A 144,179-nucleotide genomic window follows, 5' to 3' on the forward strand; every position below is an offset into this window, starting at 1 on the left:
GTGCATATCATCGCCTCTCACTCACCTCCTTCCTGCTTCTTCAGACTGTGCGGCGTCACGGCCGTGGCATGCTATAAGGGATCAGCTGACGCCGCCTAGTCTGAAGAAGCGTGAAGAAGGGGAGTGAGAGGCTAGTATATGCACTGCGCATGGCCATGGATACCAGGCCCACTGTGGGATCACATTAGACGACACTGCGAGGTGTGATTTCGGGCAGCGTGGACGCACAGGCGCAGCCAGGACGACAACAAATGATGTCAGAGGACGGGCAGCGCAAACTGTGCATGGCCAAGGGATAACATAACAGCGCAGGGTCCATGACGGAATCAAACAACGCTAAGGAGGCAGCGCACGGTGCCAAGGGGGTAGCAATGACGGCTGTGCTGCGTCACATTACAAAGGAAAGTCCCACCTCCGGGACGGTTGGACGGTGTGAGGGGACACATTACATGAGTGTGTAGTTCAGCGTTTGCAAGGAGCATAATTTCAAGAGCGACCTTTCCCTTGTGCAGTATTAGTGCTGCACATGGTGGCTCTTTCAGTAACAAACGCCTAGGGGGGGGGGGGGACAGGTCCCCTTACATTTTAGTTGTGCCAGCGTGGCGGTCGCATGACACGTTGCCGGATACACAGCTGGGGATCAGCTGACGTTACTGAACCCCAATAACAGAGGAGCGACTGTTGACTGTGCACACAGCACTTCCAGGCACCAACTGGCGGTGTTAGAGCCCAGGGACAGCAGGAGGAGCAGATTGGAGGTATTGCCGCACACACAGCTGGGGATCAGCTGACGTTACTGAACCCCAATAACAGAGGAGCGACTGTTGACTGTGCACACAGCACTTCCAGGCACCAACTGGCGGTGTTAGAGCCCAGGGACAGCAGGAGGAGCAGATTGGAGGTATTGCCGCACACACAGCTGGGGATCAGCTGACGTTACTGAACCCCAATAACAGAGGAGCGACTGTTGACTGTGCACACAGCACTTCCAGGCACCAACTGGCGGTGTTAGAGCCCAGGGACAGCAGGAGGAGCAGAGGAACAGAGTGTAGGCCGAAGCCTGATTGGAGCAAGTTGAAAGGAAACCTTTAACCCCCCCCCCCAAGACGTTTGTAGCTGAAAGAGCCATGTTGTGCAGCACTAAGGATGCAAAAGGAAAAGGTTGCTCTTTTAATTATGCTCCTTGCAAACACCGAAGTAAACACTAAAAATGTGTCCCTTTATACCGTTAAACCGTTCCGGAGGTGCGAATTTCCTTCGTAATGGGACACAGCACAGCTGTCATTCCTATCCCCTTGATGCCGTGCGCTGCCTCCTCAGCGTTGTTTTAAGCTGTCACGGAGCCTGCGCTGTTCTGTTAGCCCTTGGCCATGCCCAATTAGCGCTGCCTGTCTTCTGACATAATTTGGTGTCAGGCTGTCAGTGCCTGTGCGTCCACGCTGCTCCAGATCCCACCTCGCAGTCTCATCTAACGTAATCCCACTGCGGGCCTTGGAACCATGGGCATGCACAGTGCATAACCTCGACTCTCACTCCCCTCCTTCCCTCTTCTTCAGACTGTGCGGTGTCACGGCCGTGGCATGCTAGGGATCAGCTGACGGCGCACAGTCTAAAGAAGGCGGAGGGAAATGAGCGAGAGCCCGAGGGGAAGATATGCACTGCGCATGCCCATGGATCCCAGGCCCGCAGTGTGACTCAATCAGAAGACACTGCGAGGCGGGATCTCGGGCACCGCGGCCGCACAGGCGCAGCCAGCCTGACACCAAATTATGTCAGAAGACAGGCAGCGCAAATAGGGCATGCCCAAGGGATAACAGAACAGCGCAGGCTCCGTGACAGCTTAAAACAACGCTGAGGAGGCAGCGCATGGCACCAAGGGGGTAGGAATGACGGCTGTGCTGCGTCACATTACGAAGGAAAGTCCCAGCTCCGGGACGGTATAACGGTATCAGTGAACACATTTTATAAGTGTTAAGTTCTGCGTGTGCAAAGAGCTAAAAAAAAAGAGCTACCTTTTCCTTGTGCAGCATTACTGCTGCACAAGATGGCTCTTTCAGTAACAAACGACGGGGGGGGGGGGGACAGGTTCCCTTACATTTAGGTTGTTGTGCCAGCGTGGCGGTCGCAGGACACATTGCCGGCTACACAGCTGGGGATCAGCTGACGTTACTGAAACCCAATAACACTGGGTCGTATGTTTTTACTGTGCAGCCTGCACTTCTGAGCCGCAACTGGCGGTGTTGGAGCCCAGGAATAGCAGTTCAGGTGGTAGAAAGATGAACACAGCAGGAGACCTGGATGACACCCAATTACTTAATCAGGCAGAGGAGTGGCAAATTCCTGCGAGATCCAGGCCTGGTTCATTTTCAGGAAAGTAAGCCGGTCAACGTTATCGGAGGATAGTCGCATGCGACGGTCTGTTAGTACACCACCTGCGGCACTAAAGACACGTTCCGATAAGACACTAGCCGCAGGGCAAGCCAGCACCTCCAATGCATACTGGCTTAGCTCTGGCCATGTATCCAGCTTAGAGACCCAAAACTTGAACGGGGAAGAGCCGTCTGGGAGTACAGTAAGAGGGCAAGCCATGTAGTCTGTCACCATCTGACGGAACCGTTGCCTCCTGCTGACTGGAGCCGCCGGTGATGGTGTAGACATTTGGGGCGGGCACACAAAAGTGTGCCAGAGTTGTGCCATACTGGGCTTGCCTTGGGCAGAGGCACTGCTTCTGCTCCCTCTTTGGGCAGAGCCTCCCCCACTGCCTCGACGCACTGAGCTGCTTTGTAAAGCACTAGCAGCACTCCTCTCAGTTGGACAGGAGAAGATGATGGAATTCACCAGTGTGTCGTGGTACTCCCGCAATTTACGCTCCCGGGTCAACGCAGGGATGAGGTTTTGGACGTTGTCCCGGTAGCGAGGATCGAGGAGGGTGAACACCCAATAATCAGGCATGTTGAGAATGTGGTCGATGCGGCGGTCGTTTCTCAGGCACTGCAGCATGAAATCCACCATGTGCTGCAGAGTGCCAACTGGCCCAGAAACGCTGTCCCCTGCTTGAGACATGATCTCTGCCCGCTCGTCATCACCCCACCCTCGCTGTACACACTGACCACTGGACAATTGTGTCGCTCCCTCCTCTGGACGGAGCTCTTCCTCCTCCATTGACTCCTCCTCATCCTCCTCACAAATTGGCCCCTGCGTACCCCTTTGTGAGAAACCACGTGGCGCTGACTCTCCAGAAGCTGATGGAAAAGGTGACTCCTCATCCTCCACCTCTTCCACCACATCATCCCTTAACCCTTGCAAAGTTTGCTGAAGCAGGCAGATAAGGGGGACAGTCATGCTGACTAGTGCATCATCTGCACTTGCCATCCGCGTGGAATAATCAAAAGGACGCAAAACCTGGCAGACGTCCTTCATAGTGGCCCACTCTGTGGTTGTGAAGTCTGATCGGCGCTGACTGCGACTTCTTTGCGCCTGATGCAGCTGGTACTCCATAACTGCTCGCTGCTGCTCACACAACCGCTCCAACATATGTAACGTGGAATTCCACCGGGTAGGTAGGTCACATATGATGCGGTGTTCCGGAAGGCGGAATCGGCGCTGCAGAGCAGCAATGCGGGATCTGGCCAAGCTGGAACGCCGCAAGTGAGCACACTCTAGGCGGACCTTGTGCAGCAGGGCATCAAGATCCGGATAGTCCCTCAGAAAACTCTGCACAACCAAATTGAGCACATGTGCCAGACATGGGATGTGAGTGAGGTTGCCAAGGGCCAAAGCTGCCACCAGATTTCGGCCATTGTCACACACTACCATGCCTGGCTGGAGATTCGCTGGCAGTAACCACACATCGCTCTCCTGCTTTATGGCATTCCAGAGCTCCTGCGCTGTGTGGCTTCGATGCCCCAATGAAACTAGTTTCAAGACGGCCTGCTGACGTTTGGCCACGGCTGTGCTCATGTCGGTCATAGGTAAACGTTCACGGGTCCATGTGGGGGTGGACTGTGACGGATCCTGCAGAGAGGAATCAGAGGAACTGGTGTAAGAGGAGGAGTCGATGCGTACAGACTGGATTCCTGCAATCCTTGGAGTGGGCAGGACACGTCCTGCGCCACTCGCACGATCTGTACCTGGCTCAACAACATTAACCAAATGGGCAGTGAGGGAAACATATCGCCCCTGTCCATGCTGACTGGTCCACGCATCGGTGGTGAGGTGGACCTTGCTACTGACGGCGTTCAGTAGCGCATGTTTTATGTTTGCCTCAACATGCCTGTCACGATATGGTATGAAATATCATAAGTAGTTCTTTTGCTAGCCTGAGTGGGCTAAGCCCCCCTTCTTGGAGTAACAGTTGTAGCTGCAAATTCCTGGCTTTCCTTCTCAGAGAGTGTGGGGGTTAGAAGTTTTATGGCCGAACGGAATTTACGACTGGCATTTCCTGTGTAAGCTCTTGTCCAGCTAGAACAGGAAAAATGGCTCCAAAAATCCATGAAAGATTCTTTGTTTAGTTTTTGTTAGATATTAGGCAAACGATTTAAGCTAGAAATACGAAAATATATATTCGTAGTCCCACTCGGTGTAGCTACACATCTCATGACACTCGGGTTTCTAACTCCATCTGGTAAAGAAGTAGGGTTTTCTCTGTAAATATGTATCCCAGATAGGACATATTTGATCTCATTAGAATGCTCACGTTAATCCGAGATGAATTAGGGGTTTGGTATGACTCTGTCATGTTTTGTAGTGAAGTTATAGAAATTAGAGAGAATAGTTTAAAGTTTAGGCAGAATGTAGAGAGAGGAGGGTCTGGATAAGCCAGCCTTTCTGTGATGTCACAGCCTTAATGTTTTAAGTGTCTGGCAGGCTCTGAGGAGTCACTTTTTGCTGATTTCTCCTTCTGGACTGCTTTGTCCTATTGTCCTGGAAGAGCTGGTACATCCCATGGACTGGGATGTATGGAAACTGCACTAGCCTGGATGCCTGCAATGCTTTTAATATGTGAGTGTTATCTTTTCTCATTTATTCCCTTTATGTTATAATTACCCTTGTACATATTTGCAATTGTCTCATGTATAACATCTTTATAAACTATTTTTAATAACGCACTGCCTAGTTATTTTGAATGGGATATACTATTATATATTAGTTCGTTCTCCCGCTCTAAACCGTACCCTAAGTCTCTTGAAGGGAAAATACGCTACTGTTACTGTTGTGTTGGGTTAGCTTCGGACCCGTTTAATCGAAGCTGGTGGCAGCGAAAGTGTGCTGACGGTTGGATTATGCTGAAGCAACTGCGGGTTTGATAATTATTGTTCCTGCCTGTGTGGGAGTAGTTATCGCGTCGCTGCAGCGTGCCCAATAGCCAGTACATAGCAGGCAGCCTTTCTGGCGACTAATTACCCAGGGTGCAGTACCTAACCTGACCTGAGACTAAGGGGGCGCCAGAGAGCTGCAAGTGTTAAGTGGAACTGTAAGCGGGATATACATAAATCCCTGCAGTTCGTGGTATATAGAAAAGCAGTGGGATACCTAGAATAAGCCCCTGCTGTAAACTAAGAGGTCAATAGCCTTGTGTGTGGTTTTTCATCACATTGTTAGCAGTGGAGGGATAACTAAGATAAGCCCCCCTGCACATGTGATAGCCGTCTGTTGGCCTAAAGTCACCCTGATCCGTGACGTAGGGGTGACGGTCACGGTGTGAATCCTGACCCAGTGGTGACAGCGGTCAGGGGAATCGTGACAATTGGTGGCAAGGCGGTGGGATATCTTAGAGCATTAGTGATTTGGTTTGAGTAATCATTCCTCTCACTAAAAACTTGCAGAAAGTTCTTGCGAGGACTCTGCGCAAATAAGTTTGGAGAGCGAACTCAGTGCTTTTTAGTTGTGAGACAATTGTGTACTAGTAATTATCCCCTCCCTTTCTCTTCGTTTTTCTATCCTATCTTTTATTTGGCAACCATGGTTGGGCTGGGAGAAACCTTTTATGAGCAGCAGACCAGAGACACCCTTGTTGCCTTATGCAAGACACAGCACATTGACTTTGCAAGCAAAAACAAAGCCCAACTGGTCGCAGATCTGGTGCAATGGGAAGCCGCTCGAGACCAATCTCAGAGCTCAGAGGCCGCAGAAGCCAGCACCAGCGAACATGGTGCTGCAGCAGAGGTCCAACCACTGAATGCTGGCCCTGTTAGCGATCCGGGCGAATTGGACCCCCACCTGCAGGCGGCCTTGAAAGAATTCCCCACTGACGACCATGAGGGACGTCGGCAGCTGATTCAGCAATACCGGCAAGAGGCCCGAGCTGAGAGAGAGGCCCGAGCTGAGAGAGAGGCCCAGCGAGCCGAGCGGCAAGCGGAGCGGGAGTACCAGCTGCAGTTAGCCCAACTGCAAATGCAGGGGTCGTCCCAGCCCAGCCGTGAGCCCAGCAGCGCTCAGATACCTAAGCCCCGGCCCGATCACTTCCCTGTTATGAAGAAGGACGGAGACTTGGACACTTTTCTGCGGGCCTTTGAGAAAGCCTGCAGACAGTACCGGCTGCCTACAGATGAATGGGCCCGATACCTGACCCCAGGGCTGAGAGGTAAAGCTCTGGAGGCGTTTGCTGCCCTCCCTCAAGAACAAGATGGTGACTATGAGGCCATCAAAAAGGCTCTGATAGCCAAGTACCAGCTTACACCCGAGGTGTACCGTAGAAAGTTCCGGACCCTCCAACGTGGCCCACACGACAGTTACAGTGATGTGGTGCATGGACTGGGGACCCACTTTGACCAGTGGACCCAAGGACTGTCAGTGACCACCTTTGCACAGCTGCGAGACCTGATGATCAAAGACCAGTTCTTTCATCTTTGCCCAGCTGAGGTGCGACAGTTCGTGATGGACAGAGAACCCAAAGACGTGACGAAAGCAGAGCAGATTGCCGATGCCTATGAGGCCAACCGTAGATCGGAAGGGCGGAAGCCAGTCACCACCAGCTGGAGAGGGGGTAAGCCTGCAACCAACGCCAGTACCCCTGCCAGCCAACACACCAGAGGTCCTGGCCCCGTGGCCAACAGCACCAGACGTACCACCGAACCTCGCACGTGTTACACCTGCAATCAGACTGGTCATATCAGTCTCTCCTGCCCAACCAAGCAGAAGAACACCCCAGCCAAGGCCCCAGGGCCTAATGCAGCAGTTCTTTTGGTGGGTGGTGTGGTTGGGAGGGTGTGTGACAACGTACAGCCCGTGACTGTGGGAGGCCATGTTGCTACAGGCCTCAAGGACACCGGGGCTGAACGAACCCTCATCCGACCCGAACTGGCGGCCCCTGAAGAAATCATTCCGGGGAAAACCCTAACTGTCACTGGGATTGGGGGCATCAGCTGTCCCTTACCGATGGCCCGGGTTTTTATTGATTGGGGTGCTGGGAGCGGGGTGAAGGAAGTGGGGCTGTCGGATAATTTGCCCACTGATGTTTTGTTGGGAACTGATTTGGGGAGGATGTTTGCATACTACGTCCCTGACACCCCTCCCCAATCTACTAATAAGGGTAACGTTAACCCTGATGATGATGATGATGATGGGAAATCGCATGTGTTACCTGACCATGCTTTATCTTGTAATGATGCATCTAATAACCATTTTTTCCCTAGGATTGATGGTGAAAATGTTGTACCTGTGCCAGCGGAACCTGATAATGATTTTTCTGTGAAGGTTAATGTGTCCATAGGTACAGGCGTGCCCAGCCACGTCGCTCTGCGGAGTGAGACGGCTGAGGAACCCCTAACAGGGGCAAGTGTCGGTGCTACAGGAAATGGGGAGATGCATGGGAACTGTGAGGAAGGTGATGCCATGAAAGTGACCAGTGCCACCGAGGAAGGTAACTGGCCCATAAGTAGCACTGCCCCTGGAGTGTTGGGGGTGGATGGGGAGGTAGAGCCCATAGCAGCGCCGGCTGATGGGTCTGTAGCAACCCCCGGGGAGACAGCCTACGTAGCTGCTGTCACCCGCAGTCAGAGTGCCCGGAACGCAGATAACTGTCAGCCTTCCGGACCCTCCTCAGTCACCACTGTGACTGAACCAGAGGTGGACCCAGAGCAGGTCAAAGAGGGTTCCCGTGGGGAAGGGACCCTGACATCGCTTCTGGCTTCCCCTAGACAGGAGTTTCAGGCCGCTCTGCACACAGATGCGAGCCTAGAGAGTTTGAGACAACTCGCCGAGACGCCCACCTCCGAGACTGATAAGGAGAAGGTGTTCTGGTAACAAGGAAGGTTGTACCGGGAGACAGTACCCGGAGAATCACAAAAGGAGTGGTTGAGGGAAAGACAGCTGGTCGTCCCGCAGCAATTCCGGGGTGGGTTGTTGCGGATTGCCCATGAGATCCCGCTAGCTGGACACTTGGGGATCAGCAAAACTAAGGCCCGGCTGTCTCAACACTTCTATTGGCCTAATATGGGGACAGATGTGTCAAACTACTGCCGCTCCTGTATCACTTGTCAAAGAGTGGGGAAGGCGGGGCCTGCTCTTAAGGCTCCCCTGATCCCTTTGCCAGTGATAGAGGAGCCTTTCCAGAGGATCGCGGTGGACATTGTGGGCCCGCTGGCCGTCCCCAGCAGCTCTGGAAAGCAATACATCCTTACTGTGGTAGACTATGCTACCCGGTACCCAGAGGCAGTAGCTCTGTCGTCAACTAGGGCAGATAAGGTGGCGGATGCCCTGTTGGCCATCTTTTCACGTGTAGGATTTCCCAGGGAAATGCTTACTGATCTAGGGACCCAATTTATGTCTCGCCTAATGGAGGCTCTCTGTAAGAGAATGCAGGTGAAGCACCTGGTATCGAGTGCGTATCACCCACAGACCAATGGCTTGTGTGAACGCTTCAATGGTACCCTCAAACAGATGCTACGCATGCTGGTTGAGACTCAAGGGCGCGACTGGGAGCGGTACCTCCCACACCTGCTGTTCGCTTACCGAGAGGTTCCGCAGGCCTCGACGGGGTTCTCACCCTTTGAGCTCCTGTACGGCAGGCGAGTCCGGGGACCCCTTGGGTTGGTAAGAGAATCCTGGGAAGAGGAGCCGAACCCTTCTGAAGTGTCCATAGTGGAGTATGTCATGCGCTTCCGTGACAAGATGCAGACCTTGACGCAGTTGGTGCATGACAACATGACGCAGGCTCAGGCTGACCAGAAGCACTGGTACGACCAGAACGCCCGGGAGCGGACCTACCACGTGGGTCAAAAGGTGTGGGTGCTGGTCCCCGTACCAACGGATAAGCTTCAGGCAGCCTGGGAGGGCCCGTACGTCGTCCACCAACAGCTCAACCCGGTCACGTACGTGGTCACGCTTGACCACGCTCGGGGTAGGCGAAAGGCCTTTCACGTCAACATGATGAAGGCTCATCACGAACGTGAACCTTTCGTCCTACCTGTCTGCAGCTTGCCCGAAGACGGTGAGGAAGACACCCTCCTGGACTTGCTGGCCCAAGCCAAGGCCAATGGGTCCATTGAGGACGTGGAGGTAAGTGCCTCGTTAACTGAACCCCAGCGGTTGCAGTTGCAAACCACACTGGAACCTTTCCGGGTCGTGTTCTCCAACCGACCTGGGAGGACTGAGTTAGCCGTCCACGAGGTGGACACCGGGAATCACGCCCCACTACGGCGAACACCCTATCGAATCTCTGACCAGGTGCAGCAGATTATGCGCCAAGAGATCGATGAGATGTTACAGCTGGGGGTGATTCGACGGTCAAAGAGCGCGTGGGCATCACCTGTAGTTCTCGTGCCAAAGAAGGACCGGACCACACGGTTCTGCGTGGACTACAGGGGGCTCAACGCCATCACAGCCTCGGATGCGCACCCAATGCCGCGCATGGAGGACCTGCTTGAGAAGTTAGCTGTCGCAGATTATCTAACAATAATGGATCTGAGTCGAGGATACTGGCAGATTCCCCTGAGCCCCGAGGCGCAGGAAAAGTCCGCCTTTATCACACCCTTTGGACTGTACGAGTCCACGGTCATGCCCTTCGGCATGAAGAATGCCCCTGCCACTTTCCAGCGGATGGTCAACCGCCTGCTTCAGTGACTGGAGACGTACGCCGTGGCGTACTTGGATGACATTGCCATCTTCAGTCCCTCCTGGAAGGAACACCTGCAGCATCTCGAGGAGGTGCTCAGGCGGATTCACCAAGCAGGACTGACTATCAAGCCGGGGAAGTGTCAGATGGGCAAGAGGGAGGTTCACTACCTAGGACACCGGGTAGGCGGAGGCACCCTGAAGCCAGAGCCGGAGAAAGTGGGCGCGATCGTGAACTGGCCCACTCCCGTGACCAAGAAACAGGTGATGTCCTTCTTGGGCACTGCAGGGTACTATAGGCGCTTCGTACAGCACTATAGTAGCCTGGCAAAACCTTTGACGGACCTCACCCGGAAGAAGCTACCCCACATCGTCAACTGGACAGATGGCTGTGAGGGGGCTTTCAAGGCGTTGAAAACCGCACTGTGCAACGCCCCTGTGTTGAAAGCAGTCGACAGTAGTCGACCGTTCTTGGTGCAGACCGACGCCAGCGAGTTTGGCCTTGGTGCTGTACTCAGCCAGGTTGACTCGGAGGACCAAGAGCACCCCGTGTTATACCTGAGTCGGAAACTTTTGCCGAGGGAAGTGGCCTACTCCACCATCGAGAAGGAGTGCCTGGCCATAGTCTGGGCCCTGCAGCGCTTGCAGCCCTACTTGTACGGTCACACCTTCACTGTGGTGACCGACCACAACCCTCTGCGCTGGCTAAACGCCATGTGTGGAACCAACGGCAGGTTGCTACGCTGGAGCCTTGCCCTTCAGCAGTTTGACTTCACCATTGAACATAAAACGGGCAAAGAGCATGGGAATGCAGATGGACTCTCCCGCCAGGGTGAACCTACTGAGGTGCCCATGGAGGCATACCGTGGGGTACTGCCTCCCTAGCGCACACCAAAAGGGGGAGGTGTCACGATATGGTATGAAATATCATAAGTAGTCCTTTGGCTAGCCTGAGTGGGCTAAGCCCCCCTTCTTGGAGTAACAGTTGTAGCTGCAAATTCCTGGCTTTCCTTCTCAGAGAGTGTGGGGGTTAGAAGTTTTATGGCCGAACGGAATTTACGACTGGCATTTCCTGTGTAAGCTCTTGTCCAGCTAGAACAGGAAAAATGGCTCCAAAAATCCATGAAAGATTCTTTGTTTAGTTTTTGTTAGATATTAGGCAAACGATTTAAGCTAGAAATACGAAAATATATATTCGTAGTCCCACTCGGTGTAGCTACACATCTCATGACACTCGGGTTTCTAACTCCATCTGGTAAAGAAGTAGGGTTTTCTCTGTAAATATGTATCCCAGATAGGACATATTTGATCTCATTAGAATGCTCACGTTAATCCGAGATGAATTAGGGGTTTGGTATGACTCTGTCATGTTTTGTAGTGAAGTTATAGAAATTAGAGAGAATAGTTTAAAGTTTAGGCAGAATGTAGAGAGAGGAGGGTCTGGATAAGCCAGCCTTTCTGTGATGTCACAGCCTTAATGTTTTAAGTGTCTGGCAGGCTCTGAGGAGTCACTTTTTGCTGATTTCTCCTTCTGGACTGCTTTGTCCTATTGTCCTGGAAGAGCTGGTACATCCCATGGACTGGGATGTATGGAAACTGCACTAGCCTGGATGCCTGCAATGCTTTTAATATGTGAGTGTTATCTTTTCTCATTTATTCCCTTTATGTTATAATTACCCTTGTACATATTTGCAATTGTCTCATGTATAACATCTTTATAAACTATTTTTAATAACGCACTGCCTAGTTATTTTGAATGGGATATACTATTATATATTAGTTCGTTCTCCCGCTCTAAACCGTACCCTAAGTCTCTTGAAGGGAAAATACGCTACTGTTACTGTTGTGTTGGGTTAGCTTCGGACCCGTTTAATCGAAGCTGGTGGCAGCGAAAGTGTGCTGACGGTTGGATTATGCTGAAGCAACTGCGGGTTTGATAATTATTGTTCCTGCCTGTGTGGGAGTAGTTATCGCGTCGCTGCAGCGTGCCCAATAGCCAGTACATAGCAGGCAGCCTTTCTGGCGACTAATTACCCAGGGTGCAGTACCTAATCTGACCTGAGACTAAGGGGGCGCCAGAGAGCTGCAAGTGTTAAGTGGAACTGTAAGCGGGATATACATAAATCCCTGCAGTTCGTGGTATATAGAAAAGCAGTGGGATACCTAGAATAAGCCCCTGCTGTAAACTAAGAGGTCAATAGCCTTGTGTGTGGTTTTTCATCACATTGTTAGCAGTGGAGGGATAACTAAGATAAGCCCCCCTGCACATGTGATAGCCGTCTGTTGGCCTAAAGTCACCCTGATCCGTGACGTAGGGGTGACGGTCACGGTGTGAATCCTGACCCAGTGGTGACAGCGGTCAGGGGAATCGTGACAATGCCTGTGCAGGGCAGGGACAGCCTGCCTGCTGAAGTAAAAGCGGCTGGGCACCTTGTACTGTGGGACTGCCAATGCCATCAAGTCACGGAAGCTGTCAGTCTCCACCAGCCTGAACGAGAGCATTTCCAGGGACAACAGTTTGGCAATGCCTGCATTCAGAGCCTGTGCTCGGGGGTGGTTGGCCGAGAATGCCCGCCTTTTCTCCCATGCCTGTACTACCGATGGCTGTAGAGTAGACTGGGAGTGTGAGGATGACTGGGAAGGTGGTGCTGTGGGTGGAATTACACAAGGTCTCTAGGAGGAAGCCAAACCAGCTGTGCGTGAGCTGGAGGAAGAGGCAACACGAGCTGAAGAGGTGGTAGCTGCCGCTGTTGGTTGGCCTACATCTTCAGTGTGTTTCTGTAACTCCACCGCGTGCCTGGTCCGCACATGTTTCCACATATTTGTGGTATTGAGGTTGCTGACATTTTTCCCTCTTTTTACTTTATGATGACACAGCTTGCATTTGACAAAACAAATGTCATCTGCAACTGTGTCAAAAAAGGACCAGGCACTGCAAGTCTTGGGAGCGCCCTTTTTGGCTTTGGAAAGAGACAGGCTCCTAACGGGTGCCAAAGTGGAGGCTACAGGCTCCGCAGTCTTCCCCCTCCCTCTCCCTCTTTGGCCCGTAAGAGGAAGCTCTTCCTCTGAGCTGCTCCCACCACCTTCCTGTTCCTCACGCCACGATGGGTCAAGGACCTCATCATCTCCACTACCCTCTGCCACCAACTGCTCCTCCTGGGTAGTCTCAGCAGCACAGTACGCACGAGAAAGCGGCACCTGAGTTTCATCATCAGATGCGTACTGCGCTGTGGTCACCGGAGGCACTGGCCCACCTGCCTCTTCAGAGTCAGAGAGAAAAAGGTGTTGGGCATCACTGCACACTGCCTCTTCTTCCATTTCTCCAATGCTGCTTGGCTGGCCCCCTGTTTCCAAGCCAAGAGATTCAGAGAACAGAAGTAGAGACGGCTCCTGTCCTGGGCTCTCTGACTGCCTGGCCAATTTGGCAGGTGGTGAAGAGACAGATGGCTGCTCTCCAGTGCTCTGTGCCTGAGAGGATGTGGCACTAACTGAAGTCGATGCCGAGGCGTTAGCTGCCATCCACCCGACAACGGCTTCAATTTGGTCTTCACGCAGCAGCGGTGCACGGCGCTCTCCGACAAAGCTGCGCATGAAGGACTGTTCCCTGCTGAAACTGAGTGACGACGAGTCACCGGCGCCCGCAGCAGGCACAGAATCACCACGTCCTCTCCCTGCTCCTCTCCCTGCTCCGCGCCCACGCCCACGTGCCTTACTCCCTGCCCTCTTCATCTTGGTTGACAGATAAAGATAAGCAGAAAAGTACTAAGGCCTTAGTGTGCTTATTCCTGTAATGCTCCTCCTAACAGGTGTAAGAAACACTAATGTTGTAAATTGTGGACTAAACTTTATTATTTTTCAAATGTGGCCTACACAAGTGTTAAGTTGTGTTTGGTGAACTTATCCTTTTTTTTGGTGCAGATCGGGCTACAGAGCTAGTTTAAATCACACGGAGACCGTGCAGACAGCCGTAAACGGCGCTGCAAGGCCAAAAAACCCTCCTCTAGGTTATCCTATATAGTGTTTTTCCACTATTTAGCTGGATACAAGTGGAAAGACACTAATAGGAATTTTTTTTTTCAAATTTTAAACTGGCTGCACTATTTGAAAAAAAGGAAATTGTTTTTCAAGGTATGAGGCAGTAACGCACCCTGAGCTGAATCCAACCGGCTATGGCTGCACACAGACTACAGGGCGAGCTGCGCTCACACAGAGACCGTGCAGACAGCCGTAAACGGCGCTGCAAGGCCCCAAAAAAACCCTCTAGGTTATCCTATGTAGTGTTTTTCCACAATTGAGCTGGAGACTGGTGGAAAGACACTAATAGGAATTTTTTTTTTTTCAAATTTTAAACAGGCTGCACTATTTCAAAAAAAGGAAAATTTTTCTCAAGGTATGAGCCAGTAACGAACCCTGAGCTGAATCCAACCGGCTATGGCTGCACACAGACTACAGGGCGAGCTGGGCTCACACGGAGACCGTGCAGACAGCCGTAAACGGCGCTGCAAGGCCAAAAAACCCTCCTCTAGGTTATCCTATATAGTGTTTTTCCACTATTTAGCTGGATACGAGTGGAAAGACACTTATAGGATTTTTTTTTTTCAAATTTTAAACAGGCTGCACTATTTGAAAAAAAAGGAAAATTTTTCGCAAGGTATGAGCCAGTAACGAACCCTGAGCTGAATCCAACCGGCTATGGCTGCACACAGACTACAGGGCGAGCTAGGCTCACACGGAGACCGTGCAGACAGCCGTAAACGGCGCTGCAAGGCCAAAAAACCCTCCTCTAGGTTATCCTATATAGTGTTTTTCCACTATTTAGCTGGATACGAGTGGAAAGACACTAATAGGAATTTTTTTTTTCAAATTTTAAACAGGCTGCACTATTTGAAAAAAAGGAAAATTTTTCTCAAGGTATGAGCCAGTAACAAACCCTGAGCTGAATCCAACCGGCTATGGCTGCACACAGACTACAGGGCGAGCTGGGCTCACACGGAGACCGTGCAGACAGCCGTAAACGGCGCTGCAAGGCCCAAAAACCCCCCTCTAGGTTATCCTATGTAGTGTTTTTCCACAATAGAGCTGGAGACTGGTGGAAAAACACTAATAGGAAATTTGAGAAAAAATGTGCAGCAGGCTGCACTAAGAGCAAAAAAGAACAACTGTGTGAGGCAGTGTGAACCCCCCCTGAGCTGAATACAACCGGGTATATGGCTGCACACAGACTACAGAGTGAGCTGCACACACACACACACACACACAGAGACCTTGCAGAACACTGTTAAAACAGCGCTGCAAGGCAAGAGCAAGGTGAACAGTGAAGAACACACAGCGTTTTGCTAAATTAGCCTTTGGAAAGGAAAATAAAGCAATTAGCAAGCTCAACTGGCCCTTAGTTAGAACACAGCGTCCTGTCCCTAACTGAAATCACAGCAGAGTGAGCGCAAAATGGCGGCAGCGCTTTTTTATAGTGCAGAGTGACATCATTTCAGCAGCCAATCCAAGCCTTGCCAGTACTTACATGCCCACCATGCTAAACAGGATGTGCCCACACTTTCATTCATTCCTCATTGGCTGCTGCGTTCAATTTGAATTCTGGGAACTTCCGATTCCGGTATCCGATACGCGGGAAGTATCGGAATTCAGTATCGGAATTCCGATACCGCAAATATCGGCCGATACCCGATACTTGCGGTATCGGAATGCTCAACACTAATCACGAGCCATATGCGGCCACCAGTATGTCCTCGCCAGTAACTCAGATGTCCTTTTAGTACCGAAATGTCCACCCACCCTGGACGAGTGCGCCCAAGAGAGAACCTCCGGTCGCAAACTAGATGGAACAAAAGTCTTGCCCGGGGGCACAGACTCCAGCGAAACCGGGGCCACGGTTCTCAAACTCTCGGTGGGGACAATAAGCCGAGGCTCCTCCTCCTCCTCCACAGATGACACAACGGAGCGAGAGAGAGCGTCGGCCCGAATGTTCTTCTCCCCAGAAAGGAAATGGAGAGTGAAATGAAACCGGGAGAAGAACAAGGACCGTCTGGCCTGGCGAGAATTCAACCGCTGAGCTGTCTGCAGATACACCAAATTTTTGTGATCTGTGAAGACTTGGAAGGGAAAACGTGCTCCCTTCAAGAGATGTCTCCACTCCGAGAAAGCCAACTTCATGGCTAGCAACTCCCTGTCCCCGATGGAATAATTCCTCTCTGCTGGTGCGAAGGTCTTGGAGAAAAAGAAGCAAGGATGCTTCCGACCTTGAGCATCCTTTTGGAAGAGGACTGCTCCAGCACCAACAGAAGAGGCATCCACCTCCATGATAAATGGCTTATCAACATTGGGGCGATGAAGAATGGGAGCGCTAGCGAAGTGTGACTTTATAGAGACAAAGGCCTTGGAGACCTCCTCAGACCACAATTTGGGATTCGCCCCCTTCTTGGTGAGGGCAACCAAGGGAGCCACCAAAGTTGAGAAATGCAGGATGAACTGGCGATAATAATTGATGAACCCCATAAAGCGCTGCACCGCTTTAAGAGAATGGGGTTCCTGCCAGTCCATCACAGCCTGTAGTTTGGCAGGATCCATAGCCAATCCCTGGGCTGAGATGATGTAGCCTAGGAAAGGTAAGGACTCCTGCTCAAACATACACTTCTCCAACTTGGCATAGAGCGAGTTTGCCCGTAGGAGGTCGAAGACTTTGCAAACATCTCTCCGGTGGGAGTCAATATCTGGAGAGTAGATGAGAATATCATCCAGATAGACTACGACCGAGGTGGAAAGCATATCCCGAAAGATATCGTTCACAAAGTCTTGGAAAACGGTTGGGGCATTACAGAGCCCAAAGGGCATCACCAGATATTCATAGTGCCCATCCCTGGTGTTAAAAGCCGTCTTCCATTCGTCCCCCTCACGGATGCGAATCAGGTTGTAAGCACCCCGCAGATCTAATTTAGTAAATACCCTTGCTCCCTGAAGCCTATCGAACAGTTCAGATATCAAAGGCAAAGGGTATTTATTCTTAACGGTGATGGCGTTAAGACCCCTGTAGTCTATGCATGGACGCAATTCCCCACTCTTCTTCTGCACGAAGAAGAACCCTGCCCCAGCAGGTGACACTGACTTCCTGATGAACCCTCTTGCCAGATTTTCCTGGATGTACTGTGACATTGCCTCCGTCTCCGGGAGAGATAGCGGATAGACTCGACCCCGGGGAGGCTCAGCACCAGGCAAGAGGTCAATAGGACAGTCATAGGGGCGATGGGGCGGAAGGGTCTCCGCCGCCTTTTTGGAGAATACATCTGCATACGACCAATACTGCTTGGGGAGAGAGGAAAGATCTGCGGGTACCTCAGTTGTAGCTACCTGAACGCACTCCCTCTGACACCTACCCCCACAAGATTCACCCCATCCCAGAATTCTGCCTGAGGACCACTCGATATGAGGAGAGTGGTACCGTAGCCAAGGTATTCCCAACAGGACCTCATCAATTCCCTCTGGAATGACGAGCAGAGAAATAATCTCCTGATGAGATGGCGACATGGACAGAGTAAAAGGGATGGTCTGGTGAGTTATCTGTGAGGGCAGAGTCGACCCATTCACCACTCGTACCGTTACAGGTTGAGCTAGCATAACCAGAGGTATTGCGTGGCGTTGGGCGAAGGCAGAAGACATAAAATTGCCCTCCGCCCCAGAATCCACGCAGAGCTCTACCGAGTGGGAGAATGAGCCTATAGTAATTGTCCCCTTAAAGGACAATTTAGAGGCAAACGTCGCCGTGTCTAGTGTACCTCCACCTACGACCACTAGACGCTGACGTTTCCTCGACCGCTGAGGACATCTGGTGGCTAAATGTCCAGACTGCTGGCAAACATGACAGACCCTGAGTGCACAAGCGGTCCGGGACTTAGGTCCCGCTTGTGACACTTCCCTGGCCTCATGTGACTCAGGAACCAGGACCGGAGATTCCAGAGGTTTGGCGAAAGTAGGAGCCAGCCGAAACCTCTGCCTACACTGGGCTCGCTCTAACCTCCGCTCGTTAAAACGGAGGTCAATTCGAGTGGAGACTGTTATTAACTCCTCCAGTGTGGCAGGAATCTCCCTAGTGGCCAGAGCGTCCTTTACATGGTCAGCCAAGCCCCTCCAAAATATGGGGATAAGAGCTTTATCCGACCATTCCAGCTCAGATGCTAAAGTGCGGAATTGGACGGCAAAATGACTGACCAAGGACTCACCCTGAGTTAATGTCAGCAGTTGGAGCGCAGTGTCATGGGTGACTTGAGGTCCTAAAAAGACCTGTTTTAAAGTGCTCAAAAACAGAGGAGCACTCTGCACCACATGATCGCCACGCTCCCACAGCGGCGTAGCCCATTCCAACGCCCTGTCCGACAATAGGGACACAATAAATCCCACCTTAGCCCGCTCTGTGGGGAAACGTGCAGCCAGAAGCTTGAGATGAATAGAGCACTGACTCCCGAATCCCCTACAAAATTTGCTATTACCAGAAAATTTTTCTGGCAGCGGGAGGCGAGAAAATGTCGGAACAGGGGTGGCAATGGACAAAGTTGCTGCAGCCACGCTAGCAGCCTGTACAGCAACTGCGGTAACATCCACAGCTGAGGTTGCGCTCTCGAGAGCCGCCAACCTACCCTCCAGCTGCTGTATATACCGCAGGGATTGCTGTTTGTCCGTCATCACTAGCCAGACCCTGGCGCTAGTGTAATGTTAGGGCTAGCGGAACGCACCAAATAATAAGACTGATAGTGTACGGTGCGTTCGTAGCCCGGGGTCCACCGTGCAGAGATGGAACCTGCTGCTGAGTAATGACGGACTATATGGCGGTACTCATAAGTATTCTCGCGTGGGTTAAACTTCACCCAACGTGAAGGAAGCGATCCTGTTGCGTCACAGGATCGCGGTACCGCACATAGAAGGCGAGCAAGCAGTCAGCGAACTTAACCCCAACTAGGATTGAAGTCCGATTAGACCACTTGCTGACACAACACCGCAACAGGGTGTGCTAGGCAACTCTTATAATTAGAGCACCGAAGTGCGAACTGTGCCGTGCTGGCAGGCACCACTAAGCACCTAAACGTGGGTCAGGAAGCGCACTACTGGCGCGTGGCGCCGCACTGGCGGTCACAGCAATAGACGCTGATACGTGTGTGACACGTTGAGTGATTTGTCGGGCGCTAGATAGCAGCCATACTCCATACGCGAACAGTCATACAATAGGGTAGGGGTATTTAATGAACGACTTGCACTCACAACAAACACACGTATTCAATTGTACACTAGCGCATGGCCGTGCGGTCATGCGCAGTTTATATAATTGCAGGACAGGAAGTGGCCACAGAAACTTTGCCCTTCCAGGGCCTGCCAAGAGGACCAATGGAATGCGCTGCAGAGCCAGAGCACATGACCCTCGATCTCCAACGGGAGATCTTGCTCTGGGCATGCTCAGTGTGCGCAAACAAGGACTTAGTCCCAGGGAAGTCCGCTCGCCGCTGACCAGCACTGACTTTAATGGCAGGAGCTGAAGAAGCAGCAGTAACTCTCTGTACAGAGTGAGAGCGAGCAAGACACTGGGAGCGACGTCCCTGCTGAGCAGACTCCACTGCGGCTGGAGGAGAATAGGAGACCGCAGTGGAGATGGATCGAAATTCCCCCTGTGCAGCAGAGGAAACTCGACTCCTAACAGACGGGGTCAGAAACTGCTGAGGCTGCATCTCATGTCTGTGGGATGGCAAAAAGGCTTGGACATGTTCCCTGACCTGGAAGCTGGGGGCATGGTTATAAGTAAAATTGCGTGTGGCATTGGGCAGTTTCTGATTCGTTGTTCCTTAACTCTGCATATCCATTACAATTGGACTATTATTCTCCCCATTTAACCCTGCACCTTCCTGCGAGGAGTTTCGCCCTCTATTCAATTAAAACTGTTATATTAGTTACCCCTTGCTCTGCTTTCTGTCTGTCACTGCATTCAGCAACCTGCTTACACAGCCAACCACACCATCCAGCCATACCGTTACAAGTCCTATAAATATTATTTGCTTTTCACCTGTGTGATGATTGCATGAACATTAACAATTGATTTGCCCATGCACTGCACATTTATGTTATTAGATTCTGACTTATTTTGTTTCTAGCAATCCACAAAATTTGTTAGTGGTGATTATCACTAACTTGGTCATGTATATCCTTCATCTCTACAAGGATATGAGGTTGTCTTAGACATTTTTCACATATCAGTGTATCCGACGTATATGTGAAAACTGTCACTATACACATACCAGAGAGACTTATACAAGCACACCTGTTATAATCTAGGTAGCTGCTGAGATGTCCATGTATTCACACAGACCACATGTCTGTGTGACCCCCAAGTAGACATTTTCGTCTTTTTCCGGCAGCAGGAATGCCATTAGACCCACACTCTTGCACACAAATGACAAAGTGTGACATACCTGTGCCCCACATGTGACATGTATCAGAGTAGAATGCAGAATAGAAATTACAGATGTTTAGGTGTTTTAATGATGGGTAAGACAGATAGATAGATAGATAGATAGATAGATAGATAGATAGATAGATAGATAGATACTGTAGATAGATATCTGTGAGACATATAATCAGTGCTTTGCATGTGTAGCTTACTGTACTTGTTGTGAGGGATTGACACACTCAGTTGCTTTCCCAGGTAGACACAAGAACAGTTCTGGTAGAAGCTCACCTGCTGGTTTACTGTGGATAGCATAAACCTTGACAGGGTTCAGCAAAATAAGCAAAACCTTGCTGGCATGACGGTAAACAAAATAAATAAAGTAGCACAGAGTCCTTTACCTGCAGTTAACCCGCACAGTCCACTAGCTAGTCCGGAAGCTATGTGGGAGTTCCTGCCCTCTCAAGACACACCACCGTCGACTTTCATGTCCAGTTATTTAACAACTCCTGTAATGGTCACATGACCTTGACCTCACACAGGTCCTGTCAGGACTCTGCAGGTGGAGATACGGTGGACCTCTGCCGACCCGCTCTATGGAGGTCCACTAAAACCAGCCCATAAGATATGTTCCTATTAACCTTCTCAGCACTTAGCATGCAGGAGGAAAAAAACATTCTGGTTTTACATCACTGACCGCAGTATGCGCAGTGACACGTATCTCCCTTCACATACTGTCAGTTACTCTGTCACATTGTATTAAGCTAATCTAATATATAATTGCCTAGAATACTACTTCCTGCAATTTGTGCCAACTTCCTGTCCGGAGCTAATGTCCGGAGCTAATGTCCGGAGCTAATGTCCGGAGATAAGTGACGTCAACAGTGTCCAGTGTCTGATTGGTTGCCGCCTGCTGCGAGCGACCAATCAGAAACGTGCCGTACTGTGACACACTCCGCCCACCATTTTGGTGTGATTTTTGAATTTTTACCTCACAGCAAGTTTCTACTGCGTGGAGGCGGGCCCAGTGACGTTGCTCTTCAAGCTCCTGCCGAATTTCAAGTATATATGGATTCTAGACTCCCGATTCTTTAGAATCGGGCTGCCATCTAGTAAATAAATAAATGAAAAAGAGCGATGTTTGATAATGAGCAAAAGTAAAGTAGACAGCTGTGGGCTGATGTTATCAGGTTAGGAAGGTTCATAGCTATGTTATTACAGCCACGCTAGAACTGGAGCATCACATAAGACTCAACAATTCTGGCAGTTTTGCCCAGCTCTTCCCAATTGCCCTGGTGTGGTGGCAATTGGGGTAATGGTCTGTCAAAAATCACAGCTGGCATCAAGCACTGGGGTTAGTAGTGCAGAGGTGTCTAACAGACATCCCTATTACTAAACTAGTAATAAAAAAAACACAGAAAAAAAACTTTATTTAAAAAAAGAATCCCCCACACTTTTCCCCTACACGCGTATACACGAATGGCACATGCAAGACACACATGTACTGTACATGGTTTTTAGAGTACCGGAAATATCAAGAATAGGGATGAGCAAAAGTGCTTGGTGATACTTGGATAACACTCAAGTTTCTGGGAGCTCGGCAGTTGAAGAGCATTGGCTGGTGCTCTGATTTGAAGCTTGAATCCCCTTGCCATTCACTGTAATGCCATAGCCATATTGGAAGTGGTATTACTGTGATTGGCTGGCTGTACTACCTCAACAGTGGTTATAAAAGGATTGGCGCCACAGTGACTTTATCCCATGGTGCTGAGGTCACCGCAGTTCAGCCCAGCTGGGAACGCAGCCGCAGTAACCGGCAGAGAGGAAGCGGACTAGAACTCTAGTGTCAGCTATTGGAAGTAGAAATCCTAAAAGTCAATATCCACCCTGTAATGTAATGTAGTGTCTGCAAATTAAGATTTTGGTTTGGGCTTTTATCCTAAGTCATGTCACAAGGCTCGTTAGAGGATTGATGTTGACGTTTATGATTGCTACTTCCAATAGGTGGTGCTAGAGTTCTAGTCCTCTTATTCTATGAAGAGACAATTTACAGTATTTTTCATACAGTTACAGTATATGTATAACCTCTGAATATAATCACAAATGATGTCTGTAGATACCAAATGTTAGAATATCCTACAATGTATGAAATTGTACCCTCAGTTGCTTTTGACTTGATAAAGAAAAATTCAAGCAAAAATACAAAGCTTCCTGCTGGCCATTTCGCCACACTGTGCACTTCAAAAGGCCAAAATAATCATACTACTAAAAAGGAAAATCTTACATATAGCACTGCACAAACGTTTTAGGCAGACGTGAAAAAAATGCTGCGACGTAAGAATGAATTAAAAAATAGAAGTGTTAATAGTTTATTTTTATCAATTAATGGATTTGATGTACGGCACATATATATATAAAATTCCTTCTCGCTGATTTGACAGACCTCGGATGGTCCTGGCTGTAGGTTAAGAAGAAAATCATCTAATAGATTGATTTAGAAAAACGATTATGCTGCAAAGTCCTGCACTATAAGCATTTTTCTTTTCAAAGTGGAGACATGCTTAATGTACAAGTTTATTATATAAAAGCAATGGTTCCTGTATGAACCTATGCAATTTTATATTTCAAGATCAATTTCTAGAAGAATAGAGATGCCTTTCTTTAGACATGAATCATTCTTCTTGATGTCATAAAGACACTAAAATGACATGACAATATTGCATTATGATGGCAAGATTATACACAGGATAAAATAGACCGCTTTGCACCTGTGGAGGATATTGCAAGACCCTGAGCTCTGTGACCACACAGATTTATAAAAATGACAAAACTTTCACTTGTCTTTGCAATAATTATGTTCTGTAGGGGGTTCTTTATTCTCTACAACACAAGTAAGAACACAAGCAAAGCGCTATCGGTGAAATATTCGCTCCTGCTGCTTTTTGAATGGCCAAACATTGGAAACAAGCATTTGATGTACTATGGCAGATACTGTAACGTAAAGTAACGCAGCAATTTCCTGTTAATTAGGAAGATTTTAGCAGTTCTAAAATACGTACAGTAGATGACATATAAACCTGTTTAGTTCTGTATCTTCACAGTGTGAGATTCACCAAAAGCAATAGTGATTGCTCTTCTTAGTTAAAAACAAGTCTGTTATTGGCTTTATCTGTGCATTATGCTGTTACAAGATTTCTTTTGCCCAGTAAATATACCATAAAATTGTTGAAAGAGACCTCCTTCCCGTTGCCTCTAACTGGGGCACCAGAACGCAGGGAAACATCCCAATGTCTTCAGCAGCTTACAGTCAGTTTATCATTCAAAGTAGAAGGAATTAGCAAAATAGACTTTACTCCGAGAAGCTCCTAAGCCATGATGCCTTTTGAATAATATTAGAGCATGACGAGCACAGTAAAGTAAGCTCTGAAACATTTCATCTAAAGCTTCTTTTAACTTTAGCATTCTGAGTCAAGAAAGCCTGACGGAAATGCTTGCCGTTGTAATAAGATTTGTTTATAGCAAGTTTATAGACATGTGACTGCTGCTTTCTTGGGGTTTGAGCGTGCTATAAAGAATTACAAATCTGGAAACAGACTAAGCGGAGAGAATTAGACTCGGTGTTACGGATCAGACATCAGATATAACATGGTGATGTGACATAATTCATTATAGGTAGCTGCCATCATTGCCTAGATGGTTAGAACGTTATTGCTTGATGCATTGCTCTGTCACTGGTTTATGTTACTGCAATGCAATGCTTCCTCTAATGCATCAAAATATTCAAAACTGCTAAAAAAGAAACTGTAAGCAGTATGACACTATATCTTAGTCTTTATCAGCAATCTCAGTTTTCCCATTCATAAACTGCACATTGTTGTCTTGCATTGGTTTATTTTAAGCAAATATATCACAAAATATGTACAGGTTCTACTCACAAAATTAAATTATCATCAAAAAGTTAATTTATTTCAGTTCGTCAATACAAAAACTGAAACTCATATGTTATATAGAGTCATTACTAGAGTTGAGCGACCTTGACCTTTTTAGAGTCGAGCCGGGTTTCGCGAAACCCGACTATCTCAAAAGTCGGGTCGAGTGAAATCGGCCGATTATGACGTAAAGTCGGGATCGACCGAAACACGAAACCCAATGCAAGTCAATGGGGCAGCATAGTCGGCAGTGAGTGGGGGCCAGGAAAACACCTAGAGTGCCCATTTTAATGTCAAAACCATCCATTCTTCTTAATGAAGCTTGTCAAGCGTAATTTACCTTATAATAATTGGAAGGCATTTGAAATTGGGGGTCATTTGGCTAAAGTTGTGGTGGGTAGGGATGGTTCAAGTAATTAGTGGGCCCAGGAAATCTGGACCACGTCACGGCAGTGGAGCAGAGAGAGGTAAGTATTTCAACTTTGCAAGTGCTGTGAACCTGAGCAAGCAGGGGGGGCCCACTCGTTGGCATTGGCACTGGCACAGGGCCCCTCAAAGTACAGCGGTGTGTTTGCACGGCGGGGGCGCCTCCCACCGGCAGCAACACTTTTGCGTACCATGAGAGGCCCTGTGCCAGTGACGTCGCCAACTAGTATTCCTCCCCCCACCTGATGAAGGAACCTGCACTTTCATCTGCACCTTCCTGTTTGTCCCCGTGTAAGGTGGTATGGCATGCGGGAAGGGGGACCTGACTTTCAGCAGGGTCACAATCTTGCAGTGTAGCGTGCACGGGAAATGTTGCGTTATGGGTCAATGTACCAGCAGACTCATCTATCACTGGCTGGGCAATGGGCAGGATGAGGAGGAAACACAGATATAGGCCCAAAGAATAAAGTGGGCTAAATGCAGTTCAATATTGGTAACACAGGACTAATCAGGGGGCATTGCAGTGGAGGACAACTGGAATGAGAGGCTGACACAGAGAGTAGGCCCAAATCAGTAAGTAGTTGAAATGCAGTTCAAAATTGGCAACAGTAGTAAACAGGCGGCACAGCTTTGTTCAGTGGAGGAGAACAGCAAGGAGTGGCAGACACCGATAGTAGGCCCCAACCCAACTAGTAGGCCAAATGCAGTCTAACATTAACAACTACTTAACGAGCGCCTGAAAACGGAATTTCAGGACAGGAAACCAGGAGAACAGCAAGGAGCGGCAGACACCGATAGTAGGCCCCAAACCAACTAGTACGCCAAATGCAGTTGTTCCGTTTAACCACAATTTAATGAGAGCCTGAAGATAGAAGTTCAGGAAAGGCAACCTGGAGAACACCTTGGAGTGGAACACACCATCTCTCTACACCCCATACCCAATTTGTAGGTCTAATGCAGTGTAGTTTCCAACAACTACTAAACGAGAGCATGATGATCGAAGCATTGGCGAGGAAACTTGGGGAACACCTTGGAGTGGAACACACCATCTCTCTACACCCCATACCCAATTTGTAGGCCTAATGCAGCGTAGTTTCCAACAACTACTAAACGAGAGCATGATGATCGAAGCATTGGCGAGGAAACCTGGGGAACACCTTGGAGTGGAACACACCATCTCTCTACAGTGGAACACACCATCTCTCTACACCCCATACCCAATTTGTAGGCCTAATGCAGCGTAGTTTCCAACAACTACTAAACGAGAGCCGGAAGATCGAAGCTCAGGAAAGGCAACCTGGAGAACACCTTGGAGTGGAACACACCATCTCTCTACACCCCATACCCAATTTGTAGGCCCAATGCAGCGTAGTTTCCAACAACTACTAAACGAGAGCCGGAAGATCGAAGCAATGGAGAGGAAACCTGGGGAACACCTTGGAGTGTAACACACCATCTCTCTACACCCCATACCCAATTTGTAGGCCTAATGCAGCGTAGTTTCCAACAACTACTAAACGAGAGCCGGAAGATCGAAGCAATGGAGAGGAAACCTGGGGAACACCTTGGAGTGTAACACACCATCTCTCTACACCCCATACCCAATTTGTAGGCCTAATGCAGCGTAGTTTCCAACAACTACTAAACGAGAGCATGAAGATCGAAGCAATGGAGAGGAAACCTGGGGAACACCTTGGAGTGGAACACACCATCTCTCTACACCCCATACCCAATTTGTAGGCCTAATGCAGCGTAGTTTCCAACAACTACTAAACGAGAGCATGATGATCGAAGCATTGGCGAGGAAACCTGGGGAACACCTTGGAGTGGAACACACCATCTCTCTACAGTGGAACACACCATCTCTCTACACCCCATACCCAATTTGTAGGCCTAATGCAGCGTAGTTTCCAACAACTACTAAACGAGAGCCAGAAGATCGAAGCTCAGGAAAGGCAACCTGGAGAACACCTTGGAGTGGAACACACCATCTCTCTACACCCCATACCCAATTTGTAGGCCCAATGCAGCGTAGTTTCCAACAACTACTAAACGAGAGCCGGAAGATCGAAGCAATGGAGAGGAAACCTGGGGAACACCTTGGAGTGTAACACACCATCTCTCTACACCCCATACCCAATTTCTAGGCCTAATGCAGCGTAGTTTCCAACAACTACTAAACGAGAGCCGGAAGATCGAAGCAATGGAGAGGAAACCTGGGGAACACCTTGGAGTGTAACACACCATCTCTCTACACCCCGTACCCAATTTGTAGGCCTAATGCAGCGTAGTTTCCAACAACTACTAAACGAGAGCATGATGATCGAAGCATTGGCGAGGAAACCTGGGGAACACCTTGGAGTGGAACACACCATCTCTCTACAGTGGAACACACCATCTCTCTACACCCCATTCCCAATTTGTAGGCCTAATGCAGCGTAGTTTCCAACAACTACTAAACGAGAGCCGGAAGATCGAAGCTCAGGAAAGGCAACCTGGGGAACACCTTGGAGTGGAACACACCATCTCTCTACACCCCATACCCAATTTGTAGGCCCAATGCAGCGTAGTTTCCAACAACTACTAAACGAGAGCCGGAAGATCGAAGCTCAGGAAAGGCAACCTGGGGAACACCTTGGAGTGTAACAAACCCTCTCTCTACACCACGGAAGGGCTGATTCTTAGGAAGGAAGGCTGTCGGAAAGAAGCAGGGCGCGTCCGAGGGTGATTATATTCTTATTAGGTATATACTCACCCTCGGACGCGCCCTGCTTCTTTATTTATAATGAATGTTTATTTGCAATGTGGTTTTGACTTACTCAAAAATAATGATTTTATTATTTTCATTGTTTTGCATCTTCTTGGCAATAATATAAAGAAGACGCGATAGGACAACACTCGGTGGATGCCATATCTGTGTTTAAAATTGAAAAAACCTTTCAGTTAACTACTTGCAGGAGAAAGTTATTGTAGCTGGTGGCCATTTTTAGTACTGTACCAGATTTTTGTTGTATGTGTTTGTTTTTAATGTTAAAATGTCTGCATTTGATATCTCTCCAGTATTTTCTTTTTTATAAGCAAAATACTTATTTTTATATTTTCTGATGTTGGTTCCAGGGGTACACGGGCAGCAGTGGTGTGGTCAGTGGAGGCCTAGTGGAAGGAGTGACCGCAGACAGGCATCGAAGGCCTAAAATAATAACACATGGCTGTAGGCAATTTTAAATTGGTTCCAGGGGTACACGGGCAGCAGTGGTGTGGTCAGTGGAGGCCTAGTGGAAGGAGTCACCGCAGACAGGCATCGAAGGCCTAAAATAATAACACATGGCTGTAGGCAATTTTAAATTGGTTACAGGGGTACACGGGCAGCAGTGGTGTGGTCAGTGGAGGCCTAGTGGAAGGAGTCACCGCAGACAGGCATCGAAGGCCTAAAATAATAACACATGGCTGTAGGCAATTTTAAATTGGTTACAGGGGTACACGGGCAGCAGTGGTGTGGTCAGTGGAGGCCTAGTGGAAGGAGTGACCGCAGACAGGCATCGAAGGCCTAAAATAATAACACATGGCTGTAGGCAATTTTAAATTGGTTCCAGGGTTACACGGGCAGCAGTGGTGTGGTCAGTGGAGGCCTAGTGGAAGGAGTGACCGCAGACAGGCATCGAAGGCCTAAAATAATAACACATGGCTGTAGGCAATTTTAAATTGGTTACAGGGGTACACGGGCAGCAGTGGTGTGGTCAGTGGAGGCCTAGTGGAAGGAGTGACCACAGACAGGCATCGAAGGCCTAACATAACAAAAATGTCAATACAATGGTATTGTCAGTGGCAGGCATTGAAGGATGTCAGCGCATAGACTAAACATTGGTGGAGCTGTGAGATAATTTTGCAAGTGGTAGAGCACTGTTTGAGCTGGGGTGGGGGGAAACTGTCTTGTGGCCGGCGGTACAGGCCCAGGGCCCCTCATATTACAACGGTGTGTCTGACGTTGGGTGCGCACCGCCACCGCCAGAGACACTTTATTGTACTAGGAGGGACCCAGTGGCAGTGCCGTCGACCAAAAGCGGGCTCACCCACCTCTTCAGACAAACTGCACTCTCACGGGTGCTGTCGCCAAGTGTCGATACCACGGCCCCGTGTGGGGAGTTTGGCCATTTAGTGAGGTGTAAACATGTCGTATGCTGGACAATCAGGTGCAGAAAATTACGAGATTGGAAAAGGCATTCAGAATAGTCCACAGGCAAGACCTTTTCATAGGAAAGCTAGGTGTCAGCCGGGCAAGGTGGGGCAAAAGATTTCGAAATCCAGTTGTGGTTCATTTTAATGAAGGTTAGATCATCTACATTTTGGGTAGCCAGACGAGTCCTTTTTTCTGTTAGTGTTGAACCTGCAGCACTGAATACTCTTTCTGATAGGACACTAGCTGCCGGGCAAGCAAGCTCCTGCAATGCATATTCTGCCAATTCTGGCCAGGTGTCTAATTTGGATGCCCAGTAATCAAATGGGAATGACGGTTGAGGGAGAACATCGATAAGGGATGAAAAATAGTTTGTAACCATACTGGACAAATGTTGTCTCCTGTCACTTTGAATTGATGCTGCAGTATCTGTCCTGTCTGCGGTCATAGCAAAATCACTCCACAACCTGGTCAGAAAACCCCTCTGGCCAACGCCACTTCTGATTTCTGCCCCTCTAACTCCTCTGGTCTGCTGGCCCCTGCAGCTCGTTTGAGAACGATCACGGGCGCTGTGTGCAGGGAATGCCAGAAGCAAACGGTCAACAAGAGTTGATTGTTTGGTTGCTAATATTAGTTCCAAGTTCTCATGTGGCATTATATTTTGCAATTTGCCTTTATAGCGAGGATCAAGGAGGCAGGCCAACCAGTAATCGTCATCATTCATCATTTTAGTTATGCGTGTGTCCCTTTTGAGGATACGTAAGGCATAATCCGCCATGTGGGCCAAAGTTCCAGTTCTCAAATCTGCGGTTGTGCTTGGTTGAGGGGCAGTTTAAGGCAAATCCACGTCACTTGTGTCCCTCAAAAAACCAGAACCCGGCCTTGCCGCGCCACCAATTTCCAGTGGCCCCGGAAAAGCTTCCTCATTAAAAATATAATCATCCCCATCATCCTCCTCGTCCTCCTCCTCCTCTTCGCCCGCTACCTCGTCCTGTACACTGCCCTGGCCAGACAATGGCTGACTGTCATCAAGGCTTTCCTCTTCCTCAGCTGCAGACGCCTGATCCTTTATGTGCGTCAAACTTTGCATCAGCAGACGCATTAGGGGGATGCTCATGCTTATTATGGCGTTGTCTGCACTAACCAGCCGTGTGCATTCCTCAAAACACTGAAGGACTTGACACATGTCTTGAATCTTCGACCACTGCACACCTGACAACTCCATGTCTGCCATCCTACTGCCTGCCCGTGTATGTGTATCCTCCCACAAAAACATAACAGCCCGCCTCTGTTCACACAGTCTCTGAAGCATGTGCAGTGTTGAGTTCCACCTTGTTGCAACGTCTATGATTAGGCGATGCTGGGGAAGGTTCAAAGAACGCTGATAGGTCTGCATACGGCTGGAGTGTACGGGCGAACGGCGGATATGTGAGCAAAGTCCACGCACTTTGAGGAGCAGGTCGGATAACCCCGGATAACTTTTCAGGAAGCACTGCACCACCAGGTTTAAGGTGTGAGCCAGGCAAGGAATGTGTTTCAGTTGGGAAAGGGAGATGGCAGCCATGAAATTCCTTCCGTTATCACTCACTACCTTGCCTGCCTCAAGATCTACAGTGCCCAGCCACGACTGCGTTTCTTTCTGCAAGAACTCGGACAGAACTTCCGCGGTGTGTCTGTTGTCGCCCAAACACTTCATAGCCAATACAGCCTGCTGACGTTTGCCAGTAGCTGCCCCATAATGGGAGACCTGGTGTGCAACAGTGGCAGCTACAGATGGAGTGGTTGTGCGACTGCGGTCTGTGGACGAGCTCTCGCTTCTGCAGGAGGACGAAGAGGAGGAGGAGGGGGTGCGAACGGCTACAACCAATTGTTTCCTAGACCGTGGGCTAGGCAGAACTGTCCCAAACTTGCTGTCCCCTGTGGACTCTGCATCCACCTCATTTACCCAGTGTGCCGTGATGGACACGTAACGTCCCTGGCCATGCCTACTGGTCCATGCATCTGTTGTCAGGTGCACCTTTGTGCTCACAGATTGCCTGAGTGCATGGACGATGCGCTCTTTAACATGCTGGTGGAGGGCTGGGATGGGTTTTCTGGAAAAAAAGTGTCGACTGGGTAGCTCGTAGCGTGGTACAGCATAGTCCATCAGGGCTTTGAAAGCTTCGCTTTCAACTAACCGGTAGGGCATCATCTCTAACGAGATTAGTCTAGCTATGTGTGCGTTCAAACCCTGTGTACGCGGATGCGAGGCTAAGTACTTCCTTTTTCTAACCATAGTCTCATGTAGGGTGAGCTGGACTGGAGAGCTGGAGATCGTGGAACTAGCGGGGGTGCCGGTGGACATGGCAGACTGAGAGACGGTGGGAGATGGTATTGTTGCCACCGGTGCCCTAGATGCAGTGTTTCCTACTACGAAACTGGTGATTCCCTGACCCTGACTGCTTTGGCCTGGCAAAGAAACCTGCACAGATGCTGCAGGTGGTGCGGAAAATGGTGGCCCTACACTGCCGGAAGGGATGTTGCGTTGCTGACTAGCTTCATTGGCCGAGGGTGCTACAACCTTAAGGGACGTTTGGTAGTTAGTCCAGGCTTGCAAATGCATGGTGGTTAAATGTCTATGCATGCAACTTGTATTGAGACTTTTCAGATTCTGTCCTCTGCTTAAGGTAGTTGAACATTTTTGACAGATGACTTTGCGCTGATCAATTGGATGTTGTTTAAAAAAATGCCAGACTGCACTCTTTCTAGCATCGGATACCTTTTCAGGCATTGCAGACTGAGCTTTAACCGGATGGCCACGCTGTCCTCCAACAGGTTTTAGCTTTGCCACGCGTTTTGGGCAAGATACGGGCCCGGCAGATGGAACCTGTTGCGATGTTGATGCCTGCTGCGGCCCCTCCTCCTCCGCTTCAGAACTGCTGCCGCCTGCACCCTGTTCCCCCAATGGCTGCCAATCGGGGTCAAGAACTGGGTCATCTATTACCTCTTCTTGTAGCTCGTGTGCAACTTCGTCTGTGTCACCGTGTCGGTCGGTGGTATAGCGTTCGTGATGGGGCAACATAGTCTCATCAGGGTCTGATTCTTGATCAGCACCCTGCGAGGGCAATGTTGTGGTCTGAGTCAAAGGACCAGCATAGTAGTCTGGCTGTGGCTGTGCATCAGTGCACTCCATGTCAGATTCAACTTGTAATGGACATGGACTGTTAACTGCTTCACTTTCTAAGCCAGGGACGGTATGTGTAAAGAGCTTCATGGAGTAACCCGTTGTGTCGCCTGCTGCATTCTTCTCTGTTGTTGTTTTTGCTGAAGAGGACAAGGAAGCGACTTGTCCCTGACCGTGAACATCCACTAACGACGCGCTGCTTTGACATTTACCAGTTTCACGAGAGGAGGCAAAAGAGCTAGAGGCTGAGTCAGCAAGATAAGCCAAAACTTGCTCTTGCTGCTCCGGCTTTAAAAGCGGTTTTCCTACTCCCAGAAAAGGGAGCGTTCGAGGCCTTGTGTAGCCAGACGACGAACCTGGCTCCACAGCTCCAGACTTAGGTGCAATATTTTTTTTCCCACGACCAGCTGATGCTCCACCACTACCACTACCCTCATTACCAGCTGACAATGAACGCCCCCGGCCACGACCTCTTCCACCATACTTCCTCATTGTTTTAAAAACGTAAACAAACTAACGGTATTTGTTGCTGTCACACAAATTACACGGTGAGCTATAACTTCAGTATGATTTAGCTACCCCTTTACAGGTGAGTGAGACCACAACGAAAATCAGGCACAATGTTACACACTCTGTTGTTGGTGGCAACAAATGAGAGAGATGCCACACACGCAGGACTGTCACTGAAGCACAAATGTAAATATTAATCTCCCACTGATTTGATTTTTTTTTTTTTTTAAGGGAGACTTTAGGAAAAAAAAATAATAGAATAAAATGATTTTTTCAGGAAGAATTTAGAAACCAAATAAAATAAAATGATTTTTTCAGGGAGAATTTAGAAAACAAATAAAACAAAAAAAGGCTTTCTATGGCCCACTGAGTGAGAGATGACGCACACAGGAGTCAGGAGTGGCACACAAGCCCAGAGGCCAATATTTATCTCCCACTGATTGATGTAGTGATTTTTTCAGGTAGATTTTGGAACCCAAATCAAGCTAAAAAAAATAATAGGCTTTCTATGGTCCACAATTGGAGAGAGAGAGATGGCACACCCAGGAGTCAAGACTGGCACACAAGCAGAAAGGGCAATATTAATCTCCCACTGATTTGTTTTTTTTTGTTTTTTTTCAGGGAGACTTTAGGAAAAAAAAATAGAATAAAATGATTTTTTCAGGAAGAATTTAGAAACCAAATAAAATAAAATGATTTTTTCAGGGAGAATTTAGAAAACAAATAAAACAAAAAAAGGCTTTCTATGGCCCACTGAGTGAGAGATGACGCACACAGGAGTCAGGAGTGGCACACAAGCCCAGAGGCCAATATTTATCTCCCACTGATTGATGTAGTGATTTTTTCAGGTAGATTTTGGAACCCAAATCAAGCTAAAAAAATAATAGGCTTTCTATGGCCCACAATTGGAGAGAGAGAGAGAGATGGCACACCCAGGAGTCAAGACTGGCACACAAGCAGAAAGGGCAATATTAATCTCCCACTGATTTGTTTTTTTTGTTTTTTTTTTTTCAGGGAGACTTTAGAAAAAAAAATAGAATAAAATGATTTTTTCAGGAAGAATTTAGAAACCAAAGAAAATAAAATGATTTTTTCAGGGAGAATTTAGAAAACAAATAAAACAAAAAATAGGCTTTCTAGGGCCCACTGAGTGAGAGATGACGCACACAGGAGTCAGGAGTGGCACACAAGCCCAGAGGCCAATATTTATCTCCCACTTTTTTTTTTTTGTTCCAGGGAAAATTTATAAACCCAATAAAAAAAATAATAAATAGGCTTTCTATGGCCCACTATCTGAGAGACAGAGAGAGATGGCACGCTTAGGACTGGCACACAAGCCCAAAGGCCAATATTAATCTCCCTTTTTTTTTAAGGGAAAATTTATAAAACCAAAAAAAAATAAATAAATAGGCTTTCTATGGCCCACTATTTGTGAGAGAGATGGCACGCTCAGGACTGGCACACAAGCCCAGAGGCCAATATTAATCTCCCACTTTTTTTTTTTTTTTCCAGGGAAAATTTATAAACCCAATAAAGAAAAAAAAAAAAATAGGCTTTCTATGGCCCACTATCTGAGAGAGAGAGATGGCACGCTTAGGACTGGCACACAAGCCCAAAGGCCAATATTAATCTCCCACTGATTGATTTATTGATTTTTTCAGGTAGAATTTAGAACCCAAATAAAGCAAAAAAAAAAAAAATGGGCTTTCTATGGCCCACTGAGTGAGTGATGATGCACACAGGAGTCAGGAGTGGCACACAAGCCCTGAGGCCAATATTTATCTCCCACTGATTGATGTAGTGATTTTTTCAGGTAGATTTTGGAACCCAAATCAAGCTAAAAAAAATAATAGGCTTTCTATGGTCCACAATTGGAGAGAGAGAGATGGCACACCCAGGAGTCAAGACTGGCACACAAGCAGAAAGGGCAATATTAATCTCCCACTGATTTGTTTTTTTTTGTTTTTTTTCAGGGAGACTTTAGGAAAAAAAAATAGAATAAAATGATTTTTTCAGGAAGAATTTAGAAACCAAATAAAATAAAATGATTTTTTCAGGGAGAATTTAGAAAACAAATAAAACAAAAAAAGGCTTTCTATGGCCCACTGAGTGAGAGATGACGCACACAGGAGTCAGGAGTGGCACACAAGCCCAGAGGCCAATATTTATCTCCCACTGATTGATGTAGTGATTTTTTCAGGTAGATTTTGGAACCCAAATCAAGCTAAAAAAATAATAGGCTTTCTATGGCCCACAATTGGAGAGAGAGAGAGAGATGGCACACCCAGGAGTCAAGACTGGCACACAAGCAGAAAGGGCAATATTAATCTCCCACTGATTTGTTTTTTTTGTTTTTTGTTTTTCAGGGAGACTTTAGAAAAAAAAAATAGAATAAAATGATTTTTTCAGGAAGAATTTAGAAACCAAAGAAAATAAAATGATTTTTTCAGGCAGAATTTAGAAAACAAATAAAACAAAAAAAGGCTTTCTATGGCCCACTGAGTGAGAGATGACGCACACAGGAGTCAGGAGTGGCACACAAGCCCAGAGGCCAATATTTATCTCCCACTGATTGATGTAGTGATTTTTTCAGGTAGATTTTGGAACCCAAATCAAGCTAAAAAAATAATAGGCTTTCTATGGCCCACAATTGGAGAGAGAGAGAGAGATGGCACACCCAGGAGTCAAGACTGGCACACAAGCAGAAAGGGCAATATTAATCTCCCACTGATTTGTTTTTTTTGTTTTTTTTTTTTCAGGGAGACTTTAGAAAAAAAAATAGAATAAAATGATTTTTTCAGGAAGAATTTAGAAACCAAAGAAAATAAAATGATTTTTTCAGGCAGAATTTAGAAAACAAATAAAACAAAAAATAGGCTTTCTAGGGCCCACTGAGTGAGAGATGACGCACACAGGAGTGGCACACAAGCCCAGAGGCCAATATTTATCTCCCACTTTTTTTTTTTTGTTCCAGGGAAAATTTATAAACCCAATAAAAAAAATAATAAATAGGCTTTCTATGGCCCACTATCTGAGAGACAGAGAGAGATGGCACGCTTAGGACTGGCACACAAGCCCAAAGGCCAATATTAATCTCCCTTTTTTTTTAAGGGAGAATATATAAAACCAAAAAAAAATAAATAAATAGGCTTTCTATGGCCCACTATTTGTGAGAGAGATGGCACGCTCAGGACTGGCACACAAGCCCAGAGGCCAATATTAATCTCCCACTTTTTTTTTTTTTTTCCAGGGAAAATTTATAAACCCAATAAAGAAAAAAAAAAAAAATAGGCTTTCTATGGCCCACTATCTGAGAGAGAGAGATGGCACGCTTAGGACTGGCACACAAGCCCAAAGGCCAATATTAATCTCCCACTGATTGATTTATTGATTTTTTCAGGTAGAATTTAGAACCCAAATAAAGCAAAAAAAAAAAAATGGGCTTTCTATGGCCCACTGAGTGAGTGATGATGCACACAGGAGTCAGGAGTGGCACACAAGCCCTGAGGCCAATATTTTTCTCCCACTGATTGATGTAGTGATTTTTTCAGGTAGATTTTAGAACCAAAATCAAGCAAAAAAATAAATAGGCTTTCTATGGCCCACTGAGTGAGTGATGATGCACACAGGAGTCAAGAGTGGCACACAAGCCCTGAGGCCAATATTTTTCTCCCACTGATTGATGTAGTGATTTTTTCAGGTAGATTTTATAACCCAAATCAAGCAAAAAAATAAATAGGCTTTCTATGGCCCACCGAGTGAGAGATGACACAGACAGGGATGGCACTCTAGCAGAAATGTCAATCTTAATCTCCCACAAAAAAAAAAAAAAAAACAGGGAGTGTCCTTCAATTACTATCTCCCTGCAGTAATCTCAGCCAGGTATGGCAGGCAGCAATAAGGAGTGGACTGATGCACAAATTAAATAAAAAGTGTGTACAAACCAAAAAGATAGCTGTGCAGAAAGGAAGGAACAAGAGGATTTGTGCTTTGAAAAAAGCAGTTGGTTTGCACAGCGGCGTACACACAGCAATGCAGCTATCAGGGAGCCTTCTAGGGCAGCCCAATGAGCTACAGCGCTGAGGGGGGAAAAAAAAAAAATGTAGCTTCCACTGTCCCTGCACACCGAAGGTGGTGTTGGGCAGTGGAAATCGCTACAGCACAAGCGGTTTGGTGGTTAATGGACCCTGCCTAACGCTATCCCTGCTTCTGACGAAGCGGCAGCAACCTCTCCCTAAGCTCAGATCAGCAGCAGTAACATGGCGGTCGGCGGGAATGCCCCTTTATAGCCCCTGTGACGCCGCAGACAGCAAGCCAATCACTGCAATGCCCTTCTCTAAGATGGTGGGGACCAGGACCTATGTCATCACGCTGCCCACACTCTGCGTTTACCTTCATTGGCTGAGAAATGGCGCTTTTCGCATCATTGAAACGCGACTTTGGCGCGAAAGTCGCGTACCGCATGGCCGACCCCGCACAGGGGTCGGATCGGGTTTCATGAAACCCGACTTTGCCAAAAGTCGGCGACTTTTGAAAATGAACGACCCGTTTCGCTCAACCCTAGTCATTACAAACAGAGTGATCTATTTCAAGTGTTTATTTTTGTTAATGTTGATGATTATGGCTTACAGCCAATGAAATCCAATGAAAAAGTCATTATCTCAGTAAATAAGAGTAATTAACATAAAACACCTGCAAAAGATTACTAAGCATTTAAAAAGGTCCCTCAGTCTGTTTCAGTAGGCTCCACAATCATGGAGAAGACTGCTGACTTTACAGTTGTCCAGCCATCAGCCCCTTCTTTCGCCAATCAGCGCCTGCTGTGTGAAGAATCAGTGAATGGAGAAAAAAGCAGGGCACTGGAGGAATGGGAGCTAGACAAGTATGTTGTTTATTTTTTCAGATGTGTGCCTTTGTATTGGAGACTATATGGGGGCTCATACTGTATATATGCAGCTATGTGGGGGCTCATACTGTATGTATGCGGCTATGTGGGGGCTCGTACTGCACATTGGAGGCTATGTGGGAGCTAATACAGTATAGGGGCCATGTGTGGACTCATACTGTATGTAGTGGGGCAGTGTGCAGGCTCATACTGTATATAGGGGATGTCAGCATACCTAATTCTACTCAATATTAAGTGATGCAATTAATAATAGCATATAAGAATAGTTATAAATGCTATAGCAATATTAGCAATATTAATATTGAGTAGAATTAATTTCAATCTATTGGTTCTACCCTCCACAAAATTCAGTCTCTCATGTGACTCTTCTAGAAAATTAATTTCCCACCTCTGGTCTACAGCAATGTTCCTCACATCCAGGTCTGAAGAGCCACCAACAGATCATATTTTATTATTTCTTTAGCATTACACAGGTGATGGAATTGTCACCCGGGTAATACTGAGGAAATCCTGAAAACATGATCTCGAGGACAGGTGTTGGGAACACTGGTCTACAGTATAGCTTCCAGCATATTGTGTTACTTCTTGTAAAGAATGTGACTGGTATGGGTTAATTTTTTATTTTTTATGTATATTATATATACCTGAATAGACATGAGCAAATAAATTTGAGTGGAATTGAAATCTGCTCAAGTTTGACAAAAATCTGCATTTGCAAAAATGTCAATTTTTTGCACTTTGCTTCTGTGTGGCTTCAGCATAATGGCAGCATAACGGCTGAGACCTTTCTGGGCTTATGTGCAGAAGCCTTTCTTGCCTATCAAACCCGAAAGCCCAAGTCTAGCGTCAGGGGCCCAGGGATTTCAGAGTTGCCAATGTTGATTTGAAGATGCAATGAATGCTGGATGGGTAGCGTTAAAGAGCAGAGGGACTAGAGAGGTGAGTAGTGAAGTGAACATAAGGACTTTTTAAAAAAATTTTATTTTCTGTTTATTATGCTCTGGGTTCTGCAGAGACCCCAATGCATTATAAGTGACAATAGATTTGCAGAGAATAACTTTTGAACAAATTGATTTTCCATTGAAAATTTGTGCTAACAGAGGAATTTGAATTTTGCCGGACCCATTCATCCCACTTTCTGGACAATGTATCTATTTATACACTGCTCAAAAAAATAAAGGGAACGCTTAAAGAACAGAATATAACTCCAAGTAAATCAAACTTCTGTGAAATCAAACTGTCCACTTAGGAAGCAACACTGACAATCAATTTCACATGCTGTTGTGCAAATGGAATAGACAACAGATGGAAATTATTGGCAATTATCAAGACACACTCAATAAAGGAGTGGTTCTGCAGGTGGGAACCACAGACCACATCTCAGTACCAATGCTTTCTGCCTGATGTTTTGGTCATTTTTGAATGTTGGTTGTGCTTTCACACTCGTGGTAGCACGAGACAGATTCTACAACCCACACAAGTGGCTCAGGTTGTGCAGCTCATCCAGGATGGCACATCAATGCAAGCTGTGGCAAGAAGGTTTGCTGTGTCTGTCAGTGTAGTGTTGAGAGGCTGAAGGCGCTACCAGGAGACAGGCCAGTACACCAGAAGACATGGAGGGGGCCGTAGGAGGGCAACCCAGCAGCAGGACAGCTACCTCAGCCTTTGTGCAAGGAGGAACAGGAGGAGCACTGCAAGAGCCCTGAAAAATGACCTCCAGCAGGCCACAAATGTGCATATGTCTGCACAAACGGTTAGAAATCGACTCCATGAGGATGGTCTGAGTGCGCAACATCCACAGGTGGGGGTTGTGCTCACAGCCCAACACCGTGCAGGACGCTTCCTCCCCTGCCCCGGAGCTGTGGTATGTTCGGTACATGGTCAGACACAGTCAATTTTTAAAATGAACTTTTGTTCGTGGGAAAACCCCTTTAAAAAGCAAATATCAACGTCAACATGGCTCCTCATAAAAAGTACGCCAATGACAATGAAAGGAAAGCAGCAAAGGCACAACGTCAAAGACAACAAAGGGCAAATGAGACTCTTGAAGAGCAACAGCATCGCTTTGACAAAAACAATGCATATAAGCGTAGGCATCAAGCACATAAGACCCCTGATGCAAAAGTCATTAAATTATAACAGGATGCCATTAGGTAACAACAGCGCTGCATGAATGGCCCCATCATGACATTACCGCCCTCCCAATGCGATAGCATCGGGTCTCCATCTAGTATTATAAATAAACCCCTTATGGACACAGGAATGTTTTGCTTTTGTGCTTTAAATGTTCATTCCCTTTGTTCCAAGACTCATAACACTTTAATATTTTTGGTTGACCTAGAAGGCCGGGATCATACACAGCGAGATACGGCCGAGTCTCGCAGGTTAAAACCAAGCTCTGGCACCGGCACTCCAGAGCGGAGCGTGCAGCCGCATATAACACAAGGAGCCGCACGCTCCGCTCTGGAGTGCTGGTGCCAGAGCTTGTTTTTAACCTGCGAGACTCGGCCGTATCTCGCTGTAGTGTGACTCCGGTCGAAAAGTTGTCGTTTTGGATTACACCATTCATTTTATTGTACAATATGCTGAAAAATGGAAGAAAATTCCAAGTGCGGTGGTAAAGCAGAAAAAAAATGCAATTCTGCCATTGTTTTCTGGGTTTCTCTTTGATGGCGTTCATTATGTGGTAAAAACAAAACATGGTATAAATATGTCTATACCAAACTTATCCTGAGTTTTCCTTTAACCCCTTTCTGCCATTAGACATACTATTCCGTCCATGTGGGGTGGGCTTTACTTCCCAAGGACGGAATAGTACATCATAGGCAATCGGCCGCGCTCACGGGGGGAGCGCGGCCGATCGCGGCCCGGTGTCAGCTGCTTATCGCAGCTGACATCCAGCACTATGTGCCAGGAGCGGTCACGGACCGCCCCGGCACATTAACCCTCGGCACACCGCGATCAAACATGATCGCGATGTGCCGGCGGTGCAGGGAAGCATCGCGCAGGGAGGGGGCTCCCTGCGTGCTTCACTGAGACCCCTGCAGCAACGCGATGTGATCGCGTTGCTCCGGGGGTCTCCTACCTTCCTCCCTGCAGCAAATCCCGGATCCAAGATGGCCGCGGATCCGGGTCCTGCAGGGAGGGAGGTGCTCAGAGCAGGCGCTTGGTAACGCTGCAGCGCTCTGAGACAGATCGGTGATCTGTCAGAGTGCTGTGCAAACTGGCAGATCACCGATCTGTATTGTCCCCCCCTGGGACAAAGTAAAAAAGTAAAAAAAATTTTTTACAAGTGTGTAAAAAAAAAAAAAAAAAAAAAACCAACCTAAATAATGAAAAAAAAATATATATATTATTCCCATAAATACATTTCTTTATCTAAATAAAAAAAAAACAATAAAAGTACACATATTTAGTATCGCCGCGTCCGTAACGACCCGACCTATAAAACTGGCCCACTAGTTAACCCCTTCAGTAAACACCGTAAAAAAAAAAACGAGGCAAAAAACAATGCTTTATTATCATACCGCCGAACAAAAAGTGGAATAACACGCGATCTAAAAGACAGATATAAATAACAATGGTACCGCTGAAAGCGACATATTGTCCCGCAAAAAACGAGCCGCCATACAGCAACATCAGCAAAAAAATAAAAAAGTTATAGTCCTCAGAATAAAGCGATGCAAAAATAATAATTTTTTCTATAAAATAGTTTTTATCGTATAATAGCGCCAAAACATAAAAAAATGATATAAATGAGGTGTCGCTGTAATCGTACTGACCCGAAGAATAAAACTGCTTTATCAATTTTACCAAACGCTGAACGGTATAAACGCCTCCCCCAAAAGAAATTCATGAATAGCTGGTTTTTGCTAATTCTGCCTCACAAAAATCGGAATAAAAAGCGATCAAAAAATGTCACGTGCCCGAAAGTGATAGCAATAAAAACGTCAACTCGTCCCGCAAAAAACAAGACCTCACATGACTCTGTGGACTCAAATATGGAAAAATTATAGCTCTCAAAATGTGGTAACGCAAAAAATATTTTTTGCAATAAAAAGCGTCTTTCAGTGAGTGACGGCTGCCAATCATAAAAATCCGCTAAAAAAGCCGCTGTAAAAGTAAATCAAACCCCCCTTCATTACCCCCTTAGTTAGGGAAAAATAAAAAAAAATTAAAAAATGTATTTATTTCCATTTTCCCATTAGGGTTAGGGCTAGGGCTAGGGTTAGGGTTAGTGCTAGGGTTAGGGCTAGGGTTAGGGTTAGGGCTAGGGTTAGGGCTAGGGTTAGGGTTAGGGCTAGGGTTAGGGCTAGGGTTAGGGTTAGGACTAGGGCTAGGGTTAGGGCTAGGGCTAGGGTTAGGGCTAGGGTTAGGGCTAGGGTTAGGGCTAGGGCTAGGGTTAGGGCTAGGGTTAGGGCTAGGGTTAAGGCTACAGTTAGGGTAAAGGCTACAGTTAGGGTTAAGGCTACAGTTAGGGTTAAGGCTACAGTTAGGGTAAAGGCTACAGTTAGGGTTCGGGCTAAAGTTAGGGTTAGGGTTTGGATTACATTTGCGGTTGGGAATAGGGTTGGGATTAGGGTTAGGGGTGTGTCTGGGTTAGAGGTGTGGTTAGGGTTACCGTTGGAATTAGGGTTAGGGGTGTGTTTGGATTAGGGTTTCAGTTATAATTGGGGGGTTTCCACTGTTTAGACACATCAGGGGCTCTCCAAACGCGACATGGCGTCCGATCTCAATTCCAGCCAATTCTGCGTTGAAAAAGTAAAACAGTGCTCCTTCCCTTACGAGCTCTCCCGTGTGCCCAAACAGGAGTTTACCCCAACATATGGGGTATCAGCATACTCAGGACAAATTGGACAACAACTTTTTGGGTCCAAGTTCTCCTGTTACCCTTGGGAAAATACAAAACTGGGGGCTAAAAAATAAGTTTTGTGGGAAAAAAAAGATTTTTTAATTTTCACGGCTCTGCGTTATAAACTGTAGTGAAACACTTGGGGGCTCAAAGTTCTCACAACACATCTAGATAAGTTCGTGGGGGGGTCTAGTTTCCCATATGGGGTCACTTGTGGGGGGTTTCTACTGTTTAGGTACATTAGGGGCTCTGCAAACGCAATGTGACGCCTGCAGACCATTCCATCTAAGTCTGCATTCCAAATGGCGCTCCTTCCCTTCCGAGCCCTCCCATGCGCCCAAACGGTGGTTCCCCCCCACATATGGGGCATCAGCGCACTCAGGACAAATTGGACAACAAATTTTGGGGTCCAATTTCTCCTGTTACCCTCGAGAAAATACAAAACTGGGGGCTAAAAAATAATTTTGGGGGGAATTTTTTATTTTATTTTCACGGTTCTGCGTTAGAAACTGTAGTGAAACACTTGGGGGCTCAAAATTCTCAAAACACATCTAGATAAGTTCCTTGGGGGGTCTAGTTTCTAATATGGGGTCACTTGTGGGGGGTTTCTACTGTTTAGGTACATTAGGGGCTCTGCAAACGCAATGTGATGCCTGCAGACCATTCCATCTAAGCCTGTATTTCAAATGGCGCTCCTTCCCTTCCGAGCCTTCCCATGCGCCCAAACGGTGGTTCCCCCCCACATATGGGGTATCAGCGCCCTCAGGACAAATTGTACAACAAATTTTGGGGTCCAATTTCTCCTGTTACCCTCGGGAAAATACAAAACGGGGGGCTAAAAAATAATATTTGTGGGAAAAAATGTTTGTTTTATTTTTACGGCTCTGCATTATAAACTTCTGTGAAGCACTTGGTGGGTCAAAGTGCTCACCACACATCTAGATAAGTTCCTTAGGGGGTCTACTTTCCAAAATGGTGTCACTTGTGGGGGGTTTCACTGTTTAGGCACATCAGTGGCTCTTCAAACGCAACATGGCGTCCCATCTCAATTCCTATCAATTTTGCATTGAAAGGTCAAACGGCGCTCCTTCCCTTCCGAGGTCTCCCATGCGCCCAAACAGTGGTTTACCCCCACATATGGGGTATCAGAGTACTCAGGAAAAATTGTGCAACAACTTTTTGGTTCCAATTTCTTCTCTTACCATTGGGAAAATAAAAAATTGGGGGCGAAAAGATAATTTTTGTGAAAAAAAAAATATTTTTTATTTTTACGGTTCTGCATTATAAACTTCTGTGAAGCACTTGGTGGGTCAAAGTGCTCACCACACCTCTAGATAAGTTCCTTAGGGGGTCTACTTTCCAAAATGGTGTCACTTGTGGGCGGTTTCAGTGTTTAGGCACATCAGTGGCTCTCCATACGCAACATGGCGTCCCATCTCAATTCCAGTCAATTTTGCATTAAAAAGTCAAATGGCGCTCCTTCGCTTCCAAGCTCTGTCATGCGCCCAAAGAGTGGTTTACCTCCACTTATGGGGTATCGGCGTACTCAGGACAAATTGTACAACAAGGTTTGGGGTCCATATTCTCCTGTAACTCTTGGCAAAATAAAACAAATTGGAGCTGAAGTAAATTTTTTGTGAAAAAAAGTTAAATGTTAATTTTTATTTAAACATTCCAAAAATTCCTGTGAAACACCTGAAGGGTTAATAAACTTCTTGAATGTGGTTTTGAGAACCTTGAGGGGTGCAGCTTTTAGAATGGTGTCACACTTGGGTATTTTCTATCATATAGACCCCTCAAAATGACTTCAAATGAGATGTGGTCCCTAAAATAAAATGGTGTTGTAAAAATGAGAAATTGCTGGTCAATTTTAACCCTTATAACTCCCTAACAAAAAAAAAATTTGGTTCCAAAATTGTGCTGATGTAAAGTAGACATGTGGTAAATGTTACTTATTAAGTATTTTGTGTGACATATCTCTGTGATTTCATTGCATAAAAATTCAAATTTGGAAAATTGTGAAATTTTCAAAATTTTCGCCATGTTTCCATTTTTTTCACCAATAAACGCAGGTAATATCAAAGAAATTTTACCACTATCATGAAGTATAATATGTCACGAGAAAACAATGTCAGAATCACCGGGATCCGTTGAAGTGTTCCAAAGTTATAACCTCATAAAGGGACAGTGGTCAGAAATGTAAAAATTGTCCCGGTCCATAACGTGCAAACCACCCTTGGGGGTAAAGGGGTTAATAATAAAAAAGATCTAAAATTTATAAAAATAAATAAATAAATGTAGTTTGTATCATTATTTTCTTACATCTAGTGTTTTTATAATTTTATGTACAGTATATTAAATAGATGAAGATTTGTTTTTGCACCCTGAGGTGACATTTTATTAATACCATTTTGGTGGAAATGGCATTTTGCTTACTTTTTATTTTTTGTTAGGGGGGAGTATGGTGACAAAAAAATTATAGCTCTGGAGTTTTGATTTTTTTTTCAGCTTTTAACTTACTGTTTAAATAATTGTGTAACAACTCTGCTGGCATCACAGCAAGGCCTCACATCTCTCACACAATCTTACCCACTGCTCCAGGCAATGATGTGGTTTCTGTTTCTTGCCAGCTCCATGTTCTGTGTCTCTGCTCTCTGCATGCCTCATGGCTATGTGTATAGGGGGCCGGCGCCTGAACTCTCTGGTTCTTATAGGAATCAGGTGCACCTGTCCAATCAGTTCCTGACCAATTACCGAGCGGCCTCCTGTATATAGTGCAGCTCCACCGTGTGGTCTGGGCCTGTGCAATGCGTTTGCTCAGTTAGTGTTTTGCTTCTGAGTTTGCCAGGTCTAGCTCTGTGTTGCTCCCTCTCTGGAGGCTTTTCTCTGTGCATTTATCTTTGTCCGCCCTCCAGGAGGCAGAATATCCTGGTCCCTGTGTCTTTGTCCTTGTGTCTTGTTCTATTGCCTTGTCTGTACTTAGTCTTATCTCGGTCTCCTTGTGTGTGGCTTCCTTCCCTGCTGTGTCTTTCCTTGTGTTCTCGGTCTGCTTGCACTCCGCACTCTTGCGGCTCTGCCTGCTCTGCATCTTGGTGGCTTTGCCGCTGCTCCGCACTTCTGCGGTTCTGCTCCGTCTTGCTCTGCTCCGCTCCCGTTGCTGCAGAAACCTCTTGCTGCAGTTCCTCTCTGCAATCCTTGCGATTCCACTTTGCTTAGCTTCTGCAGTATCTCTTGCTGCAGCTTCTCTCCACATTCTTTGTGGCTCTGCTCAGCTTTTGTCGCTACGCTACCGCTTGCTGCTTTTCCATTCCTATCTGCAGTCTTGCACTCCTCTCCTGTATGAACAGGTCCCTACCTGTTCCTCCAAACTATATATCCCTACCTGTTCCTTCATCTCACTCACAATTGGACTGCACTCGGGTGTCATCTGAGTGCAGCCTGATTCTAATATCTCATCAGCTAGTCCTGTGTTTCCTGCCGTCCTAGCCAGTCCTGTCTCCTGCCGTCCTAAGTCAGTCCTGTGTCTCCTGCCGTCCTAGCAAGCCCTGTGTTCTCTGCCAGCCCTGTGTTCCAAACTACATATCTGTACCTGCACGTCCAGTGTGAACAGGCCCGTACCTGTTCCTTCATATACCACATCAACCAGTCCTGTGTTCTCTGCCGTGCCTCCCAATCCTATGTTCCTGCCAGTCCTGCCGTTTCTGCCCTGCCTTTCAGTCCTGTGTTCCTGCTGTCCTAGCCAGTCCTGTTTCCTGCCGTGTCTCTGCCAGCCCTGTGTTCTCTGCCGTGTCTCTGCCAGCCCTGTCTCAGCCGTGCCAGCCTACTCGTCTGTGTTCCAGCCGTGCTCTTCTGCCAGTCCTGCCTAATGCCCGCACCAATCCTGGTCTTCCTGTCTCCCAAGTGGGATCAGCATCCACAGCCAGACACCACCCTGGAGTAGCACCTGGCAGCTGCCTGCTGCACAAGCCTGTCCTCACCATCAGAGGCTCCAGTGAAAACCCAGGCAGCTGTCATAGTCACGCCCCTTCCAGGGTAGTCTGGTTTGTGGCACAGTGGGGCCACAAAACCCCCGAGCTCACGCCCACCAGTCAGGACGTGAGCGTAACAAATTGTATATTTTAATACATCAGACTTTCTTTTCGATAATATTTAACTAAACATGTTTTTTTTTATTTTTTAACCAAGTAAAAGGATTGTTGATTTGAATTTTTATGGATTTTTATAAAAAGTTTTGTGCTCCTTCTCTTCAAAGCCTTCCAATGTGTCTGAAAAATAGTTCCTGATTACATGTAGAGCACACTCAGGAGAAATTGCACAACAAACTGTGGGGTCCATTTTTTTCTTATTAGCCATTCTAAAAATTAAAAACCTGAGGCCAATACAACATTTTTGTGGTAAAAATGTAATTATTTTTTCTTCATCACCCAATAACATGCTGACTGGACCCTTAGATGAATTCATTGAGAGGTTACTTAGGGGGCAGTCTTATATTCTGGCACCCTTAAACCATTCTTACAAAATTTGCAATACATAATGGTGCTTCTTCCCTTCTGAGCTTTGCACTGGACCTCAAAAGTAGTTTTCAGCCATATATGGGGTTTTGGCATACTCAGGAGAAATTGTGCAACAATTTGAACCATTCGTTTTCTCCTAGTAAACCTTTTTAAAATATAAAAATTGGGTCCAAAGCAACATTTTCATGGAAATGGGGTAACGTGTGAGGGCCTCTGCTGGTTTTGGCATGTCAGAGGCTCATCGAATGTGACAATGCATCCACAATCTATTCCAGCCAAGTTTGTGCTCCAAAAGTTAAATGGAGCTCCTTCCATTCCAATCCAATCCCTGCCGTGTACAGACAATAGATTTACACCACATATGGGGAACTGGCGCTCTCAAGAGAAATTGAACACAAACTTTTATCATACAGTTTCTTCTACTACCTTTGCGAAAATGAAAAATTTGGGGCTAAAGGAACAGTTTTGTGGGAAAACGAAAGTTTTTCATTCCACATTGCTTTAATTTCTATTAATGGTTTATAAGCTTCTTAAATGGCGTTTTGAGCACTTTGAGGGGTGCAATTTTTAAAATGATGTAACTTTTGGAGTATTTTCTGTCACATAGGTCACTCAATGTCACTTCAAATGGGGTGTGGTTGCTAGGAAAATTGGTTTTGTAAATTTTGTTTAAAAAATGAGAAATTGCTGATAAACTTTTAATTCTTCTAAACATCCTAACAAAGAATATGTTTAAAAATGTGGCTGATATCATGTTAAGAATGCTGCTGATATCATGATAAGAATGATGCTGGTATCATGATGGAGTAAATGTTATTTATTTACTATTTTCTATGATATAACTATCTGGATAAGGGACATAAAAATTCAAAAATTGTGGAAATTTAAAATTTTTGATTCAAATTTTTGATATTTTCATGAATAAACAAAATTTTCTCCTAACATGAAATACAATGTGTCACAAAAAAATTCTCAGAATCACTGGGATATGCTGAATCATTCCAAAGTTATTACCAGTGACACTGGTCATAATTGGAATACTTTGGATATTTGGAAATTGAAAACAGATTTGGGATTTAAATGGTTACACTGCAGAGATTGAAACATTCTCTGAACACTGTAATTATAGGCAAATGCCAGATATTTAACACAGCCAGCATCTACCTGGTATGAAATATGTTCAGCTCATGGACTGGCTTCATACTTTCCTTAGTTACCTATGATGAAATTGTACATTATAGGTCATTAGTGGGTTAACTTGTATAATAATTTAAAGGGAATGTGTTATCAGAAATTGACCTATTGGTTAAATCAGGCTTTTGTGAAAAATGTATTTACAAGCTTTATTACTAATATAAAAAAATCTAGAACTCTATTAAGTTCACACTCACCACAATTTTAGACTCCTTACTGTTCTTTAAGGAAATTGCCGTGTACATTAATAGCTATGAATAGACTCTGAGCCTATCTTTTTGTAATAAAGCATCTAATGAGCATGTGCGAAGGTAATTGTGAAGTCAGCTGTGATATCACCTACTGTGAATGATGGATCCTGTGCCCTCAGTTGCATAGAGACGTGTTACCTGTTGTAAGCCTGTCTCTGATGATAAAAGTCTGCCAAAAACTCTTCCTTAACGGACAGGAAATATCTAATTTAAAATATCACTAGAGGCTAGTGTAATGGCAGCAAGAATACTAATTTAGTTTTTTTTTTTTTATAATTTATTAACCCTTTTATCACCAAGGGTGGTTTGCACGTTAATGATCAGGCCAATTTTTACAATTCTGACCACTGTCCCTTTACGAGGTTATAACTCTTAAACGCTTTAACGGATCCCAGTGATTCTGACAAAGTTTTCTCGTGACATATTATACTTTATGGTAGTGGTAAAATTTCTTTGATATTACCTGCGTTTATTTGTGAAAAAAATGGAAATGTGGCGAAAATTTAGAAAATTTCGCAATTTTCCAACTTTGAATTTTTATGCAATTAAATGACAGAGATATGTCACACAAAATACTTAATAAGCAACATTTTCCACATGTCTAATTTACATCAGCACAAATTTGGAACCAACATTTTTTTTGTTAGGGAGTTATAAGGGTTAAAAGTTGACCAGCAATTTCTCATTTCTACAACACCATTTTTTTTAGGGACCACATCTCATTTGAAGTCATTTTAAGGGGTCTATATGATAGAAAATAACCAAGTGTGACACCATTCTAAAAACTGCACCCCTCAAGGTGCTCAAAACCACATTCAAGAAGTTTATTAACCCTTCAGGTGTTTGACAGGAATTTTTGGAATGTTTAAATAAGAATGAACGTTTACCTTTTTTTCACAAAAATAATTCAGCTCCAATTTGTTTTATTTTACCAAGGGTAACAGGAGAAAATGGACCCTAAAAGTTGTTGTACAATTTGTCCTGAGTACGCCGATACCCCATATGTGGGGGTAAACCACTGTTTGGGCGCATGGCAGAGCTCGGAAGCGAATGAGCGCCATTTGACTATTCAATGCAAAATTGACTGGAATTGAGATGGGACGCCGTGTTGCGTTTGGAGAGCCCCTGATGTGCCTAAAGATTGAAACCCCCCACAAGTGACACCATTTTGGATAGTAGACCCCCTAAGGAACGTATCTAGATGTGTGGTGAGCACTGTGACCCATTAAGTGATTCACAGAAGCTTATAATGCAGAGCCGTAAAAATAAAAAATCATATTTTTTTCACAAAAATGATTTTTTCGCCCCCAATTTCTTTTTTTCCTAAGGGTAAGAGAAGAAATTGGACCCCAAAAGTTGTTGTCCAATTTGTCGTGACTACGCTGATACTCAATATGTGGGGGGGACGACCACCGTTTGAGTGCATGGCAGAGCTCGAAAGGGAAGGAGCGCCATTTGGAATGCAGACTTAGATGGATTGGTCTGCAGGCGTCACATTTCCAGAGCTCCTAATGTACCTAAACAGTAGAAACCCCCCACAAGTGACCCCATATTGGAAACTAGACCCCCCAAGGAACTTATCTAGATGTGTAGTGAGAACTTTGAACCCCCAAGTGTTTCACTACCGTTTATAACGCAGAGCCGTGAAAATAAAAAATCTTTTTTTTTCCACAATAATTATTTTTTAGCCCCCAGTTTTGTATTTTTCCAAGGGTAACAGGAGAAATTGGACCACAATAGTTGTTGTCCAATGTGTCCTGAGTACGATGATACCCCATATGTTGGAGTAAACCCCTGTTTGGGTGCATGGGAGAGCTCGGAAGGGAAGGAGCACTGTTTTACTTTTTCAACGCAGAATTGGCTGGAATTGAGATCGGACGCCATGTCGGGTTTGGAGAGCCCCTGATGTGCCTAAACAGTGGAAACCCCCAAATTATAACTGAAACCCTAATCCAAACACATCCCTAACCTTAATCCCAACGGTAACCTTAACCACACGCCTAACCCTGACACACCCTTAACCCTAATCCCAACCCTATTCCCAACCGTAAATGTAATCCAAACCCAAACCCTAACTTTAGCCCCAACCCTAACTTTAGCCCTAACCCTAACTGTAGCCTTAACTCTAGCCCCAACCCTAGCCCTAACCTTAGCCCTAACCCTAACCCTAACCCTAGCCCTAACCCTAGCCCTAACCCTAGCCCTAGCCCTAACCCTAGTGGGAAAATGGAAATAAATACATTTTTTTTAATTTTTTATCTTTCCCTAACTAAGGGGGTGATGAAGGGGGTTTGATTTACTTTTATAGCATGTTTTTTAGCGGATTTTTATGATTGGCAGCCGTCACACACTGAAAGACGCTTTTTACTGCAAAAAATATTTTTTGCGCTTGATCGCTTTTTATTCCGATTTTTGTGAGGCAGAATGAACAAAAACCAGCTATTCATGAATTTCTTTTGGGGGAGGCGTTTATACCATTCCACGTTTGGTAAAATGGATGAAGCAGTTTTATTCTTCGGGTCAGAACGATTACAGCGATACCTCATTTATATTTTTTATGCTTTGGCGCTTTTATACGATAAAAACTATTTGATTGAAAAAATAATTATTTTTGCATCGCTTTATTCTGAGGACTATAACTTTTCTATTTTTTATTTGATGATGCTGTATGGTGGCTCGTTTTTTGCGGGACAAGATGATGTTTTCAGCGGTACCATGGTTATTTATATCCATCTTTTTGATCACTTGTTATTCTACTTTTTGTTTGGCGGTATGATAATAAAACGTTTTTGCCTAGGTTTTTTTTTTTTTACGGTGTTCACTGAAGGGGTTAACTAGTGGGACAGTTTTATAGGTCGGGTCGTTACAGATACGGCGATACTAAATATGTGTACTTTTATTGTTTTTTTTTATTTAGATAAAGAAATGTATTTATATGCACAATATATATATATATATATATATATATATATATATATATTTTAGGAAATTTTTTTTATTTTTTTTACACATGTGAATATTTTTTTTTACACTATAACATTGCCCCGGGGGGCATCATGTTATAGTGTAAGATCGCTGATCTGAAACTTTGCTGTGCACTATGTCAGATCAGCTATCTGACGTGCACTCCTGCAGACTTACCAGCGCTTGCTCTGAGCAGGCGCTGGAAAGCCACATCCCTGCAGGACCCAGATGCAGCCCCGTGGCCATTTTGGATCCAGGCCTGCTGCACGGAGGAGGAGGTAAGAGACCCTCGCAGCAACACGATCACATCGCGTTGCTCCGGAAGTCTCAGGGAAGCACGCAGGGAGCCCCCTCCCTGAGCGATGCTTCCCTATACCGCCGGAACACTGTGATCATGCTTGATCACAGTGTGGCGGGGGTTAATGTGCCGGGGGCGGTCCGTGGCCGCTCCTGGCACATAGTGCCGGATGTCAGCTGCGATAGTCAGCTGACACCCGGTCGCGATCGGCCGTGCTCCCCCGATGAGTGCGGCCGATCGCTATGATGTACTATCCCATCAGTGGGCATACGGCCCCACCCTACCTCAACAGGATAGTACATCTAATGTCAGAAAGGGGTTAATAAAGATCACGATATGAAAATAAAAACAGTCAATTAATCTTTAAAGTACACAATACAAAAACCTGATAAAAACAATAGATAATTATTTTCTGATGACACTCTCCCTTTAAATCAGGTATTTAATGTAAGAATTACATCAGCAATGCTGCAACGAATAAGTGAGCTAAGTGGCTTATGAAGTCTACAGTGGCTGAGACTCTAAGCTCAGTGCCTGCAGCCCTAGTTATGTGACAGTACCACTGAAGCAGATCAATAAAGACTGTAATTGCAGCAGAAAGATAGTGCTGGACCGGAGGAAGATAAGTAAAGCTCAGTTTCTTATTTCATGTGTCACTGAGCCTATTTGGTAGAAATACACACCTCAACATTGAAATTTCAACACCAAGAGGGAAAAATTATGAACCTATGAAAATCACAGATTGGGTAGACATGTCAATAATATAGGAACATAGGAGGACCACAGGAGTATATAGGAAAGTACAAAGTTTATTACAGAAAAAAACACATTAAAAACTACACATTAAAAGACACCAAATGAAATAACCAGGGACACCTAACCCCAAATGACATCAATTCATCTACTGTATAAAATATAGCAATAGTGCCAAGTTATAATGAATTGATATGGACAATGGAAGATCCGTGCCCATCACCACCTGCCTCACAATAAAGCAATAACGTCTGATCCACCCATATAAGTACTTGGTATCATAACACATGCTCCATTATTCCAGACCCGACTATTATACACCATGTAGAGGCTGGGATGTGAACGATGTCACAGGAGGGACATAAAAAGTCATATGCCGATCAACGTGGCCAAATATCCCTCCAGATATAAACCAAATCCGGATCTTACCATGCAGGAGGGGTCCCTGGATGAAGCGCAACCCCCGATGCACGTTTCGCCGCTCCTATACTCGGCTTTCTCAAGGGAAGTGCTTTGTTCCTACAACCAGGACCTTATATCATCACTTCCTGGGTCACATGATAATCATGTGACCACAGGCTGTGTAGCGCTGTGTGTAGCGGCGCATGCGCCGGCGGCCCATCCCCCCGTCACCTCCCCAAGCCCGGCACACATCAGCAACAGGCGAGCGGCCGCATGGAAACCATAGCGACCAAATTGCCCGCCGCAGACGCACACGGGCCGGACCCAGAGGGCGACGAGGGGCGGAGCAAGCCGGCGCACGCGCACCACAGCAAATGTAACACAGCTTGTAAATATGACATGATTACAAAGAAAGATGGACCTCAGTCAGCGCATACATTTAAAACAACTATTGTGAGAGGGACAGTGGCAGAACGTAATAGCGCACTCAGAAAATGCCAGCAATTGTAACATAATATTGTAACATTAGCAGTCCATGGCGATTCCATAGTGTGGCAATATCCCCACGTTCCTTATGTCCCACTCATAGGTCCACATCACGAAAGAGAAAGATAGTAGGTCCAGTTATGATGTATACTAGATAAGAAACACAAAATACAAGAAAAATAAATATACAAATATACAAAGAAACAAAACACCACAGACAGAGGGGAACAATATAATAAACGCGGGCCATGTGCATATATAAATGTCTAAAACACTTTACAGGAATGGGGCAAAATTCAAAGCCTCGTTGAGGCCATGGGGTTTAACTGTGTCTAGGGTCACAATCCATTTAAGCTCTCTTTGAGCCAGGAGCTGTTTCACATTTCCACCTCGTCTACCCATATGGACCACTTCGATCCCCCTAACCATAAAGCTCCTAGGGTCACAATTGTGAACTTCCCTAAAATGTTTAGGGATCGTGGTTAGCTCCGATACGTCTGCCACTGTCCTGGCCGCGCCAATGCCCCGCACATGCTCCCTCACTCTCACTCTTAATTCTCTTGACGTCAAGCCTACATAAATGAGTGGACACCCACAAGTGGCATAATATACCACATTCCTGCTACTGCAGGAGATATATTCTTTAATTTGGAATTCTCTTGTACCGTCAGCAGAGTGAAAGGAGGTGCTGCGCAGGACATTGGCGCAGGCAAGACAGTGGCCACAAGTATGACAACCCCTACTTGGTCGTGTGGAACCAAAGAGGCCTGTTGTGGGTGCCGTGTAATGGCTTCTCACTAAGAGATCTTTCAAGTTTTTGGCCCTACGTGGGGTCATGCGAGGATAATTGGAAAGGTACGGACCCAGGGAGGGTTCCGTGTTGAGGATACGCCAATGTTTCCCAAGGATGGCTCTGATGTTGTCCCATTCATGGTTGTACTCCGATATAAACCTGATTGTTTCATCTCCAACATCCCTCCTCCTTTTGTTATAAAGCAGATGGTTCCGTGGGGTTCTCATGTGCTAAGCATCTCTGGGAACTCCTTCAAGATTGTTGGAAGACCATTTCCGGTGACTACCTCTTGAAGCTCGTCAAGAGAATGCCAAGAGTGTGCAAAGCAGTCATCAAAGCAAAAGGTGGCTACTTTGAAGAACCTAGAATATAAGACATATTTTCAGTTGTTTCACACTTTTTTGTTAAGTATATAATTCCACATGTGTTAATTCATAGTTTCGATGCCTTCAGTGTGAATATACAATTTTCATATTTATGAAAATACAGAAAAATCTTTAAATGAGAAGGTGTGTCCAAACTTTTGGTCTGTACTGTACATACATACACATACATATTAAAAGCCATTCTTTTCGTTGCCTCAAAGCATGATATCCTTATATGTAGTGATTTTTTTATATTTAATGTATAGGTTGGAGATATTTAAGACTGATTAATGAGCAGAGTGTGTTAATGTTATTTGCATTTTGCAATAGGCTTTCTGTTAATATTTTATTTTTTGCTGTTGGCAAAAATAATTGTCTCTTTAATGATATCGCAGCTGTCACATGTGCCTAATTCTTGCAGTAGCCTTTGGTTGGAATTTACTGAGGGAAATAAATGTTTTTTGTACTAAAAGTAAATATACAATAAATAAACTTTCAATTACTTACCAAGTAATATTAAAGTAACGGTAACTGATGGTGTCACGTTAATCATTCATGAGGTTTTACAAGCATAACATCTTTAATCACATTCTGCAGAATCTACATTCCATAAATTAACACCGTTTTGTAGCCATGTGAAATTGCCCAGACCTTAGTATTGTGTTGAAGTCCACCAGGGAATTTTAAAGTAATGTTTATTTCCCTACAATTATGTATACTAAATGGGGAATATATAAATGGCTACTCATTTAAATTTAGCACGTTTGCTCTGGACTGATGGGACTTGTTTCTTCAGTTTACTAATGAGTTCAATTCGGGCTCATAGCTGTTTGGCCAAAGAGAGTTCAAGTCGTTCTTAACACAACTCTATGCAGTAAGCTGAATTTCATTAATTGTTATGTCCCTAAGTTGATTGAAACATGAGTTAATAGCCAAACTAAGAATTCAGAAAGCTATTAGCTTCGTTTTAAATAAATAATAATTGTTGTCTGAAACAAAGTATTTCTACTAACAAAAATGTCTCCACTGTAAGGCTATGTTCAACGTTGTATGCGTTTTTGTCACGGCGAAAATGCATGCACAACATAACCCATTGAATTCAATGAGATTCCACAAACCTGTGCTAATGCTGCGTATTTTTCCATGGAAAATTACGCAGCATGCTCATTCTTTGTGCGGAATGCATTGATCCGCTTACTTTCTGCATGGGGCTATGCCCACCATGCGCAAAGTAAGCAGATCATGTGCAGATGGCACCCAGGGTGGAGGAGAGAAGACTCTCCTCCAGGCCCCTAAAAAAGAAATAGAATAAAAATATACTCACCTTCTGGCGGCCGCGAATCCAGCCCAGGCCTTAGTGATGCTCCCAGAAGCTCCCATTCCCAGTGATGCCTTGCGACAATGACCTGTGATGACGTAGTGTTCTCACGTGATGCTACGTCATCTGGGGTCAATGTCGCAAGGCATAGCTGGGAACGGCAGTTGCCGAGAGCATTGCGAGGGCCGCTGGAAGGTGAGAATATCACAATTTTTTATCTTTTTTATTATTTTTAACATTATATCTTTTTACTATTGATGCTGCATAAAGTCGGGGGTTGTCTTATATGCCGGGTGTCGTCTTATAGGGTGGGTGCGGAGCAATCTGCGGTCGAAGTATATAGTGGGGGGGAGTGGTCCCGATGACGAGGTGAGGGAGCGCCTCACCAGGAAGGTGTAAGTGAAGCAAACTGTTAGCATCTGGAATGCCAGGGTTATGCAAAAAAGAGAGAGAGAGCGGTGCTGTGCCTAGAAAAACACTCCTCTTTCACTAATCTGGCTCACCCTCGTATCCTATTATCTCCTTCTCTGCCTCTGCTTCACTTACACCTTCCCGGTGAGGTGCCCCCTCACCTTGTTATTGGGGTCGCTCCCCCCACAATATGCGGCGACCGCAGATTACTCCGCACCTGCCCTATAAGACGACACCTGGCGTATAACACGATACCCGACTTTTGAGAAGATTTTCAAGGGTTAAAAAGTAGTCTTATACGCCAGAAAATACAGTAATAATAAAATAAAATATATAGAAAAATATATATATTTTGAAAAAACTGGTGTATCACATTAGAAAGAGTGAGAATAGAAATATTAAATTGTTATATCACACAAATTGATAAGATATATATTTCTCAGCCGGAACAGATATTCGAAAAGAAGTGTCCATGTGGTTTGATCCCACACATTGGAAAAGGAAGAATTTCCTAAGAAAACCGCAGGGTTCCTGAAGTTCCATGGAGAATTAACACCGAATAGGCACTCACAAAGGTACCGTATATACTCGAGTATAAGCCGACCTGAGTATAAGCCGACCCCCCTAATTTTGCCACAAAAAACTGGGAAAACTTATTGACTCGAGTATAAGCCTAGGGTGGAAATGCAGCATTTACCGGTGAATTTCAAAAATAAAAATAGATCATTATTTCCCCATAGCTGTGCCATATAGTGCTCTGCACCGTTCATTATTTCCCCATAGCTGTGCCCCATATAGTGCTCTGCACCGTTCATTGTGCCCCATTGCTGTGCCCATATACGGTGCTCTGCACCGTTCATTGTGCCCCATTGCTGTGCCATATACGGTGCTCTGCACCGTTCATTGTGCCCCATTGCTGTGCCATATACGGTGCCATATGCTCCCTGCATGTCCCACATATATACACAGCTCTGCCGCCTGCATGTCTCACATATATACACAGCTCTGCCGCCTGCATGTCCCTCATATATACACAGCTCTGCTCCCTGCATGTCCCACATATATACACAGCTCTGCTCCCTGCATGTCCCTCATATATACACAGCTCTGCTCCCTGCATGTCCCACATATATACACAGCTCTGCTCCCTGCATGTCCCTCATATATACACAGCTCTGCTGCCTGCATGTCCCACATATATACACAGCTCTGCTCCCTGCATGTCCCTCATATATACACAGCTCTGCTCCCTGCATGTCCCACATATATACACAGCTCTGCTCCCTGCATGTCCCACATATATACACAGCTCTGCTCCCTGCATGTCCCTCATATATACACAGCTCTGCTGCCTGCATGTCCCACATATATACACAGCTCTGCTCCCTGCATGTCCCACATATATACACAGCTCTGCTCCCTGCATGTCCCACATATATACACAGCTCTGCTCCCTGCACCGTTCATTGTGCCCTATAGAAATCTCTGCCGCCGCTGCTGCAATAAAAAAAAAAAACACATACTCACCTCCCTTGATTGCAGCTCCCGGCGTCTCGTTCCGGCGCCTCCATCTTCCCGGCGTCTCTGCTCTGACTGATCAGGCAGAGGGCGCCGCGCACACTATATGCGTCATCGCGCCCTCTGCCTGAACAGTCAGAGCGCAGACGCCGGGAAGATGGAGGCGCCGGCCGGGAAGATGGAGCGACGCCCGGCGGCTGGAACGAGGACAGGTGAATATGACATACTCACCTAGTCCTGGCGATCCTCGCGCTGTCCCTCTGCCTGGTCTTCGGTGCCGCAGCTCTTCCTGTCAGCGGTCACCGGCACCGCCGATTAGAGGAATGAATAGGCGGCTCCGCCCCTATGGGAGGTGGAGCCGCTTATTCATATCTCTAATGAGCGGTCCCACGTGACCGCTGAAGAGAGGAAGAAGCTGCAGCACAGAATATGGGGAGGAAGGCAGGGTGTTGTGAGTTCTGTTTTTGGGCTCCCTCTGGTGGTTACTGATGGTACTGGGTGACTTGTCTTTCCTGGGTTTCTGGGTTCCACCTGTTCCATCAGCATATGGGAGTTTCCTATTTAACCTGGCTTTGCTGGCATTTCCTCGCCGGTTATCAATGTATCCAGTGTGTCTTGTTACCTCTGCTCCCTGCTCCTAGAACCTTCTGGACAAGCTAAGTTTGGATTTTCCTGTTTTGTGTTTTGCTTAATTTGGTTTTTAGTCCAGCCTGCAGATATGTGATTCTCTGCTGCTGGTTGCTCTAGTGGGCTGAAATTGCTGTTCATGTACCATGAGTTGGCACATGAGTTCAAGTAATTTCAGGATGGTTTTTTGAAGGGTTTTTCGCTGACCGCGCAGTTCACTTTTGTATCCTCTGCTATCTAGCTTTAGCGGGCCTCATTTTGCTGAAACTGTTTTCATACTACGTATGTGCTTTCCTCTCATTTCACCGTCATTATATGTGGGGGGCTGCTATTTGCTGTGGGGTATTTCTCTGGAGGCAAGAGAGGTCTGTGTTTCTTCTGATAGGGGAAGTTAGATCTTCGGCTGGAGCGAGACGTCTAGGAGCATCGTAGGCACGTTCCCCGGCTACTTTTATTTGTGTGTTAGGTTCAGGGTCGCGGTCAGCTCAGGTTCCATCGCCCTAGAACTTGTTTGTATCTGTGCTTGTCCTTTTTGTGATCCCCTGCCATTGGGATCATGACAGTATAACCGGCCCACAAAGTGTTAATTGTATTGGCTGAAGTAGGAGGATAAGTAGTCTGAGGAAGTTTTTTTTTTTTTTTCCCCTCAGAGTTTGCTGCCTAGCCTTATTGCAGCCTGGCTACTTCCTCCTCCTCTTAATCTTTGAATGGCTCTGATCTCAGCTGTTTATCATGGACATCCAGAGTTTGGCTTCCAGCCTGAATAATCTTGCCACTAAGGTTCAAAATATACAGGATTTTGTTGTACATGCTCCTATGTCTGAACCTAGAATTCCTGTCCCAGAGTTTTTTTCTGGAGATAGATCTCGTTTTCTGAATTTTAGGAACAATTGCAAGTTGTTTCTTTCTTTGAAATCTCGCTCCTCTGAAGACCCTGCTCAGCAAGTCAAGATAATTATATCTTTCCTGCGGGGTGACCCTCAGGATTGGGCATTTGCATTGGCACCAGGGGACCCTGCGTTGCTTAATGCAGATGCGTTTTTTCTGGCATTGGGTTTGCTCTATGAGGAACCTAACCAAGAGATTCAGGCTGAAAAAGCTTTGTTGGCCCTCTCTCAGGGGCAAGATAAAGCAGAAATGTATTGTCAAAAATTTCGGAAGTGGTCGGTACTTACTCAGTGGAATGAGTGCGCTCTGGCTGCAAAGTTTAGAGATGGCCTTTCTGAGGCCATTAAAGATGTTATGGTGGGGTTCCCTGCGCCTGCTGGTCTGAATGAGTCTATGACTATGGCTGTTCAGATTGATCGGCGTTTACGGGAGCGCAAACCTGTGCATCATTTGGCGGTGTCGTCTGAACCGTCACCTGAGATAATGCAATGTGATAGAATTCAGTCCAGAAGTGAACGGCAAAAGTATAGGCGGAAAAAAGGGTTGTGCTTTTATTGTGGTGATTCAGCTCATGTTATATCAGCATGCTCTAAACGCACAAAAAAGGTTGATAAGTCTGTTGCCATTAGTACTTTACAGTCTAAGTTCATTCTGTCTGTGACTCTGATTTGTTCATTATCATCCATTTCCGTCGATGCCTATGTGGATTCAGGCGCTGCCCTGAGTCTTATGGATTGGTCATTTGCCAATCGCTGTGGGTTTAGTCTGGAGCCTCTGGAAGTCCCTATTCCTTTGAAGGGAATTGACTCTACACCTTTGGCTATGAATAAACCTCAGTACTGGACACAAGTGACCATGCGTATGACTCCCGTTCATCAGGAGGTGATTCGCTTCCTGGTACTGTATAATTTGCATGATGTTCTAGTACTTGGTCTGCCATGGTTACAAACTCATAATCCAGTCCTTGACTGGAAATCAGTGTCTGTGTTAAGCTGGGGTTGTCAGGGGGTTCATGATGATGCACCTCCGATTTCTATCGCTTCATCTACTCCTTCTGAGATTCCTGTGTTTTTGTCTGACTATCGGGATGTTTTTGAGGAGCCTAAGCTCAGTTCGCTTCCTCCTCACAGGGATTGCGATTGTGCTATAAATTTAATTCCGGGCAGTAAATTTCCTAAAGGTCGTTTGTTCAATCTGTCAGTGCCAGAGCATACTGCTATGCGGGATTATGTTAAAGAGTCCTTGGAAAAGGGACATATCCGTCCATCTTTGTCCCCTTTGGGAGCAGGTTTTTTTTTCGTGGCCAAGAAAGATGGTTCCTTGAGGCCTTGTATAGATTATCGTCTTTTGAATAAGATTACCGTAAAATATCAGTATCCTTTGCCATTGTTGACTGATTTGTTTGCTCCCATTAAGGGGACTAAATGGTTCACTAAGATTGATCTTCGGGGTGCGTATAATCTTATACGAATAAAGCAAGGTGATGAGTGGAAAACCGCATTTAATACGCCTGAGGGCCATTTTGAGTATTTGGTAATGCCTTTTGGACTTTCTAATGCTCCTTCAGTCTTCCAGTCCTTTATGCACGATATTTTCCGTGAATATCTGGATAAATTTATGATTGTGTATTTGGATGATATTTTGGTTTTTTCTGATGACTGGGAGTCTCATGTTCAGCAGGTCAGGAAGGTGTTTCAGGTCCTGCGGGCCAATTCCTTGTTTGTAAAAGGCTCAAAGTGTCTCTTTGGAGTCCAGAAGATTTCTTTCTTGGGGTATATTTTTTCCCCTTCTACTATTGAGATGGATCCCGTCAAGGTTCAGGCTATTTGTGACTGGACGCAGCCTACATCTCTTAAGAGTCTACAGAAGTTCTTGGGCTTTGCTAATTTCTATCGTCGTTTTATAACTAATTTTTCTAGTGTTGTTAAGCCTTTGACGGATTTGACTAAGAAGGGTGCTGATGTTGCTAATTGGTCTCCTGCGGCTGTGGAGGCCTTTCAGGAACTTAAGCGCCGGTTTTCTTCTGCTCCTGTGTTGCGTCAGCCAGATGTTTCGCTCCCTTTTCAGGTTGAGGTTGATGCTTCCGAGATTGGAGCGGGGGCGGTTTTGTCACAGAGAAGCTCCGATGGCTCAGTGATGAAGCCATGCGCGTTTTTTTCTAGAAAGTTTTCGCCGGCTGAGCGGAATTATGATGTTGGTAATCGGGAACTTTTGGCCATGAAGTGGGCATTTGAGGAGTGGCGTCATTGGCTAGAGGGTGCTAGACATCGTGTGGTGGTCTTGACTGATCACAAAAATTTGATTTACCTTGAGTCTGCCAGGCGTCTGAATCCTAGACAGGCTTGTTGGTCACTGTTTTTCTCTCGTTTCAATTTTGTGGTTTCATACCTGCCAGGTTCAAAGAATGTGAAGGCGGATGCTCTTTCTAGGAGTTTTGTGCCTGACTCCCTTGGAAACTCTGAGCCCTCTGGTATCCTTAGGGATGGGGTGATTTTGTCTGCTGTCTCCCCAGACTTGCGACGTGCTTTGCAGGAGTTTCAGGTGGCTAAACCTGATCGTTGTCCGCCTGAGAGACTGTTTGTTCCGGATAATTGGACCAGTAGAGTCATCTCCGAGGTCCATTCTTCTGCGTTGGCAGGTCATCCTGGAATATTTGGTACTAGAGACTTGGTGGCCAGGTCTTTTTGGTGGCCTTCCTTGTCGAGGGATGTGCGTTCTTTTGTGCAGTCTTGTGAGGTTTGTGCTCGGGCTAAGCCTTGCTGTTCTCGGGCCAGTGGATTGTTGTCACCTTTGCCTATCCCGAAGAGGCCTTGGACGCACATTTCCATGGACTTTATTTCGGATCTCCCTGTCTCTCAAAAAATGTCCGTCATCTGGGTTGTGTGTGATCGCTTTTCTAAAATGGTTCATCTGGTACCCTTGCCTAAGTTGCCTTCCTCCTCTGAGTTGGTCCCTCTGTTTTTTCAGAATGTGGTTCGTTTGCATGGGATTCCTGAGAACATCGTTTCTGACAGGGGATCCCAGTTTGTGTGTAGATTTTGGCGGACTTTCTGTGCTAAGATGGGCATTGATTTGTCCTTTTCGTCTGCATTCCATCCTCAGACGAATGGCCAGACTGAACGAACTAATCAGACCTTGGAAACTTATTTAAGGTGTTTTGTTTCTGCTGATCAGGATGACTGGGTTACCTTTTTGCCGCTGGCCGAGTTTGCGCTTAATAATCGGGCTAGTTCTGCTACCTTGGTTTCTCCTTTCTTTTGTAATTCGGGGTTTCATCCTCGTTTTTCCTCTGGTCAGGTGGAACCTTCTGATTGTCCTGGAGTGGACATGGTGGTGGATAGGTTGCATCGGATTTGGAGTCATGTGGTGGACAATTTGAAGTTGTCCCAGGAGAAGGCTCAGCAGTTTGCTAATCGCCGTCGCCGCGTGGGTCCTCGACTTCTTGTTGGTGACTTGGTGTGGTTGTCTTCTCGTTTTGTTCCTATGAAGGTCTCTTCTCCTAAGTTCAAGCCTCGGTTCATCGGTCCCTATAGGATCTTGGAAATTCTTAACCCTGTGTCGTTTCGTTTGGATCTCCCGGCATCGTTTGCTATTCATAATGTGTTTCATCGGTCGTTGTTGCGGAAGTATGAGGTACCTGTTGTTCCTTCTCTTGAGCCTCCTGCTCCAGTGCTGGTGGTGGGAGAATTGGAGTATGTTGTGGAGAAGATCTTGGATTCTCGTGTTTCCAGACGGAAACTCCAGTATTTGGTCAAGTGGAGGGGTTATGGTCAGGAGGATAATTCTTGGGTGGTTGCCTCGGATGTTCATGCTGATGATTTGGTTCTCGCTTTTCATAGGGCTCATCCTGGTCGCCCTGGTGGTTCTCGTGAGGGTTCGGTGACCCCTCCTCAAGGGGGGGGTACTGTTGTGAGTTCTGTTTTTGGGCTCCCTCTGGTGGTTACTGATGGTACTGGGTGACTTGTCTTTCCTGGGTTTCTGGGTTCCACCTGTTCCATCAGCATATGGGAGTTTCCTATTTAACCTGGCTTTGCTGGCATTTCCTCGCCGGTTATCAATGTATCCAGTGTGTCTTGTTACCTCTGCTCCCTGCTCCTAGAACCTTCTGGACAAGCTAAGTTTGGATTTTCCTGTTTTGTGTTTTGCTTAATTTGGTTTTTAGTCCAGCCTGCAGATATGTGATTCTCTGCTGCTGGTTGCTCTAGTGGGCTGAAATTGCTGTTCATGTACCATGAGTTGGCACATGAGTTCAAGTAATTTCAGGATGGTTTTTTGAAGGGTTTTTCGCTGACCGCGCAGTTCACTTTTGTATCCTCTGCTATCTAGCTTTAGCGGGCCTCATTTTGCTGAAACTGTTTTCATACTACGTATGTGCTTTCCTCTCATTTCACCGTCATTATATGTGGGGGGCTGCTATTTGCTGTGGGGTATTTCTCTGGAGGCAAGAGAGGTCTGTGTTTCTTCTGATAGGGGAAATTAGATCTTCGGCTGGAGCGAGACGTCTAGGAGCATCGTAGGTACGTTCCCCGGCTACTTTTATTTGTGTGTTAGGTTCAGGGTCGCGGTCAGCTCAGGTTCCATCGCCCTAGAGCTTGTTTGTATCTGTGCTTGTCCTTTTTGTGATCCCCTGCCATTGGGATCATGACAGCAGGGACAGCGCGAGGATCGCTGGGACTAGGTAAGTATACCTCAGCGCCCTCACCCCCTCACCCGCCGACCCTGCCACCCACATTGACTCGAGTATAAGCCGAGAGGGGCACTTTCAGCCCAAAAATTTGGGCTGAAAATCTCGGCTTATACTCGAGTATATACGGTAAGTAATATAATTGCCTAGAATCATATAAAAATAAGAGGGTTAATATAGTATAAACGTACCAATATCGGTCAAAAAAATTAAAAGAATAAAAAATATATAAAAATATAAAAAGTTAATATATACATATACACAAGATAAAATTGGAATAAAAGTAAAATAGTTCATGAATATATATCAATAAACGTATATTCATGTGGATGGAAAGGTATGCAAACATGGAGTACATAAAAGATGATCAATATTTTCATAGAAATGGAGCGAAACTCAAACTTTCGTTCAGACCATTAGGGGAGACCGTGATATATTTAAATATTCCCTGTCATCATTTTCTGGTTTGGTTCATGCTCGGTGCATGTTTCTAAGGTCAGAGCCTGGAAGGGCAGTAGTAACCAGTCGTCCAGTATCAGCCTGAGATAGATGCTGGGACCGACGTCTCTGCTGAGCAGATTTTACTGTGGCTGGAGAAAAATAGGAGACCGCAGCGGAGATGGTTCGAGATTCCCCCTGTGCAAAGGTGGGAACTCCACTCCTATACTCACTAAGGAAAAAAGAAAAAATTATAGGGAAGGGTTATCCATGGTACCTTGAAGGCAACAAATGATGAGCCATATTGAAATTTTTAAAACCCTTTAAGTGCTGCGGTCATCAAGTGGTGTGGAAAAGTCAGGGCTAATCCAGGCTGATCAGATTAAGCCTGTTGGCATTTTCTGTTTACAGCCAAAAGTGCTGGTATGTTATGACCTCCCCCTGGCGGCATAAAAAAACTCACTCAGGCAAGATGCTAGTGGCAGGGAAGCAAAACACCTCCAAGGCATAGAGAGACAGATTATGCCAGGTGCACAGTGTTGAGACTCAATAGTTGAAGTACGCAGGTATTGCTTGACCACCTTTAAAAACTTTTCTCCCCTTGTCAAAAATATCAGATCATCAGTGCCTGGATGCTGGGAGGGTGTTGTGAAATTTGCTCATGCCTTTGACAGTGCACCATTGCCTTTGCTGTACCTGCTGTGTCTCCCTTGCATCTCCTCCTTGGTAGAGCAAGAAAGTGCCCCCTGCTGCTAGCATTGTCTGATCTGAATTTTTTCAACATATTTTCCACAATGGACTTCTGGTATAGCACCATTTTAGTAGACCTCTTTGCCTTGGGGAGGAGAGATGTAAGGATCTCCTTGTAGCGTGGGTCTAGTAGGGTGAACAACCTGCATTCTTTTTTTGGCCAAAATGAATGCAATGCGAGAGTCATGGGAAAGGCAGCGATACATAATGATGGCCATATGTGCCACGCTCCCTACAGCTAACACTTCTCTGTCTCCATCATCATGGCTTCACTCCATCTCCATCTCCTCCTCTTCCTCTATCTTTTATCCTTATTCCCCTCCTCAGCACATCCACATAGGAGAGAGAAGGGACAAAGCCTCTGTTGTGCTAGCAACCAGTTCTGGTTCCTCCTCCATCCCCACCTTCTCTTTGTTGCCCAAACTGCCCTAAGCAGATGAGATGAGGCTGGGCTGAGTAGTATCTCCCTGCCTCATGTCTTTTTCAATCTCCATCTGGTAAGCATGCAAAGCTTCAGTTTTAAGTGTGACCGCCAACTGTTTAATTAGGTACAGAAGCAGGATCAATACACTAATTATGGTGTCATCATTGCTCACTATCTTTGCGGAGTCCTCAAATTCTTGGAGAACCGCACAAATGTAAGACTTCCATGACCTCTCTTCAGTTATGTGTGGAGGCTGCCCAGAATACTAATGGGCATGTTGGAGCTGCTACTCAAAAACTGTCTTACGCTGCTCACAAAGCCTAGCCTGCATGTGTAGTGTGGAGCTACAGTGTTTGTTGATGTTCCAGACCAGTCGGTGAGCTGGCACTTGCATGCACTGCTGCAGCACTGCCAGGGCAGCAGCAGCTTTAGTCAACTTGCAGAAATCGGTGCTGAAGAGACATACCTTGACCAGAAGCTGTGGCAAATCTGGGTAGGTTTTCAGAAATGGCTGAATCACCAAATAGAGCACGTGGGCCAAGCATGGTACGTGTGTGAGCTTGCCATGCTTCACACATGTCACCAAGTTACTACCATTATCATACATGATCTTTCTATCATGGTCCAGTCCAGGGTTTGTTTCTGATTATTCTCTCCCCGGATGGTCATGCGGAGGTTAAACTACCTTGCCTCGTTTTGGGATCTGTCTGGCTATTTAAGTCTGCTGTTACTTGCAAGCAGTGTCAGTTATAGTTTCTGTCTCTGACTTGACCAGCTGACCCCGTGAAACTCTGATTTGTCCTCTGCCCATTTACCTAGGTCCCATTCCTGTGTCCCCCTGTGACTTCATTCGTTGTACTTCTCGCTCTCTATTTTGTGACCCTTTGTATTTGACTCGGCTTGTCATCTGACCTGTTTGACTGTCTTGCGTCTCTGACTTTCCTGCTCCCAATCGGCTCTAACTTCCTTGGCTTGTTTCTGACCATGTGTATTGCTGTACTCTCTGGTACTTTGTTCCCTCTCTGTTGCTGACCCAGCTTTTTCTGACTACTCTTTTGCCACCTAGTGGCTTCTGCCTGCTGCTCTGTGATATCACTGCGAGTGTACCTGTTTTCCTTCACCTGCACCCCCTGGTGGAGATTGTGTGCTACTGCACTGCAGCAGGCATTACACTTTCCTGCTTGGAGGTTCAGCGACGAAAGCCGTAGATCTGTCTGGTCTGTTATTCCATTCCATAATTCTGCTGTGATGTGTGGTTTGTCACCTAGACAAATTAGCTTCAGCAGAGCCTGTTGCCGTTTCACTGAGGCAGTGCTTCCACCTTGTGGCTGATGTGAATGATATGTTCTGAGATAAAAAAAAATCAGAGATGGAGGATGAGGAGGAGAAAGAGAGTGTGCAGGAACTGCTCTAGGAGGTGGAGGAAACCCTGATAAAAGTAGGGCCAGCAAGCTCGGTATCAGTAGCACATGTGCCATGCCAGGGAGGGTCTCGTTCTCTGCCTCCACAATGTTCAACCAGTGTACCATCAGGTAAATATAGCGTCGCTGGCCACAAGCGCTTGTCCATGTCTAGGTTGTTAAGTGTACAAGCAGAAAAACTGTATTGGTAAGGGCATGGTTGATTTTCCTGGACATGTGTTGGTACAAGGTGGGGACATCACACTGGAAGAAAAAGTGGCGGCAGGGAACAAGTACCAAGGGACAACTGCTACCTGAGTTGGAGGAAAACCTCTATGTCTACAAGCCTGAATGGCAACATTTCCACAGAAAGCAGCCTAGAATTGTGCGTATTCAGCATTTGGGCCTGTGGGTGGGTGGATGGGAACTTTCTTTCTCATTCCAAGGCATGAGATAGGGACCGCTGAATGTTGTACTTAACAAGCTTTTATCAGTGCCTGTTGATAGTGCCTCAGAATGTGCAAGGACAGGTGAAGGGCAGGATGCATCTGTCATGGACAGGGGATTTGGAAGAACATAACACAGGGGAAGAGGCAGTGGTGTCACCTGCTGGAAGCAATAATAGACCCAGGTGTCAGTTAATGAGATGACATGTGCCTGATCATACTGGTGGTGGTTTGTCTATTTGCGGTTAGGCCTCTGCTGATCTTGGCGTGGCACAGGTTGCAAATGGCAATTTTTTTTGTCTCAGAACTCTTTTTAAAAAATTCCCAGACTGGGGAACACCTAACTCTTTGATGAGAGATTCATGAGTGTTGGTGCTCTGCGGAACAGTTGTCCGCTTTCTCCCTCTAGTCACCCCAATGGTTCTGCCTGTTTGTTTCAGTGCTGCCATTCCCTTCCCCACAATGCTGCTGGCCTCGTTCTGCATGATAGCTATCCAGGTTGGGTAGCTGACTTTGTCATCCACCACTACCACACTGTGGTCCTTCTGACTTGATGGTTTAACAACAACTTGACTTGTGGCCGTAGCTGCTCTAAGTTTTTTGCATCACTAAACAGCATCTCTTCCTTTCTCTCTTGGAACATGCAGGCTGAAGGTCCACAATGAAGAAATTATGTTGTAAAGAGCTCCTCAGAGTTTTAAATTGTTGGATCACTGGTCTCCTTGGACTCAATATGGTGGGAGGAAGAAGGATCAGAGTGAAGATTAAGTGATCCAGACTGTTGGCTGGTAAAACTGGACAGTGTAGAAGACTGGGTGATGCTGGCAGTCATGCTGAAAGCATTATCTGCTACCCAACCGATCACCTGTTCACAGTGGTGTAGCTTTGGAAGTGGTATACTATGCCTTCTTGCAAAGTGGGACATGAAGCTATGTTTCGTGGATGGGCATATTTCTTGTGCTCCAGCAACAGGTGTAGTTACACCTGTCCTACGTCTTCAATGCCTTCTTGCACCATCAACACTCCCACTCCTTTTTCCTTACTGCACACCTCATGGATTCTCTAATTGCTAGGTCTCTGGAAACAAAGTTTATTTTTAATTTAAAAAAATGGTCACTTGCAGCAAGCAAAGCTTTTCTTTTGGAGTTTAATTCCACCATAATGTAATGCAACACATGCAAAACTCTGAGGATAAATTGAATTCCGAAAAAAAATTGAACGCTTTTCAGGAGTTCTATACACCACCAAAATGTAACACAAAGTCTGCAATACTCTATGGGTAACAAATTGTATCCAGAAACAAATTGTTGAATGCTTTTTTGGAATGTCCTATACCACCATATTGTAACACTGAGCAGCACTTTAAACTGTATGGATGCCAAATTTTTTCACCCCCCCAAGAAAAGAATGTGGTCATGTGCATCAGCTATATACAGTATTTAGCAAGGACTGGAAAGCCCTAAGCCCTGCCTAGAGGCTGTATTCTGCCACTCTTCCTGTTCTTGCAACTGTCCCTGCATGTTTATTGGCTGTGTAACAGGCGCCAAACATGCGGGGTGGCGATTCGAGCTTCAAATCAGAGCATGAGTGAATTCTCGTCGAAAGCTGAGCACATTCGAGCACCGAGATACTCAAGTGTTATCTGAGTATCACTGAGCACGTTGCTCATCCCTAATTAAAGCAAAACTGTCCCCAGGATTTTGCTATTTATTTTTGCTATCTGAGAGCACCATGATATAGGAGCAGAGAGCGTTTATTCCAGGGCTGTGTCACTTACTGGAATCAGGGTCTCTGTCCCAACCTCATGCTGCTGTCAAATTTCAAAATCTTGCTGACAGATTCCCTTTAAATGCACTAGCTCCTTTTGTGGTGGCTGGAGTCAGTCAGATATTTTTTATTTTTGTCTCTGGGTATTTGAATCTTTTTATAAAAAAGTAGCTCAGGCCCCGTTAAATATAAGAAATAAATCATCATATAATTTTAAACCTTAGATAAGCGGACTTTGAACAGATATTTTTATGGACTAATAACCAGTAAATACCTGGCCACTATAAGCAAAACATACTGTGCATCATTTTTATATAGTATATATAATTTTTATGCATGGCATATTCTATTTATTATTATTTTATTATATTTACATACAAATTAGCCAGCCAAACCATGCTCCATACTAATGTGGGGTCAGTACTCTAAAACAACTGTCTGAAAATGCTTTGAAAGTGTTTGGCTTAGCTGATGTGCCTGGCTATGGTTGAAGACTAATTAAGGGTCAGATTTTAATTTTCTGGGTCGCCGCCTTCAATATGCGGCATCGGCATTCCCAGTGGGCATTTATGATAAGACTTTATATACAACTAGTCTCTTTAATGAAAGTCTGTAATTCCCCTACCCCTAATCTCGTGTCTGTATAGCTTTGTATACAATTATTACACTGCCCCTTTAGAATTTATAGAGATTATGTAGTCGAATCTGGCAATAGAACTCAGGTGTGACTGTAACTTTAGCACCCCCTGTAGCTGCAGCACTGCAGGGAACCCATCATCCTGCTTCCTAATACTGACAAATATATTGGAGATGTCCTAAGGACTTTTATCTCAGCTTACAGTTTACTCAGAATTTTGCTGTGAAAAAATCATTATAGAAGCATGTCAAAAAGCTAGAGACGAAAACAAAAATATATTTTATGAAAATACACATTGTAATAGACTAATAATGAGAAAAAGAAAAACAAGCCAGCTCACCAGTAACCACCGCAGGTACCCGGAACTCCGCTGCAGGCAAACGTAGTAATCATGAGAGAAAAAAAAAATGGTTCCAGCTCCTTTAAAAATTCCTTTTCTTTATTTCAACATTTAAAAGGCTAAATGCAGATGGTGTACATGCTCCCTAGGATAGATGCCAACAAACAACAGAGGCACAGAGGCAACGCGTTTCGATCTCAACAATCTTTGTCAAAGCCATGACAAAGATCCTTGAGATCGAAACGCGTTGCCTCTGTGCCTCTGTTGTTTGTTGGCATGTATCCTAGGAAGCATGTACACCATCTGCATTTAGCCTTTTAAATGTTGAAATAAAGAAAAGGAATAGACTAATAATACCAGACAAGTATTTTTATTGATCATATGTATCGTTTCCTCATATCTAAATATCGTCTTGAAGCTAGACAAAAAAAAGCTCAATTTTTACAACACGTCAAGGTGTGCAACTTTCTGATATTCTGATATATCTTGTATCTTAATTAAGGTAATTGTTTTCAAAATCAGCATCTAAATGGAAATGTTTACAAGTTAAAAATCCATACAGACCAAGTATTTCTCACTGCTGAGAGTTGCCTACAGCTGTATCCAATCCTGTCAATCCTCTGTGAACTAAGTACAGATGGTTGTCTGATTTGGCTAATGTGAGATACCGTATTATTTTCCTTCTGGGGGAGAGCAAATTTTTGATCTAAATTACATGAAAAGTAAATATAACTTGCCTATTCTTAAAGTTTGCTTCACTCAGTGTGGCTAAATGTATGTGTCCAGAATAAAGGCTGTTTTGCTCATAAAGGTCAGCAGCATTGGGCTCTTTCTGTATCTTCAAGCAAACTTCAAACTTAGCCACCTTGAATCATACAAAAGAACAGGCATTTTGAATCCGAGAACAGTTTCACTGGACCTCTATTATACATATTGTGGAGATTCCCAGAAATTGTTCCCAGGAAATATCCTGTAGATTATTCCCTAAACGTATAAAATAGTATAAGCTTTTTAATTAAACTATTCCTCCACAAGATGCCATGACCCTTTAATGCCAGTTCCTGTTTTCAATTTCCTGACTAGGCCAATTTTTTCAATTCTGACCAGTGTCACTTTATGAGGTAATGACTCTGCAACATTTCAACAGATCCAAGAGATTTGAAGACAGTTTTTTTGTGACATATTGTATACTTCATGTTAGTGGTAAATTTAGGACAATATTCTTTTGCATTTATTGGTGAAAATATCACCATTTTGGAGATAATTTTGAAAATTTAGCAATTTTCACGCTTTTACTTTTTATGCCCTAAAGCCAGATAGCTATATCACAGAAAATAGTAAATAAATAACATTTTCCACATGTCTACTTTACATAAGTATCATTTTTTTAATTTAAGTTTGTTATGAAGTTAGAAGGATTAAGGCCATGTTCACACGTTGCGGTTTTTACCGCGGATCCGCTGCGTTTTTGATGCTGCGGATCTGCAGCAATTTTCCATGTGGTTTAAAGTACCATGTAAACCTATGGAAAGCCAAATCCACTGTGCACATGCTGTGGAAAAAAACGCGCGGAAACGCAGCGTTGTTTTTTCCGCAGCATGTCAATTCTTTGTGCGGAACTGCAACTTTCTGCACCCATTGACTTGCATTGAGTCGGGCACTTCCACAGCAAAACCGCAGATGTAAAAAAAATCTGCGGTTTAACTGAGGAGGAAACGCTGCAGTTCGGGAGGGGGGAAGAGTGTGGGCAGAGTGTGGGCGGTGACTGTGTGCGTGTGTGTGTGCGGGCAGGGTCTGCGAGCTCTCTGTGCCGGGTCTGCGAGCTGTCCGGGTGGTCTGCGGGCTGTCTGGGGGTCTGTGGCCTCTCCGTGCCGGGTCTGCGGGCTGTCCGGGTGGTCTGCGGCCTGTCCGGGTGGTCTGCGGCCTGTCTGGGTGGTCTGCGGCCTGTCTGGGTGGTCTGCGGGCTGTCTGGGTGTGTGGCACTGTGTGTGTGTATGTGTGCACATGTGTGTATGCAGGCATCGTCCAATGGGACTACAAGTCCCATCCAGCTATGCCTGCTACAGTAACAGTGAGTGACACATTAGCCAATGATGAGACAGTAGTAGTCCCATCATTCGGCTTATGTGTTGAATGTATAAAAAACACAAACGTACAACATATTGCATACAACATACATACATACATACAACATGCATACATGCATACAACATACTACATACATACTACATACATGCAACATGCAACATACTACATACATGCAACATACGTACAACATGCAACATACTACATACATACAACATGCAAAATACTACATACATGCAACATACTACATACACACAACATATATACAACATGCAACATACTACATACATACAACATACTACATACATGCAACACGCATACAACATACTACATACTTTCAACATACATATAACATGCAGCATAAACACAACATGCAACATACATACAACATGCAACATACTGCATACATGCAACATACTACATACATGCAACATACTACATACACACAACATACCATATACATACAACATACTACATACAAACAACATGCAACATACATACATGCATGCAACATGCAACATACTACATACATGCAATACACTACATACATGCAACATGCTACATACATGCAACATACATACAACATGCAACATACTACATACGTACAACATACTACATACATGTAACATGCTACATACATGCATCATACATAGAACATACATGCAACATACATACAACATACTACATACATACAACATGCAACATACTACATACATGGAACATACATACAACATGCAACATACTACATACATGCAACACACTACATACATGCAACATGCAACATACATGCAACATACATACAACATGCAACATACTACATACATACAACATACTACATACATGTAACATGCTACATACATGCAACATACATATCACATGCATGCAACATACATACAACATGCAACATACATACAACATGCAACATACTACATGCATGCAACATACTACATACATGCAACATACTACATACATGCAACATATTGCATACAGCATACTACATACATACTACATACATACTATATACAACATACAACATACATACAACATACAACATACATACAACATCTAGACATACAGTGCATACAACATAGAGTACATTCTCACCATCACTTGTCACTTTATTCCCCAAAGCGAGTGTCACCTGTAAAAAATATTCAAATAATAAACAAACACTATACTCCCTGAACTGCAGAAATCCAATTAAAACAAGTGTCCCACGACGATCTCCCGTGGAGAGCAGCAGCATCAGCTGATGCGACCGCTCTCCAGGGGCTCCAGGAATACAATGATGGAAGGTATCTTTCTGCACTGTATTCCTCCACCACTGTAAAAAATAGTCCCCAGTCTCACTTGTGGCACTGCTGTGTGAGAAAGTTCACATGCAGCAATGCCATAAAGTGAGACACTGAACTAAGATAACCTCAGTGATACACAGCATGAGCCATTGTCTCCTGTCAGTGTGTAACTGAAGGTCTATAGAGCAGTGACATCACCTGATGTCACTGTTCTATAGGGGAGATCCTCGTGGGACACTCTTTATTAATTGGACTGCGCTGGACAGGGAGAATACGGTTTATTATTTTTAATTTTTCACAGGCAATCGAGTATGGTAAGTATGGTTAACTTAAGAATATTAAAATACTTTTTTCTTTTTTAACTCTTTCATTACTCTAGGATTAATAATGGATAGGCATCTTATTGACGCCTCTCCATTATTAACTCGGCTTAATGTCACCTTACAATAGCAAGGTGACATTAACCCCTTATTACCCCATATCCCACCGTGACTCGGGAGTAGGAAGAGAGGGGCTAAGTGCTGGAATGGGCGCATCTCACAGATGCACCATTTCTGGGGCGTCCTGGGGGCTGGTATTTGTAGCCGAGGGGGCAATATCCATAGCCACTCTCTAGGCTATGAATATCAGCCCGCAGCTGTCTGTGTAGCCTTTCTGGCTCTAAAATATAGGGGGACCCAATGTAATTTTTTGGGGGTCCCCCCTATTTTAATAGCCAGTAAGGGCTACGCAGACAGCTGCGGGCTGATATGCATAGCCTGGGATGGGGCCATGGGTATTACCCCCTTCCCAGGCTACAAATATTGGCCCCCGGCCGTCGGCTTTCCCCCTCTGGCGCAGAAAATTGCGCGGGAGCCCAAGCCATTTTTTTCTGCTTTTTTTTAAATTAAACGTTCAGTAAAAAACATAGGCCTCGCTATTATATATCTATGGAGATATCTGTAGATATATCCATAGATAAATCTATATGTCTATACATGGATAACTATGGATATATGTGTAGATATATCTATAGATATAACTATGGATATATCTATAGATGAATAACTATGGCTATATCGATCTATAGATATATTTATAGATTTATCTATCCATATATCTATCTGGCTACTTTCACACATAAGGTTTTTGCCGTCAGGCACAATCTGGCAAGTTTTGAAAAAACGGATCCGTTGTTCTTTTTCCGCCGGATCCGTTTTTTTTTCCATAGAGTTATATTAGCGCCGAATTGCGCCTATTGGCCACAGGTTTCATCCGTTTTTTGCTGGATGCATCAGAACAGCTGTTTCCAGTGGATGGAGAAAATGTACAGAAAAACATTTTCTTCTGTCCGGCAAAAAAACGCCTAGTGACAAATCCAGCGGAAAACGTATGAAACTGAGATGTGAAATGATGAATCTGGCCTCCGAATCCAGTTTTTCATGCATTTTTCCATTGAAATCATGCACATTTTCCGTTCTCTCTCTCTCAAAAAAACGGATCAATTGCATCAGTTTTTCACTCTTTGCAACGAATCCGTTTTTTAAAAATTTCACCAGATCCTGCCTGATGGATAGATGTAGATAGATATATGGATAGTTAGGCTACTTTCACACATCAGTTTGTTTCCGTCAGGCAGGATCAGGCGAATTTTTGAAAAAACAGATCCGTTGCAAATAGTGAAAAACTGATGCAACTGATCCGTTTGTTTTTTTAGAGAGAGAGCGAGAGAGAGAATGGAAAATGTGCATGATTTCAATGGAAAAAATGCATGAGAAACCAGATTCGGAGGCCGGATTCATCATTTTACTTCTTAGTTTCATACGTTTTTCGCCGGATCCATCACTGCGCGTTTTTTCGCCGGACACAAAAAACTTTACTCTGTACGTTTTCTCCATCCGCCGGAAAGTTTCTTTTGACGGATCCGGCAAAAAACGGATGAAATGTGTGGCCATCAGGCGCAATCTGGCGCTAATACAACTCTATGAGAAAAAAACGGATCCGACGGAAAAAAAACAGATCCGTTTTTTTTCAAAACTCGCCAGATTATGCCTGACGGCAAAAACCTGATGTGTAAAAGTAGCCTAACTATCCATATATCTATCTACATCTATCTATCTCATTCCATCTATCTATCTATCTATCTATCTATCTATCGATCTATCTATCTATTTGTATATCTGTCTGTCTATCTATGTGTGTAATTGAGTGTTGGTTGGACATATGTAAAAGAGAAGGTTGGAAAAGACATGACATCACAAATCTTTTTTTTTGTTGTTCAATAATACATCTTTATTTAGCTTTCAAAAACGCATACAAAAACGCATTAAAAAAACGCATCAAAAACCGAGCAAAAAACGCATGAAAACCGCGCAAAAAATGCATCAAAAATGCATTTGCGTTTTCTGCCAAGAGCTGTGGATTTAGTGCAGAAAAATCCGCAGGCAAATCTGCAACGTGTGCACATAGCCTAAAACTTTATTAGCAATTTCTCATTTTTCCCCCTAAAAATTACAAAACTATTTTTTTAGGGATCACAGCCCATATGAAGTGACTTTGAGGGGCCTATGTGACAGAAGATACTTAAAAGTTACACCATTTTAAAAATTGTACCCCTCAATATTCTCACAACCACAGTCAAGATACAGTACAGACCAAAAGTTTGGACACACCTTCTCATTTAAAGATTTTTCTGTATTTTCATGACTTTGAAAATTGTACATTCACACTGAAGGCATCAAAACTATGAATTAACACATGTGGAATTATATACTTAACAAAAAAGTATGAAACAACTGAAATTATGTCTTATATTCTAGGTTCTTCAAAGTAGCCACCTTTTGCTTTGATGACTGCTTTGTACACTCTTGGCATTCTCTTGATGAGCTTCATGAGGTAGTCACCGGAAATGGTCTTCCAACAATCTTGAAGGAGTTCCCAGAGATGCTTAGCACTTGTTGGCCCTTTTGCCTTCACTTAACCCCTTAATCCCATATGACGTACTATCCCGTCGAGGTGGGGTGGGCCTTAATTCCCACCGACGGGATAGTACGTCATAGCGATCGGCCACGCTCACGGGGGGAGTGCGACCGATCGCGGCCGGGTGTCAGCTGACTATCACAGCTGACATCCGGCACTATGTTCCAGGAGCAGTCACGGACCGCTCCCTGCACATTAACCCCGGCACACCGCGATCAACCATGATCGCGGTGTGCCGGCGGTACAGGGAGGTATCGCGCAGGGAGGGGGCTCCCTGCGTGCTTCCCTGAGATGATCGGTACAAGGTGATGTACTCACCTTGTACCGAGTGTCTTCTCCCTGCAGTCCCCAGATCCAAAATGGCCACGGGGCTGCATCCGGGCCCTGCAGGGAGTACTTCCGGGTCAACTGCAGGCGCTGGTAAGCCTGCAGCGATGTGAGTGAGATCGCCGATCTTACAGAGTGCTATGCAAACTGTCAGATCTGTGATGTCCCCCCCTGGGACAAAGTAAAAAAGTAAAAAAACAAATTTCCACATGTGTAAAAAAAAAAAAAATCCTAAATAAATAAATAAATAAAAAATATTATTCCCATAAACACATTTCTTTATTTTAAAAAATACAATGAAAAAAAAACAATAAAAGTACACATATTTAGTATTGCCACGTCCGTAATGACCCAACCTATAAAACTGTCCCACTAGTTAACCCCTTCAGTGAACACCGTAAGAAAAAAAAAAAAACAAGCCAAAAAACAACGCTTTACTATCATACTGCCAAACAAAAAGTGGAATAACACAAGATCAAAAAGACGGATATAAATAATCATGGTATAACTGATAATGTCATCTTGTCCCGCAAAAAATGAGCTGACACACAGCATCATAAGCAAAAAAGTTAAAAACTTATAGTCCTCAGAATAAAGCGATGCAAAAATAATTATTTTTTCTATAAAATAGCTTTTATTGTATAAAAGTGCCAAAACATAAAAAAAAGATATAAATGAGATATCACTGTAATCGTACTGACCCGATGAATAAAACTGCTTTATCAATTTTACCAAACGCGGAACGGTATAAATGCTTCCCCCAAAAGAAATTCATGAATAGCTGGTTTTTGGTCATTCTGCCTCACAAAAATCGGAATAAAAAGTGATCAAAAACTGTCACGTGTCCGAAAATGTTACTAATAAAAACGTCAACTCGTCCCGCAAAAAACAAGACCTCAGATGACTCTGTGGACCAAAATATGGAAAAATTATAGGTCTCAAAATGTGGAGACGCAAAAACATTTTTGCTATAAAAAAGCGTCTTTTAGTGTGTGACAGCTGCCAATCATAAAAATCCGATATAAAAAACACGCTAAAAAAGTAAATCAAACCCCCCTTCATCACCCCCTTAGTTAGGGAAAAATAATAAAATTTTAAAAAAATGTATTTATTTCCATTTTCCCATTAGGGCTAGGGTTAGGGCTAGGGTTAGGGCTAGGGTTAGGGTTAGGGTAAGGGATAGGGTTAGGGTAAGGGATAGGGTTAGGGTAAGGGATAGGGTAAGGGATAGGGTTAGGGTAAGGGATAGGGTGAGGGTTAGGGCTAGGGTTGGGGCTAGGGTTGGGGCTAGGGCTACGGTTAGGGCTAGGGTTAGGGCTAGGGTTAGGGCTAGGGTTAGGGTTGGGGCTAGGGTTAGGGTTGGGGCTAGGGTTGGAGCTAAAGTTAGGGTTAGGGTTGGGGCTAAAGTTAGGGTTTGGATTACATTTATGGTTGGGATTAGGGTTGGGATTAGAATTAGGGGTGTGTCAGGGTTAGGGGTGTGGTTAGGGTTACCGTTGGGATTAGGGGTGTTATTGGATTAGGGTTTCAGGTAGAATTGGGAAGTTTCCACTGTTCAGGCACATCAGGGGCTCTCCAAACGCGACATAGGGTCCGATCTCAATTCCAGCCAATTCTGCGTTGAAAAAGTAAAACAGTGCTCCTTCCCTTCCGAGCTCTCCGGTGCGCCCAAACAGGGGTTTACCCCAACATATGGGGTATCAGCGTACTCGGGACAAATTGGACAACAACTTTTGGGGTCCAAGTTCTCTTGTTATCCTTGGGAAAATAAAAATTTGGGGGGCTAAAAATCATTTTTGTGGGAAAAATAAGATTTTTTTATTTTCACGGCTCTGCGTTGTAAACTGCAGTTTAACACTTGGGGGTTCAATGTTCTCACAACACATCTAGATAAGTTCCTTGTGAGGTCTAGTTTCCAATATGGGGTCACTTGTGGGGGGTTTGTACTGTTTGGGTACATCAGGGGCTCTGCAAATGCAACGTGACGCCTGCAGACCAATCCATCTAAGTCTGTATTCCAAATGGCACTCCTTCCCTTCCGAGCTCTGCCATGCTCCCAAACAGTGGTTCCCCCCCAACATATCGGGTATCAGCGTACTCAGGACAAATTGGACAACAACTTTTGGGGTCCAATTTATCCTGTTACCCTTGTGAAAATACAAAACTGGGCACTAAAAAATCATTTTTGTGAAAAAAAAAGAATTTTTATTTTCACGGCTCTGCGTTATAAACTGTAGTGAAACACTTGGGGGTTCAAAGCTCTCAAAACACAATTAGATAAGTTCCTTAGTGGGTCTACTTTCCAAAATGGTGTCACTTGTGGGTGGTTTCAATGTTTAGGCACATCAGGGGCTCTCCAAACGCAACTTTGCGTCCCATCTCAATTCCAGTCAATTTTGCATTGAAAAGTCAAATGGCGCTCCTTCTCTTCTGAGCTCTGCCATGCGCCCAAACAATGGTTTACATCCACATATAGGGTGACAGTGTACTCAGGGCAAATTGCACAACAACTTTTGTGGTCTAATTTCTTCTGTTACCCTTGGGAAAATAAAAAAATGGGGGCAAAAAATCATTTTTGTGAAAAAATATGATTTTTTATTTTTACGGCTCTGCATTATAAACTTCTATGAAGCACTTGGTGGGTCAAAGTGCTCACCACACATCTAGATAAGTTCCTTAAGGGGTCTACTTTCCAAAATGGTGTCACTTGTGGGGGGTTTCGATGTTTAGGCACATCAGGGGCTCTCCAAACGCAACATGGCGTCCCAACTCAATTCCAGTCAATTTTGCATTGAAAAGTCAAATGGCGCTCCTTTCCTTCCGAGCTCTGCCATGCGCCCAAACAGTGGTTTACCCCCACATATTCGGTATCAGCATACTCAGGACAAATTGTACAACAACTTTGGGGGTCCATTTTCTCCTGTTACCCTTGGTAAAATAAAACAAATTGGAGCTGAAATAAATTTTGTGTGAAAAAAGTTAAATGTTCATTTTTATTTAAACATTCCAAAAATTCCTGTCAAACACCTGAAGGGTTAATAAACTTCTTGAATGTGGTTTTGAGCACCTTGAGGGGTGCAGTTTTTAGAATGGTGTCACACTTGGGTATTTTCTATCATATAGACCCTTCAAAATGACTTCAAATGAGATGTGGTCCTTAAAAAAAAATGGTGTTGTAAAAATGAGAAATTGCTGGTCAACTTTTAACCCTTATAACTACCTAACAAAAAAAAAATATGTTTCCAAAATTGTGCTGATGTAAAGTAGACATGTGGGAAATGTTACCTATTATGTATTTTGCATGACATATCTCTGTGATTTAAGGGCATAAAAATTCAAAGTTGGAAAATTGCAAAATTTTCAAAATTTTCGTCAAATTTCAGTTTTTTTATCAAATAAACGCAAATTATATCGAATAAATTTTACCACTATCATGATGTATAATATCTCACGAGAAAAGAATGTCAGAATCGCCAAGATCCGTTGAAGCGTTCCAGAGTTATAACCTCATAAAGGGACAGTGGTCAGAATTGTAAAAATTGGCCCGGTCATTAACGTGCAAACCACCTTCGGGGCTTAAGGGGTTAATTAAAGCAATGTGAAAGTGAAAAAAATGAAAATTTAACTTTTTACCAAAAAATGTTACTTTAGCACCAAATTTAGCATTTTTGTAAGAGTAACAGGAGAAATAGACTATACAATTTCTTGTCCAATTTTTCCTGAGTGCGACGATACCCCATTAGTGATGGAAAACTTTTCTTTGTGCGTACGGAATGACTCAGAAAGGGAGAAGCGCCTTTTTGACTTTTTGAATTCAGAATTGGCTGGAATAGTTAGCGGACGGCATGTCATGTTTGCAATGCCCTTGATGTGCTTTAACAGTGGAAACTCCCTATAAGGTACCCTATTTTGGAAACTATGTCTCGCAAGAAATATATTTAGATGTGTGGTGATCACCGTCAACCCACAGGTGTTTCACAGAATTTTATAACGCTGAGCAGAGAAAATAGAAAATCAATTTTTTTCCACAAAAATGTTGTTTTAACCCTAAATTGTTTATTTTCACAGGAGTAACAGGAGAAAATGGATATTACAATTTGTTGTGCAATTTCTCTTGAGTACTTCCTTACCCTTTATGTGGTGGTAAACTACTGTTTGAGCATACAGCAAGGCTTCGAAGGGAAGGAGCACAAATTGATTTTTCAAACACAAAATTGGCTGGAATATATAACAGACGCCATGTCGTGTTTGCAAAGCTCCTGATGTGCCTAAACAGTGGAAACACCAGACGAGTGACCCCATTTTGGAACCTTTAACCATTAAGGAATTTATCTAGTTGTGTAGTGAGGACTTTCAATCCACAGGTGCTTCAAGGAATTTTCTAAAGTTCAGCTGTGAAAATAATAAATAACATTTTTCAAAAATGTTGCTTTAGCCCCAGTTTTCTAATTTTCAAAAGGGCATCAGGAGAAAATGGACCATACAATTTGTTGCAAAATTTCTCAAAAGTATGCATATACCCCATATATGGCAAAAACTACTGTTTGGGCACACGTCATGTCTCGGAAGGGAAAGAACACCATTTTGGCTGGAATTGCTTGTGGACACCATGTCACATTTGAAGAACCCCTGCTCTGCCAAAACAGCCGAAAACCCCCCAAATGACACCATTTTGGAAACTATGCCTATCAAAGAATTAATTTGGGGGAGTAGTGAGCATTTTTAACCTTCAGGCGATTCACAAAAAATGTATAACATTGAGCTGGGTAAATGAAGCATTATCATTTTTATTTCTAAAATGTTTGTTTGGCCCCAAGTTTTTAATTTTCCAAAAGGGGTAATGTGGCACACCAGGAGTCCGGTTGCCACATTGGCATTGCCTTCCTCATGGAGGGGTGATGTCATGCCTGGAGGTAAGGAGGGATCCCCTTGGCAGCCAACACAAACATACAATGACTTCCTCTCTCCAGACCAGAAGGGGGAGCTCTTAACCTGGTTTCAGGGGAGCTTTCCAATAAGTTCTGGTCTGTAGGTGGGGTTAGGGAGTTCAGTGTGAGACAGTGAAGGGAGAGGAAGCACGTGAGGAGACAGAATGGGAATGGAACTGTAACTGAGCTCTTCCCTGGATTAAGCGCAAAAGAAACCAGACACCAAAGTCCATGGTTGCATGGGTACTAAAGGCCCAGCAGCTAGAACCGGAGGGCAGGAGATTGCAGGTCTCCTGGCCCATCTAATAGCTGGAGGCACCACAGCAAGTGAGGAGCCTGGGGCTGCCAGTGAGAAGACAGTGCCCATGAAAGGCTCATGCTGTCAACCATACTGGTTAGGAGTAACAGACACAGAGAGGGACTTGAGTAAAGCTTCAGGCAGCAAGGGACAGAGAGTTCAGTGCAGAAGGAAGGCCTCCGAACCCACCTGGCTAAGTGGATCCCAAGTTACTCCCAGGCCGCCCGGACCCCATTCACACCTGTAACCTGTGAACCGGATTTCACCTGAAATTTGCGTGTAAAAGGTAAAGGAAACTGCAAACCCTGTGTCCTCCCATTATTTCCTGCACCCTCAGTCCTGCACCCCACCATCTATCATCCCTTACCAACTGCACCGGTAGCCTTGGGGACTAAGCTCTACCTGTTGGGAGTTGTACCAACTCTGCTTCAACACCATGAGCCTCAGTGGTCCGCTTTAAGCAGCTTTGGCCATCCCTGGCCGAGTACCACAGGTGGCATCACGAACATTTCTCCATAGACTTTATTTTCCACTACAAGTCATCCCCTTTAATTGGACACCCAGGGCCATGGACCCGGTCACAGCTTCCATGACCAACCCTTTAAGTACCGCCAGACCCAGCCCGAGTAGCCAATGGTCCTATGGGGCACTCCAGTAATAGATGAAATTATGTAACAAATTAGAGACAAAATAGATGCTTTGCTGAATGCATAAATTACAGATATTAACTGATGTGTGTACGTGCTCTAAGTCATACCTGTCAACAGGTTATACAACACTCAAATGAACTCTGATATGACAAAGTGTCCACTCAGCTAATAAAGAATGAGTAATACTTAGAGGAAAAACATAATCATAGAAACTAGTGAATATTAATAAAAGCTCTCCCAAAAGGAGGACTCGGGGGTTTAACCACAGATTTACATTGATAACCTATAAAAGGATGTGTCTTCTAATCAATAAAACAGATTTGCTGCTAGTGACTGTGTTGTCAATCATGAGTGGTTTTTCTTCATACACGTAAAATATCTCACAGAGATACAATTTGGCCACAGACAGAAGAGTCACACCCTAGTGTGGCAGCTCCAACAATTTGGCGCCCAACGTTGGGCCAGGCAAAGCATCCAGAGGACCATAACTGCACAAGGTTTCTCTCAGGATGGACATCACCAGTGGGAACAGAGTCTGCAGCTCTAGAAGCAGGTGAGAATATATATCATCTTACCTAAAATCTCTCTAGTGCATGTCCGGGATGGATTGAAATTGTCTGCTGTCATCTCTGGACAATAATTGACAACAAATGGAAAGTCCTGAGCCTACGAACTGGTCATATATTCCTTAATTGTCTGTGTATTTGTGTGTATTGTCGGAACGAGCGAGCTGGAGTGTCTAGTGAAAGTAATACCATACTGCACAAGGGCTGTCAAAACACAGATAGAGGATTGACGCATAACACAGAGCAATCACCCTGGTTCTGATTTTAGACGGTCAATGAACTAGTCTCAGGTGTACTCACGTCTGGCCGCCTCCCCCAAAGTTCGAGTCCCGGGTCCGGCCACGTGACGAATAGGAAATAAATAAGGATAGAGGCATTGCTTCACTCCTCTGCTTGCATATGAATTGCTAACAACAACAAAAAAACACAGCAAAAGATACAAGCTAGTTAATCATTAGCTGTGATTTTGTCACCCTAGCTAAACCCACAGGTTAAATCCTGACTGCTGTAGTGACAAGTATTAGCTGGACATATCACTGTTTATCAGGTCAAAGGGAGAGTTCTCAAAGTAGCATTGATAACACAGTTGTCTTAAAAGTAAAAGTATTAACCATTTCACTACTGGCCACATTGGTCAGATGTCGTTCCCTGATTGTGTGAAGACCCTGGAGCTCAGCATTTCCCAACAAGGTTGGGCACTTTCAAAGTATTAGACACCCCCTCACCAGATTCCAATCTGATTATACTGCCTTTTCAATTGAATTTCCAGAATTTAAAGTGATTAGATTGAACATACATGCTAAGATAACTGTTCTTAGTGCAGAGGGCACTATACTACACAACATCGAATCTAATAGGCTGTATAATCCCCCCCCATGTAGCACCATTCATGTGTAGCCGTAACTATGGCAGTCCAGAAGTTTATGAGATTTTGGCAAGGCAGGAAGTACAGTGGTTGGGAATCAAATTGTGACATGGGTGCCAATCAGTCTAAAACCAGTCTGTCATGATATGTACTTTTGCCCTGTCCTGTATTTGAATAATATGCCATTTGATGTATGTAACTGTTCTCTGGTTTCTATTAGCTGTAATTTATGTATTTTCTTGGCTGGGAGTTCACCTGTAACAATATGTCTCCTTCCCCCAATACTTGCAGCCCAAAGCTCTAATGTAATTAAGATTTGTCAACATCACTAGTGGAGGAATAGCCATTCTTCCTCACAGCAGGTGGCTAGTCAAATGTACATATTACATAGACTGCCTGGAGCCCACCAGTCTAGAATCTTCTGGTGGACCCAACCATTGAATAGAAGGTGTAACCCCTACCCCTTCATGGGCGGATCCCAGGAGCTCAGACAATCCATTCTTATTTTGAGATCAGATGTGAGTTGATCCTTGAAGGAGAAGGAGTGGGGATTCTTAGCTGAGGCAAGACCCCACGTCCAGCTGTGACTGCGGAAGCGAACGGGGCGAGACTTGAGCTGAGGACATACTCGTTGTTCGTGAGATTGTTTTGGGATCCATTGGACTAATTGTGGACTATTGCGTTGTTACCTGGCACAAGGATTATCGGGAGGTGCCCCCGAACCTGTTCCGTTGGACTAATTGTGGACTCTGTAGATCTACCTGCATGTGTTGTTCCAGCGTTCTTGATAATAAATCTGTGGAATCATCCCTTGGCCTGTTGTCCCTTCTTGCTCTGCCGTACACCCCGTCACAAACTGGTGGCAAGCAGTGGGACCAGAGCAGAAGAAATGGAGGACAACGGCCCATCAACATCGAGAACCAGCACCACAGAGTACAAGAACTGGAGTTTGGGGAGCCTACAATCAAAGGCCTGGGAAGTAGGAGTCCGTTTTAAAGGACTCTCCAAGGAGCAGCTTATTGAGGCTTTGGAAGGAGTTCGCCTGCAAGATGACGCTGAGGAAGGATCCTCACAGCAAATGGAGGAAAGACTGCAGCCGGAGGTAAATGCCCAAAGGAGTCAGTGGGTTGTGTGGTACGAGGAGGAGTTGGCATTGCTGGGAGAAGAGGCCACCATGGACCATAAGAGGGAGGCCATTCACAGAGCTCAGGAGAGGGAGGCCATTCACAGAGCTCAGGAGATGGCATTGCTGGAGAGGCAGATCGCTTTGTAAGCAGCTAGAAGCTCCAGACAGACTCTAACCTCAGCACCCACCATGAGGGAACTCCCCAGAGTGTCCCGCAAAGACTTCAAGCCCTTTAATGAGGCTGCAGGCGACATTGAGGGCTTCTTCCAGGGCTTTGAGCATCAGTGTCGATTAATGGAAGTCCCGGAAAGGGACCGAGTCCGACATCTGGTGGGGCTCTTAGAGGGTGGAGCTGCCGCAGCCTATAGAGCTATGGACCCTCGGGGAAACTGTGAGTATGCGGAGATTAAGCAGACTATACTAGAACATTATGCTGTTACCCCAGACACTTACAGGACTCAGTTCCGTACTTTAGCCTGCGATGAGGAAGTGTCTTTCAAGATGTATGCCCACAGACTCAAACAAATATGTCATCGCTGGCTGGAGGCAGATGAGGCCTTAACCTGGGAGACCTTCCTCCAGGTTATCCTAAAAGAGCAGTTTTACTTCAAGTGCCCTGCTGAGATCCGGGAATGGGTGCGTGAGAGGAGACCAGCCACTGTGGAGGAAGCTGCAGCTCTAGCTGATGAGGCTCTCACCATCAAGCCTCAGTGGAGGATTCTGTTGGAGGATGGAGAGAGGCCTACCAGCTCCACAACACCGGTGGCCCCCTGTTCTTCTGTCCCCATTGTTCCCCGTTCCTCTAAGCCACCACCTCATGCTGATACCCGTGTAAATGTGCCTCCAGTTGCTTCTACTGCGTTTTCTGGAATACGACGAGGAGAGGAAGTAGCAGAGCGCAGGTGTTATGGTTGTGGGCATCTGCAGGCCTCATGCCCAGCCAGCTCATGGAGAAGTCGTCCTCAAACCCCTACAGCACCTTCAGGTGGAAGCCGGCCTCCAGGTTCCCTTACCCCTCGCCCAAGAGGACGCCTTGGATGGAGTGAGACCCAGCAGAGATGCTATCGATGTGGACAGCCGGGGCATCTGCAAGCCTCCTGCCCAGCTGTTCAAATGAGGATTAATCCTGTACCCAGTCGTATTATTAATTATGTACACCCAAGTGCCATGGAGGACGACGTGTCACCACTACGTGAGGACTGGCCTAGTGCCTCACCCACCCATGTTGCATCACTAGGAGTTTATAGTGTGCGACCCGCAGCTTTGACGACTTTTGCTCATCGAGGTAAGCACTTGCAGGAGGTCGTGCTGGATGGACAGAGACTTATTGGATTTTGTGACTCAGGGGCTTTCCTCACACTGGCTGATCCCCGAGTGGTTCGGCCTGAGGCAATCCATCGAGGACCTGGGATTGTCATTGAACTGGCTGGTGGACAATGGAGGACTATTCCCACAGCCACTGTGGATCTGAACTTTGGTTTTGGGGTCAGGCGATGTGTGGTTGGGGTGATGGGTGGTCTGCCTGCAGATGTTCTCCTGGGCAATGATGTGGGAGAGCTAAGATGTCAATTTGTGGCTGCATGAAGCCACATGTAAGTTACGCTCTGCCTGTGTGTAATTAACCAGCGACCTGTAGAGGTCCCTGGTACGTACACAAATTGGGAGGGGAAGGGATTGTCATGATATGTACTTTTGCCCTGTCCTGTATTTGAATAATATGCCATTTGATGTTTGTAACTGTTCTCTGGTTTCTATTAGCTGTAATTTATGTATTTTCTTGGCTGGGAGTTCACCTGTAACAATATGTCTCCTTCCCCCAATACTTGCAGCCCAAAGCTCTAATGTAATTAAGATTTGTCAACATCACTAGTGGAGGAATAGCCATTCTTCCTCACAGCAGGTGGCTAGTCAAATGTACATATTACATAGACTGCCTGGAGCCCACCAGTCTAGAATCTTCTGGTGGACCCAACCATTGAATAGAAGGTGTAACCCCTACCCCTTCATGGGCGGATCCCAGGAGCTCAGACAATCCATTCTTATTTTGAGATCAGATGTGAGTTGATCCTTGAAGGAGAAGGAGTGGGGATTCTTAGCTGAGGCAAGACCCCACATCCAGCTGTGACTGCGGAAGCGAACGGGGCGAGACTTGAGCTGAGGACATATCTCGTTGTTCGTGAGATTGTTTTGGGATCCATTGGACTAATTGTGGACTATTGCTTTGTTACCTGGCACAAGGATTATCGGGAGGTGCCCCCGAACCTGTTCCGTTGGACTAATTGTGGACTCTGTAGATCTACCTGCATGTGTTGTTCCAGCGTTCTTGATAATAAATCTGTGGAATCATCCCTTGGCCTGTTGTCCCTTCTTGCTCTGCCGTACACCCCGTCACACAGTCAGGTCACTGCACAGGAGTTAGTGGCAAAGAGAGAATGAAAACAGTATGTTAAAAATGCAAAAGTTCTCGAAACTCACGGGATCTACAACCTGTGTGGGGAGACTTGATGGTATAAACATCAAGGCAAGTTAAGAAACAAATGTGGATTGAAATATGTGATTCTGTGACTGGTGAATATATATACCAACCACTAAATGGCTCTGACTTCGGCAGCTGCACCCACACTGCACAGATCAACCCCATACTCTCCAAAGGGGTGGACATGTGCAGTCTGCCAAAACCAGAACCCTGATTGGAGGGACAAGTGCGTTGTTTGTGAAGACTTACAGAAAACGTTTGACCTCTGTCATTGCCAACAAAGGATATATTACAAATTATTGAGATGAAATTTTGTTTCTGACCAAAGACTTATTTTCCACCATAATATGCAAATAAAATGTTAAAAAAACAGACAATGTGATTCTCTGGATTTTTTTTTCTCAGTTTGTCTCCCATAGTTGAGGTCTACCTATGATGTAAATTACAGACGCCTCTCATCTTTTTAAGTGGTGGAACTTGCACTATTGCTGACTGACTAAATACTTTTTTGCCCCACTGTACCTGTAGATCCTCTAGATGCTAAGCTGATGGAGCAAATCCCGGACACACTGTGGGCACAAGGCCCAGAAGACATTGGCACTCCAGGTACAGCCTGTGAAAGTAGAAATGAAACCAGGAGCCCTGCTACCACAGAAACCACAATACCCACTCTCCATTCCACGGTCTGCTGCTGTTACCCAACAACACAAAATCTACCTCATTAAAGGAGCAATCATCCCCAACAAGTCAACAATATACTTCGACCTGTGATGCCTCAAGGGGCACAAAACAGCCCTTCCATGTTCACCTAGGCCATGACCACAGTCCTGGAGCCCTGGAAGATGTCACATCCCGCTATCACTCTTCTACAGTATGCTGATGACCTTCTTCTCTGCCCTGACACCCTGACAGAAGCAAAAAGTGAGTCGATCTCCTTAATTCAGTTCCTGGCACACAATGGATGCAAGGCATCCAAAGACAAACTGCAGTTCTGCCAGGAAAAAGATGTGTTCCTAGGACACTGCATCTCCCACCAAACAAAACACCTGACTGAAGACAGGAAAACAGCTGTGCAGAACATAACTCTGCCAACCAAGCCAACTCAGCTACTGTCCTTCCTTGGACTTGTATCCTACTGCCATCCCTGGATCCTTGATGCCTCTCTACACGTGCAACCCCTGTATGACTACTTTAAGGAAACTCCCTTCAGTCAAACCAAGGAAGCAATTGACAGATTATGCATGCTAAAACCTGCAATTACATTGTCTCCTGCTCTAGGACTATCAGACTACAACAAGTTGTTCTGCCTGTTTGTCATGGAGAAGCATGGTCATGCAACTGGAGTCCTGACACAACTTCACGGAGGAAGACAATCCCCTCTTGGGTACTACTCTGCCATACTTGACCCAGTTGCTCGTGGAGCACCAACCTGCATGAGAGCTGTTGCTGGACAAGACTTCTGACATCATTCTTGGACACCAGCTGAAGATAATGGTGCCCCATGATATTGCTGATCCCATTCTGGCCCTGACACACCCAAAACACCTGTCTTGCGCCTACATCCACAATGCTCTCTTCTGCTTCTGACAATGTCACCATCTCCAGATGTGCTGTCCTTAACCCAGCTACTCTCCTACTTCTAGAATGAATGATCAAAGAAGAAAATGCGGCAATGTTGAATCTGATTTTTCAAAGTCATTTATTTCCCTTCCTGGACCCATTAAAGTGATCATACGTGAAACAGCCATAGTCCATCTCTCCTCTCCCCACATGCCTCCTTGACATCTATTTCATTGTCGATGCCATTTAATATGAAATAAAAGACTTTGAAGAATCAGATTCAACATGGTGAGTGCAGCCTTTTCTTCTTTGAAGAATAATTCTACATGTGATTTATTCATGCTGAGCACTGCATACCAGTTGACCATTCTGCTGGATCTCAGAAATTAAGTGATCATTCATCTGCAAGTGTGATACAGGTGCCCCACTGGTGCTGTTCTATTTTTTCTCTTCAAGAATAGACTCTACTACCTCTTGGCAAGGGGGAAAGAGGATAAAGATCACATCTCTGACACACTAGTGGAAGAGGTAGTCGACTCTGAGATGGCTCAACATGATTGTCTCGCTGTCATGAGGCAAGACACCTCCAGATTTGACTCAGTCACTGATGTATCTTTGGAAGATCCTAACCTGACATTCTTTGTGGATGGTTCAAGGCATGCAGACCAGGAAGGCTGCTTCCACACTGGTATATCAATAGTTGCATAAGATACCATGCTGCTATCAAAACCACTGCCTCCATCCTTCTATGCACACGAGGCAGAACTGCAGGCCTTGACAGAAGCATGCAAGATGTCTGCATAGTGTGCAGGTATGGGCTTCCAGACACCATGGAAAGTGACCAAGGGCCTTCATTCACAGCCAATCTCACAAAACATATATGTTAAGCCCTAGGGGCAGAGTTAAGGTACCGTCACACTCAGCAACTTTGCAACGAGAGCGGCAACGATCCGTGAAGTTGCAGCGTCCTGGATAGCGATCTCGTTGTGTTTGACACGCAGCAGCGATCTGGATCCCGCTGTGACATCGCTGGTCGGATCTAGTCCAGAACTTTATTTCGTCATCAGGTCGGCGTGTATCGTCATGTTTGACATCAAAAGCAATGATGCCAGCAATGTTTTACATGGAGCTAACAACCAGCGAGAACGATAAGTGAGTCGCCGTTGCGTCACTGGATCGCTCCTGCATTGTTCTGGAGTTGCTGTGTTTGACGTCTCTACAGCGACCTAAACAGCGACGCTCCAGTGATCGGCTCGTTGTCTATATCGCTGCAGCGTCGCTGAGTGTGACGGTACCTTTAGCGCTACACACTCAATACCATCCACAGAGCAGTGGCAAGGTTGAGAGGTTAAATAAGATACTAAAAGATACAATGCTCAAAGCAGCACAAGAGACAAGGAAGCCATGGCATGAGAGTCTTCCCCTTGCAGTGTTTAGTGTCAGACACACACCAGCTGGTCCATCAAAACTTTGCCCATATGAGATCCTGTTTGGAAGTGCTCACAGGCTAGGATTGTACTTCCCACAGCAGTTGTCTCTGCAATATGGCACTTTGACTAAGTATGAGATTGAACTCACCAAACACTTAACTAAAATAACTTCTCAAGTTTTTTAATCCATCCCAGATCCTGAGGACCTAGAAGGAGCCCACCAAATCCTGCCCGGGGACTGGGTCCTCACCAAGAGGTTCAACAGACATACCCTCGAGCCCAGATACGACAGCCCATTCCAAGTCCTGTTGATCTCTGCCATAGCAGTCAAGCTTGGGGGAAAACCCACATGGATCCACGTGGCTGCCACTCTTCATCCATCTAACACTTATCCTTTATCTAGCCAAAGGTGTAGCCAGTCACCAGGGGGCAGTCACTCATGAGGAGGGTATAGTGACCTTCTGGAATAATGTCTCCACCCCAAGAGTAACATATCAATTTGACTATTGTCTCATAGTAGAATGCCCATGCCCCATGGCACAGTTTGACATCTGGTTAGGCACACAATTTATCTGTGTCACCACTGCTGAAACATTGGAAGGGTCAAACTGTGAGGATTGGTCACTTGTTGGGGGGCACGGTGAAAGTGACTGGAGAGATCAACCAGTCCAGGCCCTGCAATGCAAAGACAAATGGGGAGCCAGCCTATTAACCCACATAACCCTGACCAAAGCCCACTTTAAGGGCCAGAGGGGCCATCCGTGTTCAATACTTTCCAACCCTGCCACTCATTGCCCCAAGAAGGGATGTAAAGGGGGAAATAAATATTTAATCTCTTGCTCTCTTGCTGATTTTGTAAGTTTGCCCACTGACAAAGACATGAACAGTCTACAATTTTAAGGGTAGGTTGATTTTAACATTGAGAGATAGAATGTCAAAAATAAAATCCAGAAAATCACATTGTATAATTATATAAATGTATTTGCATTTTGCAGTGAGAAATAAGTATTTGATCACCTACCAACCATTAAGAGTTCTGGATCCTACAGACCAGTTAGACGCTCCTAATCAACTCGTTACCTGCATTAAAGAGAGCTGTCTTTCATAGTCACCTTTATAAAAAACTCCTGTCCACAGACATAATTAATCAGTCAGACTCTAACCTCTACAACATGGGAAGATCAAAGAGCTTTCTAAGGATGTCAGGGAGAAGATCATAGACCTGCACAAAGCTGGAATGGGCGAGAAAACCATAAGTAAGACACTGGGTGAGAAGGAGACAACTGTTGGTGCAATAGTAAGAGAATGTAAGAAATATAAAATGACTGTTAATCAACATTGATCTGAGGCACCATGCAAAATCTCACCTTTCTAGACAGAACAGAAGCATCTCTACTGGTCACAGAAGGTGCAAAAAGTGTCAGAGAACCTCCAAAAGCAGATGAGTGGAAGCATGTGACCAAAAGAAGCAAGAAGACCATGGAGAAATCACCAACCACACAACTGAAGAACCGATATCAAATCTTTGTAGAGGATGAAGATGGCACACCTAAGAATGAAGCAATACCAGCAAGCAAAAAAGAAAAGGGCACACAGCAACAAGTGACAGCAAAAAGTACAGCCAAGAAGCAACGAAGAGTGGTGGTGGTGGGAGACTCACTACTGAGAGGCACAGAAGCAGCCATCTGCAGACCGGACATAACTGCAAGAGAAGTATGCTGCCTTCCAGGTGCGATGATCAAGGATGTGACCGATAGGATACCAAAGCTCTTCAGCTCCAAGGACGTCCACCCATTTCTTCTGATACATGTTGGCACCAATGACACGGCAAGGAAGGACCTACCGACAATCTGCAAGGACTTTGAAGAGTTGGGGAAGAAAGTAAAGGAACTGGATGCACAGGTAGTTTTTTCTTCTATCCTTCCAGTAGACGGGCATGGCACCAGGAGATGGAACAGGATCCTTGATGCAAACAACTGGCTAAGACGATGGTGCAGACAACAAGGATTTGGATTCCTGGACCACGGTGTGAATTACTGGTATGATGGACTCCTCGCCAGAGACGGACTACACCTCAACAAACCTGGGAAACACACATTCGCCAGAAGACTCGCTACACTCATCAGGAGGGCGTTAAACTAGAAGAAGAGGGGACGGGAAGAAAAACATTAGACTCGAACAAAGACGACCCAGGAAAACATACTCAGAAGGGAGGTAAGAACATTTCTAAAACAATCCACAGTGAGGAGATTGGAACAAAACAAAATCCTCTAAACTGCATGCTCGCAAACGCCAGAAGCCTGACAAACAAGATGGAAGAACTAGAAGCAGAAATATCTACAGGTAACTTTGACATAGTGGGAATAACCGAGACATGGTTAGATGAAAGCTATGACTGGGCAGTTAACTTACAGGGTTACAGTCTGTTTAGAAAGGATCGTAAAAATCGGAGAGGAGGAGGGGTTTGTCTCTATGTAAAGTCTTGTCTAAAGTCCACTTTAAGGGAGGATATTAGCGAAGGGAATGAGGATGTCGAGTCCATATGGGTTGAAATTCATGGAGGGAAAAATGGTAACAAAATTCTCATTGGGGTCTGTTACAAACCCCCAAATATAACAGAAACCATGGAAAGTCTACTTCTAAAGCAGATAGATGAAGCTGCAACCCATAATGAGGTCCTGGTTATGGGGGACTTTAACTATCCGGATATTAACTGGGAAACAGAAACCTGTGAAACCCATAAAGGCAACAGGTTTCTGCTAATAACCAAGAAAAATTATCTTTCACAATTGGTGCAGAATCCAACCAGAGGAGCAGCACTTTTAGACCTAATACTATCTAATAGACCTGACAGAATAACAAATCTGCAGGTGGTTGGGCATTTAGGAAATAGCGACCACAATATTGTGCAGTTTCACCTGTCTTTCACTAGGGGGACTTGTCAGGGAGTCACAAAAACATTGAACTTTAGGAAGGCAAAGTTTGAACAGCTTAGAGATGCCCTTAATCTGGTAGACTGGGACAATATCCTCAGAAATGAGAATACAGATAATAAATGGGAAATGTTTAAGAACATCCTAAATAGGCAGTGTAAGCGGTTTATACCTTGTGGGAATAAAAGGACTAGAAATAGGAAAAACCCAATGTGGCTAAACAAAGAAGTAAGACAGGCAATTAACAGTAAAAAGAAAGCATTTGCACTACTAAAGCAGGATGGCACCATTGAAGCTCTAAAAAACTATAGGGAGAAAAATACTTTATCTAAAAAACTAATTAAAGCTGCCAAAAAGGAAACAGAGAAGCACATTGCTAAGGAGAGTAAAACTAATCCCAAACTGTTCTTCAACTATATCAATAGTAAAAGAATAAAAACTGAAAATGTAGGCCCCTTAAAAAATAGTGAGGAAAGAATGGTTGTAGATGACGAGGAAAAATCTAACATATTAAACACCTTCTTCTCCACGGTATTCACGGTGGAAAATGAAATGCTAGGTGAAATCCCAAGAAACAATGAAAACCCTATATTAAGGGTCACCAATCTAACCCAAGAAGAGGTGCGAAATCGGCTAAATAAGATTAAAATAGATAAATCTCCGGGTCCGGATGGCATACACCCACGAGTACTAAGAGAACTAAGTAATGTAATAGATAAACCATTATTTCTTATTTTTAGTGACTCTATAGCGACAGGGTCTGTTCCGCAGGACTGGCGCATAGCAAATGTGGTGCCAATATTCAAAAAGGGCTCTAAAAGTGAACCTGGAAATTATAGGCCAGTAAGTCTAACCTCTATTGTTGGTAAAATATTTGAAGGGTTTCTGAGGGATGTTATTCTGGATTATCTCAATGAGAATAACTGTTTAACTCCATATCAGCATGGGTTTATGAGAAATCGCTCCTGTCAAACCAATCTAATCAGTTTTTATGAAGAGGTAAGCTATAGGCTGGACCACGGTGAGTCATTGGACGTGGTATATCTCGATTTTTCCAAAGCGTTTGATACCGTGCCGCACAAGAGGTTGGTACACAAAATGAGAATGCTTGGTCTGGGGGAAAATGTGTGTAAATGGGTTAGTAACTGGCTTAGTGATAGAAAGCAGAGAGTGGTTATAAATGGTATAGTCTCTAACTGGGTCGCTGTGACAAGTGGGGTACCGCAGGGGTCAGTATTGGGACCTGTTCTCTTCAACATATTCATTAATGATCTGGTAGAAGGTTTACACAGTAAAATATCGATATTTGCAGATGATACAAAACTATGTAAAGCAGTTAATACAAGAGAAGATAGTATTCTGCTACAGATGGATCTGGATAAGTTGGAAACTTGGGCTGAAAGGTGGCAGATGAGGTTTAACAATGATAAATGTAAGGTTATACACATGGGAAGAGGGAATCAATATCACCATTACACACTGAACGGGAAACCACTGGGTAAATCTGACAGGGAGAAGGACTTGGGGATCCTAGTTAATGATAAACTTACCTGGAGCAGCCAGTGCCAGGCAGCAGCTGCCAAGGCAAACAGGATCATGGGGTGCATTAAAAGAGGTCTGGATACACATGATGAGAGCATTATACTGCCTCTGTACAAATCCCTAGTTAGACCGCACATGGAGTACTGTGTCCAGTTTTGGGCACCGGTGCTCAGGAAGGATATAATGGAACTAGAGAGAGTACAAAGGAGGGCAACAAAATTAATAAAGGGGATGGGAGAACTACAATACCCAGATAGATTAGCGAAATTAGGATTATTTAGTCTAGAAAAAAGACGACTGAGGGGCGATCTAATAACCATGTATAAGTATATAAGGGGACAATACAAATATCTCGCTGAGGATCTGTTTATACCAAGGAAGGTGACGGGCACAAGGGGGCATTCTTTGCGTCTGGAGGAGAGAAGGTTTTTCCACCAACATAGAAGAGGATTCTTTACTGTTAGGGCAGTGAGAATCTGGAATTGCTTGCCTGAGGAGGTGGTGATGGCGAACTCAGTCGAGGGGTTCAAGAGAGGCCTGGATGTCTTCCTGGAGCAGAACAATATTGTATCATACAATTATTAGGTTCTGTAGAAGGACGTAGATCTGGGTATTTATTATAATGGAATATAGGCTGAACTGGATGGACAAATGTCTTTTTTCGGCCTTACTAACTATGTTACTATGTTACTATGTATGTTACCTTGTGGGGTATCCTTATTCATGAGGAAGATGAGATATCAGCCTAACACTACATGGGGGGACTTGTTTTTGATCTCAAGGCAGCTGGGACCACAGTCAACAAGAAAACCATTGGCCCGCAAGGTCCCCCTGCTTAAGAAGGCACATGTGTAGGCCCATCCGAGGTTTTCCAATAAACAGCTGGATGATTCTGTGAGCATTTGGGAGAAGGTGTTGTGGTCAGGTGAGACAAAAACTGAGATGTTTTTCATTGACTCAAATCGCTTTGCTTGGAGTAAGAGAAATGCTGCCTATGACCAAAAGAACACCATCCCCACTGTCAAGCATGGAGGTGGAAACATTATGTTCTGGCTGTGTTTTTCTGCTAAAGGCACAGGACTACTTCATTGCATCAATGGGAGAATGAATGGAGCCATGTACCATAAAATCCTCAGTGACAGCCTCCTTCCCTCGGCCAGGACATTAAAAATGGGTCATTGCTGGGTCATCCAGCATGACAATGACACAAAACATACAGCCAAGGCAACAAAGGAATGGCTCAAAAAGAAGCACATGGAAGGTCATGGAGAGGCCTAACCAGTCTCCTGACCTTAATCCCATAGAAAACTTATGGAGGGAGTTGAAGCTCCAAGTTGCCAAGCAACAGCCTCAAAATCTTAATGATTTAGAGATGATCTGCAAAGAGAAGTGGACCAAAATTCCTACTGACATATGACATGAAAATTAGGCCCAGACTATACACCCCTTGGAAAGGACCGTGTGGTATGGTAAAAGCCCTTATACCCTTCCATATATTTGATCCTGGGATCAAGTAGTCCGTGATGTTCACCTACCCAAGAAGGTAAAAAGAGAACTGCAAGGCTCTATTGAAAAAACACCAAAAACAGGCAAAGATGCTTACCTGTCTAAATAGGCCTCAATACAAATGCACAAGCAGGGTGCAGCGGACCCAAACAAAATAGCAAATGCACAGGTGCAATACCTAATGAAACAGCCAGCCTTCAATAAGGGTTTGGCCATGTGGTACACCAATGCACTAAGATAAAATACTCTGTATGTGGCGTGTTCACACAAGGAATACAAAGCGTCTGGCTACAGCCTATTAATGACGCCATATGGCGGGCTGCCCAGTGCTAAAATGCATCCTGTGTGAACATAGGCCACAGTGTACAGAACAATTTGGGCCCAGCTGCACCCTGCAAAAAATATACGTGCAAAAAAAACATATAAATATATGTAAGGTATTAGTTGATATTACGGCCATAATATGGAAGCTGGCAACCCAGGCCAAGGGTCCTTACGTATTGCCAGTCCTACTCTAACATGAAAAACACCAAAAAAGGACACATTCAAGAAAAAACACCAAAAACAGGCAAAGATGCTTACCTGTCTAAATAGGCCTCAATACAAATGCACAAGCAGGGTGCAGCGGACCCAAACAAAATAGCAAATGCACAGGTGCAATACCTAATGAAACAGCCAGCCTTCAATAAGGGTTACATATATTTATATGTTTTTTTTGCATGTATATTTTTTGCAGGGTGCAGCTGGGCCCAAATTGTTCTGTACACTGTGGCCTCTGTTCACACAGGACGCATTTTAGCACTGGGCAGCCTGCCATATGGCGTCATTAATAGGCTGTAGCCAGACGCTTTGTATTCCTTGTGTGAACACGCCACATACAGAGTATTTTATCTTAGTGCATTGGTGTACCACATGGCCAAACCCTTATTGAAGGCTGGCTGTTTCATTAGGTATTGCACCTGTGCATTTGCAATTTTGTTTGGGTCCGCTGCACCCTGCTTGTGCATTTGTATTGAGGCCTATTTAGACAGGTAAGCATCTTTGCCTGTTTTTGGTGTCTTTTCTTGAATGTGTCCTTTTTTGGTGTTTTTAAGGCTCTATTGAACCCATATCTACATAGATGTCATTGGGGTCACACAGGGAGTACCTAATGAGTTCATAGCCAGAAAGGAGGTAGCAGCTGGATTTTAATCAATTATCCCTATGACTGGGATAAATAAAAATGTAAAATGGATAAACTGCATATACTATAATCAACAAAGGTTTGCTAATTTCACTAGAGATGCTATAAAGGGACTTATTGAGCAACTAGGCCCCACATCCATCATGTCCTTCCAGAACAGAATGGCACTAGACATGATCCTGGCAGAAAAAGCTGGAGTCTGCAAAATGATAGGTATTAGCTGCTGCATTTACATACTTAGGAACACCGCTCCAGATGGGAGCATATCCAGAGCACTTAAAGGCCTTACTGACCTATCAGAAGAACTAGCCCAAAACTCAGGTGTAAAGGATCAATGGGACACCTGGTTTGTGTGGTGTGATGGGTGGCAAAGAGCGCTTACAAAATTTGGGATAGCTAGTCTACGTGTTTTGATTGTATTAGCCTTAATTCTATGCTGCATAGCTCCATGCCTTAAGAAGATGATGATGAAAACTATGGAAACCACAGTGATGACTATGCATACTGACTTCGATGATCTTCTAGATGAAAGTTGCTGCTGTGAAACCATGATAGGAATGCCATATCCACATTCTCCGGAATATGTCTGCCTGAAACACGCTAATAAGAGAGAGAGTAGGATCTGACTTTCTTCTGCACAAGTCCATTAGGAGGGGTCCATCTACTAGAGATAGGTCATCTCATAAGCAGTGAAGAAATGGTTTGTAATTTGCATATCTCCAAAGGGGGGACGGTTAAGGATAATTGTTTGATTGCGAAGATATATAAAATAATTGACTCTTATAGACAAAATGGACACTTTGCTGAATATGAATATGTATAAATATGTATAAACCACAGATATGCCTGTCACCAGGTTATACAACACTCAAATAGACTCTGATATGACATGTCCACTCAGCTAATAAAGAATGAGCAATACTTAGGGGAAAAACATATTCATAAAAATGAATGAATTTTAATAAAAGCCCTCCCAAAAGAAGGAGGACTTGGGGGTTTAACCATAGATTTACATTGATAATTGATAACTTATAAAAGGATGTGCCTTCCGATCAATAAAACAGATTTGCTGCTAGTAAATGTGTTGTCACTCACGAGTGGTTTTTTTCCATGCACGTAAAATATCTCACAGAGATACAATTTGCCCACAAACAATTAGGGCAGTCCCACACGTCCAGATAATTCCGGTACCGGAAAAAATCGGTACCGGAATTATCTGTGTCCGTGTGCCCCTGCGTTTATGTGGCACATCAGTGTGGCACACAGGCGGCCCACTGGGTACCACATGGAGCGTGCAGGAGACAGTGCTAAAGTTTAGCGCTGTCCCCTGCATCGTGCTGAAACCGCGATTCATATCTTCTGTGCAGCAGCGTTTGCTGCAAGGAAGATATGAATAATCCTTTTTTTTTTTTTAAGTTTATCGTGTATAAAATAAAGGTCCATGTCCCCACTCCCTGTGCGCCCCCCCCCCCTCCCCCGCTGTTCTGAAAATACTTCTACTGTATGAGCGGTCACGTGGGGCCCCTCATTTACAGTAATGAGTATGCGGCTCCACCCCTATGGGAGGTGGAGCCGCATATTCATGACTAATCGGCGGCCCCACGTGACCGCATACAGTAGAAGGTGCGGCCAGGAGAGGAAGCAGCGACAGCCAATGAGGGAGCTGGGTGAGTATTTTCAGAACAGCGGGGGGGCGCACAGTGGGTGGGGACATGGACCTTTATTTTATACACGAAAATCCACAAAAAAAATGGATTATTCATATCTTCTTTACAGCGTCCGCTGCTGCACAGAAGATATGAATCGCGGCTTCAGCACCATGTGGGGGGACAGCGCTTACTGGAGCGCTGTCTCCTGCACGGCACACGGACAACGTCCGTGTGCGGTACGTGTTTTACATGGACCCATTGACTTTAATGGGTCCGTGTAATACGTGCGCTCCCATGAACACTGACATGTCTCTGTGTTTGGCACACGGAGACACGGTCCGCAAAAAATCAATGACATCTGCATTGATTTTAATGCGTCTGTGTGTCAGTGTCTCCGTGAAGAAACTGTCACCTCACGTACCGGAGCCACTGACGTGTGAAACCGGCCTTAAGAAGAGTCACACCCTAGTGTGGCACCTTCAACACACTGATGGAGCTGTTTGATGGCTGTTTTTTTTTTATGGATAATATGACATTTTCAGGGATACCATTTTTATTTACATTCCACTTTATAATTGGGTTTTATTCTACTTTTTGGGGGCAGTATAATGAAAAAGAATAGTTTTTGTCATGTTATTTATTTATTTATTTTTTCTACAGTGTTCACCGAAGGGGTTTACCATGGACGCGGCTGGCAGACCCAAAGATTATCATTTGATCTCCGGCTGCCATGACAATCCTCAGCTCCCTGTGATCATGGGGGATGACAGTGGAGTGAGCAAGGGAGCCAATATCCTCCCAAAATCAAGGCATCTTGAAGATAACAGTGTTCTGCCCCAAATCCCAGCTCTTGGAGGTAAGTGGGGATCTCGATCATTGCAAGACCATCGTAATCAAATGTTGGCGCTGCACAAAGCCGAGCAAGAGCTGTTTATTTACTGTCGGCAGTTGGGAAATGGTTAAAGTATCAGCATAACCAAATTTTCATCCCCATATCTAATGCATTTAAGAAATTTAAATGATGAAAAAAATATCCGTCACCTGAATTTTAAGTTTTATGCAATGGTTATATTTTTTGACAATTTTACATTAGAAGCATACCTGTCATGCAACACAAATCAAAAATTTATGACAATTACATGCTGGTTTATCTTCTGGCATTCTCTTATAAATTGAGGAGTCAGGTGACAGGAGCAGCCAATCAGTGCCCAGTGCCCACTGATTGGATGCAGCGGTCACATTCTGTCTAAGCCAGAAGAAACAGTTTCCTTGATGCAGGTTTGGAGAAAAAACAAGATGATGTAAAGGATTCTGATGAAAAAAAAAATCTTTTTTTTCCCCAGAAACAGTGCCACTCTTAGGCCCAATTCACACATCAATATTTAAACACGTGCAGGAAAAATGTTACAAGTGTAATCAGTGTTTTGCATCAGTGTGTCATCCGTGTGACCATTTTTACCTTCATTATGTCATCAGTGTTTTTTCTCTGATGCATAAAAAATTAAATAAATTACAAAGCTTCTCCTATACTTTGTAATGTTAAATACAGATGGCACAGGGATGCCATCTGTGTGCCCTATGTGTTTTTAACAGACCCATTGACTTATATTGGACCTTTTCATCCGTGCTACTGGAAAAAAAAACAGACAGACGTGTTTTGCATGAACAGGCAGCCCGTCAAAAAACAATGATGAGCATAACATTACAGATGATAATTGGAATGTGTTCTATCCGTGAAAAAAATAGATACAACAGGTACGTGCAACACGTAGGTCTGAATGAGACCTTAACCATAGGCTATGTCTTGTATTAACTTCTATTCACTCGAATTTAGCATTTAGGTCCAGAAGTTTCATGTCATGCCTCGGTCTTTGATGGAATTCACCGTAGCTTTAATTTTAGGAATAATTCCTAGAATTGCTTCTGAAGATAGAAAATAGTAGCTGTTAACAAATGTTGCATCAGTCTTATATTATAAATCTATCATATTTACATCTACATGGAAGGAAAGTCACGTAAAATTGGTGTGCTTTGTGTTCTTGTCATTGTCACTTGAATATAACACAAGTAGTGTTGAGCATTCCGATACCGCAAGTATCAGGTATCGGCCGATATTTGCGGTATCGGAATTCCGATACCGAATTCCGATACTTCCCGCGTATCGGATACCGGAATCGGAAGTTCCCAGAATTCAAATTGAACGCAGCAGCCAATGAGGAATGAATGAAAGTGTGGGCACATCCTGTTTAGCATGGTGGGCATGTAAGTACTGGCAAGGCTGGGATTGGCTGCTGAAATGATGTCACTCTGCACTATAAAAAAGCGCTGCCGCCATTTTGCGCTCACTCTGCTGTGATTTCAGTTAGGGACAGGACGCTGTGTTCTAACTGAGGGCCAGTTGAGCTTGCTAATTGCTTTATTTTCCTTTCCAAAGGCTAATTTAGCAAAACGCTGTGTGTTCTTCACTGTTCACCTTGCTCTTGCCTTGCAGCGCTGTTTTAACAGCGTTCTGCAAGGTCTCTGTGTGTGTGTGTGTGTGCAGCTCACTCTGTAGTCTGTGTGCAGCCATATACCCGGTTGTATTCAGCTCAGGGGGGGTTCACACTGCCTCACACAGTTGTTCTTTTTTGCTCTTAGTGCAGCCTGCTGCACATTTTTTCTCAAATTTCCTATTAGTGTTTTTCCACCAGTCTCCAGCTCTATTGTGGAAAAACACTACATAGGATAACCTAGAGGGGGGTTTTAGGGCCTTGCAGCGCCGTTTACGGCTGTCTGCACGGTCTCCGTGTGAGCCCAGCTCGCCCTGCAGTCTGTGTGCAGCCATAGCCGGTTGGATTCAGCTCAGGGTTCGTTACTGGCTCATACCTTGAGAAAAATTTTCCTTTTTTTCAAATAGTGCAGCCTGTTTAAAATTTGAAAACAAAAAATTCCTATTAGTGTCTTTCCACTCGTATCCAGCTAAATAGTGGAAAAACACTATATAGGATAACCTAGAGGAGGGTTTTTTGGCCTTGCAGCGCCGTTTACGGCTGTCTGCACGGTCTCCGTGTGAGCCCAGCTCGCCCTGTAGTCTGTGTGCAGCCATAGCCGGTTGGATTCAGCTCAGGGTTCGTTACTGGCTCATACCTTGAGAAAAATTTTCCTTTTTTTTCAAATAGTGCAGCCTGTTTAAAATTTGAAAAAAAAAAAATCCTATAAGTGTCTTTCCACTCGTATCCAGCTAAATAGTGGAAAAACACTATATAGGATAACCTAGAGGAGGGTTTTTTGGCCTTGCAGCGCCGTTTACGGCTGTCTGCACGGTCTCCGTGTGAGCCCAGCTCGCCCTGTAGTCTGTGTGCAGCCATAGCCGGTTGGATTCAGCTCAGGGTTCGTTACTGGCTCATACCTTGAGAAAAATTTTCCTTTTTTTGAAATAGTGCAGCCTGTTTAAAATTTGAAAAAAAAAAAATTCCTATTAGTGTCTTTCCACCAGTCTCCAGCTCAATTGTGGAAAAACACTACATAGGATAACCTAGAGGTTTTTTTTTGGGCCTTGCAGCGCCGTTTACGGCTGTCTGCACGGTCTCTGTGTGAGCGCAGCTCGCCCTGTAGTCTGTGTGCAGCCATAGCCGGTTGGATTCAGCTCAGGGTGCGTTACTGCCTCATACCTTGAAAAACAATTTCCTTTTTTTCAAATAGTGCAGCCAGTTTAAAATTTGAGAAAAAAAATTCCTATTAGTGTCTTTCCACTTGTATCCAGCTAAATAGTGGAAAAACACTATATAGGATAACCTAGAGGAGGGTTTTTTGGCCTTGCAGCGCCGTTTACGGCTGTCTGCACGGTCTCCGTGTGATTTAAACTAGCTCTGTAGCCCGATCTGCACCAAAAAAAAAGTTAAGTTCACCAAACACAACTTAACACTTGTGTAGGCCACATTTGAAAAATAATAAAGTTTAGTCCACAATTTACAACATTAGTGTTTCTTACACCTGTTAGGAGGAGCATTACAGGAATAAGCACACTAAGGCCTTAGTACTTTTCTGCTTATCTTTATCTGTCAACCAAGATGAAGAGGGCAGGGAGTAAGGCACGTGGGCGTGGGCGCGGAGCAGGGAGAGGAGCAGGGAGAGGACGTGGTGATTCTGTGCCTGCTGCGGGCGCCGGTGACTCGTCGTCACCCAGTTTCAGCAGGGAACAGTCCTTCATGCGCAGCTTTGTCGGAGAGCGCCGTGCACCGCTGCTGCGTGAAGACCAAATTGAAGCCGTTGTCGGGTGGATGGCAGCTAACGCCTCGGCATCGACTTCAGTTAGTGCCACATCCTCTCAGGCACAGAGCACTGGAGAGCAGCCATCTGTCTCTTCACCACCTGCCAAATTTGCCAGGCAGTCAGAGAGCCCAGGACAGGAGCCGTCTCTACTTCTGTTCTCTGAATCTCTTGGCTTGGAAACAGGGGGCCAGCCAAGCAGCATTGGAGAAATGGAAGAAGAGGCAGTGTGCAGTGATGCCCAACACCTTTTTCTCTCTGACTCTGAAGAGGCAGGTGGGCCAGTGCCTCCGGTGACCACAGCGCAGTACGCATCTGATGATGAAACTCAGGTGCCGCTTTCTCGTGCGTACTGTGCTGCTGAGACTACCCAGGAGGAGCAGTTGGTGGCAGAGGGTAGTGGAGATGATGAGGTCCTTGACCCATCGTGGCGTGAGGAACAGGAAGGTGGTGGGAGCAGCTCAGAGGAAGAGCTTCCTCTTACGGGCCAAAGAGGGAGAGGGAGGGGGAAGACTGCGGAGCCTGTAGCCTCCACTTTGGCACCCGTTAGGAGCCTGTCTCTTTCCAAAGCCAAAAAAGGCGCTCCCAAGACTTGCAGTGCCTGGTCCTTTTTTGACACAGTTGCAGATGACATTTGTTTTGTCAAATGCAAGCTGTGTCATCATAAAGTAAAAAGAGGGAAAAATGTCAGCAACCTCAATACCACAAATATGTGGAAACATGTGCGGACCAGGCACGCGGTGGAGTTACAGAAACACATTGAAGATGTAGGCCAACCAACAGCGGCAGCTACCACCTCTTCAGCTCGTGTTGCCTCTTCCTCCAGCTCACGCACAGCTATTTTGGCTTCCTCCCAGAGACCTTGTGTAATTCCACCCACAGCACCACCTTCCCAGTCATCCTCACACTCCCAGTCTACTCTACAGCCATCGGTAGTACAGGCATGGGAGAAAAGGCGGGCATTCTCGGCCAACCACCCCCGAGCACAGGCTCTGAATGCAGGCATTGCCAAACTGTTGTCCCTGGAAATGCTCTCGTTCAGGCTGGTGGAGACTGACAGCTTCCGTGACTTGATGGCATTGGCAGTCCCACAGTACAAGGTGCCCAGCCGCTTTTACTTCAGCAGGCAGGCTGTCCCTGCCCTGCACAGGCATGTTGAGGCAAACATAAAACATGCGCTACTGAACGCCGTCAGTAGCAAGGTCCACCTCACCACCGATGCGTGGACCAGTCAGCATGGACAGGGGCGATATGTTTCCCTCACTGCCCATTGGGTTAATGTTGTTGAGCCAGGTACAGATCGTGCGAGTGGCGCAGGACGTGTCCTGCCCACTCCAAGGATTGCAGGAATCCAGTCTGTACGCATCAACTCCTCCTCTTACACCAGTTCCTCTGATTCCTCTCTGCAGGATCCGTCACAGTCCACCCCCACATGGACCCGTGAACGTTTACCTATGACCGACATGAGCACAGCCGTGGCCAAACGTCAGCAGGCCGTCTTGAAACTAGTTTCATTGGGGCATCGAAGCCACACAGCGCAGGAGCTCTGGAATGCCATCAAGCAGGAGAGCGATGTGTGGTTACTGCCAGCGAATCTCCAGCCAGGCATGGTAGTGTGTGACAATGGCCGAAATCTGGTGGCAGCTTTGGCCCTTGGCAACCTCACTCACATCCCATGTCTGGCACATGTGCTCAATTTGGTTGTGCAGAGTTTTCTGAGGGACTATCCGGATCTTGATGCCCTGCTGCACAAGGTCCGCCTAGAGTGTGCTCACTTGCGGCGTTCCAGCTTGGCCAGATCCCGCATTGCTGCTCTGCAGCGCAGATTCCGCCTTCCGGAACACCGCATCATATGTGACCTACCTACCCGGTGGAATTCCACGTTACATATGTTGGAGCGGTTGTGTGAGCAGTAGTGTTGAGCGATACCGTCCGATACTTGAAAGTATCGGTATCGGATAGTATCGGCCGATTCCCGAAAAATATCGGATATCGCCGATACCGATATCCGATACCAATACAAGTCAATGGGACATCAAGTATCGGAATGTATCCTCATGGATCCCAGGGTCTGAAGGAGAGGAAACTCTCCTTCAGGCCCTGGGATCCATATTAAAGTGTAAAATAAAGAATTAAAATAAAAAATATTGTTATATTCACCTCTCCGGCGGCCCCTGGACATCAGCGGGAGGATCCGGCGTCCGGCACGGCTTCTTTCTTCAAAATGCGCGCCTTCAGGACCTGTGGAATGACGTCCCGGCTTCTGATTGGTCGCGTGCCGCCCATGTGACCGCCACGCGACCAATCAGAAGCCGCGACGTCATTCCTCAGGTCCTAAAAGGCGCTCATTCTAGGACTTTAGCTGAGGAATGACGTCGCGGCTTCTGATTGGTCGCGTGGCGGTCACATGGGCGGCACGCGATCAATCAGAAGCCGGGACGTCATTCCACAGGTCCTGAAGGCGCGCATTTTGAAGAAAGAAGCCGTGCCGGACGCCGGATCCTCCCGCTGATGTCCAGGGGCCGCCGGAGAGGTGAATATAACAATATTTTTTATTTTTATTCTTTATTTTACACTTCCGATACCGATACCCGATATCACAAAAATATCGGATCTCGGTATCGGAATTCCGATACCGCAAGTATCGGCCGATACCCGATACTTGCGGTATCGGAATGCTCAACACTAGTGAGCAGCAGCAAGCAGTTATGGAGTACCAGCTGCATCAGGCGCAAAGAAGTCGCAGTCAGCGCCGATCAGACTTCACAACCACAGAGTGGGCCACTCTGAAGGACGTCTGCCAGGTTTTGCGTCCTTTTGATTATTCCACGTGGATGGCAAGTGCAGATGATGCACTAGTCAGCATGACTGTCCCCCTTATCTGCCTGCTTCAGCAAACTTTGCAAGGGTTAAGGGATGATGTGGTGGAAGAGGTGGAGGATGAGGAGTCACCTTTTCCATCAGCTTCTGGAGAGTCAGCGCCACGTGGTTCCTCACAAAGGGGTACGCAGGGGCCAATTTGTGAGGAGGATGAGGAGGAGTCAATGGACGAGGAAGAGCTCCGTCCAGAGGAGGGAGCGACACAATTGTCCAGTGGTCAGTGTGTACAGCGAGGGTGGGGTGATGACGAGCGGGCAGAGATCATGTCTCAAGCAGGGGACAGCGTTTCTGGGCCGGTTGGCACTCTGCAGCACATGGTGGATTTTATGCTGCAGTGCCTGAGAAATGACCGCCGCATCAACCACATTCTCAACATGCCTGATTATTGGGTGTTCACCCTCCTCGATCCTCGCTACCGGGACAACGTCCAAAACCTCATCCCTGCGTTGACCCGGGAGCGTAAATTGCGGGAGTACCACGACACACTGGTGAATTCCATCATCTTCTCCTGTCCAACTGAGAGGAGTGCTGCTAGTGCTTTACAAAGCAGCTCAGTGCGTCGAGGCAGTGGGGGAGGCTCTGCCCAAAGAGGGAGCAGAAGCAGTGCCTCTGCCCAAGGCAAGCCGAGTATGGCACAACTCTGGCACACTTTTGTGTGCCCGCCCCAAATGTCTACACCATCACCGGCGGCTCCAGTCAGCAGGAGGCAACGGTTCCGTCAGATGGTGACAGACTACATGGCTTGCCCTCTTACTGTACTCCCCGACGGCTCTTCCCCGTTCAAGTTTTGGGTCTCTAAGCTGGATACATGGCCAGAGCTAAGTCAGTATGCATTGGAGGTGCTGGCTTGCCCTGCGGCTAGTGTCTTATCGGAACGTGTCTTTAGTGCCGCAGGTGGTGTACTAACAGACCGTCGCATGCGACTATCCTCCGATAACGTTGACCGGCTTACTTTCCTGAAAATGAACCAGGCATGGATCTCGCAGGAATTTGCCACTCCTCTGCCTGATTAATTAATTGGGTGTCATCCAGGTCTTCTGCTGTGTTCATCTTTCTACCACCTGAAATGCTATTCCTGGGCTCCAACACCGCCAGTTGCGGCTCAGAAGTGCAGGCTGCACAGTCAAAACATACGACCCAGTGTTATTGGGTTTCAGTAACGTCAGCTGATCCCCAGCTGTGTAGCCGGCAATGTGTCCTGCGACCGCTACGCTGGCACAACAACCTGAATGTAAGGGAACCTGCCCCCCCCCCCGTTGTTTGTTACTGAAAGAGCCATCTTGTGCAGCAGTAATGCTGCACAAGGAAAAGGTAGCTATTTTTTTTGGGCTCCTTGCACACGCAGAACTTAACACTTATAAAATGTGTTCACTGATACCGTTATACCGTCCCAGAGCTGGGACTTTCCTTCGTAATGTGACGCAGCACAGCCGTCATTCCTACCCCCTTGGTGCCATGCGCTGCCTCCTCAGCGTTGTTTTAAGCTGTCACGGAGCCTGCACTGTTCTGTTATCCCTTGGCCATGCCCTATTTGCGCTGCCTGTCTTCTGACATAATTTGGTGTCAGGCTGGCTGCGCCTGTGCGGCCGCGCTGCCATAGATCCCGCCTCGCAGTGTCTTCTGATTGAGTCACACTGCGGGCCTGGGATCCATGGGCATGCGCAGTGCATATCTTCCCCTCGGGCTCTCGCTCATTTCCCTCCGCCTTCTTTAGACTGTGCGTCGTCAGCTGATCCCTAATAGCATGCCACGGCCGTGACAACGCACAGTCTGAAGAAGAGGGAAGGAGGGGAGTGAGAGTCGAGGATATGCACTGTGCATGCCCATGGATCCAAGGCCCGCAGTGGGATTACGTTAGACGAGACTGCGAGGTGGGATCTGGAGCAGCGTGGACGCACAGGCACTGACAGCCTGACACCAAATTATGTCAGAAGACAGGCAGCGCTAATTGGGCATGGCCAAGGGATAACAGAACAGCGCAGGCTCCGTGACAGTTTAAAACAACGCTGAGGAGGCAGCACATGGCACCAAGGGGATAGGAATGACAGCTGTGCTGTGTCCCATTACGAAGGAAATTCGCACCTCCGTGACGGTTTAACGGTATAAGGGGACACATTTTTAGTGTTTACTTCTGTGTTTGCAAGGAGCATAATTAAAAGAGCAACCTTTTCCTTTTGCATCCTTAGCGCTGCACAAGATGGCTCTTTCAGCTACAAACGTCTTGGGGGGGGGGGTTAAAGGTTCCCTTTCAACTTGCTCCAATCAGGCTTCGGCCTACACTCTGTTCCTCTGCTCCTCCTGCTGTCCCTGGGCTCTAACACCGCCAGTTGGTGCCTGGAAGTGCTGTGTGCACAGTCAACAGTCGCTCCTCTGTTATTGGGGTTCAGTAACGTCAGCTGATCCCCAGCTGTGTGTGCGGTAATACCTCCAATCTGCTCCTCCTGCTGTCCCTGGGCTCTAACACCGCCAGTTGGTGCCTGGAAGTGCTGTGTGCACAGTCAACAGTCGCTCCTCTGTTATTGGGGTTCAGTAACGTCAGCTGATCCCCAGCTGTGTGTGCGGTAATACCTCCAATCTGCTCCTCCTGCTGTCCCTGGGCTCTAACACCGCCAGTTGGTGCCTGGAAGTGCTGTGTGCACAGTCAACAGTCGCTCCTCTGTTATTGGGGTTCAGTAACGTCAGCTGATCCCCAGCTGTGTATCCGGCAACGTGTCATGCGACCGCCACGCTGGCACAACTAAAATGTAAGGGGACCTGTCCCCCCCCCCCCCTAGGCGTTTGTTACTGAAAGAGCCACCATGTGCAGCACTAATACTGCACAAAGGAAAGGTCGCTCTTGAAATTATGCTCCTTGGAAACGCTGAACTACACACTCATGAAATGTGTCCCCTCACACCGTCCAACCGTCCCAGAGGTGGGACTTTCCTTTGTAATGTGACGCAGCACAGCCGTCATTGCTACCCCCTTGGCACCGTGCGCTGCCTCCTTAGCGTTGTTTGATTCCGTCATGGACCCTGCACTGTTATGTTATCCCTTGGCCATGCACAGTTTGCGCTGCCCGTCCTCTGACATCATTTGTTGTCGTCCTGGCTGCGCCTGTGCGTCCACGCTGCCCGAAATCCCACCTCGCAGTGTCGTCTAATGTGATCCCACAGTGGGCCTGGTATCCATGGCCATGCGCAGTGCATATACTAGCCTCTCATTCCCCTTCTTCATGCTTCTTCAGACTAGGCGGCGTCAGCTGATCCCTAATAGCATGCCACGGCCGTGACGCCGCACAGTCTGAAGAAGCATGAAGGAGGTGAGTGAGAGGCGATGATATGCACTGCGCATGCCCATGGATCCCTGGCCCGCAGTGGGATTACATTTGATGACACTGCAAGGTTGGATCTCGGGCAGCTTTGACGCACAGGCACTGCCAGCCTGACACCTAAATGATGTCAGAAGACGGGCACCGCTAACTGTGCATGGCCAAGGGATAACATTACAGCGCGGGCTCCGTGACAGAACCAAACAACGTTGAGGAGGTGGCGCACGGCACCAAGGGGGTTGGAATGACGGCTGTGCTGTGTCACATTACAAAGGAAAGTCCCACTTCCGGGATGGTTTGACGGTGTGAGGGGACACATTATATGAGTGTGTACTTCAGCGTTTGCAAGGAGCATAATTTTCGGAGCCACCATTTTCCATGTGCAGTATTACTGCTGTACAAGATGGCTCTTTCAGCAACAAATGCCTGGGGGGGGGGGTTAAAGGTTCCCTTTCAACTTGCTCCACTGCAGGCTTCGGCCTACACTCTGCTCCTCTTTGATTCCCTGGGTTTCAACACTGTCAGTTGACACCTGGAAGTGTTGTCTACACAGAAAAAACACTAGGTGATGTGTCAGTGGGGTTCAGCACCGCCAGCTGTTCCCCTGCTGTGTAGTCGGCATCGTGTCCAGCACAAGCCACGCTGGCACAACCGACCAAAAGCTTCCACCAGTGCAGGCTTCGGCCTACACTTTGCTCCTCTCCTCCTCCTGCTGACCCTGGGCTCAAACACCGCTAGTTTTTGCCCGGAACTGCTAGCTGCACAGAGAAAAACACCAGCCAATGTGTTAGTGGGGTTCAGCAACGCCAGCTGTTCCCCTGCTGTGTAGCTGGCAACGTGTCCTGCAAACGCCACGCAGGCACATGAACTGAAATTGAAGGGAGCCTGGCCCCCTCTCCCCCAGGTGTTTCTATGTATAACAGCCACCTTGTACAGTAGTACTGCTGCATTTGTACAAGGTGGCTGACTTTTTATCCTTGCCCACGTGGAACTCAACACGTACAAAATGTGTCTCTTTGAGACCATTCCACTGTCCCTGAGGTGTGACTTTCCTTTCTAATGATACGCAGCACCCCCCTTGGTAGCGCTTCCCATCTTCTGACATCATCGGTTGGCTAGTTGCGCCTGTGCGTCCGCCCTGCCTGAATAAAATGCTCCTCGTTGTCTTAATTATTTTGACTGCGAGGGTGTGATTGATGGGCACGAGCAGTGCATATCTTCGCCTGTCTTAACTCATCTCCTTCCGCCTTCTTCAGACTGTGCAGCCTCATGGCCGCGGCATGTGAGAAGGGATCAGATGAGGCCGCCCAGTCTGAAGCAGGTGTAAGGACATGTGTGAGCGGCAAACATATTTAGTGCACCAGGGCACAAATCCCAGCACCGCAGTGTGATTTTTTAAAAACACACTGTGGGTCTGGGATTCATGTCCACCGCTAACCGCAACGGCCAACATGAAATGAGGTCATAAGACAGGAAGCGCTCACAGCGCATGGCCAAAGGATCACAAGAGCGCAGACTCCTGTACAGCAACTAACAACGCTCAGGAAGCTGCGCCCATGCAAAAAAGTGTTGTTTTCGACACCTGTGCTGCTTTTCTTTAAAAAGACAAGTCACGCCTCCACTACTGTTTAACAGTATAATGGGCTAAATAGTGTACGTGTTGCATTCAGCGTGTGCAAGTAGACAAATTAATAGAGCAACCTTTTACTTGTGCAGCATTAATGCTGCAGAAGGAGTGGCTCTTGTACTTTGTAACACCTGAGGGGGGGGTTAAAGGTAACCTTTGAAATTGGTTCAACTAGGCTTCGGCCTACACTCTGCTCCTCTCCTCCTCCTGCTGACGCTGGGTTCTAACAACGCTAGTTTTTGCCCGGAAATGCTAGCTGCACAGAGAAAAACGCCAGCCAATGTGTTAGTGGGGTTCAGCAACGCCAGCTGTTTCCCTGCTGTGTAGCTTGCATCGTGTCCAGCACAAGCCACGCTGGCACAACCGACCAAAAGCTGCCACCAGTGCAGGCTTCGGCCTACACTTTGCTCCTCTCCTCCTCCTTCTGCTGTCCCTGGGCTCTAACACCGCTAGTTTTTGCCCGGAACTGCTAGCTGCACAGAGAAAAACACCAGCCAATGTGTTAGTGGGGTTCAGCAACGCCAGCTGTTTCCCTGCTGTGTAGCTTGCATCGTGTCCAGCACAAGTCACGCTGGCACAACCGACCAAAAGCTGCCACCAGTGCAGGCTTCGGCCTACACTTTGCTCCTCTCCTCCTCCTCCTGCTGACCCTGGGCTCTAACACCGCTAGTTTTTGCCCGGACATGCAATCTGCACAGAGAAAAACACCAGTCAATGTGTCAGTGGGGTTCAGCAACGCCAGCTGTTCCCCTGCTGTGTAGCTTGCAACGTGACCTGCAAACGCCACGCAGGCACATGAACTGAAATTGAAGGGAGCCTGCCCCCCACCCCCAGGTGTTTCTATGTATAACAGCCACCTTGTACAGCAGTACTGCTGCATTTGTACAAGGTGGCTGACTTTTTCTCCTTGCCCACGTGGAACTCAACACGTACAAAATGTGTCTCATTAGAGACCATTACAATGTCCCTGAGGTGTGACTTTCCTTTGTAATGACACGCAGCACCACCCTTGTTAGCGCTGCCCGTCTTTTGACATCATTGGTTAGCTGGCTGCGCCTGTGCATCTCCCCTGCTCGAAACAACGCCCCTCGGTGTCTTATTTTTTTGGACAGCGAGGGTGTGATTGATGGGCATGTGCAGTGCATATGTTTGCCTGTGTTCACTCATCTCCTTCCGCCTTCTTCAGACTGGGTGTCCTCATGGCCGCGGCATGTGATAAGGGATCAGATGAGGCCGCCCAGTCTGAAGCAGGTGTAAGGACATGTGTGAGCGGCAAACATATTTAGTGCACCAGGGCACGAATCCCAGCACCGCAGTGTGATTTTTTAAAAACACACTGTGGGTCTGGGATTCATGTCCACCGCTAACCGCAACGGCCAACATGAAATGAGGTCATAAGACAGGAAGCGCTCACAGCGCATGGCCAAAGAATCACAAGAGCGCAGACTCCTGTACAGCAACTAACAACGCTCAGGAAGCTGCGCCCATGCAAAAAGGTGTTGTTTTCGACACCTGTGCTGCTTTTCTTTAAAAAGACAAGTCACGCCTCCACTACTGTTTAACAGTATAATGGGCTAAATAGTGTACGTGTTGCATTCAGCGTGTGCAAGTAGACAAATTATTAGAGCAACCTTTTACTTGTGCAGCATTAATGCTGCAGAAGGAGTGGCTCTTGTACTTTGTAACACCTGAGGGGGGGTTAAAGGTAACCTTTGAAATTGGTTCAACTAGGCTTCGGCCTACACTCTGCTCCTCTCCTCCTCCTGCTGACCCTGGGCTCTAACAACGCTAGTTTTTGCCCGGAAATGCTAGCTGCACAGAGAAAAACACCAGCCAATGTGTTAGTGGGGTTCAGCACCGCCAGCTGTTCCCCCGCTGTGTAGCCGGCATCGTGTCCAGCACAAGCCACGCTGGCACAACCGACCAAAAGCTGCCACCAGTGCAGGCTTTGGCCTACACTTTGCTCCTCTCCTCCTCCTCCTGCTGACCCTGGGCTCTAACACCGCTAGTTTTTGCCCGGACATGCAATCTGCACAGAGAAAAACACCAGTCAATGTGTCAGTGGGGTTCAGCAACGCCAGCTGTTCCCCTGCTGTGTAGCTTGCAACGTGACCTGCAAACGCCACGCAGGCACATGAACTGAAATTGAAGGGAGCCTGCCCCCCACCCCCAGGTGTTTCTATGTATAACAGCCACCTTGTACAGCAGTACTGCTGCATTTGTACAAGGTGGCTGACTTTTTCTCCTTGCCCACGTGGAACTCAACACGTACAAAATGTGTCTCATTAGAGACCATTACAATGTCCCTGAGGTGTGACTTTCCTTTGTAATGACACGCAGCACCACTCTTGTTAGCGCTGCCCGTCTTTTGACATCATTGGTTAGCTGGCTGCGCCTGTGCATCTCCCCTGCTCGAAACAACGCCCCTCGGTGTCTTATTTTTTTGGACAGCGAGAGTGTGATTGATGGGCATGTGCAGTGCATATGTTTGCCTGTGTTCACTCATCTCCTTCCGCCTTCTTCAGACTGGGTGTCCTCATGGCCGCGGCATGCGATAAGGGATCAGATGAGGCCGCCCAGTCTGAAGCAGGTGTAAGGACATGTGTGAGCGGCAAACATATTTAGTGCACCAGGGCACGAATCCCAGCACCGCAGTGTGATTTTTTAAAAACACACTGTGGGTCTGGGATTCATGTCCACCGCTAACCGCAACGGCCAACATGAAATGAGGTCATAAGACAGGAAGCGCTCACAGCGCATGGCCAAAGGATCACAAGAGCGCAGACTCCTGTACAGCAACTAACAACGCTCAGGAAGCTGCGCCCATGCAAAAAGGTGTTGTTTTCGACACCTGTGCTGCTTTTCTTTAAAAAGACAAGTCACGCCTCCACTACTGTTTAACAGTATAATGGGCTAAATAGTGTACGTGTTGCATTCAGCTTGTGCAAGTAGACAAATTAATAGAGCAACCTTTTACTTGTGCAGCATTAATGCTGCAGAAGGAGTGGCTCTTGTACTTTGTAACACCTGAGGGGGGTTAAAGGTAACCTTTGAAATTGGTTCAACTAGGCTTCGGCCTACACTCTGCTCCTCTCCTCCTCCTGCTGACCCTGGGCTCAAACACCGCTAGTTTTTGCCCGGAAATGCTAGCTGCACAGAGAAAAACACCAGCCAATGTGTTAGTGGGGTTCAGCACCGCCAGCTGTTCCCCCGCTGTGTAGCCGGCATCGTGTCCAGCACAAGCCACGCTGGCACAACCGACCAAAAGCTGCCACCAGTGCAGGCTTCGGCCTACACTTTGCTCCTCTCCTCCTCCTGCTTACCCTGGGCTCTAACACCGCCAGTTTTTGCCCGGACATGCGATCTGCACAGAGAAAAACACCAGCCAATGTGTTAGTGGGGTTCAGCAACGCCAGCTGTTCCCCTGCTGTGTAGCTTGCAACGTGACCTGCAAACGCCACGCAGGCACATGAACTGAAATTGAAGGGAGCCTGGCCCCCACCCCCAGGTGTTTCTATGTATAACAGCCACCTTGTACAGCAGTACTGCTGCATTTGTACAAGGTGGCTGATGTTTTCTCCTTGCCCACGTGGAACTCAACACGTACAAAATGTGTCTCTTTGAGACCATTCCACTGTCCCTGAGGTGTGACTTTCCTTTCTAATGATACGCAGCACCCCCCTTGGTAGCGCTTCCCGTCTTCTGACATCATTGGTTGGCTACTTGCGCCTGTTCGTCCGCCCTGCCTGAATAAAATGCTCCTCGTTGTCTTAATTATTTTGACTGCAAGGGTGTGATTGATGGGCACGAGCAGTGCATATCTTCGCCTGTCTTAACTCATCTCCTTCCGCCTTCTTCAGTCTGTGCAGCCTCATGGCCGCGGCATGCGAGAAGGGATCAGCAGAGGCCGCCCAGTCTGAAGCAGGTGTAAGGACGTGTGTGAGCGGCCAAAATATTTACAGCTCAAGGCCACGAATCCCAGCACCGCAGTGTGGCTTTATGAAAAGACACTGTGGGTCTGGGATTTATGGCCATCGTTAACCGCAACGGCCAACATGAAATGATGTCATAAGATGGGCAGCGCTAACAGGGCATTGCCAAGGGATAACACAAGAGCGCAGACTCCTGTACAGCAAATAACAACGCTCAGGAAGCTGCGCCAAGCACCAAGGCGTTATTTTGGACACCTGTGCTGCGTCTCATCAAAAAACCAATTCACGCATCCACTACAGTTTCACTGTAGAATGGGGTAAATTGTGTATGTCTTTCATTCAGCGTGTGCAAGTAGACAAATTAATAGAGCAACCTTTCACTTGTGCAGCATTAATACTGCACAAGGTGTGTCTCTTGTACTTTGTAACACCTGAGGGGGGGGTTAAAGGTTTCCTTTGAAATTGGTTCAACTAGGCTTCGGCCTACACTATGCTCCTCTCCTCCTCCTCCTGCTTCAACACGGGCTCTAACATAGCTAGTTTTTGCCCGCAAGTGCTAGCTGCACAGAGAAAAACACACGCCATTGTGTTAGTGGGGTTCAGCTACGCCAGCTGTTCCCCCAGTGTGTAGCCGGCAAAGTGTCCTGCAAACGCAACGCAGACACAAAGCTGCCTCCAGTGCAGGCTTCGGCCTACACTCATCTCCCCCTGCTTACCCTTTGCTCCAACACCGCTAGTTGGGGCTCTAGGAAGACAATCTTTAATAGGCAAGGCAACGCATCTGGGTTCCAGCACCGCCAGCTGGTTCTCGGCAGTGTTCTTGTCACAGGTACTCCCTCGTGCCAAGCCTGGTTTCAGCACCGTCAGCTGTTTCCGGGTTGTGTCAACTTCACTGAGACGCCTATGCTTGCCCCGTCGTGGTGCGGTCGAGTTAGCCAACTCCAGGGTGCCTCCAGTTTAGGAGCTTCCTATGTGGGCTGCGTGAACTGGTAGTCAAGGCTGGTTCTGTAGTGCCAGTAGGCCCAGCTCCCCCTGTAGGACTGTTGGGGTTCGGTAACTGCGGCTGCCTCACGGCCTAGCTGTTCTCTCCTCTCCTGTGGACCTTCGGGTCCACCACCTGGTTCCAGCACCGTCAGCTGGTTCCGGGCCGAGCCTTTGGCTTAGGTGCCTCCTCCTGGGTATCCGAGTTCCGCCAACGCCAGGCGGTCCTTGGTAGTGCTTTTAAGCGCGGGCACCTACAGCTTAGTAACCGGGTTCCAGCACCGTCAGCTGGTCATCGGTCGTGCCATTGGCTCTTGCACACTGGGGCAACGCATCCGGGTTCCAGCACCGCCAGCTGGTTCTCGGCAGTGTTCTTGTCACAGGTACTCCCTCGTGCCAAGCCTGGTTTCAGCACCGTCAGCTGTTTCCGGGTTGTGTCAACTTCACTGAGACGCCTATGCTTGCCCCGTCGTGGTGCGGTCGAGTTAGCCAACTCCAGGGTGCCTCCAGTTTAGGAGCTTCCTATGTGGGCTGCGTGAACTGGTAGTCAAGGCTGGTTCTGTAGTGCCAGTAGGCCCAGCTCCCCCTGTAGGACTGTTGGGGTTCTGTAACTGCGGCTGCCTCGCGGCCTAGCTGTTCTCTCCTCTCCTGTGGGCCTTCGGGTCCACCACCTGGTTCCAGCACCGTCAGCTGGTTCCAGGCCGAGCCTTTGGCTTAGGTGCCTCCTCCTGGGTATCCGAGTTCCGCCAACGCCAGGCGGTCCTTGGTAGTGCTTTTAAGCACGGGCACCTACAGCTTAGTAACCGGGTTCCAGCACCGTCAGCTGGTCCTCGGTCGTGCCATTGGCTCTTGCACACTGGGGCAACGCATCTGGGTTACAGCACCGCCAGCTGGTTCTCGGCAGTGTTCTTGTCACAGGTACTCCCTCGTGCCAAGCCTGGTTTCAGCACCGTCAGCTGTTTCCGGGTTGTGTCAACTTCACTGAGACGCCTATGCTTGCCCCGTCGTGGTGCGGTCGAGTTAGCCAACTCCAGGGTGCCTCCAGTTTAGGAGCTTCCTATGTGGGCTGCGTGAACTGGTAGTCAAGGCTGGTTCTGTAGTGCCAGTAGGCCCAGCTCCCCCTGTAGGACTGTTGGGGTTCGGTAACTGCGGCTGCCTCGCTGCCTAGCTGTTCTCTCCTCTCCTGTGGACCTTCGGGTCCACCACCTGGTTCCAGCACCGTCAGCTGGTTCCGGGCCGAGCCTTTGGCTTAGGTGCCTCCTCCTGGGTATCCGAGTTCCGCCAACGCCAGGCGGTCCTTGGTAGTGCTTTTAAGCGCGGGCACCTACAGCTTAGTAACCGGGTTCCAGCACCGTCAGCTGGTCCTCGGTCGTGCCATTGGCTCTTGCACACTGGGGCAACGCATCCGTGTTCCAGCACCGCCAGCTGGTTCTCGGCAGTGTTCTTGTCACAGGTACTCCCTCGTGCCAAGCCTGGTTTCAGCACCGTCAGCTGTTTCCGGGTTGTGTCAACTTCACTGAGACGCCTATGCTTGCCCCGTCGTGGTGCGGTCGAGTTAGCCAACTCCAGGGTGCCTCCAGTTTAGGAGCTTCCTATGTGGGCTGCGTGAACTGGTAGTCAAGGCTGGTTCTGTAGTGCCAGTAGGCCCAGCTCCCCCTGTAGGACTGTTGGGGTTCGGTAACTGCGGCTGCCTCGCGGCCTAGCTGTTCTCTCCTCTCCTGTGGGCCTTTGGGTCCACCACCTGGTTCCAGCACCGTCAGCTGGTTCCAGGCCGAGCCTTTGGCTTAGGTGCCTCCTCCTGGGTATCCGAGTTCCGCCAACGCCAGGCGGTCCTTGGTAGTGCTTTTAAGCACGGGCACCTACAGCTTAGTAACCGGGTTCCAGCACCGTCAGCTGGTCCTCGGTCGTGCCATTGGCTCTTGCACACTGGGGCAACGCATCTGGGTTCCAGCACCGCCAGCTGGTTCTCGGCAGTGTTCTTGTCACAGGTACTCCCTCGTGCCAAGCCTGGTTTCAGCACCGTCAGCTGTTTCCGGGTTGTGTCAACTTCACTGAGACGCCTATGCTTGCCCCGTCGTGGTGCGGTCGAGTTAGCCAACTCCAGGGTGCCTCCAGTTTAGGAGCTTCCTATGTGGGCTGCGTGAACTGGTAGTCAAGGCTGGTTCTGTAGTGCCAGTAGGCCCAGCTCCCCCTGTAGGACTGTTGGGGTTCGGTAACTGCGGCTGCCTCGCGGCCTAGCTGTTCTCTCCTCTCCTGTGACCTTCAGGTCCACCACCTGGTTCCAGCACCGTCAGCTGGTTCCAGGCCGAGCCTTTGGCTTAGGTGCCTCCTCCTGGGTATCCGAGTTCCGCCAACGCCAGGCGGTCCTTGGTAATGCTTTTAAGCGCGGGCACCTACAGTTTAGTAACCGGGTTCCAGCACCGTCAGCTGGTCCTCGGTCGTGCCATTGGCTCTTGCACACTGGGGCAACGCATCCGGGTTCCAGCACCGCCAGCTGGTTCTCGGCAGTGTTCTTGTCACAGGTAGTCCCTCGTGCCAAGCCTGGTTTCAGCACCGTCAGCTGTTTCCGGGTTGTGTCAACTTCACTGAGACGCCTATGCTTGCCTCGTCGTGGTGCGGTCGAGTTAGCCAACTCCAGGGTGCCTCCAGTTTAGGAGCTTCCTATGTGGGCTGCGTGAACTGGTAGTCAAGGCTGGTTCTGTAGTGCCAGTAGGCCCAGCTCCCCCTGTAGGACTGTTGGGGTTCGGTAACTGCGGCTGCCTCGCGGCCTAGCTGTTCTCTCCTCTCCTGTGGACCTTCGGGTCCACCACCTGGTTCCAGCACCGTCAGCTGGTTCCGGGCCGAGCCTTTGGCTTAGGTGCCTCCTCCTGGGTATCCGAGTTCCGCCAACGCCAGGCGGTCCTTGGTAGTGCTTTTAAGCGCGGGCACCTACAGCTTAGTAACCGGGTTCCAGCACCGTCAGCTGGTCCTCGGTCGTGCCATTGGCTCTTGCACACTGGGGCAACGCATCCGTGTTCCAGCACCGCCAGCTGGTTCTCGGCAGTGTTCTTGTCACAGGTACTCCCTCGTGCCAAGCCTGGTTTCAGCACCGTCAGCTGTTTCCGGGTTGTGTCAACTTCACTGAGACGCCTATGCTTGCCCCGTCGTGGTGCGGTCGAGTTAGCCAACTCCAGGGTGCCTCCAGTTTAGGAGCTTCCTATGTGGGCTGCGTGAACTGGTAGTCAAGGCTGGTTCTGTAGTGCCAGTAGGCCCAGCTCCCCCTGTAGGACTGTTGGGGTTCGGTAACTGCGGCTGCCTCGCGGCCTAGCTGTTCTCTCCTCTCCTGTGGGCCTTCGGGTCCACCACCTGGTTCCAGCACTGTCAGCTGGTTCCAGGCCGAGCCTTTGGCTTAGGTGCCTCCTCCTGGGTATCCGAGTTCCGCCAACGCCAGGCGGTCCTTGGTAGTGCTTTTAAGCACGGGCACCTACAGCTTAGTAACCAGGTTCCAGCACCGTCAGCTGGTCCTCGGTCGTGCCATTGGCTCTTGCACACTGGGGCAACGCATCTGGGTTCCAGCACCGCCAGCTGGTTCTCGGCAGTGTTCTTGTCACAGGTACTCCCTCGTGCCAAGCCTGGTTTCAGCACCATCAGCTGTTTCCGGGTTGTGTCAACTTCACTGAGACGCCTATGCTTGCCCCGTCGTGGTGCGGTCGAGTTAGCCAACTCCAGGGTGCCTCCAGTTTAGGAGCTTCCTATGTGGGCTGCGTGAACTGGTAGTCAAGGCTGGTTCTGTAGTGCCAGTAGGCCCAGCTCCCCCTGTAGGACTGTTGGGGTTCGGTAACTGCGGCTGCCTCGCGGCCTAGCTGTTCTCTCCTCTCCTGTGGACCTTCGGGTCCACCACCTGGTTCCAGCACCGTCAGCTGGTTCCGGGCCGAGCCTTTGGCTTAGGTGCCTCCTCCTGGGTATCCGAGTTCCGCCAACGCCAGGCGGTCCTTGGTAGTGCTTTTAAGCGCGGGCACCTACAGCTTAGTAACCGGGTTCCAGCACCGTCAGCTGGTCCTCGGTCGTGCCATTGGCTCTTGCACACTGGGGCAACGCATCCGGGTTCCAGCACCGCCAGCTGGTTCTCGGCAGTGTTCTTGTCACAGGTACTCCCTCGTGCCAAGCCTGGTTTCAGCACCGTCAGCTGTTTCCGGGTTGTGTCAAACTCGCTGAGACGCCTATGCTTGCCCCGTCGTGGTGCGGTCGAGTTAGCCAACTCCAGGGTGCCTCCAGTTTAGGAGCTTCCTATGTGGGCTGCGTGAACTGGTAGTCAAGGCTGGTTCTGTAGTGCCAGTAGGCCCAGCTCCCCCTGTAGGACTGTTGGGGTTCGGTAACTGCGGCTGCCTCGCGGCCTAGCTGTTCTCTCCTCTCCTGTGGGCCTTCGGGTCCACCACCTGGTTCCAGCACCGTCAGCTGGTTCCAGGCCGAGCCTTTGGCTTAGGTGCCTCCTCCTGGGTATCCGAGTTCCGCCAACGCCAGGCGGTCCTTGGTAGTGCTTTTAAGCACGGGCACCTACAGCTTAGTAACCGGGTTCCAGCACCGTCAGCTGGTCCTCGGTCGTGCCATTGGCTCTTGCACACTGGGGCAACGCATCTGGGTTCCAGCACCGCCAGCTGGTTCTCGGCAGTGTTCTTGTCACAGGTACTCCCTCGTGCCAAGCCTGGTTTCAGCACCGTCAGCTGTTTCCGGGTTGTGTCAACTTCACTGAGACGCCTATGCTTGCCCCGTCGTGGTGCGGTCGAGTTAGCCAACTCCAGGGTGCCTCCAGTTTAGGAGCTTCCTATGTGGGCTGCGTGAACTGGTAGTCAAGGCTGGTTCTGTAGTGCCAGTAGGCCCAGCTCCCCCTGTAGGACTGTTGGGGTTCGGTAACTGCGGCTGCCTCGCGGCCTAGCTGTTCTCTCCTCTCCTGTGGACCTTCGGGTCCACCACCTGGTTCCAGCACCGTCAGCTGGTTCTAGGCAGTGTCTTTTGCTCTTGTACCTTCTGCTCCCCATCCTGGTTCCAGTAACGTCAGCTGGTTCCGGGCAGAGCCTTTGGCTTAGGTGCCTCCTTCTGGGTATCCAAGTTCCACCAACGTCAGTTGGTCCTTGGTAGTGCTTTCAGGCACGGGTACCTCCTGCTTAGTAACCGGGTTCCAGTAACGTCAGCTGGTCCTCGGTAGTTCCATTGGCTCTTGGACCTTCGGCTACCCATCCGGGTTCCAGTACCGTCAGCTGGTTCTCGGCAGTGTCTTTTGCTCTTGTACCTTCTGCTCCCCATCCTGGTTCCAGTAACGTCAGCTGGTTCCGGGCAGAGCCTTTGGCTTAGGTGCCTCCTTCTGGGTATCCGAGTTCCGCCAACGTCAGGCGGTCCTTGGTAGTGCTTTTTAGCACGGGTACCTCCTGCTTAGTAACCGGGTTCCATTAACATCAGCTGGTCCTCGGTAGTTCCATAGGTTCTTGAGCCTTCGGGTAGCCATCCAAGTTCCAGTTCCATCAGCTGGTTCTTGGCATTTTCTCAGCCTTCTTGTACCTTCTGCTACATTTCCAAGTTTAAGACCCTAAAGTCGACGACCCGGAAGACCACCCCGATGACGACGACGACCCGGAAGACCACCCCGATGACGACGACGACGACGGCGGAGACGACGACGGAGACGACGACGGCGGAGACGACGACGGCGGAGATGACGACACTGAAGACGACGACCCTGGAGACGACGACATGGAAGACCGAGAAGCAGAAGAACAAGAGGCTGCAGAACAAAGAGCAGAAGAACATTAAGCATAACACTTAATATCAGAGCAAAAGATATTATCTAAATTATATGCAGAAGAAGACTAAGCAGTGTATGGGGGTGAGTCCGTTCCTCCTCGTGGTGCCCCTGGATAAAGCCTGATGCTGCAGGCCAAACTGAACGCGGACAAATGTAACTTTTGTGACTGGCAGAACGGAAGGTGTAATCTTCCAACTTTTATAGATAACAACTACGGGAATGCCTGTCACAAATGAGAATATGATGAAGAAGTAGAATAGGAAGAATAATAACAGTGGAATAAAAAGAATATGTAGAATAGGAAGAATAATAATAGTTGAAGAAAATGAATATGAAGAATGTAATAAAAAAAAAAAATAGGTAGAAGATGAAGAAGAAGATGAATAAGGTGAAGAAGTTGATGTCAAAGATGCTGATGATGATGAAGATGAAAGTGTGGGAAAAGGAAAAAAAAGAAGGGGAAGGTCGTGGAATAGTGAAACATCAATATCTGACAAAATAAAAAAAAATTTACATAGTCAATATCTTTTTCAATCCGAACGTCTTTAAAAAAAAAAAAAATCATGCTATTCTATTTGATTGGACTAATCCTCATTGCCTTTAATGTCTCTGCCACCTCCCCCATACATCCTACATTATTCTTAGTTGTTTTCCTTCATGTAGAATGAACCTACAAGGAAAGAAAGGGTTTATTTTAATTCCGATATTTTGGTCCCATTGACTTGCATTGGGATCGGGTATCGGTATCGGCGATATCCGATATTTTTTGAATATCGGCCGATCCAAACCGATACCGATACTTTCCGATATCGGAAGGTATCGCTCAACACTAAACACAAGGCATGCAGCCTATATGATACATTGTTTGTTATTGGTGTGCTATTGAGTCAGCTGTCATTCCCTTCCCTCTTGCTATTTCTTACATTTATTCACCTCAGATACATTTGTATTGCTCTTTCCATTACTTTCGTACTTGCTGCACAGAATGCTACTTTCTTTCCTAGGGCATTTTGCTTATTGGAACCATTGAAATGACTTTTGTTTATGTTATTCCAAAATGTATGTATAAATCAAGGTGACTCCTAAAGAGAAATATCTTCACTTGTTTCCGATTTGCATAATCCAAGCAAGCGATATGATAATAATGTTTGTTAAAGACAGACGACAATAAATTAATACTGCTAAGTTTTCGCCACAGAATGCAAAGCTAGGAATTTACAGCAACCGCTGCTGAGTGCGTCTTTAAAATTTAATGGATTAGATTTTCCACATAGGAAATGCTTTCGTGACAAATGTTAAATCTGTAGTCTGGGACAGTCTGAAGAGCATTAAGCATCACCTGAAGGAGGACAGGACGTGCCGAGACTGGAATCACGACTAAAAAGGGTTATTATTTTTGTAAAGATTCATTATGTATCCAATACAATAGATAATGTGCATTGTAACATAAGATTTTAAATAAATGAAAATAAATGAAAAATAGTAATAAAGTGTTAAGTGTTACTGTTGTGCACTGGCCAGAGGAAATCCTGGAGGTGTGTGACTAGGCGAACACCTGACTCCCTCAGAGCCCCTGATGGTGGGATTAGACTTGGCTGGTGATGGACACCAGGTGCTTCTCCAGGCCAGACCTCAACCACATTGCAACTGACTCCAAAAGGGGCAGGAAAATGGAACAGCCAAGAATGGATGAACTTGACAAGAACAGGCAGGCAAGGAAGGAATACATGAAGAAAAGGCAAATGCAGGCAGGTACAGCTGGTATACAGACTGGCATGGCAGGTGCAGTCAGGTACAACTTGTATGCAGACAGGCCTGGCAGGTGCAGGCAGGTACAGATCGTATACAGACTAGCACAGCAGGCACTGCTGGTATACAGTCTGGCACAGCAGGTGCAGGCATGCATGCTGGAAAGCACAAGCAGGACAATCAGGAACGAGCAAGGGCATGCATGTACTGGTGGGTGCTAGTAGGCACAGGCAGGTATTAGTGGGTACTGGCAGGTACACAAAGATAGGGGACCTGTGAACTAGCAAGCATGCAGAATAACTGACTAAACATGATGCTCAGGCACCTCCCAACAGGTAGAGGTGCCTTAAATAAGAAGGTGGGTGCACACTGTCCCTTTAATAGGACAGAGAGCTCACACATCCTAAGCACAGTGCCTGAGGGTCTGTGAGCCATGCACAAACCCCGGGCAGCAGCAGAGGAGGGAGAAAGTGAGGGATAGGTGCCACAGTGGTAAGTTGTTGTCCCTGCCAGGAGAGGGAGGAAGAATGCAAAGATTTTGGAGCTACAGTACCCCCCTTTGCACCCCCCTTCTTCAGGCCCACAAGAAAATTCCAGAAGAGGGGCATGGATGTTTTCTATGGGCTCCCACAACTTCTTCTCAGGATGGGAAACCTTCCGATCAACAAGAAAAAAGGTTTTTCCTCTTACCTCTTAGTGGCCTGAATATTCTCTAGCAGGAGTGGTACCTGAGCCCTTTGTATGGAACTGGAGAAGAACCTTATTGCTTCCCCTCTCTTTCTTATGTGATACCCTCTTATCCCATGCCCTTGTATTATGTGTATTAATGTTTTGCTGTATGTTACTGTATTATTTATTTATTTTTATTTATTATTATTTATTTATACTGTATAACAACCATTGATTCCATGGTGCTGTACATGAAAATGGGTTACATGCAAGTTACAGATATCACTTACAGTAAACTAACTAACAATGACAGACTGATACAGAGGGGCGAGGACACTGCCCTTGCGGGCTTACATTCTACAGGATTATGGGGAAGGAGACAATAGGTTGAGGGTTGCAGGAGCTCTGGTATTGGTGAGGCAGTATCTCTGGTAGTGATGAAGAGGCAGCGGGGTCAGTGCAGGCTGTAGGCTTTCCTGAATAGATGGGTTTTCAGGTTCCGTCTGAAGGATCCGAATGTGGTTGATAGTTGGATGTGTTGGGGCAGAGAATTCCAAAGGATGCGAGATATTCTGGAGAAATCTTGGAGGCGGTTGGATGAGGAGCAAATAAGTGTGGAGGAGAGAAGGAGGTCTTGGGAGGACCGGAGATTACGTGAGGGAAGATATCGGGAGATTAGTTCAGATATATATGGAGGAGACAGGTTATGGATGGCTTTGTAGGTCAGTATTAGTAATTTGAACTGGATACGCTGAGGGAATGGGAGCCAGTGAAGAGATTTGCAGAGGGGGAAGCAGAGGAGTGGCGAGGAGAGAGATGAATTAGTCGGGCAGCAGAGTTAAGGATGGACTGGAGAGGTACAAGGGTGTTAGCAGGGAGGCAGCAGAAAAGGATGTTGCAGTAGTCAAGACGGGAGATGATGAGGGTATGCACAAGCATTTTAGTACATTGACCGTTGAGGAAAGGACAGATTCTGGAGATATTTTTGAGCTGGAGACGACAGGAGGTGGGCAGAGCTTGGATGTGCGGTTTGAAGGACATGGCAGAGTCAAAAGTTACTCCGAGGCAGCGGACTTCCGGTACGAGGGAAAGCATTATGTCATTGATTGTGATAGATAGGTCATGTAAGGAAGATCTATGCCATGGGATGGAGGAAGGATGAAGAGTTAAGATTTGTCCACATTGAGTTTGAGGAAGCGAGAAAAGAAGAAGGAGGATATGGCTTATAGACACTCTGGGATTCTGGACAGCAGAGCGGTAGATCTGAGTGTCATCAGCATAGAGGTGGTACTGGAGTCCATGGGACTTTATGAGTTGTCCCAGGCCAAGTGTATAGATTGAGAAGAGTAGGGGTCCTAGAACAGAGCCTTGAGGGACTCCAACAGAGAGAGGGAGGGATGAGGAGGTAGTGTGGGAGATGCTGAATGTGCGGTTGGAAAGGTACGAGGAGATCCAGGATAGGGCGAGGTCTTTGATGCCAAAGGAGGAGAGGATCTGTCGTAGGAGGCAGTGGTCATCTGTGTCGAAAGCAGAGGACAGGTCTAGAAGGAGGAGTACAGAGTATTGTCCATTAGCTTTGGCGGTAAGTAGGTCATTAGTGATTTTGGTCAGGGCTGTCTCAGTTGAGTGATGGGGGCAGAAACCAGATTGTAGATTGTCAAAGAGCAAGTTAGATGAGAGGTGGGAGGAAAGTTCAGAGTGGACATGCTGCTCCTGGAGTTTGGAAGCGAATGGGAGCAGCGATATTGGGCGATTTCTGGACATAGCAGTTGGATTGAGGGTTGGCTTTATAAGTATAGGCGTGATTGTGGCATGCTTTGAAGCAGAAGGTAAGGTGCCAGAAGTTAGTGATAGGTTGAAGAGGTGGGATAGGGATGGGATTTTCATTGTACGTACCATACATTTTTTTATGTACTACTACCAATTATCCATACAGGTATTCTACTAAGTGCAAGTACCCTCTGAAGGTACCGTCACATTTAGCGACGCTGCAGCGATCTAGACAATGATGCCGATCACTGCAGCGTTGCTGTAGCGTCGCTGTGTGGTCGCAGGAGAGCTGTCACACAGACAGCTCTCCAGCGACCAACTATGCGAAGTCCCCTGGTAACCAGGGTAAACATCGGGTTACTAAGCGCAGGGCCGCGCTTAGTAACCCGATCTTTACCCTGGTTACCAGTGCTAATGTAAAAAAAAAAACACTACATACTTACATTCCGGTGTCTGTCCCCCGTCGCTGTGCTTTCCTGCACTGACTGTGATCGCCGGCTGGCCGTAAAGCACAGTGGTGACGTCACCGCTGTTATCTGCTTTACGGCTGGCCGGCGCTGACAGTGCAGGGAAGCAGAACGCCGAGGGATGCGACAGACACCGGAATGTAAGTATGAAGTGTATTTTTTTTTTACATTTACATTGGTAACCAGGGTAAACATTGGGTTACTAAGTGCGGCCCTGTGCTTAGTAACCCGATGTTTACCCTGGTTACCAGTGAAGACATCACTGAATCGGCGTCACACACGCCAATTCAGCGATGTCTGTGGGAGATCAAGCGACGAAATAAAGTTCTGGACTTTCTGCTCCGACCAACGATGTCACAGCAGGATCCAGATCGCTGCTGCGTGTCAAACACAACGATATCGCTATCCAGGACGCTGCAACGTCACGGATTGCTAGTGATATCGTTGTGAAGTTGGTCAGTGTGAAGGTACCTTTAGGGTATACTATCATTAACCTTAAAGTGCAAATCAACAGTTTCCTTATCTTTCTTCTACACATGCAGGACTATCTGTCTACCCCCCACGGACCTACTGCATTTCCTTCCCTAAAACCTATCATTTTATCTAAAGTACATGATTTTAACATTTTATTCTCAACCTTCTAGCTACATACTATCTGCTATGTAAACATTATTACTAACTAACTACTTAAGGCAAAGTGCAACAAGTAAGCATTCCCTTTAAGAGGAAACTCAAGTCATTCTCTGAGGTAGTGCAAACAATCAATATGCAAGTCACTTACTAAATCTAAAACAATAGAAACTTTCACGATGTCATCAGGAACAGTTTCTTCGCAAAAAGCTTCTTCTTGTAAAACCAGTAGAGTGCACCCTTAAGAAGGTGCAAACTATATACAGGCAAGTTCCAATCATGCACAGTTCATGATTACGCAGTTTTTTTGGTATAAAAGTAGAAAACTTGTGCAAAACAGGTGCAACTAAAACATAGGATCCCTTTAATGCGGGACCACTTTAAGAAATAACCCTAGACGGGTTTAACCCTGCTGTTCTGTTCGGTCTGGGGAGACCTATTTTGAACTTTGGTATTTTTTGGGGTGTTCAAGATGCGGTTCTGAAACTTGTGGTTGATTGACTTAAATGAGGATGGGTCGGTCGGCCACGGGTTTCAGAGCCGCATCTTGAATATTTTAAAGAATATTGAAGTTCAAAGTCGGTCATTTTTGACCAACAGAACAGCAGGGTTAAGCAGCAAAAAGGAAATGTTTTTGAACTATTTACAGTTTTTCAGGGTTTCGAGGTTTAATTATGCCACTCTGGGGGTAGTACCGGTGGAGATAGTCCTGTTGGGTATTGGCTACCACTGGGTACTACATAGAGAGCGTCTGCACTCCGGATAGGGGTCTATGTACTCACAGTTCTCCGCGTCACAGTTGGTTGGGCGCACCTGGAGCACAGGGTGACCGGTGCAGGGGTCACCTGTTCGGGTGGAGCTCGTGGTGTTTCCCTAGGCACAGGTGCAGGGCAGTGGGATGCTGAGACGGGCTTGTACTTGTGGACGTTAAGGGCATACCACCCCTTGTCTCCACAATGCCGCGTGTACACGGTCACCTGGATACAAATCCCGGCCTGGGTGTCCTTCAATGAGTTGCGCCTCACATCGCGCCGATTGACGAACACTTCAAGAGCGAGGTCGGGCTCCTTTATAAAGCCCCAACCCCCTTGCAAGCAGAAGGTCATGATGGTCCCATAATGCTGAGGGCCCCAGTCCTCCTCAGTCCTCTACCTAGCCTTAGCTTTGGCCTGCAGGTCCCTCTCTCGGTCGGCCTGACGTTCGAGCTCCTTCTTCCTGGCCCACTCCTCCTCCTGCCGGCGTAGCTGCTGACAATAGTCCTGCTGGGAGACGACCTCTATACTCTCCCTCTCTGGCTGGGCCTCCCCTGGGAACCCGATCAGGTTGGTGGTAGCGCGGGTCCACTTAAAGGTCACCCATTCCCCTTGGATGCCCACTGTCTGCTTACTGTGTTGCAGCGGGATGTCAGATGTCTTCAAGGACTCCCAGGGCCTCTCCCAATCCAAACTGCTACACACCCGGCCAGGTGGTCGTGGTGGGACTGAGTCTACGGCCACAAGCAGGGACTCCTCGGCTACCAGGGCAGGGTCGGTGTTGTTACCTGCCTCCGTGGCGTCTCCTCTGCTGCAGGCTGGGGTTCCGGCGGCTGGCTGCATCGCTGCTCCTCAGGGCCGGCAGTTACGCTATAGCACAGGTCCCGGAGCTGACAACACAGCACCTCCACCTCCTGGTTCATGAGACCTGGTAGGGTCTCACTCTGCTCCCATTGGCTGGGACAGCTTTTGGTTTTCTCCCACTCCTCCGGACGACCTCCGCTCGCAATGTTGCCAGCCTGATTCTGCCAAATGGCGTCCAGCGGTTGTCGCTCCTCCTCTCCCGGAGGGCGGTTCCTTCGTCTTCCTCCACCATCCAGGACCAGGAGGCGGACCTTTCTTGTTGATGGGCATATCTCCCGGACATAGTAGTATCTGTGAGGGGCTGGCTCCACTTTCACACCGTTCTTAAAGGCTACGCCCATGATGACACGCCCCACTCCTTCAGCACGCCACATGGTGCTGTAATGGCGGCAAATGGCAATACACAGTCTTTCAGCAGAAACAGTTCAAAAACGATTCTGGCACAGTTCTTAGGCACACATGACCTGAATTTCAGGCTTAAGTAGATCCTGTTCGTGACGCCAAGATGAGTTGCCCCCAAGGGCCAGGGGATACTCGGTATCAGGCCCTTCAGTTCTCGGTGGGGATGTAACTGTGGCTGACCCGGTCAGTGGCCCTCGGGAGGTCCGTTGATAAATTGGGAGAAAGGTCTTTAAAGGGATAATGTTTGTGATGCCACCTGTGGTATTCGGTCAGGGTGACCGACGCTGCTTAGGGGTCCGCTGGGGTGGTGTTATGGCAGCTAGATGGTATACCTTCCCACAGGTGAAGTATGTCCCCAGGGCTTCCCAGAGTGTAGATGGTGGATGATGTAAGGCGCAGTAAATAAAGAGGACACAAGGTTGCAGTCTCTTTACTTTTACTGAAGGCTTCAGCATCCACAGTCCAGGGTAGGGACCACAGGGTAAGCAGAGTCCGGCGGGTCTGAAGGCAATTCCAGAGTCCCCTTATCCAGGTGGAATTCAATAGCCTTCCTCAAGCGCCTGAGTGTTGTAGTTCCCCCCTGCTGAGCAACTCGGTGAGGTCCTCACAACTGTTGTAGATGTTAAGTCTCTTTCTCTCTGTCCCCCTTACAGACAGGACAATCCCGTATGACTGGTGGCCTGAGGCTTTTTACAGGGATCCTAGAGACGCCCCAGCCTCCACAATTTGCCACTCTGCCTCCTGGGTAGATGGTCGGGCAGCCGAAGTGGAATCGACTGTCCTGCCAGTCTCTGAAGTAACGGCATAGAGTTCCTTACTACCTCGTTGTTCTGGCTACCGGTACTGCGCTTCAGAAGGAGGCAGCCTACTTCTAGCTGGTCTCCCTTCTGATCCTCTTCTCCTGTTGCAATGACTTCATTTCTCACTCACTGCAACACACTTCCTTTCAATGTCTCCTTCTTGGGATGCTGCTGCATGGGATGCAGGCGCAGCTCCGTATACCTTCGCCTTCCGCAGGCTGCAGCCTGGAGCTGGCTGGAACTCACTCCAACCAGCCTCTGCCAAACTCGGTCGGGACCCACTAACTATTTCCTACTCCCTCCAGTCAGCTTCTGACTAACTTCCTAACTAACCCACCAGTTTTTCCTAATTGTGAGGAGTAGGGTTGAGCGACTTTTACTTTTAAAGGATCGGGTCGGGTTTCACGAAACCCGACTTTCTCAAAAGTCAGGTCGAGTAAAATCGGCCGATCCTATAGAAAAGTCGGCGTCGGGGTCGGCCGAAACACGAAACCCAATGCAGTGCAATGGGATACTTTGGTTCCCAGGGTCTGAAAGAGAGGAAACTCTCCTTCAGGCCCTGGGATCCATATTTAAGTGTAAAATAAAGAATTAAAATAAAAAATATTAGGTATATACTCACCCTCGGATGCGCCCTGCTTCTTTCCGGCAGCCTTCCTTCCTAAGAATCAGCGCTTGAATGACCTTCGGTGACGTCGCGGCTTGTGATTGGTCGCGTGAACGGTCACATGGGTGGTCGCGCGACCAATCACAAGCCGCGACGTCATCTAAGGTCCTTCACGCGCTGATTCTAAGGAAGGAAGGTTGCCGGTTAGTACCAGGGCGCGTCAGAGGGTAAGTATAGCAATATTTTTTATTTTAATTCTTTATTTTACACTTAAATATGGATTCCGATACCGATTTCCGATATTGCAAACATATCGGAACTCAGTATCGGAATTCAGATACCAGATTCAGAAGATCGCCGACCTCATGGCCGACCCCACACAGGGGTCGGGTCGGGTTTCATGAAACACGACTTTGCCAAAAGTCGGCGACTTCTGAAAATGGCCGACCCGTTTCGCTCAACCCTAGTGAGGAGTGCTCTAGTAGATAGAAGCATGGCTCCCCCTGGCGGACTGGAGTGTGAAGTGTATGTATGTGGTTCTGATACCTGGACAAAAGATCTCCTTCATTGCCTTCAGACGTAACATCACTCCGCCTGGTGGAAGAATAACATTACTGCAACGACCAGGACTCTGGGGCGCTGCAGTTCCATAGTTAAAGTCATGGAAAGTATATGTGCAAGTACAAGAATATCAATACTGTTGCATGGATACAGACTAATGCCCAGGTTCACAAAATTATAAGGACATCTTGAAGGAATCCTCCAATGTGCAGGTGCCTGGCCGTAGATGCATGAACAATTGTGCATGCACCCTTAAAGTCTATGAACATGAATAGAGAACACATGCATGAATGGCAAAACCATATCATGCGCATCAATGCAAAAGCAAGCAAGACTGCGCTTGCGCGGAGGGCAGAAAAGAACAACTTAATAGCAGACATACCACAAAAGTGCCAACAGCCTTATATCATCTTACAAAAGCCGGTGATAATACTAATAGATTCCGTCAATATGGAAATGAAGTTCATAAGTAGAGGTAAGCGAACGTGTTTGGAAAACATTCGCCAATCTTAAATTCGGCACGAACATAGCTCATTCGGATTTGTGTTCGCTTTCATAATCATTTTTATTCAGTCTGAAAAATTCGGTCACAGTTTGTTAAAGCATACCATTTCCACTAATGCTTTTGTATGAATTTGGCTAAAATAGTGTTGCTCTATAATAACAGGAGAGATTGGGGCATGTGTTTGATGAGGGGAGGGATGTGGAGAAGTTAAAGGAGCATCTGAAGAGATTACAGGAGCGGCGTGCATTTTTTTCTTTCACTTAACTTCATGCGTGTTCATTCCGGCAACCAATCAGGGTGCAGAAACCATCCACAACTTCATGACAGAAAGTCTTCTGTGATTGATTGCCGAAGTCACGTGTCCCTGGCCATATAAAATGCACACATCTTGGTTTGCTGGAGCTAGTTGCTCAGTGTCACAGTGAAGAGAGGTCGCTCCTGTGCTATTGCTGGTGCTGCTGAATGCATCAAAATATATTGTGCAAAAACTGTGTGGCAGTCTCTGAAAGCCCTATTAGCTACTCCAAATCGTTTTTGCTAAAACTGTGTTTCAGTGCCAGTCAGAAGGCTTGATTTCCACTTAAAATATTGTTAGGCATGACAGTGTAATTCAGGCACACTAAGCATATAAATAGTGACTTTTCATTTAGTAACAGGTGAATAACAGCTGTGTGACTAAGGTTGTGAAACAGCAGGGTACAAGAGGGCAGGCTACTTAACACATGAGTGGGAAAAAGCTAGGTCGTGGTGGAAGGGGGAATAGGCTTGCTGTTAGGCGTGTACATGGGTTAGATGTTAATGTGAATGAAAGCTCAATTGAACAAACAGTGTCTCATCATATCCAAAGACCACAGACAACATCTGTTACCCTTTCATTGGCATCCACACAGTGCTACGCCTTGTAGATGAGGCTCAGAAAGAGCATATGCTCCAGTGGATGGCAAGCACTGCATTAAGTGGCCTCCACCTTAACATTACACAGAGTACAATCCTCAGAGGCTTAACCCCAATCACTCTTGTTTCCCCCATTTCAAAAATTTTCAAATGCCCAACTGACTGTGGGGAACCACAGATGGGCTAATCTGAAGAGCTGTTCACACATTTTATACCATGTGCATCATAGGTCTGTTCCAAAGAATCACAGAATCCAAAGGAGGAAAGCTTCTGCACCAACGCTCAAAGTTTTTCCTGTTGCATCCCAGGCCTTAGAAAGTATGGTCCGAGCAGAATCCAGACCCTCATCACTAGACGTTAATCACCAAAAGTCTAGGTGATCCTAATGAGACTTAGATACCGGAGGCGCATGCAGACTGTACTATAGTGTCAGGGCAGGAAGCGCAAGAGGGTGCTCTCAGGGTGAGGAGTGTGAGAACAGAAAGGATCATGATGATGAACTAGATCCCACTTGGTGTGAAACTAGAGGTACGCAGCTGAGTAGCTCAGCAGAGGAGGTGGAGGAAGAAGATGAGGAGGTTATGTCGTGGCTTCCCACAGAGACACAAAGTAATGCAACAACATCAAGCACTGCATCCTCAGACACAAATCTACTTGTGGCCAGCACTGGTCGCAGGGGTGGCAAGGGTTGCCTAGCCTGGGCACTTTTTGAGACCACAATGGATGACCCAACAAACTTTATCTGTCAAATTTGAAGAAAAAAACTCAGTAGAATAAAAAATTGTAATAATTTGACAGCGACATGCATGGACCGTCACATGTGCAGTCAATATGCCTTAGTGTGGGAATCTCAATGCGCTCAAATGCAGAATAGCGGGCCTCATCAACCACCAGCGGTCCCATCAACGCTATCTGCTGCTTCTTCCTCCTCCGAAACATTCCAAGTCTTCTCACACAGGACTCTGGTTGCAGTAACTCAAATTATTTACCCACCACAGTCATGGTAATAGTCATGGTCAGCTGTTATAGAAGTAGACATGACTGCTGCTTTTGTGTCACCTAGCACAACACATCTTTCTCAATCCACCATAACATCTCAGCCTGCACCTCGCTCACAGTCCAGCAGTTTGTCCTGTTCTCCGTACTCTGCCTTCTCTCAGCAGCCAGCTCTCGATCCCGCAGTTGTGGTCATGTAAAAGAATGTTTCCTCCACCACATGGCAAAGCTAAGAGCTTGAACACCATCTACAATCCGTTGGCCACAGAAATGCTGCCTTTCCGCCTGGTGGATATGGATGGTTTACGAAAGTTGATGGCTGTTGCAATCCCCCAGTACCAGTTGCACGGTTACCTTTACTTCTCAAAGAAAGCTGTGCCTGCGCTACACCAGCATGTCACTGACAGCATCACCTGTTCCCTAAAAAAATCTATGTCTGCTAAGGTGCATTTCACCACTAACTCCTGGATGAGCAAACGTGGGTAGAGGCGTTACATCTCGCTGACTGGGCACCGGGTGATTCTGGTGGCTATGGGGGCAAGTGGTCAAGGGGATGCTCCACAAGTCTTTGAATCCCCAAGGCTTGTGGGACAAACCTCTAAACCTAACAGTTCATCCACTGCATCTGCCTCCTCCACCTCAACTAGGACCTCCACCTGTGCCCTCAACCTCTCCCTTAATCAGACACGCATTCCAATAGTGTAGATACAATCTCCCCCACCTTCGTACTACGCAGCCATGACTCACCGAAATCAAGCAGTTTTTAAATTAATATGCCTTGGAGATCTCAGTCACACAGCTCAATAGTTGTGAACAGGTATCCAGGATGAGTTAGAGCAATCACTGTCTCCACTACACCTGGACCCAGGGAAGGCCATGTATGATAATAGTGCAATCTTGGTGGCAGTCCTACGCTGTGGCAACATCAAATACGTGCATTGCATGGCTCAAATCCTTAACCTGGTGATATAGCAATTTCTCCGCCACTATCCCGGCCTGGATGCCCTGCTGCAGAAAGCACAGCCACTGTTTGCTCACTTCCGATGATCGCACAACACAGGTCATTAACTTGCATTGTTGCAGAGGTCTTTCGGCCTACAAATTAACCCTTTGATTTGCAATGTTATGACATGTTGTAAGTCCACTCTGCACATGTTGCAGCAGCAACAAGCCCTAATGCAGTATGCCATTTTGTATAGCCTGGGTCAATGCAGTCTGGATGTGGTGAGACCTTCTGCACCATTTTGAAATGGCTACTAAGATGGTTAGCACTGATGATTCCATCATCAGCATCACTATTCCGGTCATCTACATGTTAGAGAATAGGGTTGAGCGAAACGGGTCGGTAATTTTCAGAAGTCGCCGACTTTTGGCAAAGTCGGGTTTCATGAAACCCGACCCGACCCTTGTGTGGGGTCGGCCATGAAGTCGGCGATCTTCTGAATCTGGAATCGGAATTCCGATACCGATTCCCGATATGTTTAAGATATCCGAGCGCGTCCGAGGATGAGTATATACCTAATAGGAATATACTCACCCTCGGACGCGCCCTGCTTCTTTCCGGCAGCCTTCCTTCCTAAGAATCAGCGCTTGCAGGACCTTGCGGTGACGTCGCAGCTTGTGATTGGTCGCGCGAGCGGTCACATGGGCGGTCGCGCGACCAATCACAAGCCGCGACGTCACCGCAAGGTCCTGCAAGCGCCGATTCGAAGGAAGGAAGGTTACCGGTTAGTACCAGGGCGTGTCCGAGGGTGAGTGTAGCGATATTTTTTATTTTAATTCTTTATTTTACACTTAAATATGGATTGCAGGGCCTGAAGGAGAGTTTCCTCTCCTTCAGACCCTGGGAACCATTGGAAACCCAATGCACTGCATTGGGTTTCGAGTTTCGGCCGACCCCGACCCCGACTTTTTTATAGTATCGGCCGATTTCACTCGACCCGACTTTTGAAAAAGTCGGGTTTCGTGAAACCCGATCCTATAAAAGTAAAAGTCGCTCAACCCTACTAGAGAACACTTAGAATAGTCTACGTGAGTAGGTGATGGTCCCATAGGAAGAGTTGGAAGCAGAGGAAGATGTGGAAGGAATAAGGCTACGTTCACACACGCGCGACGCACGAAAAAACGCGCGCAAACGCGCGCAAAAACGCGCGCGTTTTGCGACGCGTGCGTCGTTTTTTGACCAAAATCGGACGCACAGAAAATGCAACTTGTTGCATTTTCTTGCGTCCGACGCTATCGTCGGAAACGACGCAAGTGTCGAAAAACGCCACCCTAAAAACGCACGCGTCCCCTATGTTAAACATAGGGGCGCGTCGCCGCTGCGTCGCCGCTGCGTCGCCGGCGCAACAGCGACGCACATTGGCGGAACGCCAATGTGAACGTAGCCTAACAATATCTCAAATTTCCTGACTGTCGTTGCACAGGTGGGTGCCATGGGAGGGTGGCTTACAGCACTCAAGGGGGGCTCATGGTACCAAACTGTTAGTGAAGATGCAGGAGTCGAGGAACAAATTGAGGAGGACAAGGTGATGGATGTGCAACAGTCAGCAGATGAAGAGGCATACTGTTAGGGTCTGTGAGTGTTATTTTACACCTGATCAGGGATATTAATATGTCTTATACCTGTACCCATGATCCAGTGCATGTGCAATTTTTGTATTATTATTAATGAATTCCTACTACTTGGGGAGGACTTAGTTCAATGTTGTTTTGCCATGGTGTGGGCTTTTAAATGTTTTTAAATCATGTGTTTCTTTTTGCCTTTATGTATTGATACATGTAATAAAATTTATTAGCTATGGTTGATCCCATTGTTATGCATATCTTTTTTTTGTTTTTGTTTGAGTCAGTAAATGAAGAGGATAATGATATTTTCTCTGTTGTTCATGGTTGGCGGCAGGGGATAGAGGAACCAACCTTAACTGTTACTCTGCCACCAAAACAGCATAGACTTAGAAGTGTCCGGCATATGAGCATCTTCTTGCTTCAACATGATGCCCGTATTCTCAGGGTTAGAAATAGTGCTGACTACTGGTTTGTAACTCTGTTAGATCCATGGTACAAGAGTAAATACAGCCAGATGCTACCCCATCTGGAAAGGGATGCGTGCATGCTGGAGTATCAAAATACAATTGTCGACAATCTTAAGAGTGATTTTCCCCTAAGACTGAAATGAGGCATGTGGTGTGCATACCAGTTGTAGATATCAACCCCAGGAACATCAAGGCGTCATCACCAAAACATTAGCAGCAGCAGTGTAAGTGGCATAAGCAATTTCTGTGAGTTGTTTAACCCCTTCCCGACCTTTGACGCATACGCTGCGTCATGAAAGTCGGTGCCATTCCGACCCATGACGCAGCATATGCGTCATGGAAAGATCGCGTCCCTGCAGATCGGGTGAAAGGGTTAACTCCAATTTCACCTGGCGTGCAGGGACAGGAGGAGTTGTACTTTAGCCCAGGGGGGGTGGCTTCACCCCCCCGTGGCTACGATCGCTCTGATTGGCTGTTGAAAGTGAAACTGCCAATCAGAGCGATTTGTAATATTTCACCTAAAAAAATGGTGAAATATTACAATCCAGCCATGGCCGATGCTGCAATATCATCGGCCATGGCTGGAAACACTAATGTGCCCCCACCCCACCCCACCGATCGCCCCCCCAGCCCCCCGATCTGTGGTCCGCTCTCCTCCGTCCTGTGCTCCGCTCCCCCGTCCTCCTGTCCGCTCCCCCCGTGCTCCAATCCCACCCCCCGTGCTCCAATCCCACCCCCCTGCACTCCGATCCACCCCCCCGCACTGCGATCCACCCCCCCATTCTCCGATCCACGCCCCGTGTTACGATCCCCCCCCATGCTCCGATCCACCCCCCCCGTGCTCCGACGCCCCCCCGTGCCCTGATCTCCCCCCTTATACTTACCTAGCCTCCCGGGGTCTGTCCGTCTTCTTTCCTGGGCGCCGCCATCTTCCAAAATGGCGGGCGCATGCGCAGTGCGCCCGCCGAATCTGCCGGACGGCAGATTTATTCCAGAGTGAATTTTGATCACTGTGATAAAACCTCACAGTGATCAATATAAAAAAAACAGTAAACGAACCCCCCCCTTTTGTCACCCCCATAGGTAGGGACAATAATAAAATAAAGAATTTTTTTTTTTTTTTCACACTAAGGTTGGAGTTAGAACTAGGGTTAGGGTTAGGGTTAGGGGTAGGGTTAGGGGTAGGGTTAGGGGTAGGGTTAGGGGTAGGGATAGGGTTAGGGTTAGGGTTAGGAATGTGCACACGTATTCTGGTCCTCTGCGGATTTTTCCGCAGCGGATTTCATAAATCCGCAGTGCTAAACCGCTGTGGATTTATCGCGGATTTACCGCGTTTTTTTTGCGCATTTCACTGCGGTTTTACAACTGCGATTTTCTATTGGAGCAGTTGTAAAACCGCTGCGGAATCCGCAGAAAGAAGTGACATGCTGTGGAATGTAAACCCCTGCGTTTCCGTGCAGTTTTTCCACAGCATGTGCACAGCGATTTTTGCTTCCCATAGGTTTACATTGAACTGTAAACTCATGGGAAACTGCTGCGGATCCGCAGCGTTTTCCGCAGCGTGTGCACATACCTTTAGAATTAGGCTATGTGCACACGGTGCGGATTTGGTAGCGGATCCGCAGCAGAGTTCCATCAGGTTTACAGTACCATGTAAAAATATGGAAAACCAAATCCGCTGTGCCCATGGTGCGGAAAATACCACGCGGAAATGCTGCGTTGTATTTTCCGCAGCATGTCAATTCTTTGTGCGGATTCCGCAGCGTTTTACACCTGTTCCTCAATAGGAATCCGCAGGTGAAATCCGCACAATAAACACTGGCAATCCGTGGTAAATCCGCAGGTAAAACACAGTGCCTTTTACCCGCGGATTTTTCAAAAATGGTGCTGAAAAATCTCACACGAATCCGCAACGTGGGCACATAGCCTTAGGGTTAGGGTTGGGTTGGAATTAGGGTTGTGGTTAGGGTTAGGGGTGTGTTGGGGTTAGGGTTGTGGTTAGGGGTGTGTTGGGGTTAGGGTTGTGATTAGGGTTACGGCTACAGTTGGGATAAGGGTTAGGGGTGTGTTGGAGTTAGAATTGAGAGGTTTCCACTGTTTAGGCACATCAGGAGGTCTCCAAACGCAACATGGCGCCACCATTGATTCCAGCCAATCTTGTATTCAAAAAGTCAAATGGTGCTCCCTCACTTCCGAGCCCCGACGTGTGCCCAAACAGTGGTTTACCCCCACATATGGGGTACCAGCATACTCAGGACAAACTGCGCAACAATTACTGGGGTCCAATTTCTCCTGTTACCCTTGAGAAAATAAAAAATTGCTTGCTAAAACATCATTTTTGAGGAAAGAAAAATGATTTTTTATTTTCACGGCTCTGCGTTGTAAACGTCTGTGAAGCACTTGGAGGTTCAAAGTGCTCACCACATATCTAGATAAATTCCTTGAGGGGTCTAGTTTACAAAATGGGGTCACTTGTGGGGGGTTTCTACTGTTTAGGCACATCAGGGGCTCTGCAAACACAAAGTGACGCCCGTAGAGCATTGCATCAAAGTCTGCATTTCAAAACGTCACTACTTCACTTCCGAGCCCCGGCATGTGCCCAAACAGTAGTTTACCCCCACATATGGGGTATCACCATACTCAGGAGACATTGTGTTAGGAGTCGAGTTTCCTCTGCTGCACAGGGGGAATCTCGATCCGTGTCTGCTGCGGTCTCCCATTCGGTATCGGCCGCAGTGGGCTCTGCTCAGTGGAGACGTCGCTCCCAGCGTCTCGCTGGGGCTGATTCGGTGCATCGGGTCACTACTGCCTTTTCTGGCTTTCCTATGGTACCCTGCACTGATCTGCGGCGAGCGAGCCTCTCTGGGACTAAGTCCTTGTTTACTCACACTGAGCATGCCCAGGGCAGGGTCTCCCATTGGAGGTCGAGGGCCACATGTTCGGTCACATGCTCAGGTGCTGCAGTACATTCCATTGGTCCTTCTGGAAGGTCCTGAAAGGGCAAAACATGCTCAGGTACTGCAGCACTTTCCATTGGTCCTTCTGGAAGGTCCTGAAAGGACAAAAACTTCAGTAGCAGCTTCCTGTGCTGCAACTATATAAACTGCGCATGACCGCACGGCCATGCGCTAGTATTGTCTTATGTTATGTGCTTTGCGCCAGTGTGGTCACATGTATGTATGTTCAGGGACCCGGCTGAAATAAGCCCCTAGAATGCTGGCTCCTCCGGCGAGGAGATTGAGTCTGAGTGTATTCAGGGACCCAGCTGAAATAAGCCCCTAGAATGCTGGCTCCTCCGGCGAGGAGTTTTGTGTGTTTGTGTGACCACTGACTGCTCTCTGTTTGGGCAGTTAGCCTGTGCCTCTGTGGAGTCTAACAGGGTACAGTGCTTTCCTTTCACCGCTACTCAGTGAATTAACTGAGTTAGTCTATACCGCCATATAGCTCCGCCGTTTGCTAGCAGCAGGTACTCCTGCACGGTGGACCCCGGGCTGCGAACGCACCAATATCAATAAACATCTCTAATTACTCGGTGCGTTCCGCTAGCCCTAACACACTGGACAACAAATATTGGGGTCAAATTTCTCCTGTTACCCTTGGGAAAATAAAAAAATTCTGGGCTAAAAAATTATTTTTGAGGAAAGAAAACGTATTTATTATTTTCACTGCTCTGTGTTATAAACTTCTGTGAAGCACTTGGGGGTTCAAAGTGCTCACCTCACATCTAGATAAGTTCCTTTCGGGGTCTAGTTTCCAAAATGGGGTCACTTGTGGGGGGTTTCTACTGTTCAGCCACATCAGGGGCTCTGCAAACGCAACGTGACGCCCGCAGAGCATTCCATCAAAGTCTGCATTTCAAAACGTCACTACTTCACTTCCGAGCCCCAGCATGTGCCCAAACAGTGGTTTACCCCCACATATGGGGTATCAACGTACTCAGGAGAAACTGGACAACAACTTTTGGGGTCAAATTTCTCCTGTTACCCTTGGGAAAATAAAAAATTGCGGGCTAAAAAATCATTTTTGAGAAAAGAATTTTTTATTTTTATTTTCATGGCTCTGCGTTATAAACTTCTGTGAAGCACTTGAGGGTTTAAAGTGCTCACCACACATCTAGATTAGTTCCTTTGGGGGTCTAGTTTCCAAAATGGGGTTATTTGTGGTGGATCTCCAATGTTTAGGCACACAGGGGCTCTCCAAACGCGACATGGTGTCCGCTAGTGATTGGAACTAATTTTGCATTTAAAAAGCCAAATGGCGTGCCTTCCCTTCTGAGCCCTGCCGTGCGCCCAAAGAGTGGTTTACCCCCACATATGGGGTATCTGCGTACTCAGGACAAACTGGTCAGCAAAATTTGTGGTCCAATTTCTCCTATTACCGTTGGCAAAATAGGAAATTCCAGGCTAAAAAATCATTTTTGAGGAAATAAAAATTATTTTTTATTTTCATGGCTCTGCGTTATAAACTTCTGTGAAGCACCTGGGGGTTTAAAGTGCTCAGTATGCATCTAGATAAGTTCCTTGGGGGGTCTAATTTCTAAAATGGGGTCACTTGTGGGGGAGCTCCATTGCATAGGCACACAGGGGCTCTCCAAACACGACATGGTGTCCGCTAACAATTGGAGCTAATTTTCCATTCAAAAAGTCAAAAGGCGTGCCTTCCCTTCCGAGCCCTGCCATGTGCCCAAACAGTGGTTTACCCCCACATATGAGGTATCAGCGTACTCGGGAGATATTGCCCAACAAATTTTAGGATCTATTTAATCCTATTTCCCATGTGAAAATGAAAAAATTGAGGTGAAAAGAAATTTTTTGTGAAAAAAAAGTACTTTTTCATTTTTACGGATCAATTTGTGAAGCACCTGAGGGTTTAAAGTGCTCACTAGGCATCTAGATAAGATCCTTGGGGGGTCCAGTTTCCAAAATGGGGTCACTGGTGGGGGAGCTCCAATGTTTAGGCACACAGGGTCTCTCCAAACGCGACATGGTGTCCGCTAACGATGGAGATAATTTTTCATTCAAAAAGTCAAATGGCGCTCCTTCCCTCCCGAGCCTTACCATGTGCCCAAACAGTGGTTTACCCCACATGTGAGGTATCGGTGTACTCAGGAGAAATTGCCCAACAAATTTTAGGATCCATTTTATCCTGTTGCCCATGTGAAAATGAAAAAATTGAGGCTAAAAGAATTTTTTTGTGAAAAAAAGTACTTTTTCATTTTTACGGATCAATTTGTGAAGCACCTGGGGGTTTAAAGTGCTCACTATGCATCTAGATAAGTTCCTTGGGGCGTCTAGTTTCCAAAATGGGGTCACTTGTGGGGAAGCTCCAATTTTTAGGCACACGAGGGCTCTCCAAATGTGACATGGTGTCCGCTAAAGAGTGCAGCCAATTTTTCATTCAAAAAGTCAAATGGCGCTCCTTCCCTTCCAAGCCCTGCTGTGCGCCCAAACAGTGGTTTACCCCCACATATGAGGTATCAGCATACTCAGGACAAATTGGACAACAAATTTCGTGGTTCAGTTTCTTCTTTTACCATTGGGAAAATAAAAAAATTGTTGCTGAAAGATCATTTTTGTGACTAAAAAGTTAAATGTTCATTTTTTCCTTCCATGTTGCTTCTGCTGCTGTGAAGCACCTGAAGGGTTAATAAACTTCTGGAATGTGGTTTTGTGCACCTTGAGGGGTGCAGTTTTTAGAATGGTGTCACTTTTGGGTATTTTCAGCCATATAGACCCCTCAAACTGACTTCAAATGTGAGGTGGTCCCTAAAAAAATGGTTTTGTAAATTTCTTTGTAAAAATGAGAAATCGCTGGTCAAATTTTAACCCTTATAACTTCCTAACAAAAAAAAAATTTGTTTCCAAAATTGTGCTGATGTAAAGTAGACGTGTGGGAAATGTTATTTATTAAATATTTTGTGTCACATAACTCTCTGGTTTAACAGAATAAAAATTCAAAATGTGAAAATTGCGAAATTTTCAAAATTTTCACCAAATTTCCGTTTTTATCACAAATAAATACAGAATTTATTGACCTAAATTTACCACTAACATGAAGCCCAATATGTCACGAGAAAACAATCTCAGAATCGCTAGGATCCGTTGAAGCGTTCCCGAGTTATTACCTCATAAAGGGACACTGGTCAGAATTGCAAAAAATGGCAAGGTCTTTAAGGTCAAAATAGGCTGGGTCATGAAGGGGTTAACACATTTTTAGACCTGGTCTTGCACCAGCAGAACAGAGTACATGTCTGACATGTTGTGAACGACTGGAGAGGATGGTGCAAGAGTATCTGGAGTTCAATATCAATATCAATGTCACACCTTAGAGGTTTTGTCATGCCTGGCAGCCAGTGTTCTCTCAGAACATGTGTTCATTAAAATGATAAAGTCGTGGACCTCTCATGACTTTTGAACCCCAATCAAAGATTGAGCAGACTAGGTGACTGCGTTGTTTCTAGTGTCATGTATTAATCTTGCGTCATTGCAGTCTGTGCAATCTTTGTTGTGTCTTCTGTGCCTGCTGTTACTACTAATGCTGATGTTACAAACAATTTTAGAAATGTGTAGACTCAAAGTTGGGTATCCATCTAGTGAGTTGCCCATGCAAGTAGGGCTTCCAGACAGGCAGACCTTCACTTACTTTCAATCAACTACTTGTGTTACTATTCTTACATTTTTCCATCAATAGTAGTCTATGAAACTGATGTTTATGCCATCTGAATGTGGCTGGAATAAAAAAAAATATGGATATGTTGCATGAGATGTGATGTCTCCCAGCTAAAAAAGCTTACACCGTTCCCATAACCACCAGGTCCTCATTAAAACTTCAATTCCAAGCTGTGAATGCTGGGTCAGACTCTGATACCTCATGCATGGCCCATGGCTGACTGCTGCTGTGCCATTTACAAATTTCTACTGTTGGTCAATTGATGCCAGTTTTCATGGTGTCTGCACCTAATGTTGACACCCTTTAAGGTGTTGTCTGTGCATTTCGTTTTTCTTCCCCTTGAATTTAATGTGGTTTGCATACGTTCATTGAACCGTTCGGCAACAGTGGTCTGTTCGTCAAATCCGAATTGAACCTTGAAATGTTCCCTCATCTCTTTTCATTAACTATGAAAATCTCTACTTTTTTTTACTTATTAAATATGCATCCAAATAGTGACTGGACATCAGACATCAGTTTGTGCCATCTTAGTTAATAAGGTAATAAAAAATCTTCATGTGTT

The sequence above is a fragment of the Ranitomeya imitator genome, chromosome 2, assembly GCF_032444005.1.
Source record: "Ranitomeya imitator isolate aRanImi1 chromosome 2, aRanImi1.pri, whole genome shotgun sequence".
NCBI classification, from domain to species: Eukaryota; Metazoa; Chordata; class Amphibia; order Anura; family Dendrobatidae; genus Ranitomeya; species Ranitomeya imitator.